The sequence below is a fragment of the Dromaius novaehollandiae genome, chromosome 7 (assembly GCF_036370855.1).
Source record: "Dromaius novaehollandiae isolate bDroNov1 chromosome 7, bDroNov1.hap1, whole genome shotgun sequence".
In the NCBI taxonomy this organism is placed as follows: domain Eukaryota; kingdom Metazoa; phylum Chordata; class Aves; order Casuariiformes; family Dromaiidae; genus Dromaius; species Dromaius novaehollandiae.
The window spans coordinates 1,632,581-1,754,476 of NC_088104.1; the positions used below are offsets into that span (position 1 = coordinate 1,632,581).

Genomic DNA, 121,896 nt, shown 5'->3' on the forward strand with positions numbered 1-121,896 from the left:
TGCAAGTGAATATTGTGCAGATCATCCCTACGGAAGCGGTGCAGATGCACCAAAACATTGCCCCGTGCCTTTGTGTCCGTCAAGCAATGCAGTGCGGTCAGCGCTAGTGCTATTTAAGAGCATATTCTTAGATGGGAGAAACCAGCGGTGCTGGAACCGCTGCCAAGGTCGGGGCTAGGATGCAGAATCGGCCCCATTTTTGCAGGGACCAGGACGGCGTCTCGAGCGGACCGGGAGGAGTGGGAAATGGCCGAGGGTTTATATTGCTATTATTTATTATTTTAGTAAGAAGTCCAGGGGTACTGCTTCCTCAGAGAGGTGGATGGATAAAATGATGCTTAGAAGTGCCCTTAGATTAATTAATGTAGCTATAACCACTTTATTGCAGAGGCAGCGAGCGGAGGGCTGATAGGCACCGTTGCTTATCACGGCACACTTAAGCTACAGCTGTAATTGTTTATGTGAGCATCAGTCTTTACTGCGGGTTTGGACTTGGTTCAATTCTGCAGCCGTTTCTCGAAGCGGGACCGTTACTTCCCTGCGCTTCCTTATTCCTGCTGCCAACCGCCGCGGCCAAGGCTGACGAGGGCTAACAGGTCTGGAGCCTTACCAGGCTCAGCTCAGCCGCCTTTCGATCAGAAACGTATCGCCAGATAAGTGTAACTCGATCTCATAGTAAAAGCCGGGCAATCGGCGTTGACTCATTCGCGGTGTTTACCGTACACAAAGCAGCTGATGTCCTTCAAGATGACTGTCAGTGGAGTGAATCCAAAACGCAGTTTCCTAGAAAACGTTTAAGCCTTTCCATGAAGAATAATTCTGAGCCATTTTCAGCTTTGAATAGGAGAACTTGGGCAGGTTGACAAAGCAAAGCCGCGTGAAGCACAGAACCAGGATCGCAGGCACCAGGCCAGTAAAAATAAGTGTCGTGTGCCGTGGATACGTCCCCTGAGATGGTCGCGTGCCTCCTGCTCTACCGGGCCAGAAAAGCGTGGCTGCGGTGAGCCAGACACCTGCGAGCACGCTGGCAGCAAATTCGGAATGGAAAGAGAGAGTAACCTGGAACAGACTTTATTTTAAAATATTTTATTAATAGCGTAATGTTTATAAGTAATGACTGGCGCTTGCATTTCTTCTTTGTCAGCCCTCCCCAGCTGCAGCCACGTGTCGTTATTAATTTACTGGTATCTGCGTACTTGCAGAGCTGATGTTCTCCTCCCCATCGCGTCGGGCGGTGCTGGGGCGATGTTGCTCGCCGGCACCTCGAATGCGCCCTATCGCCCTTAAGGGTCTCGGGCCTGGGATGCCCGCTCCCCACTTCTGAGCCTTCCTCCCCGTCGTCTCTTCCCCCTCGCAGACCGGCCAGATGTCCCCTCGCGTCCCTCCCCGGCTGGTTCTCCTCCGCCTTGGCCTGCCGCCGTCCCCAGCACGGGCCGTGGCCCCGCTGTCGCCCCGAGGCCGCGGTTTGGGGACGGCCGCTGCCTTTGCCCAAGCGGTGCCCGCACGTCGAAGGGAAAACGTTATTTAACTTTTTGGTAGCATGCGGCGCGTTTGCCCTGCGATGATGTTTCTTCATTGCTTCCATCTATTTTCACGAGAACAGTCCTGGAAGGCGGCTGCAAGGAGCCGGAGCGGCGTCCCGGGCGGCCCCGTTCCTGGAGCTGCAGCTCCATCTAGCAACGACCGCGCGACGGGCAGCCCCCGCCCTGGCCGTGTCCCCGGGGCCGCGGGCCCCAGCGCGGGGTCCCAGCGTCCGTGCGAGCTTGGGGGGTCTGAAGGGAAAGCAGCGTCCAGGGGCCCGTTCCCGGCTCCCTGCCCAAAAGCATCTTCGGCGTTGGAGCTGGCTTTTCTTTGCTCCACAACTGGTTTCCCTATCTCCGGAGTCTCAGTTTTCACTACGCGGTTATCCTTGAATTCTGGTCGACTAGAAATCAGTGTTATTAGTTCTTTTTGTTGTTTTTTTCAAGTTTTTGGAAGTTTTGTGAAATACTAAACCATGACAATTCCGTGCTGTGTCACAAACTCGGGCAGAAACAGCGACCGGTTGCTGGACTTTTTCTTCCCTGTGTTAGAGATTTCAGAAGAAGTTTCTTCCCAATTGCAAAGAGAGAAATAAAAAAGCCCGTCTTGTTTATGCCCGAAACACACAGGCACGGAAACACTCGCAGACGTTGCACAAATCATTCTCCTCCCTAGCTATTTGTAGCTACGTCGTTAGTGTATTTAGTGGACTGCTGCAACTTTTAAATTGAGGTGGGTCTATACAAAGCTGTACAGGGTGCTACTGCTGTAAAGAAGGAGAAGGAGTGTTAAACCCCCCCAGCTGCTAGAGAAAACCATTGTCTATTCCCAGCTCAGCTCCCTGAATCCTGTGCTGAAGCTCTGTTGCTCGTTACAATAAACATATAAACAATCTGCACTGAGAGACTCGCTGCAACTTTCTATACCTTAAATAATGTAATTCCGTTCAAATATCAGTTCATTATCTGTTGCTTGGTAATATCTTTATCACTGGCAACTGATGGGAGCTGATTACGATGAGTTGCAGCTCACTCTTATTAATTGCAGTTGATTAACATATCGTAATAGTGCGGATACCCTTTCTCTGCTCCTCGATTTCGCTGTTTTTCAGCTGCCTCGAAATCCTTGGTAAATGGGGAAATATCTCCCTCTAGTGCTTCTGTCCGTATTTCTTTGTGGAATCATATATGCTGCCTTTGATAACACAACAGACTTTTTATTATTGAATCTGATCTGGAAATTGCTGAGATTGTTTTTGATTCTATCTTTTCATACTTGAATCTTACGGCTCTTCCCAGAAGGGCTAACACTACTTTGAAGTAAAATACCATGTACTTAAAAGGCCAAGGGCAACGAAGGGAGCAGAGATGCATAAAGGAAGACTTATCTAAGATTAACGTTGCATGTCGTGGTATGAGAAATGTAGGATGCTAAAGTAGATCTAGAGGAAGAAAATTGCTGTTCTGCTTCAGGTCATCTGAGCTACAATTTAAAGTTTTCCTAAACTCGTTACTTCTCCAAGCAACTTAACGAACCCGCAGGTTCACGTTTTGGCAGTGAAGAATAGCAGGGATTTTCCCAGGTCGCATCCAGGCTCAGCAAGGAAATGGTAAGACGGGAAGCAGGATTCTGCCTCGCAGCGTGGTGATGTGGCCACCCTTGAGACCACCCAGGGGCCAGCAGCTTTGCCATTTTCCGCTCTTCTCTTGCACACGCAAACAAGAACATGGGGATGGGTCAGCCCGTGCTGGGGAAGACCTCCGGAAAGGGAGGAAGGCTCTAGTGTTGGCTGGGGTGACGCTGAAGCTCACGGGGCTCCTGGCTAAAGGCAATTTTCCATGAGCGCTCGGGGTGGGATCCGATGAAGGAGGCAGCCGAGGTGTCGCGTGCCCACGTTCCCTTTTACATCTCATTTTTGGGTAGGAGAAAAACCCAAACAATACGCTAGCCCGGACCCTCCAGACCTGACCAGCTGCTTCTGGCTTACAAGAACAGTGAGTGAAAACAGTGTCAAACTGCATGTGCAGCTGAAATTTGGAATTACTTGCAAAGTTTTCATATGTTCATTAAAAAAAATGTTCTAGTCTATCTGCAAGTTAGACAGAAATAAACAGGGAGAGGATGATTGTAGGCAGAATCACAGAGTGACTGTTTCCTGCCATTAATTTCCAAAGTTATTTCTTATACAGTATGAAAATGCTTGGTATGTTAGCACTCTAAGTTAAGTGTCTCAAATGTGCATTTAATTTGGATTTAATAACACCATTTTTCCTTACGAAAACTCAGTCAATTATTGAAAGCATTTCTTGAGGTTTAGCAATTATTTAAGAGGTGCATTTACTGTAAAGTAATTAACTCAAATGGCATGTTCATGGAAATAGTATATTTTAAACAAATTCAAATATTTGTTAGCAGATGGAAATATTTTATACTACCGTAATTTGATAATACTCAAATTCATTGTCTCTAAAACTTTTTAGTAGCACTTAGCCACTTTATGGAAAATTTTCAAGGACCTTTGAGACTGAAAAAAAACCCGCAGTAAGTACTTTTAAATGTGATGCAAGTAATACAGAATTAGAAACAATAACTTCTTTGATCCTACATAGCCTGGGCTCAGGCTGGCAGTGGCGCGGCGTGCTGGCCACCCGCCTTGCCCGCGACGAGCGTGGCCTGCCCGCTGTCACTTCCAGCGGCCCCATCGCGACAGAGACCAGGCACAGTCTGTTGGAGACGAAACACAGGAGCGAGCTTTAAAAACTGGCTTTGCAACTAAAGTTTTGGAATAAGTAGTAGTAGACAGCTGGCTGTCTTTAGTTTCTTTCTCGACTGTTCTTATTAAAAAATTAATCCACTGAAATGCAAAAAAATCGAGAAAAGGCAGGGGTAATGTATTTTACAGCTGATTTCGCACCGATGCCCTTTTTAACCAAATAGTCCTTGCCTTTCTCATCTTGCTTTGCTGCCTACCTGGTGCAGAAGGCAAGGCCTAGGTCACAGCAAGACGTTAGCGTATTTTCCCGAAATCTCTGTATCCTGCTGTAGTTGCTTTGAGCCCCGTCAATGGGACCCTCCACCTGCCTTGCTTCCCTTCTGCCCTCCGGCCGTAAGGACTCGCCGTGAGTTCGGGCGGTGAGGAGGAAAGCAGTGACCAGTGTCAAGCGCCGGCAGCATGGCCCAGTCGCAAAGCAGGGATTTCTTCCAGCGATGCGCGAAGCAGCTCCCCGAGACGCGCCAGGGCCAAAGCCGCCCCAGACAACGCATCTTTGGTAAAATCAGGTGGTCCCTGAATCTCGGTCACGAATCGTCACGGCGACACGGACCGCGGAGGCAGGAGGAAGCGGGAGGGAGTCCCCGGCGGGCGGGTGGGCTCCCACCAGCCCTCCCCGCGCGCCCGGCCGGCAGCCCTGACCTCGCGCCTTTGCTTCCGCGGTGCAGCCCGGCCTTCGCTGGCCCCAGCTGCAAGGAGCCGTCTCCGACCCCGGCGCGGTCCGGGATGCGGAGGCTGGCACGTCCCCACGGCAGGCGAGCAACGCGCGCCCGCGCCGAGCAGCGGGGACCGCGGGAGCGAGCAGCGGAGCAGGGGCCGGCTGCAGCCATCAGGCACGGAAAGCCCTGTTGGGGGGATTAAAATAAGCCCACCTCGGCACGATGGGGTACTTACCTCACTGCACCGGCTGGGCTTTGTTAATTAGATATTTCTCATTATTGCCTGCAGACCTAAGTTAATTTCTCTACTTTATCCTTTTGATTCTGTCATGCTCTTTCTTGTGGTGTCTGCTGCTAATTTAAAACACAGAAAGTTTTGCTGACAGTGTTAAAATAGGTGTCTCCAAAATTACCGCCAAGAGCACTTCTGTCGGCGTGGCTAGGGATGCTCTTTGGCTTCGGATTTAACTTCTGAAGTGTTGAGTGGAGATGAAGCAGAGAGGCGTCGCGGTCCTGCATTCGCACCGGTAACGGTGCCGGGCCCCTCTTCGGTGTGCAAACACCTCTGCATCTGCAGGGTGGAAGGACAGCGGCAGCAAACGGCTGACCGGGGATTTGAGATGCCAGAGGTTCGTTTTAGAGGAGGAAGCTGCTGTGCGAAGGGACGGCCAGCTGCCAGGGGCAGGGCCAGCCCGGGAGCAGGGCCCGCGGGAGGCCGCCGGTTCGAAAGCACGAAAGGTCTCCGAATCCGTCGGCACTTACGTTAAACCCAGAGAAGCTGCAGCGGGGCCCGACGTCAGACCTGGGAGGGTGAAACATTGGTGAGAGAAAAGGTGGGACGCGGGTGAAGCCGCACCGGGAGGGCTCGCGGCGGCCGTGCAGACCAAGCGCAGCACGCGCAGCAGCGCTCACCGCCCCGGGGTTCCTGGGAGCAAGCATCACTTTCCAAAAAATGCACCCAAACCTGTCTGAACAGAAAGGATAGTAATTGCAAAAAATAATTTTTCCTCAACACTGATTTCTAATACCCGTAATACATTCTGACGCGATGCCTCCGTCTACGAGGCAGCACAAACTTCAACTATTCTTGTGCACCAGAGACTGATACCGAGTTTGCTAGAGCAAAACTAATCTAGAAAAGTAACCCACGTGGGGCACGGGTCCGGCCTTGTCCTTAGCCCTTAGGGGTACTATAAACCTGACATTAGACAAATTTTTCACACTGCGCTATTTACTCTTTTTATGGGAGGACCTGAATAAATCGATTGCGGCTTGGCTATTTGCAACCAGTGCTGCTGCTCCAAGCCGACATGGGGAATAACTTGATTCCCCATCACTGTGTCTTGTCATGACTTTTTTGGTAAAGTTTACCTTTAAGCTTGTGAACAGATCACATTTTTCTTGCGTGCATTTGCGGTTAGTGCTCGGAAGCCATGAATGAGCACTTTCTCCCCTCCTCAGCCTGAGGTTCCCCAGACGCACGAAATGAGCAGGACACGGTGCATTTTGATGAATGCGAAGCCGCGTGCGCCGTGCGGCAGAATTAGCATATGGCTCAGCAGCTTGTTTCCGATGCCTGTACTTCTTTTTTTCTGCACCTGTTTTAAAGAAAGAAATATGTTTTGGGGCTTATTACTGGCAGGAAGCTCATTAATTGGTTGCAACGTGCAGTGACTAATCGCGGCCGAGGCGCGGGGCCCGGGCGAGCTCCCGCACGGCCGCGGGCGCAGCGCGAGGTGCTGCATTAGTCACCCAGCGCCAGGTAATTGGACTCGCAGTACCAAACAACTTGATTCCAAAAGACATTTTCCTTTTGCCATTTACTTGACTGATATTTCATGTGAATATGAGCTTCCGCTGTACATCTGAAATGCCACGTTACCACGGCAACAGCTCTGGATTTGGCCTGGCAAGTGTTTGCTGACAGTCCTGGTGCCACCTGAAGTGGATTTTTCCATACGTGTTTGCAATACGGACTTTAAGACTTTTTTTTGCCTGCATCTTATGAGTCTCACAGTGGACGTGTGGAAAAGGTGGTCAGCTGAAACGGCCCTCGAGCTGCCTTTGAGGGATGCTAGATGGTCACAGGTCTGCGTTGCTGCTCCGCTGCTTTGCACAGACGTGTTTGCACGGAGGTGGCCTTGCAGGCGTGCGATGCTGCGCTGCTTTGCACAGACGTGTTTGCATGGAGGTGGCCTTGCAGGCGTGCGATGCTGCGCTGCTTTGCACAGACATGTTTGCACGGAGGTGGCCTTGCAGGCGTGCGATGCTCTGCTGCTTTGCAGAGACGTGTTTGCACGGAGGTGGCCTTGCAGGCGTGCGATGCTCCGCTGCTTTGCACAGACGTGTTTGCACGGAGGTGGCCTTGCAGGCATGCGATGCTCCGCTGCTTTGCACAGACGTGTTTGCACGGAGGTGGCCTTGCAGGCGTGCGATGCTGCGCTGCTTTGCACAGACATGTTTGCATGGAGGTGGCCTTGCAGGCGTGCGATGCTCTGCTGCTTTGCAGAGACGTGTTTGCACGGAGGTGGCCTTGCAGGCGTGCGATGCTGCGCTGCTTTGCACAGACGTGTTTGCACGGAGGTGGCCTTGCAGGCGTGCGATGCTGCGCTGCTTTGCAGAGACGTGTTTGCACGGAGGTGGCCTTGCAGGCACTCACTGCTTTGGGGCTGGTCGCCCCGAAGGTTGTCAGGCCTTTCCGAAGGCTGCCGTCCACGCCGGCTGCGGGGATGCAGAATTGGGGCAGGGCGTCGGGTCCCTGCGAGCTGCGCGGGGTCTGCGGTGGGACGGCAGCCGGGACATCCCCCGGCAACCCGCTGCGGGGAGCTCTAATCCAGGCGATGAGCCCTGAAGCCGTAAAGGGACTTCTTTCCCTGGAAAACTTCTAATGCAGCTGAATTCATGTTTTAGTCTTTAGAAGATTGTCCAAACTATGAGTATATTTATAGAACTCATAGTTCAGGAAATATTGTGGGCTTTTTTCTCTCTTTTGGAGCAGAGGTGAAAGGCTATGCTGCTTTTTGAGTTTTGCGCTCTATCTGGACCGTACAGGGGCAAATCATGTTTGAGGTCCATATTCATTCAATACAGCGGCAGCACAAAGGGCCCATAGTTTAATTTAGGAATATTTAGGCCCCGATCAGGGGGGTGTAAACGCCGTGGGATTGTCCCTCCCTGGCTGGTGCAACCCCCTAACCCCACGGGCCGGGTGGGAAGAGCAGCGCCGCGGGGCCGGTCCTGGGACCCTGTGCCGACCTCGGGGCAGAGCCTCTTCCCTCCTCCATAAAAAGAGCGTGCTTCAACCGTCCTGTATCAGAAAGGTCTTTTCCAGCTGTTTTCAGGTTATGGATAGTGGGGGGGTCGGTTAGCTTCATTACGGGTGGGATCTGGAGGAAGATGCAACCGGTTCTTTGGTATTAGAAAAATAAACCAATTTCCATGTAGTTTTAAAGTAAAATTTAATTTTTTTTCCAACATATGTAAAGTATGTGTAGGAAGAAAGAGAGGAAGCTCTGACTGTTCATCAACTGAATTCGACCATGAAAACTTATGGAGTATTTATAAAACACTCCTTTTTCCCCAGTCAATAATTAGAGCTTTTGATATGTATGGTAACATTTTTAGAAAGGCTTGAGTATGGAAACTGGGTAAGCATAGTGTCTATTTTTTGAGAACATAATCATATTAACACGAGGCTTCAGATATGTGATTCCTAGTGCATGAACTTTTTGAAGATGAAAACGCTCTACCTGAAGGGCTTTCATTTTTAATCTCACGCTTGGGGAACACTTTGGAAACTGAGCATTGGTGATATGCAGGGATTTTTTCAGAAAACACCTTCCTGCAGTTCTGCCGTGCGCTCACACAGCGGCACTGCAGCCGCAGCGCTGGGTTAGACCAACGGCTCCTTGCAGCATCACTTGCTGCTTCTCTGCCTGCCCCGCATCCTCCCCGCTGCCCCGCATGTCCCTGCTCCGTGTGCTGCGGGATGTAAGGACCAGCCCGCAGCAGCGTTTGCGTGTCCCCTCCACCTCCCCCCCTTGCTTTGCCCTGCTTTGCCCTGTTTGCTGGCAACGCCGCGGGGAGCAGCTCATGCCCGACATGCTCGTGGGCACCAACATCGATACGGTGCAATATCCACTGCCAAAAAACTCACCCGGGTCAGGAATAATGAGAACAGAAATGATACTTTATTTTTCTCTCCCAAACCCTCAAAATCTTTTCTGATATGACACCTACTTGTTCTAGAGCAGAAGCATGTTCTTCATCACAGCTATGTTCAACAAAAGCGATAGAAGCAAAGCGCAAGACCGTGCATTGGCAGGAAGGAGGGGAGAAGCAGGATGCAGACCCATGCGATGGCTCCGGTCTCTTAGTTTTGCGGAAAAGCAAGTAGAGAAAAGAACAAGGCTCGGAGAAACCCGTCTTATTCAAAGTTTAGCTACTTGATATTAGAAACTGGACTGCGGGCCTGTTCATCTAGTGTTTAAATAATTACCAGGAAAATCTGTGCATTGTTAGTTGTGAGAAAGGCTGAGGCAGGACATCCCTGTTGCATCCCTTGAAACACTCGGGTTGCCTGCCAGGTCGTTTGTGTTGGCAGCCAGGCACCAGATTAAACCACAATTGCACAGCCACGGCAATGAGGGGATGACGTGCGGGTTTGCTCTGAATGTCAGCGATAGGAGCAGCCTATAAAGTCACAGAACTTAATGTATTTAGGAAAGATTTTAGAAAATGCTTAGGAAAAATAGCTACGTAAAATAAATAAATTAGGATTAAAAAGGCATGTTAAAGAATACGGTTTTGGAACTTTCCTCGTGTTCGCTTCCCGCGGATGCGCGTGGGCGCTGGGCGGGATGGGTGCTTCGCGTGTGCTGCAGGGATGCAGGCGCTGCCGGGCAGGTCACGGCTCGGGGAAAGGGGCCGGAAAGGCCGGCTGGGACCGCTCCAGAAATGAGCTTTTCCTGTCGGCAGGTCGGGGGGCTGCAGAGCGGGGAAATGCGGCGAGGAGGCATTGCACGGGCTTCTGGGGCTTCCAATCTGCTCAAAACCTCCTTGGCCCAATAAATGTTATTAATGATCATAGCTGGAAATTAAATCTGTTCTGGTGGAACAAGTGAAAATGTAATGTTCTATACGCCAGTTCAGAGCCTTGTCACACACCCTAAAAAATGTACTATTTGTCTTACAGGGTCACACTTTATAAAAAGCAAGAAGCGTTTCTTAATCTGTGAGGGCCAAATCTGACTTTCCGTCTTCGTTGCCTTCAGCCAGGGTTTGGCCAAAAGGAGGACCTTTCCCGAGCCGCTCTGCGCGGCGGGAGCAGCAGTGCAGACCCTTCGCATAGCACCTCTCTTCTATGGCTCACTTAATTTAACCACTTAAAACTTCCATTTTAAAGCTCAATTTGTTGTTCTCTTCAGTCTTATGTATAAGGTATAATAAGACCAGCCGGGTGTCCACGCGCTGATGCCGGAGGGAAAGAACCGCGTGCAAGACCACTGCCCGACCTGCACATTTCCCGTTGGAAGTGCCTCATGCCAGAGGACGTGACTTGGCCCTAAAGGACTTCACTCATCGCATGTTGACGACAGGGATTTCTGTTCTGTTAATTTTGAAGGGAATTGTGCCCGGCTTTGCAGAGCTGGAGTTGCCTTGCTGCATTTTCCACGTTTTGCTGCAATTTGCCCGTAACTGAGCCTTCCCTAAAGGACCCAGGAGCAGTTCCCGGAATTGTTTTCCGGGTGCCACAGGCGTTCCTAGAGGCTATTTTTGTCGCTATCATCTGCTCACAAGTAGCTCTGTGTCCCGTGCCAGGTCCGTTGCTGGGCGGCAGCAGATGTGTCCCTGGCATCCCCAGCCACCCGTGGCGCGTGGCCACATCTTGCTGCTCCACCACCGAGGTGACACCTCCGCCGGTGGCAGGAGGACACGTGCCTCCGCTTCTGCTCATCCGGGCTGGTGAATTAAAGGTGAACCCGGGGAAGACCTTGGTCATGGCTTCACCTTTTCCTAACCCTTCATGACCTTCAAAGCGACATTCACAAAGCAGCTTTATGGTGATTAGTGTTTTTGTCTCTTCTGTCTTGAGGCTCAGACCCTGCAGACTACTCCGCGTCTGGCAAAAACAGAGGTTTTGGCTCCTGGTTGTGTTTCGCCCAGGGCCCCGTTGGGAGAGGAGAGCTGTGCAGCTCGCCGGCAGCGCGGGCCATGGCCAACATCCGCCGTGGCCAACATCCACCACGGCCAAAAAACCCATCTGGCTGCTAGCGAGGCAGCTAGCCTCCGTCCCGGAGGTTATATTGAGTGCTCCATTAGTTAGAAAATACTTTTAATTAAAGTGTTGATCTAAGGTAAGAAAAGCCCTGAGAAGGGTTTGCCCGTTAATTGTGGAATCGTAGCCAAACTTCCCGGACTGCTTCTCATCATCTGACTAGCAGAGTTTGTCATCTTTAATTGCTTCTCCCAGATGTCTTACTTCCAGCAGAGAAGTGTATTACAACCCAAAGCTCCCTTCAGTGACCTCTGTCTCGTTCCTTTTTGCTCATTCATTCTTGTTTTATTTATATCATGTTTGAGTTTCCCATGAAAGAGCAACTGCTTTAATTCTGCAGTCATCCGAAGACGCAAGTGCGTTGCTACCCAAGGCATGCAGGGGCGATTTTAGTAATTATAAGAAGAAAGCTCGTCCTTTTTGCTAACAGCAGAAGGAAAGAGAGAAAAGCAAAGGTGGAAGTGGTGGTAATAACCTGAGGACGCAGCCGGGTCAAGCGAGGCCGACACCAGGGCGGGAGGAAGGCAGTGGGACCGGCGTGGACCGTTTTGAGCTTGGGAGGAGATGGGGCTCATTAACGCAAAGGAAGAATGAAGGAAAAAGGACCTGGAAGAGTGAAGGAAAAGGGACCTGGAAGGATGCAGCAGGGACCGCGGCGGCCCTGAGTGCACCAAATCTGGCGCTTTTTGCCTAAGGAGAAACACGGTGCGGGAGACCCGCTCTGTCGGTGGCTGTCGGCGCATCGGAGCTGCCCACCCTGAGCCTCGGGGGCTTCCGGGGCGATGTCCCGACGTCCAGGCTGCCCAGGCAGATCCCGCTACACGGTGCGGACCTGGGTGGCAGCACTGCAAAATCAGGGCAGAGCTAGTGACTCAATGCACACCGGCTGGGCAGCTCTTTCCACTGAAAACCAGAATGCTGGGAGTTTTGCAGGGGATGTTCTGCAGTGCTGCTGTTTGCCACCTGCAGTCTTCCTTTCGGGAGTAATACTGAGGAGGTTTCACCTGACCGAGATTGACATCGCTTTTCAAAAACGCTGGGTATAAACTTTCTTTAGTCACTGACGAAATCAAGCCGTGATTTCAGGAAGGACTGACGGAAGGCAGCTGGCGTTCTTGAACCCCAGCCCCAAACCCCACCCTGGTACCGACGCCAACACCTTTACTAAACGCGGATCTTAGCTGGGCGCTGTTAATTAAATGTGGTGACACCAGATGTGTGTTCCGTGATGAAGCCATTGTGAAATAATTTGAGCTTGCTTCGGACTGTGTTTATAAAATGTGCTGGAAGAGAGTATTTCCGATGTGATTAATATAGCAGTGTGCCCGAGCTCTGCTTCAGGCACGGCAAAAAGGCCATTTAAATAATAAGTTTTCTGCAAAGGACAAAAAGGGTAGCGGCATTTCATCTATATTTATGCTGCCACAAATGCATGGCAGATGGTAATGCTTTTGTGTCTTCACACTTTCAGTGATGTTTAATTACAGCTCTATAAATAGCTGTTTTTATGACTTACGGTCAGATGCTCTTTCATCATGGTGGGGAAAATAAGGAACAGCAAGAACATCAAGAGAACGCTGCTTTTTTTCTTTTTGAGGGGCTGGCGATGGCTCAGCGGTGCCCAACGTTTTGCCATGTAGTGTGCTGAACAAACACCGCCCGCAAAAATACGGAAAATACTCCAAAATATACTTCTCAGTTTCCCACAGGTACCGGCTAGCTTTAATGTTTAAAAAGATCCCCACATTTATTCAAACGTATTGTAACATTTATTTTATCAGAGATAACTGTAGCTCAGTCCCTCAGGATATGGTTCCCGATGCAGGTTTGTAATACGGAGTATTTGTAAGACGGAAAAAGGCTGGTTTGGACGATGCTGGACCCGGGCGCGCGTGGTCCTGAGCTGGCAGCGACCCCGCTGCGGTCCGCGTGGCAAAGCCTGAATAGGCTGGGTATAAACCGAGCGCTGCTTTTGTAAAATGCCATTGAAAACAGACATTTTAATGATCTTTTATTTATTTCTGTGAAGCATCACGTATATCCCCGGTTACCTGACCATGTTAAGCCTTGTGCAAACGACAAGCACCCTAACAACCTTGCTTTTTTAACGGTCAGTTGCAGCCCCTCGTTATAATATTATTTTGAAGGAAAAGTAAGATAATTATCGATATCTTGATGATGCTCAGTACAACGTGGAAAGCGCAATGCTTTTCGGAGCAAAACCTTGGAAGGGGAAGGCGCGAGAGGGTGGGAGGAGGTTTCCCGGCTGCGGAGGAGGCAGAGGGCAGCGGCGGAGCGCACGCCGTGCTCTGCTTTATTCGCTCCGTGTCAGCTGTAACGAGGGGAAGCGGCGGCCGGAGCAGCGCCTGCGTGAGAGCCCTCGGCTTCGTCAAAAATAATAGCCTTGCTTCCCGAGGAGGCTAATTGCAGCAGAAAACACGATCCCGCGGCCGGGGGCGGTCCGGACACGCAGGGGCTGCAGGGCACGGTGGGTTGGTTGTCTTTTTTTTTTTGCTTGCTGTAATTTGGAGAGTTTTAAGGCCGCGTGCTGCATCTTCCAAACACCCAGGCAAGCACGCAAGGAGCGAGCAAATCAGACCCAAACTAGGAAAAAATAGCGACGGTTTTGATCCCCCCTCCCAGAAACAGCCTTGGAAAAGCTGAAGCGGAGCGTTTCCCGTGACGTAGCAGAGCGAATGCCCACTTCTAGGCTTTTTATTCAAAGATTTTGTCACAAAAAATAAGCGCAAGGGGATCTAAAAGACAGGCCACGGGAATAAAAGCAGCCCAGCGCTGGCTTTGGGAAGAGTGGGGGGACCAGCCTTGCATTCAAGGGACACGGGAAGCAGCCTGCAGAACTAGTTTAAAAGCAGCATTTAAGCTTGTTAAGCTGTTTATTTCTCATTTATGCGTAGCTTTTGACCACTGGATGAAGCATTTGTAAGACCAGCGGTTCTGCTGCCCGGCCGCAGAGCACGGCGAATCCATGGTCTGCTCCAAACCGGGCTGGCGGGAGCCGTCGCGGAGCAGAGCCCTCGGCATCCGCCGTGCCCGGCTCTGCGGGAGCCGCGCTCGGGCCCCGGCGTTTCGGCACGCCGTGGCGTTTCTGCGAGCGGGAGCAGATAACCGCGGAGGGAGGTTCGCGGCTTAATGAAAAAGCGCTCTGAACCGTGAATCGCAGCACAAAAGTTTGGAGATTACACGCATGTGAGCTTACCCATGTTTGTTACTGAAACAAAAAACATCCGAATTATAACCGCTGATGAAGTTTAAGTTTGTGTTTTGTGGCAGGCACGGGCAGGGTGACCGCTGCGGAGGAGCGCGGCTTTGCTGCGCCGCCCCGACGCCCGGGTGACGGCCGTGAAGGTCGGGCACGGTGCAGGAGGGAGCAGGGGACAGCAGCTGCGTGCATGCTGCTGCTTTTCTCTTGCTTCTACTTAGAGTAAATGCTCATTTCTGTGGGGTTTTTTTTTTTTAATCTCTTAAAAAAGGACTTGGAGAGCAAGCGTGGTTCTTAGCGTAGCAACCAGCCAGCCATGCAGGGAGGCAGGGTTAGGTCCCCGCTCGCGGTACCCAGCTGTTTCTTTTTCCATAAATCACCCAGATTTTTTTTTTAATTATTATTATTTCGTTTTCTGCCCCTGTGGCTGTTTCAGTGTCAATAAGGGTTTAGAAACCCTTTTTTCTTTTGCATGCGGGAGGGGCTCCTACACGGCATCACTGCGGTTGGAGCGAGGCCTCCTCTCCCATGAGCTGAAGAAATAGGGTTGTGCCGTGGGCTTGAGGCCGGGGAAGAGCTGATCTGAATAATCTGTTACTGCTGATGGTCTCGTTTGCTCTTCTCGTTTCTGCTTTCGACAGACAGCGCTAGCATTTCTCTCCTTCTCCGTGCGGATGGACTACGTTCCACCAAAATATCCTGCTAGATTTTTGAATTCAAGATACGTGAGCCCTGGAAAGGTTCAAGGGTAGCAGAGCAGTGAAGCATGGCGTGAGTCAAGAGTTTAATTAAACAGGGAATGATGCAGAGTCCCTCAGATCATTTAAGTGGTAACTCCAGGGGGTAGGCTCTTAAAATAGGTAATTACCCAAACATTCCCTCCATATATTGCAAACGAAAAAAATGAGTATATTCATCTATCACCTGCTTAGTACCGAGGTTTGTAATAAATATGAGCAACTCATTATCAGGGTGAAATATGATTGCTATCTTCTCAATTCTTTAATCGCAAAAATGAAACTCTCAGAAAATCAATCTCGCTGCGTGTTTCAATGCAGAAACACTTTAAAAATGTTAATTACCTCACACCAGTGTAAAAATGTCTGTACAGTAAAACTACAAATAATAAAGAGGAAAGAATAACACCTGCTAACCAAGAAAACAGCGGAGCACTGGTTCCGCAGCCTCGCTCGAACCGGCTCCGATCGAAGGGAGCAAGCGTGCTGGGATTAAAGGGGACCAAATGCATTGTGCAGCTGCTCATTTTTAGGTACAGACTTCAACCGCACAGTGCACAGCGATGTGCAAAGTGTCCTTCAGGTGCTGCAAAATGAAGAGCAGCAGTTAAGACCATCGTTAATCTGGCCATGAAGCCAACGAGTCCAGGCACCTCCCAGCCTGCTGCCAAGGCGCCCGGCGAGCGGGGAGGGAGCCCGCGGTGCCCTGGGCTCGCTGCCCCGCGGTCCCTTCCACTTGCCAAACGCTCCTTCCGCTGTCCTCCGGCCCGGGCAACGCCTGGCACGACGACGCGGGGTTTCTCTGCTAGCCCACCGGCAGACCAGGCAGAGAAATGCAAACTCCGTTGACTTAATTCGGTTATTTTGCTATGCGTTTTTCACACACTGTGTCTCAAAATGTGCTGGAGTGTGGGGGGAAAATGATGAGAAATTTGTTTTTTAACTCCCTGAAATGAAAACTGTAATGCTTTCCAGGCACACGCAGCACCTCATCACTCTAAGTTAAGGCATGCTGAATATAAATTTGAATAAAAGTGTATAAATGTTTTGCGCAGACCACAATGAAGAATAGTGCACGTGGTTATTTAGCAAAACAATTACTGCTGAAAAATCCCCCCGGCCACAGTGAAAGAAGGCGGCTACGTAGCAACTATGGAAGTCCTGAAATGTTGTATACGTCATATAACATACTGCACTATACCCTATAGCGCTTGCTTTATTGCAAAAAGTGACATGACAGCAGTCAGGTGTTCAGCTGCCAAAAAAGCATCTTTTTATTCTTGTTTTTATGTTGTATAGCAGAGAATAAATGTGGGGGGAAATGTAGGAAAGATGAGCAGAGCAGTTGTTAATCAAAACGAGATTTTTGTTTCCACCTTAGGGTGTAATGCTCTTAAGACTTTGAATATAAATAATATGAAACAGGCAAACACCTGGAAGCAAACAGCCTCTGAATTTAATTATGTATACCCTGGACTGTAATGGCATTCGCTGTGTATATCATAATATTATGGCAGATGTGGGTAGAAAGCTAAAACTCTGCAGGGAACTCCAGAAATCTGCTTATGAGGACTTGTAAAATATTGATGTCTTTATCTGGTTCTGGATATTTCATCAGTAAAGGCAGAACTGTTACTATTCATTTTGTTTAATATTTGTCCATATTATCCGTTGGCAGTTCCTGGAGGCAACAAAAACTCCGGATATAAATCTTTTCCGTTAGCCCGTTGAGGGATACTGTGTGCTTTGGAGCTGTTAGAAAAACATGCAAATACGAACAGCTCTGCTGTTCTTTAATGAGGTTTGTCATTCCAAACAATCACATAGACATTATTAGTGGTATTAGAAAAATACAGCATGCATGTGCATGTAGATTAAAACTAACACATAAATGTAACACAGTCTATGAACAGTATTACCATAAAGATGTTAGCAACCAAGCCCGAAAAGCTTTTGTCATGATCATGTTATCTTAGTTCAGCAGAATGAGGGAAAATGGGAGAGAATTTTGCACAGGAGAACAGCTGCAGATCTCCAATGTTTAAATACGCTACTTTCATCACTTTATTTAATTTACATATATATTTGCAAACTCTGCCCGTTAATCACGTAGGTGCTTGTGCTTTGTTTTGTTTGCCGACGCTGCGTTTCATGCAGCTGCTGCAACGCGGCGGGCAGAGCCGGGCGGGAGCCCCGCAGATCCCGGGACGGGCGGCACCGAGCTCCCCACGGATGCCTGCTGCGTTCCTGCCTCTTTGCTACCGTTAGTGTCAACCGTCCTGAGTTAATTTTTGCTGTTACCCCGAGCGGTTCCCGTTTCCAACCTCGTTAGCTGTTAGTTGTTCGGGGCAGAGAGGCCTAACGCGGCGTGGAGAGGGCTGGACAGCGTCGGGAGAGGGGCCGGAGGCCGGGACGAGGCAGCGCTGCCTCTGCAGGGACCAGGCATCACGCGCGTCCGGTCCCCGCTGGCCTCCATCTCCCCGCGCCGCTGCCGCGGGACTGATAATTCCCCTGCGCCCAAGGCGCCGATGAGGACTCCGGTCCCAGCAAGAGCTTCTGCGATGCGCAGTGACACCCCAGTGTCCTTGCTGGGCCCCGGGCGCTAAAACCGGTGTTCCCTGCAGCAGCTGCGAGGAGGGAACCAATGCACCATTGGTCTGATCACATAACTACCCCCCAGCTAGCTTTAAAGGCAATGCTACATCGCACTTTTGGTTGGAAGAATCGGCACCCGGGATGAAAATAAACGAGCAACAACACTCCGCGGAGGAAGGAGCGACAGGGGATTCACGCTCCTGCGTTTCAGCTGCTCACCGCGCGGCCGCTCGCCGAGACGAGCAAGTCAAATACACCCAAGAGCGTGGTTGCACACTGCGCTGCCGCTGAAGTTGGCATCGGGACCGGCAGTCCCGCTACCGGCAAAGCTTCTCCCGGGAAGCCGGGGGGTGCCGCGCTGCTGTCGCGGAGGCGGTGGGACCGGCTGGGCTCCGGGGCTCACGCAGGTCCTCCAGCTCGCGGGCTTCTTCGCGGCGAGGGCTGCTAATGCAGCCAGCCCTGGGGCATCCTGCCAGCTGCTTACGGCCAGAGACCATCCGTGGGAGGGGACCGCTGGCTCCACTCAGAAATCAGCTGAACCTTCGGGGGCCGTTCGGGGATTTTTTTAGCTGGCAGCTCAAGCATGACGAGTGGAACACGGTTATATTTAGAGCTATGAATCGTTCTGTATTATGAATGAAAGGACACATCATGCGAGACCCACACAACACGGCACTCGATGTGTGCAAGCACTTTTCTCCACCCCGGCGTTGGGTTATTATGCATTTTTGCATGATTGATCCGTATGCAAAAAAACTCTATAAAGATAGAAACCTCTTATTCTCATACATAGATAATAAACAAAGTTATAAATACCTAATGATATTTACATATTTCATATATTTGGGGCTTAAGACTTCTTTGGTCTTGCCTTTTTTCCTTTCCAATTCTCTCTCACTCTGTTCTACTTGGAGTATCGGGACTGGACCTGGGAAGTATGAATTTACTTAATAAGATGTCAGCTGAAAAATCTTGCTCAGGATTGCTGTGGGGATTGCATATTGTTTGGTTTTTCTATCAAAATTAAAGAATGGAAAATGGAAGAATGATGACTTGATGCTTTATTCACTCAAAAATATTTTATGTAATGAAATTAAGTTATGGCCTGACAAGAAAGAGATGTCAGGAAAGATTACAAAAAAAAAAAAAACAAAAACAAAAACAAAAACAAAAACTTGGCTATCTAAATTCAAAGTTGTCTGTAAATCGTAAATTGGCTTCCCATGATGGAAGACACATTGCAGGACTTCTCTTAGCTATAAAACTGTGGGAATGACATAATAAATCCGGCTACAGATTCCCAGCCTGACTTGCAGTGATCATTTCATGAAGTGATAATTTGTCCTAGAAAATACCGAATGGAGATCATCTTCCCACCGTGGACTCAGCCACTCGTGAGTCACCGAACAGGGAAACCAGTGCCCCTCTGGTCCTTTCCGTGGTGGCCTTCACGCCACGGGAGATGTGGTTTGATTTCATTCAGTATTCATTTAATACTTCTAAAGAGCATCCGTGCGCTGCGGAGCTGGGCTCGTCCCGGCTGCGGCGGGAGGTTTGTTGTCGCCCCGCTCGGACGCGGACCCGTAGCACCAATCCACCAGCGCTCAGTGAGCTGATGCTTGGGAACGTCTCCCCGTTTGTCTCCCGTTTCCAAACAGCTCGCTCGATTCTCTGTCCGTTTGCAGAACTCAGGAAAACGTGCATGTGCCAAGTTCCCCTTGCACCTGCATTAAAATAGCATATCACAGCTATTTTGGAGAGAGAAGGAGGAGAGTACAAGGGAAAAGCACTGAGAAACGTCATGGAAGCTGCGCGGGCCGGGTATCACATCTGCCCTGCAGCTGGGCGAGCTATCGCATGCAGCCCGGGAGCAGCCTGGCACCCAGCCAGAGCAGGAGGGTCATCACCTCCACTTGTCCCACCTGCAGACCGCTCAGGCCTGGCTCGTTAGCAGGTCCAGCTCGTTAGCAGGCCCAGCTCCTTATAAGCCTACCTCTTGCCCAGCCCTAATTCTTGCCCAGTTCTGGCTGTGGGGCTGGAAGGCAGCAGCCTTGGGTGCTTCCAGGATGGATTTTGGGTGCTGCAGACTGCTGCTGGAGTCGGGTGAGCGTGTGGTGGCTGGGGACGGGAGGGAGCAACCCTCCAGGCAGAGCTCTTGGGCTTGGGTGGCCCGAGACCAGGTCAACGTTGCTGGCTGTGGACCTTGCACGTGAGGAGGGAGTGAAGTCAGCAAAGTCTTGGGGAGGTGGAGCGTTGCTGAAGTGGCATTTCCCTGAGCTGTTTGCAAGTGTGATGGAGGTGATGCCTGGCCTGGGCAGTGCGTCCTACGGTGTGTTGGTCATGGCCAACGCCAAGAGCTGAGGGCTGGGGCTACGCACGGTGCTGTCTCCAGGTGTTGGTGCTCGCTGGTGCTGACCCTGGTGGGACAGAGTGCTGCATGCACGCACGCATGCGGTATCCCTCGGTGTTGAAAGCTCTGCCTTAGGGGATTTCCTAGTTTATCTGATGCTCAGACATGAAATCCTTCTAAGGACTCCCAATTACCGGGAAAATGGTGTGCCTTGCTGGTATTTTGATGTGCCCTAGAAGGTGACCCCGTGCAAGGAGCTGGGGAATGGCCCAGTGATTCTGGTGGTGCAGTGCTGCATGCGGCGTGCCGATGTCTTGCTCCAAGTTCACGTGCCTGCGTCACTGCCCCATCAGATATGGGTCTTTTTGTAGTAATTAGTGATCCCTTGAGCATAACTGGAGGCCTGCTGCAAACAGAGTTAATGGTGCTAATGGTGCACCATGACTGCTCAGGGGCTGGTGGGTAGGGAATAGGGATGGGAGCATGCTGACGAACCAGGCTTGTGCAACAGCCAGCTCCTTCCGTAGGGTGTAGGTGCCAGGTGAGAGGAAATAATTGTGAGTTATGGTGATATTTCTTAGCTCTAGTGTGTACTGAATCTGTACTCTGATCCTACCGTGTCCCCAGAGCCTATGCTTACGGTGGGCTGTGTAACTGGGAGCTTCCTAACCTGTCCCTTAAACTGGAGGCACAGCTGGAAGTGGTCTCCCTGGCTGTGTTGGTCTCTAATATGCTCACTTGCTGTAGTCTAATGTTCAGTAGAAATCCCCAAAACCTGTGGCTGTGGAAGGAGCTGCTGCAAGCATAAGAACATATATGAAAGCTTCAGCTTTGTGAGGCTTATTTTAAAAAAGTCATTAATGCATTCAAGTAAGTATTTGGGTATGAAATACCTGTAGATGACAAGTTATACCAATGTTGGAAGAGCTTAATGTTCTTAGCACTTTTTTCAAGCCATGTTTAACAGTTGCTTCCCTTCCACCGTTTCCCCAGCGTCAGCCCTTCTCCCGGGTGTGTTTTAGGTTGCACCTTCACTGGCTTCATCTGCTCTTTGTAAGCCGTGTCTCCACAGCGGCTGGCCTGATTTCGGGCTTTTTGTAAAATTATGTGGAAGGCAAATATTCATCTTGCAACGTTGCATTCAAAGAAATGGCTTTCTTCACAAATTTGATGGAAATAGAGGCAATTGATATTGACTCTGCAGAGGGAAGAAGGAAAAAAAGTGACCTCAGAAACCAAGGCTGTGCCAGTGCTTTTGTTAACACTGAGCTGGATTATTTCTCTCTAGGAAGGCTAGAATTGGCTCATTTCCCTTCTTTTCATCGCATGTTCTGCTTTCTGTTCTTGATAGAAGCTTTTGCCAGAAATATAAATTAATTTTACACTCTCTTCTCTCCAGTCTTTGTTGTGATAATAAGGGTGAGGTAAGCATGAAAATACAATAGCCATTAAAAGTATTATGATTTATTCGTCCAGTAAAACTTCTCACTGGTGATGAAAAATGGTTCAAAAAAAAATCTGTTGTTGTACCAATTTTGCTTTTTCTAGTAATGGTGCTTTGAGGTTAAACCACCTGCCTGTAAATAAAGTAAAAGCATATATAGTATAGCTGACAAGTGACATGTTTTTGGTGACACACACTGTATAACTTATAGAGTTCCTGGGTAGCTGGTTTCTGTCACCATCGGGTAGTAACATAAATTGCTTAAAAGCAACGTTGTCACTGCAGTTACAGTCCCAGACGGTGCTGAATACCAGGCTCTGAACCTCCTGTGAACTGCAGCATCACCTGAACTGTAATGGGAAGTATCTGATTTTTTTCTGCTGGTTTTGGGGTGCTTGGCTTTTCTGAGCCCTTTATCTCCCTAGAATTAATCTCCCTCTCAATCTGAAGCTGAGCTACCTTGAGATGGATGATTCCAGGTTGGTGCCAGAACTGGAAATCCAGTTTCTGTCGGCTGAGGCCCCCGGGCTGTGGTGGTGCCAGCGAGGACGGGGCAGCCTCGCGTGCAGCTCTGCTCCTTGTGGCTTTGCTATTTTTTAGCTTACTTGTATTAAAAGGAGTCCTTCTAACTAAAAATAGTTTGTCTATAACATTTGCTGAATTTTCCAGGTATAAATGAAAAATAAAATTACTAATGTCCTGTAAAAACTGAAAACACTGTTTGCTCTAGAATCCATTGAAGTAAACCTAAATCTCTCTGATGCTAAATAGCTTTATCTGCAATGCAGATAGCTATGTTTGCATGCAAACCTGAATGTTGTCATCTTTCTAAAACTTTTTTGATTCAAAGTCCTTCGTATAGATTCATCAGCTGCCTAGAATATCTTAGAGCATAAGTGTCTCCCTGGATGCAATACTCAAGGTCTCCTGAGGACCTCTTATTTTATACAAGGGTTTCTCCTGCTTTGCTGGAGCATCTTGGTCACCTTGATTTAATCCCAAATGAGGGCTGTGAGTGTAACTTAACTGGGAGGGGTGAGGAGGGGGAAGACCTAGGTGCTAGGCTTAACTTCCAGATGATGCAAATACATCTGAAAATGTGACGAGTCTGAATAAAACTGCTTTGGACAGTTTACAGCCTTTAAAAACAGAAGAACCCTACCCACAGAAAATCATAAGCTTTCCATCCTGTCTGCTTTATTTATTATTAAAAATTATATATAATCTTCAGACCTGAAGGACTTTAATGCTTTACTGTTAAGGCAGAATACTTCTCAAATATCAATATATGAGCAAGGATTTTTCTGAGTCTTGGAATAATTTTCTGTTTCTGTAACTGTATTTGTTAGCTGGTTTTTTGATCTTGAGACATTCTTATAAGTACTAAAGAAACTTTGGTATTAGATAAAACTTCACTTCTAAAATGACTGACTGCAAGTGTGTCCCCACAATCCACGGCCAGCTTATTCCAGTTTCCCTGTTTGGTGTGTTACGGGCATGCATGCTAACCAATGTGACTTTAAAACTGAAGTTAAGACCAGCAAAACAAAAGTCATGTTCTGCACTGCAAAGTCTTGAGCATGACTGTGAATGTTGAGCCTCACAAACTTTTGCGTCATGCTTGGTGCTATCACATCATACTTTGTTTTTTAACCAGCCCTTGGCTGGTTTTGAAGTGGGAGGTGGTGCATGCTGGAGCAGCTGTGGCTAGTGCTGTTGGTTTTTGGGCTTGCTGAGGAGCAGCCCTGCCAGCTGGAAGTCCTAACCAGCTCTTCCAAACAAAATTGGGGATGGGCCGTTGCCCTGTGAATGCACGGGACTGCAGACTCCTGGAGGGACGGACTGATCCTGAGCAAAACGTGCTCTAACCCTGCTCCACGTGAGCCAATGCAACAAATATTTTCATCTTCCATGGGGACCCTGAATACTGCCGAGTTGCCTAATGAAGTCTGCTGGAGTTGGGTGTTGTGTGGCGGGAGGTGGTTGGAAAGCTGAGGGTGTCAGATGTGCGGAGAACCAGGGACTGTGCCCCTTGGAGTAAAACTCCCGGTGAGATGGCCAAGCAGGGGATGGGAGAGCAGCTCCCAGGGTTGAGCTTTCTTAGCAACACTGAGTAAATCGTGCTTCCAAACCTCTTGGACCTTGAAATAGTTTGCAGACTAAAGTTTATTTTTAAAAGCAAACTAATATCTATTTCTCCCTGTTTTGGTTTAGTAATGTTCACACAAATTATGGAAATAAATATAAGCAGTATTGCATGCTTTCTTGATGGAGTTATTTTTGCATGCTTCCAGTAGTCACTGTATGTGAGAGAGCTGGGTTCTGCTAACGCTTTAAGCACTGTGCTTGCTCTTAAGACATGCACATGTTTCCCTGAAGGCCTGGAAGTAATGAGGTACGACAAACTACCTGTTCAGTAGAGCAACTGTTCTTGAAAATCTCTGTTGCTACGTAACCTGCTGCCTTCTACTCACTCTTCTGTCAGAGCCCAGCTGCACCTTCTTCACCGGCACTGTATGGCCCTTGTACTGATTTGAAATCATCCTCAGCCCAGGGGATCGCCCTGCCCTTGTGGCATCTCCGTGGTGTGCAGTGCTGGCCTTCGGGATGCTGCTGTGGGGGAACCTCCACCTGGCCAATTTCCTGCTTGTGCCCTGGAAGAGCAGGCTGTTCTGGTGATGAATAGTTTCGTGTTCTCCAGATATCAGCATGATAAGGAGACAGGAGCACAGATACGCTCTTTATGTTAAGATCCATTGCAAGCAGCTCCTGTAATGAGAATTTTTCCCTTGTTGTCTTCAGTGGTTAAATCTAGGCGATAAATATTGCTTATGAATACTTGGAACATCAGCTTTTCACATTAATTTTGTACTGAGCTGCAGCATATTACAAATCATTAACAAAGTACATAGCACATGTATACAACTGTTGCTGCAGAACAGTAGTTATCAGAAAACTCAGTGTAGAAAGGGCCTATGTTCATTAGCATGTTGTTCAAGTTTAGTTGTGTAATTAAAGGCTGGTTGTTAGAATCGCGCTTTGATTCTAAGGATGCTGAGATTACTAGTGTATATATCTTATACAAATGTGAACAGTGTTAAAGCAACTTTAGCTTATTAATACCAGAAGGGATTAAGACAAGTGTTGGGGTTAATTGCAGTGAAATCCTTTTGTAGCAAGCTCTAGTGCTAACAAAACTACCCTAGGACTAAAAAATCTCAGTGATGTCTAGCATTTATTTTGAGGGATTTGCCTCTGTAACTTGCACCTGAAATTAGTCTCATTAATAAACCTCCCTTCTCAGAATTATTCAGGATGATGCATGGATTGATGTCTAGTCACTTAAAACAAGGCTGAAATGCCTGTCACACTATTAGCTGTTCTGGTTTAGTATTCATGTATTCATGCAAAAAATGTTGTTTTATGCTGTTTTGACATGTACAGGTCTGAACAGGAATTACAGATCTTGTGAGCTTATTTTAGTCCTGAGTAGGCAGCTGATATTAGTAAATACAGCTCATTAACTGTTTGAATCAGAAATCATAGACCTGTGTAGCTTGGGCAGGACGTCTGCAGACTTTAACCCAACCTCTCACCCTCCTCCTCTCCCATGCTCAAAAGCTGGGTTTGTTCCAGAGATGATGCTCTGAATCTGAGGAGCTCTGCACCTCCCTTCCTACCCTTCCATAAGCACAGGTTTTAAAACTATTGTGCCATGTGATTGTTTTGTTAATAAAACATTGTGTAAATTTGGGTACTTTGCCTGGGGCTCGTCTCTGATCCCAGAGCTAGGTGAATCCTTAGCGCGCTTGCCATGCAGGATGCACCTCCGTGCAGGACTTGTCCCCCGAGGGAAGGGAGCGATGAGCTGCCTTGTGAAGGCTGCTGCCAGGCTCGTGGGTGCCTGCTCCCAAAGTGCTGCCCTGGCTCTTTGGTCTCAGGCTGGGCCGCGCATCCTGTCCCCTCCGCCTTCCCCAGACGTGCTCTGCAAGGCGAGTGCCCTCCGTGAGCCCCCGGGGTGTTCAGAACCGCTTTTGGCTCTCCGATGCAAGCAGCAGAGCAGACCCGAGGGGCTGAGCAGCTCCTGGGGCACCGCGAGGAAAGGCCGGAGCTGCGGGCGTTCACAACGCCGTGCTCTCCCGCGGCTCCCAGGGCCGCTGCTCTCGGCCCGCCCCAAGCCCTCCCCTGCCTTGGCTGCAAGCTCCAGGCCCCGGTGGCACCAGCAGCTCCTTTAAGCTTCGCTTTGCTTTAGACACTTCTGCAAACGTTTAGAGAGGGGCATCAGCCTGCTCTTATACTAACAAAACCGGCCAGCTGTGTAAAGGACAGGCTCGTATCTCCTTGTCTTGACCCTTTGACAACCGGCAGCATGTCTTCAGTTAGCTCCAGAGTGATAAAGAAAACTCCTTTATTGGGCAGGTGCCATGAGATAGAAAAATAACTGGCTGTAAATATCACAACATGAGAGAGCTTTAGGGGGCAGTGTGATACAGAAAAATTATCTTCAGCCCAAACACTAGGCTTAAAAACATCTCAAAAGGTTTTAAAAAAAAAAATCATGATCCTCCTTACTGAAAAGTGATCAGAAGGAGAGGTGATGGAAGAGTGTTTTTTAATAACCAGACTTCTCCTAGGGAAGCTTCAATGATTAAATACAGCTCATCCCTGCCTTTGGATGTCTCGTCTGGCTCCTTTCAGAAAACGGAGAGAATCAACAACAAATGTGAAAGAGCTGTTAAGAGATGGCATAGCTCCTGTCTTGGAAAAGCTGCCTTTCGTGCCAGTGTCCTTACGGATGAGCTATCTTTACAGCAGCTCTTTAAAACCTTAGTCTTTCCTGATGTAAACTTGCTTTTGAATAAATAAGCTTTATTTAGGTAAAATTTCAGCAGAAATGGAGTGAAGTAAGAGATAGTAAATGTTAGACTGTTGCACAGGATCACCTCTGGCTTTTCTTAAATGTTTCGGAGAAGAGAATGTTTCTGATGTTAGATTCCTCTATAACTTCACTTCAACCCTTGTTCATGTGCCTGTGTATGTGAGCGCATATGTGACCCTGCCCCGACTCACCGTGCCACGGTAAAGAAGTGTTCTGTGGTGACTGCAAGTGCTGATCTGCAGCCTGTGCTGCGTCTCCGTGTCCTGGGATGTGCGCTGCACGATTACTCTACAAATACAACTTAGAACTACTAGTTCAATTGGTTTTGGTGCAAGTTCTGGAGAATCATACACAGGAATACATCCTGGCTCAGTGCTACAAACGGCTGCAAGTCTTAGTGCTTGCTGGGGTGTTAGGGAGTGCGTAATTTTGTTTTCCTAGCTTTTCTACTCTAATTTAGTTTATTTTGCTAAGCTGCGCGGTAGCATCAGTGAAAATCCTTTCTGTGATCACTCCTAGTATCAGTAAGATTCCTTTTTTATTAGCTGCCTTTAATTTGAGTTCAGTTTTATTTCCAGCAGAATAGTTTTGTACTTTTGAGGATGTGATTTCCTGAAAGATCAGCAGTATGTTGTTTCATCTGCGGTAGATTTCTCTGCATATGTTTCTGCAGATGCAGATCCTTATTGAGAAGGTTAAATGGGAAGATGAGTAATGTACTCTCGTATACAGCCTTAAATTTCAGACAGTAATCGGCATGCGAAACCTCGGCTTCTTTCAGCCTCAGAGCTGCAGGTCTGTTCTAAAAACTGATATAAATGCGATGCAGCAACTGAAGGCAGTGCACGTACAAGGCAATGTTTCCTAGGGGAGTTCTCTGGAGGTTCAATCCCCTTTCCTCCCCTTCTGCCCCAGCCTTTAGGCTATTTTTTCCATGTATGTATAAAGGCAGCATCTGAGCTCTGCATGGTTTTTATTTTGTAGTGAACATGAGCAAAAGCACTTGGGTGAGAACACAATAAGCAAGGGAGGCTCAGAACAGCTTATTGTGCGTCTCCAGAAGAACTTGGTTAAAATACCAAGGAACTTGATGTAGTCTGCTGTTTACTCTATTAATATTCAGTTTGTCATCTATAAAATGGAGGTAATGGACTAGTAGCTACCAGCCAAAGACGAAAGACTTTATAAAAGCAGTTGCTAGATGTGAAGGGTTATTACCTCCAAATTAAGAGCAGCTAGTTACAGCTAATGAATTATATTCCTCCAAACATAGAAGTTGAACTCTTACTACCACTGCACAGAGAGCTTTGGTTAGTCTTCTAATAATTAAACAAGGAAAATTACTTTCAATAGCATATGATTTTGTGGGCAAGCACATTGTCTATCTTGCATAAAACAGTAAAAATCTTTGATATAAACTAGCATGTAGATTTATTGACTTCAAGTCTGGCTCACAACTCATTTGTCTCTGTCCTTGCTTATCCTTGATTTGAAGCTCAGGAGCTCAATGAATTGGATTTCTCCATTGCTGCTGGCATTTGCTGTTAAACTTGTTTGTTTGACTCCTCAATTCTGTCCTTTATCTGTGCTCTTCTTGATGATCCTAACCCTCCTTCCTTAATTTAGTCTTTTCTAAGAAGCCATTTTCTTCTAGGCAGAAGTCCTTAAAAATAAAGATCTCTGATATAAACAGATGATAGCTCTTTCCTTTCCAGCTCCATCTGCAAAACTTACTCGTTATAAGAAATCTGACACTTAGATTACACTGAATCATACTTAGATGCCTGAAGCCTTAAACCACTAGGGAAAAAACTGAGCTAGATGAAGGCACTACTGAAATATAGAACAGAGGCTAGAGTCCTCTTTGAGTGATAAGTGTGTGTGGAGAGGGAGGGAGTCATTGAGTGAACAAGCTTTGAAGAGCAGCAGCAAGTTTTGAGACACAGTTGTCCAAGAACCAAACAAGTACCGAATGTGAGGGGGTCCATGGTGAGCTTGAAATGGTGTTTGTTGCACCAAAAGCGACATGAGAGGTGAGAATCTGGAAAAAGAAACATAGCTTCGGAATAACTTGTGTATGGGAAGTGATTGCTGCAGTAAACTGGTAATAGGATGAACCCTTGGGCCATTTTACTGAAAATAGCCTAAAACACAGCTGAAATCCAGAAACGGTGGTATTGCACTGCTCACTGCATCCAAGTCATGGAGGTGGTTGATGGCAGCTCTGCCTTTATCCTGTGAAGATGCAGGTGTTTTGCTATTTGAGCACGGTGTTGGGGTAGGGGAGAAGGGTGGGGATGCAGGTTTGGGCCTTGGTTTAGCAGTGTAGCAGGGGGCAGCTGGGTTGGGAGCTTGGTGTGAGCAGTGGGTGTAAAACAAGAGCAGGAGATGAGCTGGTTGAGTTTGCCCTAGTTTGCAAAGGCAGATGTAAAAATGTGCTGCCCCAGCAGTGGGAACTGCCAAGTTGTATCTAGTTTACTTGCAAATAGCCAAATTTGGGAACCTTTTCTCCAGGATTTCTAGGTTTTATTGCATATTTGATGTGTCAGCTCAGGAGCTGAGAAGTCGGACCGCACTTCACAAATGCAACTCCTAAACACCACAAAATGCCAAGTTTTCTGTCTAAATCCTGTGCCAGTTCAGAACAAAGGGGAAAAGGGAGAAGGCTGATCAGGGCTGCTTTCTCAAACTGAGAAATCCTTCTTGGCTGCAAGCGTAGTGCTTGTCGAAGGCCTAGAGCTAAGGGGCCTTGAGCAGCCCAGGGAAGGCTCAAACCAATATATCCCAGCTGTGGAGCAGAGAAGGGCCCAGGTGAAAGCAAGACAAACTTTCCCTTACTAGGGTTTAGTTTAAGGAGTGTGAGAGTGACAGGGAAAACAACTTGGCTCATAAAAATGAGCTGTCTACTAAATAAACAGCATTTTCAAAATGTAATGATGCCTCCAAAATCAGCACTAGGACTCTAACCACGTGAGCCTCCATCTTAACATGTAGCAATGGCTTTCATGCTGTAGAGAGACTGATCTCTGATGGATCTGATTTCTGCTAGGCCTGGGTATCCTCCTTGGAGACTTTCTTCAGCTTTGAGCCGTGTTCTGGTTTGGAGCTGTTTTTAAATGCCTTTGTCCAGATGATAAAAAGGTACATCTCATACTGTGCAGTTTGAGCTGGTTTGGCCTAATTGGCTTTGCTTTAGTTGGGCAACTGCTGATTTTATCCTTATTAAAATTTCATATTGCTTATAAATAAGAAATGGGTTTCTAATAATAGTCATTTTCTTTAGTTAAGGTATTTTCACTTTAATGGCTGCTGAGTGTTTCTGTTTCCCTGTTTGTTTTTAACAGCTACCTTGTTTTATTGATTATAGAGTTGGAGGTATTAAACTCAGGGGGAGGAAAAACTTTCTTGCATCAATTTGCAGAGACTCGGGAGACTCTGCTGTGCGTGGCAACACATCGGGTGTTACTGAGGGCTATTCGTATTGATCGCTTGTAGATTCATCCAGTGAGCTATTCAGAGGACACAGTGAGGAGGGTATCCAGCAAATAAGGAGAGATGATCCAGTGAACTAGGTACTAGTCCCCTTTCCTCAACATGCAGTGTAGCAAAAGACAGGACTGCTTTGGTACTATAAATAAATCAAAGGAAGGGAGATCTGAAGAAGGAGATTTAACACACTGAACTAAAACTTTATCAGGCAAACGCTGTAGAACATTGCCTGGCATCTTCTACCAGCTGCTCCCGTGAGAAGCAGGCACCACGTTGCATCTCTGCAACACTTTCCGTTTCATTCTGTTTTAAAAAGAAATTGTTTTCAGAAAGGATTTCTTTAGAAATAGGCATGAAGTACCCTAAGGCTGCGCTTCCTGAAAGCTTGCTCTTTTAACAAAGATGACGTCATTGACACAGACTGTCTAAATATGTGTGTGTATATATGTGTATGTATTTTGGAAGTCAATGGAAAAATAGACTTTTGTAGTTTATTCTGTTGCCTGGTGGTGACAGAAGAGCTGGGCCCAAGAGGCCGTGGCCCCTGTGTGCTACTGTGCCCAGGCGCTTGGACCTCTTTGCCTTCAGTGCTGAGCGACTCGAAAGCTAAATTTGAGTCGTGCTGGCTTAAGAAATGAGATGACATCTCTTCCTTTATTACTGCAAATTGATAGGCTGGCAAACATTCGTGTGAACAAATAGCAGCGAGGAGCATTCAGTTTTGTCCAGAACGAAAAGCAACGACTTGTACTTGACCCGGGTGGTTTCAGCACGCGGATGCCAACGCAGGACGATGACCGGCAGCCCGGATGAGAGTTTTATCCGATTGCTCTTTAATGCTACTTTCCTTCACCTAGAATATGTTTGCCCACTTTGATAGCAAATTTTGGAATAGAAGCATTAGAATTGTGGTTAAAACATAGAAATAAGGAGCAGTTGTTTTATGACCTGGAGCCTTGCATTTCATTTTCAAATGGAATGGCAAAATAGCTGCTGCTTCTACGGGAGAGTGCGTCTTGCTCTCTTCATCTGTCTACTGCATGAATAAAAGGTCTGAGCTCTTATTCGTATTCAACTCCATGTAAGAATTCAAGACTTAAGAGTTGATATGTTGTCAAATACGTGGTAGGATTCAAAATTGTAAAGAATTATCTTAATTGGAAAGAAGCAAATTTATTTTTTGTGCGTTCCTATTTGTGAAAATAATTTTGAGCACTAACACTTCAGGTTTTCAGCAGGCCCTGAACAATAACTCTTCAAAATAGAGACAATTCAAACAAACAATTCAAAAGCAGGTGCAGCCTCCTTGGAGCACAGTTTACTGTCTCTGTTAATTATACTATTCTTTCCACAAGCAATCTGTATTCCTACTGGAGAAACATCATAAACACTTTGAATAATACTGTAATTCTAGTCTTTGTATTTTCAAAAACCTTATTATACTTTTTAACTTTAAATTTACCAGAGATTATTTGAGGTTACATTAGGTGTCTGCTGGGAAAAGTGTTCTAAAATGCGTAATGAAAATGGTTATTTGCTTGCTTCTCTCCCTTCTCAAATTAATAAAACCACAAATTAAGTGTTGCTCTGGTGCACAGCCAGGCCATGGCCCATATACTGTGGATGGAGTCTCTGCTGTCCAAAGTTGCTTGTTTTGAAGTTAATTTAATGCTCATAAAGCAAGCAATTACCATTGTGAGCTGGAGCCAGAATCTCGTATCGTGTAGGCTCCATGTTTATTGTCCCGCTTTGACAAGGCTGTAATTGCCCACTGGCACAGTCCATTTCCCCCGTATTCCTTCCTTTGCAGGAGTACTGGGGACACAAAACTTTAATGGTAATTAGAAAAATTAAACATTTTTCCTATGCGCTTATGAAAAGAAGTTTATAGTACCTTATAGCCTCATTTTCTCCATTTTTTTAAATTGTCTAACTCTAGAAAGATATGAACATCAGTTTTTTAAAAAAATGAAGTTAAACTTCATGTTAACACTTATTCATAAATGTTAAATCTATTTCTAGGCAGTTTTCAATACAATCTTATGAAAGTTTCATCTTCCATGGGAATCTTTCTTTAGACTATTTATTTATGTATATATATACACACACCCATATCATGTATGTATATATATACACACAATCCTAGTTTTGGTGAACTAGAGGTTTAGGCCTGTGGAAAGCGTGCCATGGCATTTTGGTCTTCACAAGCAGGAACGGTGGTTTGTCTGCCTCTGCTTTCCCCTTTTCTCCTCCTTTCCCCATAAATATTTTTGTAGCAAAATAAAACCAAGGAAACCTACTTCCAAAATTTCTACTATCTTCCTTCACTTTTAAAGTAGAAATTGTTAAGGATGTTGTTACTGGTCTCAGAGAAGTGTATCTGCCTATTGAAGTATTCCCTTTGGTGTCGCAAACCTTGGAAATAAATACTGTCTGCTTTTGGAATGTTTTTCATAAGTTCAGTTGAACCTTGTATTTTCTCTGTCCCGCTGGGATACTAGTTTGGCAAATTCTTGAGCTGAGATTTAAGGATTTTTATGATGTTTTATTAAGTATGGCATTCCCTCAAGGTGCTGGAGGCCAAGTGCGTCATGGAGAACCTCAAGAGCTCTCCAGTCCTGTCTCTGGGCAACAGAGGCGATCGTTGTGATTCTCTACAGGACTAAAGAAAAAGCAAAGTAGTCTTGTTTTTTTTAAAACACCGGTCTGTTTTATTTATAACTGGGAAATAACCCTAGGAACCTACCAATGTGCAAATGACACTAGTAAGAAACCTAATAGTTGTTCCATGACGGTTTTCCCCTTAGAAGCTAACTCCAGCCTTTTGAAGTGGCAGAGCTTTAACGGCAGCTACCATTATATTGCCTTCTGAATAAGGTAATATTCAGTCACAAGAGACTAATACACTTTAGTGTGGAATTGTACCTAGAATTGTAGTTGAACAAATACATGTCATTTCCCATAGAAAAAGACAATGTTAGTGTTCTCTGTAAGAGTCTGAGACTTCAAATAGTGTGAAGTTTAAAAAAAGTTCATAAGGTCTTGCTTTTCTGCTTTTCGAATGCAAAAATGTCAGGTAAACTAATTCCAGCTACCGAAACTGTAAATTCAACTCTGAAAGTTTTAGCCCGGGGCAGCCCATGCCTTCTGCTTCCCTTAACCGCTGGACATCCCCAGTGCTGATGGTTTTTAAGATTTTCACCTAAATGTGAGCTGAGTTAAAATCTTTTGTCTGTTATGTAAGGTCAGTGACGTGCAGTCACCAACTTGCTCTCGTGGAGCCCGGGCGGATGGGTGGCATCTTGCTTGTTCTTCATTTCTCCCTTGGACCTCGGCTGAGCAGACGGAGGCCTGACCTGGTGGTTATTTTTCAGGACAAAGCAGCACTTCTGAACTGTCCCTCCTTGGAAACGAGATGAATTTGAAGGCAAGAAATAGTTCAAGACGTTTGAACACCTAGCTGGTCTACAGGCATGGAAGTGCTGCTGCCCTTGAAAGCCAGCAGCCCTGGGCATCAAAGCGGCTTCATCGTGAGTCCCCAGCAAGCCTGGCCTTAAAACATCGAGGCGTGAGAGTGGGTTAAGGGGAAAGCTTTCCTGCATCTCTGGTACTTATTGCACAGTGGAAAGTACTATTCCAGGCTCCTAACAACAGTCGTAATGTTGAACTTGACATTTTTCCCTACAAAGTCTGGTGATTAGGGAACTTGTTTTGGGGAGCTGGCCGTATTGAGATGTGTCCAATTGCAATATGGAAGCAATTGTAATGACCAAAATATCTCTTTCCTGGTTCGAAAATACTGCTGCACGGCAGAGCTCAAATGACTCATCCTGCCCTGCACCGTAAGAATAGCTTTTTGATGTTTTCTATTTTCAGTTGCCAACACCGATGTAACTTTAATATAAATTGATTATCGAGAATTAGCATATGTAAGGATTTTTCCCAGCAAATGCAAATATCTGAATGCCATTGCTTCCAGCAGGGAGGATGGTCTACTATTAAAAATCTTCCCTTGGTCTCTGAGCTGCCTGGAGAGGGCAGTTATCCTTGCTTGTTCCAATCTTTAACTTAATTTAGTTTCTTCTGGCTCTTAAAAACTTGCTGTTGTTTGCATTCTACTGCTATTTTCCATATTAAGAGTATTGCAGATAATGAAGTGAAGGTGTGTGTGAGTAGTGTGTAAAACAGTCCCTTGATTTGTTCGTGGTAGACATTTACATTTGTGATGTAGAAGGTACTTGGATGCTGTTAAGTGAGAAGTTTTTTCCTCTGATCGAGGAAACATCAGCGTAACCAGGCTGCTCTCGGCAGCTTTCACCCGGTGGCACAGCCAGAGCTGCACCCAGCAGCTGGCTCTTCCCCTTGGTTTTAGTTTTTATTACCTGCTCCATGGTATGTCGCTTTGCTAAAGAGGGGCTGTTAATTAAACACTGCATGTGTCCTACTGCTGAAATCTGTGCTGCAGGGTGACGGGTTGGGGGACTGCGCAGCTCTGCAGCCGCCCTTGCAGACACGGACCCTGGGAGCGGATGCCGGCGGGTCTGCTCCCGGCTGGCCGGGCTCTGACCAGCAATCCCCGGAGCAGAGCCAGCCAGGTGCACGCTGGCAAAGGCAGGGAGTAATGCGGAGTATCCAGTACTGGTGCAATGGCTTTGTCTTGTAGCACTGCTATGCTTAGACTGGCGTTGCTGGAGGTGTTACACCAATAACATTAACAAACAATGTTATTTTGAGGTTCTTGAGCTTATTTCATTCATATATAGCGTTCCTGAATTGGTTTTGGTGTGTTGGCTTTGATCACTCCTTGCTCTTCAGGATTTACAGCTGACTATAGCTGCAGAAAGCTCCATGATGCCAAATAGTCCCCAACAAATGCGTCCGTGATCTTGTAGGGAATCGTGGTGCTTGTGAGACCTGCTGGGAAAGCTGAGGCTGGACCTGGGAAACTTTCGTCCCAGGTTTGAATCTCTGCTCCTTTCTTTGCCTTGTGACTCTGCCTAGTGTTCAAGAATTCCCATGGACTTCAGTGAGTTATTGGCCTTTAAATATCAGAATTAGCCTTTTTTTAAAGAGCATGCTCATCAGTACCTTTCTTCTAGTATTGCCAAAGTTTAAGCAAAAGGTTCTGCATAATGGGACTAGGAGTCCTGAAACTTTGCTCAAATCTCTCTGTGACTGTGAAAAAGCAGCACTTGAACATTTTGATCAAACCTTGGGGGGAATTAGGGGCCGGTGAGGAGCAAAAGCAAGCCTTGCCCAGAAGCAGGGTGGTGGATAATGGTGCATGTTTGGCTGCACTTCTGCTTGCAGGCGAGCAAATAGGTTGGGATAAAAAGACAAATTGCGGGGTTTTGAGTGAGGTTGTGTTTCAGAAGAACATCTTGCACTGGAACAGGTTCTGACTCTTGGTTTATTTTACATTTGCATGGATTCTGCATTCCCTGCATCCATCCTGAAGGCGTAACCTGGGGTTGTTGCTAAGAGCTGTAACATCCGTTTAGACCAAGTCAGAAGGCAGCCTGGATGTAGATAGCAAATCTTTGCATATAAAAGGAGATAAGGGCTGAACACATCTCATTACTATTAAAATGTGTGTGAGAGGGGGGCTTGGCAGATTGGTGTTTATTCCTTCTCCCTGCTCCTCTTATTCCCCAATCTGCTTCCCGAGGAGCTACGTGCTGCTCCAACCCGGAGGTGGCTGCGCTGGGGAGACCAGCGGTGCCGGGGGCTCCGGAGCCGCCTCCACGTTGGGTCTCCTCTGCAGAGCACTCGCTTCTCCGGGGTTGTTGCACGCTTGTGCCCTTGCAGAATTCACCGTGACCCCGGCTGCTGAGCCCCAATTTTATGCAAAAGCCCTTTATGCAGAACGAAGCCCTCAGGCAGGTAAAGTAGCAGGGCTTGGACTTCTCAAAATCAGTGTAAATGAGCACGCTCATCAGGAGTAGTGCTTCTAATGAAAAACAAATGTTACTGTAATTAAAGAATAATATTTAAATATTTTTGTTCAAAAACTATGATAGTTAATAATTACAAAAATAATGCAATGAATTACGTGATTGCTCCTAAGGCTGAGGCCCTCAGATAAGCCAGGCTATACACAGCCCTGCAGCTACACGTGCAGTTTATATGAGCAGATAAATCCAGCTAAGCCTAGCGAGGCTTGTTTTCCATCTATGCCAATTTTTTTCAAGGTGAAGTGTGCAGCCATCTCCTCTTTGGAGATGCCTCCCCGGGACCGTGTAATACAACACCTCGCGCGTCGCAGACACGGGGAGACGCGTCCGGGATCGCTTCGGCGCAGCCCGAACATCGCGTCTGTCTGCGAATAAAAGAGAATCGGGAGCCGGGAAGGTTTTGATCCGGGAGCGCATTAAAGCTTGGGAGCTTGATGCTTCGGCGCGGTGACGCTGGAAGCGTTTGATGTGGCGGAGGCGGCTGGCGGGATCCCGGCGCGGAGCGAGCGCGGGGGCTGATGCTTGACGAGCATCCGTGGGCGATGGGCGCTGCCGGGTGCTCTGCACGGCTGCTGCGGGGCCCGAATTCAGGTATCCCGAAGGAGCCCTCGCTGCCAAAACTGGGTACTTTTAGTAACCGAATGCTATTCCTGATGGCTTTTTCCTCTCCCACCATTGTCAATGTGTTTAACCTCTTTGCTGCTGGTATGAAAGTACCTTCAAGGGCTCCCAGGTGTGTGCAGGGAGCGGAGTGGAAACGGGGGGAGCTAAACGTGGTCGCTGCCCCGTGGGACCCTTCCTCCGGGATGGACCGACCTTGGTCCTGGAGCCCCCGGACGGGAAGGGGAAGTGTTATGCTGTGGTCTGCTTTTATTAAAAAAAAATAATAATTTAAAAGTGGGTGAAATCCCTGCTTCTGCTGGCCCCAGGGGCAGCGGGGGGGCTGCAGGGTTGCACCCCATCCCCAAATGGGGACAACCGCAGTGCCCGAGCCCATGGCCTGGTGCCCGAGCCAGGCTGGTGGGGGACAGCGATGTCCAGGCACTGGGAATGATGTTACCCCCCCCCCCCCCAACCAATCCTGGCGTCTGGCTCTCGTTATCCCCGGGGCTGTGATCTACTGGTCGTTGATAGAGAAGTCTGACTACAACCACTTAGCATTTACGTAATATCTATTCCATTGCTGATTGGATTATCTGAAAATTAGGTTAACAAAAGCTTTGATCATGATGGTAAAGCCTTTGCCTTTATTGCCCCTATTTTACCCCTGAAAAGGAGGAGAAAATGCCTGCAGTGTGGAAAGGCTGTGGAATATCTGCTTTGTGGAAGTGTTTCTATCTCAAGCAAGCCTGAACTCTGCAGAGAAGAAGCTGGGACCTCTTGAGGCTTGAGGGTGATGCTCTGAGACCAGAGGCTCTTGCACAAGCCCGGGGCTTGGGCAGGGTTGGGGCTCGCCCTGGCTCCAGCCCCGCACGGCTTGCGCTGCCCCGAGGGTTGTCGGGGCCGGGTCTGCATCCGCCACGGCCTGTGTCCTGCCAAAAACGGCAGGGGAAAATCCGGCACAAGTGGTGAGCGTGGCAAAACAACGTGAACCGCCACGGCACGACCACCACCTCCAAAGCGGCCTTTGCCAGTGGGAAAGGTCTGCAAGGCATTGCAGATAAACTTGACCCAAAACATCCTTCCAAAGAGTCAAAGCAGTAACAGAATATTCCTTTGTTCTTTCTCTTCCTAATAAATAAACCAACCTTGTAGATGATTTGAACCGGTGCATCTGTATTTTAAATGTTGTTCTGACACCCGTTCCCCTCTTGCAGTGTCTAAAAGTCTATAGGGCTGATAATTGCTGTCATTTTTCTCCCATCCACAGGAGTATGGAGTGATTTCTGGAGGGGAAGTCAGGGAGGTTACGATTCTTCAGTTGGGAAAATGACAGACAGGACGAATGAACTGCGTGAGCAGGATGCAGAGAGCGATCAGTGTCCTGGAGAAGGCAGCGGTGTGAGAAAGGAGAGATGCAAAACAGCAAGTATAATACTTATTCTCCGTCTTTAATTATTGACCAAAAATCAGAACAGCTGCTGCCTATTACGTGTCACAACAGGAAATGCCAGATGTGGACACTTTCAGTGTCCGTGGGACTGCAGACAGCTGTTTGTGCAAGAGCTCTGCGAAATGGAGTTACACGAGGAGCTTCTGCATTTTATTTTACCAGCAAGCCTGAATATCTTCAATAAATGGCATGCATATTTGTGAATAAAGAGCAGGGTCTTATTGCTGACCCCGCAATCGGGTTTTGGAATGGCCCTTTCCTCCCGCCTGCCGCTGGCACTGGGGCTCCCGCGTGGCTGCGGAGGGACGAGGACGCTGCTAAATGTGACACTAGACAAACTTCGGATGATCCGTGCCTGGGGGCTTGGGCTTTATTCCACAGGGTGGTTTTTCTAAATTGGCTGCAAATCTCCAAGGACTGGGGTGCTGAAGGGTGTCGTTAACAAGAAGCCCAGAACTGTCTGACTTGTGCATTACAGTATTTGTGAAGTTGTTTTTAAGTAATGCACTACTATTGGATAAGCAAGGTTGTAGTAATTAAGGAGGACTTGAAGCTAATGTATATATATTGCTTTTCCTTTGCTCTACTATAAAATGCATTTGGACACTACTTCCAGAGCAGAGTGATGTGGTTTTGGCACACGTGATAGTGTATGGATTCCTTTTTTCTTTTTTGGCAGTAAAAAAATTCGGGTGAACTATTCCTGCAGCTCAGTGAGCTGAATATATAATGACTTGAAGTTTTTTTACTGAGTAACATGAGCTTCTTCCAATGCCCATAACATTAGTCTGTCAAAACTCCTGTGCTAAGCAGCATTCTCCCCTGCAGGGAGGTGTTACGGGTGGAGTGTAAATACACAGAGGATGTCTTATTGTTACACAGGTTTTGGCTCCTCAAAATGCTGCGTGCCACAAATTTGGGCACAAAAGGTATAAATTTTTTATACTCAGGCTGGGATTAAAGACTGTTGTCCACTAGAGAAATATTTAAACCAGGAAAAAATATTGTTTATGAATGATGAAAATGAAATATCAGATGGCTTTGTTTCTTTGACAAAAGGGCAAAAGCTAGAATTTAAAAGCTGAGATGTTCAACCACTGAAATGAAATACTTAAATATTATTTGTACGAAATTAAATTCTAATTTCTTGAGTGATTTAAAAAAAAAAAAGACTTGAAGGAACCAAGAGTCCTTCTGTGGTAGACACATCACTGGCAAATTTAAGATGGAGAATTCTAATTTTTAAGCATTTTGAGGATGTTGTTTTGCTGAATATTGATTGAAAAATACAATATGCAACTATAATGTTCCTGTCTGGGCATTTAGGCTCCATATGTTGCAAAGTCGCTTTCAGAAAAACAATTATTCTTATTTCATAGGAATTATTTAGAACAATAACTGGAGGGTTGTGTTACTTTGCATTTGGTCACAGACTAATAGAAGTTTGCCTCTAATGTTCGTTAGCGGCTTTATGATTCTAATTAGCTCATCTTTATAGCCTGAGATATTCTGAACGTGTTGGTCTTATCTTGATGCTCTAATACCTGGAGAGCAACAAGCTACCCATGAAACTAGCTATTTCGGATCTTGTCTTAAAAGCTGAAAGATCCACAGTAGTATTTTTCCAGAAGGGGATTCCCAGGTGATGCCTGAATTAGAGCTACCTGGATGTTTCTGCACAGGTTTATTGCTTCTAATACCCAGAGGGTATCTGCTCTGAAGAGTGGGATGCAGTGCCAGCAGCTGCATTAGGTTATTTATTTAATGGTAGCAGGGGATGTGGAGGAGGTGGTCGGCAGGGACTCCGATTCAGTTTCCAGCACTTTTGTGCATGGAAATAACCATGTTTGCAAACGCCTCCGTTCCCCTGGCCTTGGTTTTTGGCACATCTGGGAAAGCGGGCTCTGAGCAGTGCTTTGCCTTGCAGATCTTTTCTTGTTAACTTGTGTATCTGAAGTGGTGTCCAGGCCTGTTGGAGGGCACTTCTGCTAAAATGCATTTAACAACAAAATCACTATATCAGTATGCTTGCACACATGAAGTTACATAGCCTTTCACCTTGTCTTCCACTCTGCAATCTCAGCAGGCTTTTATTTTTTTTAGGCTTTTTGTGGTTGTGGATTACTGAGCAGAATCTTCTCCCTGTGACCATTTATTTTTATATCGATGTCCCAGTCCCGCCTTGTTCTCGCGCATCCGCGGCACCGCGATGGGCACCAGGCGCCAGCAGCAGCGGAAACTCCTCTCTATTTAAATATCCACATAGGCAAGCTCCCAGCCGTTATTTGGCCTATGCAATGCGAATAACTTTCTAACAGATAACCTGGCATCCAGTGAATTGCAGGAATTGCATCACGGGCAAAATATGTATAAATGAGCGTAATTCACTGCAGTATTTCATCTTAATGGCACATTAAGCATGGTCCTTTTTAGGCAAGGTTGTTTCTATAGCAACTGGAAATGATTGCTGGGATCAGACGTGTATCTTTGCTTTGTGCACCAATTGTGGCAATTCTGCACTCATTTTTCTACTGAAACAAGCATTGCGTTCTGCCGAGCGCAAGGGACGGTGAGTCTTGGAGCAGGAGCCCTTTGCTCCTGCGAGCAGTCGTGTGTGTATCTGCTACTGGCCTCTCCGGGTTTGCCTAGGAGAGAATTCCCTACGTTTTTAAACGGAGCGATGTGCCGGCTTTTGCCCGGGAGCACCGCGCTCCTGGCAGGCGGTGGTGGGACTGCGGTGGGCAGCCGTGCCCTGCTCTTTTCTTGCGTCTTTTTGCCCTTGTTTTCGACATGGAGGGATTCAAAATAGCTTGAAAATTTTTGCTGACTTCACATGAAGGCATTTGATGTTGAGCTAATAGTCCGTATTCAAAAGGGAAAAGTAAAAATGCTTATTAAATGGCAAGGTCCTCACTATGAGGATGCTTGAACTAAAGTGCAGCATCAATGATGGTGGTAAGTGTAAAACCATCGCTTTATTGGCTATTACAGAAAGTATGGGGGGGTGCAATGGTGGCACTGAGGCAACAGCTGCTGTCCCGAGTGGATCTTTTATTACTTCACTTCATCATTTTTTACCCATTCATTACACATTCATTTTTTATACATTAATGGTATATGTATACCACAACTATTTCTTAAAAAAAAAAACCAAAAAACTCTAGAAGAATCCTTCCCTACTTTTTATAGCATTTGAAATGTATTTTATCAGCGTTACTGCAGCAGTGTGTGCAGTACACAGCACATCCGTTACAAGGTGTTGCAGATGTGGAGCAATGTTTCTGATAAATCACCGTTCTTGTGCTCCATGCAGCTTCTACAACTGTAACTGGCTTTCCTCAAAGCTGGTATCTAATGTGGAGCAAATACTTAAAGCATATGAGCAGAAGCAATTGGCTTCTGTCACTTTTCCTGCTTTTAGCTGCTGTCCTTGTCATCCCTCTTATAGGTAAAGGGGAAAAAATGATCTTTACAGTTCTTTTCCTAGTTTAATAGTAATCACTTATTCTTGTGAAAGTTTCTCCTTATGCCTCTGCTTTTTCAATAGCAAACATGAGTAAGGGAGGAAAAAAATCTGTTTTCAGAGAGAACTAGAGAGAGACTTGGCATTGCAGAAGGAAAAAGGAAAAGCAGAGGAAGCGGCCATGCCAAAGCTATTTATAATAAATACTACTGTTACCACGCTTCCTCCTGCTTTAGATACACAGAAATTGCTTCCGTGCTTGAAATGCTGGGTGAGCAGCTTTGGCCAAAGGGAAGGCAGTGCTGTAAGCGCTGGCACGCGGACGTCTCAAACCTCAAGCCTGTCCCAGCACCTCCTTTCTTCCCCTTGCAGGTCAGGACTTGTGCAGGGAGCCACGATTTTCCTCTGTTCTGGTGAGAATCCACAGCTCCCCTGAAAGCCCAAAGGGGTCACAGAAAGACATTTTGGGAGCACCTTATGTGCACGAAAATGCAAGTTTGCTGACAGCTTTGGAAGCATTACTTGGCCTCCAGCTCTAGAAGAGCCCATAGGGCCTGTGTTACACCTACCGCTCTGGTGCGGATGTTTCGGGTGCCCTAGGATGCCTCGAAACGGCATATGAATTACCTGAAAATACCTAATGAGCCTCAGTCCATGATCCGAATGACCAGGGCAAATTAATATTTCCAAATTAGCACTGTTTAAGTGCTTGTTGCAGTAGGAAATTCTCATGCAGTTGGCAAAGTTCAAATGCATTCATATATCTCAACTTCTGTGCTGAGTTAACTCTCGTTATTCGTGATAACTGAGGCATGGACTCGATCGAGCGCCAAAGGTGAAGCTACGATTTTTCCTATTTAATACCAGCTGTAAAGGTGTTTTTTTGTTTTTGTTGTTTTTTTTCCTGTGATCGCAGTGCTGCTCTCTGGTTAAAATCAAGCATATTCCACCCCCTGGGCATGCATCCTAACTGAAACTGGTGTTTTGTCCCTCGGAGGGAGGGAGGGTCATTTATGTTGCATGACTAAAAGCAGCAGCAGTGTGTAATGGTGATGAAGCACCCTGCTTCTTGCTGAAAAAGGAAAGTGCAGCTCTCAGGTGGAAAAGCTATTAGGTTATGCAATCTTTTCAAAACAATTATTTGCTAATTAGACTCATCTGCAAGCTCAAACTCAGTGGATTACAGTTATCTAGCGTGTTTAATGCTGCTTATTGTCCTGGTGCCTTGTCCCTTTTCCCCGTGTTCACAAATGTTTTACTGAATCAGGAAAGACCTGTCTCTATAGAAACAGGCTCTGTGGTTTGCTGAAGTCATTTAAGTGTTTCATTTCATAAACGCTCTTAAATTTGAGGGGAATAGAAATATGAGGAATAGGGAATGATCAGTTATGAAGATCTCAAATCTATGAATTAAGGGACTGTTTCATCCTGATGGAAGGGGAAAAAAGTGGAAGAAAAATTAAGATAGGTTATATATTTTTCATCTACTCTTTATTATAATTGAAAGAATGGAAGTGTTCCAATAACTTTTCAGCCAACAGTCACCATCTCAGATATGCGAAGTTTAATGGGAAATAAATATAAATTTTAAAAGGACAAATTATCCTAACCAGCATTAGTCACTTCAGATTTATCTCCCTGCTGTCAGTTCTTTCCCTCTCTGAAGACAATAGTTCAATGTTTCTTTCGTTAAATCCTCTACTCTGTTTATTATAACTCAAGTTATTTGAGTAATATCTGTTAAAGACTTCATGCTCAATCCCCATTAGGTGCTCTAATTCACTGCCATGTAGACTTCATCATTTCTCACCATTCTTTTTTTTGCCTTTGGCTTTAACATATTTACATTATGCATCAGATATGTCATGCCTTGAACACTCACGGACATAGGCTGGAGCAGAGCCAGTCCTAGGAAAAGCAAAAGCTCTGGTGTCCCTTGGGCTTGTCCCCGGGCCACCCCAGCCTGTCCCCTCCCGCAGCCAGCTCTGGTACCGAAGCCATGAGCACCCCGTCCACCATCCCACCGCGGGCAGCCGGCCTCGTCCCTCCCGCCTCTGAGCAGCTGTAATGCCCGTGGGACTCGGGGCAGCGTAATTACTCATGCCAGGCTCTTCGGGTTGAGTTGGAAATAGCCAGCAGGTTAAATCTTGGAGTGGGCTCGCTGGGTGAGCACATATCAAAACTGGTGGTTGTCAGCCTTGGATGCACCCCATTCTGGTAGAAAGGGAAGCCGACAGGGAAAATCTACCAGGCTTTTTGAAAAAGCTTAACTTTTTCAGTCTTCACTGATCTTGTATCCAAAAAGGGGGCAAAAGGGCTTTAAAACCCAAATAGGGGAAATAGCTCCACTGCTGTAATATTTTTTATGCTATGCAAGCGGCAAATCCTGTGGCCGTAAGGCTGTGCAGTGCTGCTCCTGCGTCTCCGGGGCTGGGGAGCCGAGAGCACGCTGCCGTTGGGATACCTGCCAGCCAGGGCCACGCTTCTCCTCTTCACCCATTTAGCTGGAATAAAAAATATTCCAGGTGATTCCACGTTGCTGTTGCATTCCCTTTAAATGTCATCATGAACCGAACGAATCCTTTCTGGAGAGCGTATGGATGTACAGGATTGGTGGGAGCAACGGGAAGTTGGGCTGCTTGGACCATCACTATCTTCTGTACGGCCTCTTCCAGAATTAGGCTTTCTGCTAACTTCATCTCTTTAGTGAAGCAGGAGCAGTGATTCCACAAAGCAATTGCATTTTCATGGAAAATATTTGACTAGCATCTCATTTCTACATGCTTTATGTTCAGACGACACATGAATACAAGCTTCTTTGGTTTGGGTTTCCAGGATGTTAAAAGACTGAGATGACTATGTTTTGGTTTAGATTAATCTTTTTTTTTTTAGACATGCCATTGTAAATGATTAAAAAACTAATAAATGTCTGTAGAGTCTATATGTTTAAGATATCCCCAGAAAAGTTAATGCACTCTTCTAGCCATTACAGTGGCAGGTGTTGTGTGGGTAGCTGGTCTACAGAAGCAGTATCTGTAATAGCATGATGAAAAGTGAAATAAACAGTTTCTACTGCTGCAAATGACTAATTTAAAGTCTTTACTTGCTGTATTGTTTTCTGCAGAAAACAAGATCTTCTGCAAAAACTTAATTTATTAGCAATATTGTCCAAAAGAAGCCAGGTGCTAAATATTTGCAGCAATTATGAAAAGATCATTTCATAAATTTATTTGACCTTAAAGTCGTGCTGTTTGGTCTGTTTTAGTTGGAATGATGCAAGTCTCCAGTCTTTGCTGGGTTCTTGAGCAGGAGTCCAAAATGGTGGGGTCTGAGATGCACGTCTGTGAAGCATTTTCGGTGAAGCTTTTTCTACTTTTTCATCCCAAAGAGAAGGACTCCACAGAATGGCTAAAATATAGGGCCAGTATTTTTATTTGTGATGTTAAATCTGAAATACATGTCGAAGCGAAGCAGCTGCTCAGTATTGCAGCGCAGAGAGGGTGTTAGAAAAGAAACTATTGCTTTTTGACTGCTTTTCTTAGAAATGTCTAGAAAAGACTGAAGGTAATTCACAAAATAACAAACGAAGAAACTTCAAAGCCTTCCCTTCTTTGTAGGGCTCCGAACTGCATGTCCAAAGCGGTCTGAAAGTACTCTGAGCCGTTTCTCAACTTACTGTTGTTCTCGGAAGGTGAGTTGATGACACGACCATCAGAGAACACCTTGCAGGTCTGTGGCTGACGGGGGATTCGAAGGGCACCTTTCCTACCGAAATCCAGCCGGTGTGTTCGGGAATGGCCTTGCTTCCTGGGAAGTGTCAGTCTCTTGGTTGCAGCCTCTCCCAGCCCAGCCAGAGCTTCTGGGCAGCTTTGGCCACGTCACCCATCCTTCCTTAAAGCAGTAATCCCTGAGTACGTGACCTTGCACAGAAAATATTTCAAGTCTTGATATGAAACTTCTATTAGAAATTGTACCCATCTATTGGAATAATTTACCAAGAGAAAATTACCTTGGCTATTGAACTGGCGTCTGCATATTTCAGTCCTGAAATGATCCGGCTCCTGGCCATCGTGTGCCTTGCACTGAGAAGCTGAGGAGCCCTTCATGTCTGCTGAGCGCTTCATCTTTCCTCGGGTGAGAGCTGCTAGTCTCACAATAAAGCAAGTTTTTCTGAACTTAGTCATTCTCGTAGCTTTTGTCTGAACCCTTCCCAATTTTTTCCAGCCTTTTAGAAATATGATCTTTGCTCTAAGCAAAAAAACTTGGATCTTTTTCATTCTAAAAATCTAAGCTCGTTCTCTGTAAATGAGTGATATAATCCTGCCTCTTTTTATAACCTTAGTCTTGCTTAGACTCTGTGGTGCAAAATGGGTGAGGTTTAGTCTGTAACGACAGCTTCTGCCTGGTTTGAACCTTTCAGAGTTCTTAAATTTTATATAATTTAAACAAAATAAAAGTACATGATAACTGTTAATACTCCATTTTTCTCTGATTCACTGGCAAACTCCAATGGATTAGATTTGTCACCAGCGCTAATCCTAGACCTTCGCAGTTCCTTAGTCCAGCTGGTCTGTTCTCAAAGATGGCTTAAATTTGGGGTAAGTAACGGCATGGTGAGTCCGTGCTAGTCTAGTATGCCAGTGTCTGTTTAACATAACTGAATGGACATCACTCGTTGGTATAAAAGCCACTTTCTGGTCGAATGCCTGAGCATTTTATTATATATTTTGCTACATAGTACTGAAATACTTTTTCCTTTTTAAAATAGTGTTTCCCTAATAGTGATTTATTGGCCAATTGTTTTCTTGTCTGCCACAGAAAATGTTAACACCTGTTTAAACTTTTTGTTTGCTGAAGAGGAGCTTGTCCTTCACGCTTTCTAAGGAGCTTTTATGTGCCTTGTGCACTCATGTGTGCTGCTATTAGGTTTGCAAGTTTTATAAAATTTTTCCAAGGATGAGGAGGATGATGTAATTCAAGGATTACATAATATAGTTTGTTAAACTCTCTTCAGTCTGTTATAAAATGAAGGGACTGATTTTTTTTAAGAAGTATTTCAAAAAAATCAAGTTTTCAAAAAGATTCCAACGTGCCAGTCTTCAGACCGAAGTCCAGCTCTGTGCTTCCATGACACGGAATCTCCTCCAAATCCTGACTGTTCTGGGGTGAAACGACTCTGGGCAGATGCTTCTGGCTTTATAAGGCAAGACAGCATGACTTAAATATTTTGCTTCCCCTTAAGTTCTTCAGTGCATTGCTGCTTGCAGGGAAGTAAAGACTAGTCTTTTCTGAAATCAGTATTTCAAGGAAGATGGGTTCTTCAGTTGCCACCTCCCTGATACACTTTTTTAAACATTTTGAGATATCCCATAAGGAATATGCAAGTGGGAGGTCTCTTCCTTGGATGTTAGCGTATGCAAAGTTGCATGAACTTTACGTTAGACTAGGTTCCTAGATAGCTTTACCTTCCAGCTGGGTTCCTAACTGAATGTGCAGTCGCAGATGTTCAGAAGCAATGTGCCAGCTGCCAAGTTTTGCTGTCTTGCTGAAAAGGGAATCAATGGATGTGCTGTCAAAGTTGCAGGAGGTTAGGCTTTCGCCCCATTTACCGCCATTTGCTGGTTTTCCCTCCAGTCCTTATGATTGCTGCTGTTGTGGTTCACTATGTATCCTGTAAATATTTTTTCTGTATTGTCTGTTTTAGGGAGAATTTCAGTAGAAACTTATAAGATTGCATTAGTCAGAACTGCACTAGTCTCTCCTCTTTTGTGATAATATCCTAACAGTAAAAATACAGTTTGCTCATTTTTGGAGGAAAAGCAAGCTGTTCTAAAAATAGTTTTTTCTAAATGTGTGATCCATACAGAAAAGTAAGGATCTTCATGAGATTGCTTCATTTTCCTCAATGGCAGAGGGACCCTCTCCAAGCTAAGTAATTTGCATCTGTTTCTTGCATCTAGAATTTAATGGTAACTTATGACATGAATGAAGTTTTGTCTACACATCACGTGCAAGTTGGAGCTTTCCTTTTCTAAATTAAACTTTGCAAAGATGCATTTTAAAAGGAAGGTCTCAATTTTTGACACTTGCATCCTCCATTAGAATTTGAAAACTAACATTTTCTTCCCTGAAGGAAACAGATTTTTTTTCTTATGCTTCCGATGGAGCTTGAAATGAGAAGTAAATAGGCTGTGGTCTCATATATTAGCACCTTCTCATATTCAGGGTATTACCATGCAATAGCTTCATGAAATGCTTTCTGCAAGATTAAATTCTGTTAATTTCTGCAACTGGAGCAGGCTGAATAGATGCAAGTGACCAATAAACCAGAAATAAGTAGTAAGATGACTCTGCTACATCCATCACTTCGAAGTTAAGTTCTTCAACCATCCCATTATTTGCAGAGGGAAAAAGATGCCTGGTTAATGTCAGCTTTACTCCTCAGAAGTCCCTAGATAAAAAGAAGTAGGTGAAGAAAAACTAATGAAATCTAGTCTACTAGTAGTTATTTGCACTGAAGTGTACAGAGCCTCCCTGAGAACTTGGACTTTGCTTATACAGTTCCCAATACAGCAAACAGTTGAGGCCCAAGGGCACTTGCAACCTGACCGCGAATAGGGAATAATAGACACGGACGTGCCCTGTGCGGTGAATTCTTTCCCCTCGTTTGGAGAGCTTTGTAGCTGGTAGTGGGAAGCACAAAACGTACATCACAATTTAAATATTTATTGCAAATAGGATCCATAGCAGCAGCAATGGCAAGTATCCCACGAGGGCCACCTGGATTCCCAAGGGAGGCCGTCACGGGCCACATAAAGGAAGATTCGGGAGTCCAACTCGTAAAGCATCTGTGACAAAATTTGCAGTCAGAAGTAGGTCTGCTACACACAAAGTTTCAAACAATAAAACTCCCCTGAGTGTGTTTTTTACTATGTGCAAGTTCCCCGTGTAAAACGAGGCCATGCTGGGGTTGGTGATGAATCTGATGCTCTTTGCTACTGTGAGAACTGAAGTAATTAAGATATCCTGGGAAAATGGTAAAGAGAAGGCTGTAACATAGATTTTTTTTATCAAGTATGTTCCATTCCAGCCAACAGAATCAATTCCCAGTTATACATCTGCACTTCAAATATTATTCACAGAAAATCCATAATTAACTTATTCTGTTCTAACCTTGTGTTCTTGCCCCCGGGTCAAAAGCTGTTAAACAGAGGAGGAAATCTCTAACGGGAGAGCGGAGGAGAGCAGTGAGGGTGAGTAAGTGTCTACTGGGTTTACAACTCCCTTGAGGTCAATCCTAAATTTCTGATGGATAGGAAACAATCTTTGAGGCACTTCATTAAAATAAGATTTTAGAAAATTAATATTTTTAGCTCTTTCCACTGTAGCTTTGTTGCATGCCTGCTGAGTTTCTGCAGTGCTGCTTGGAGCCGTCTGAAGAGACGCGGATGTGCGTGGCTGCACGTCATGAGACTTTGCACCACCACGGTCGTGTTGCTGCTGGTGCTTTCATGGTACCGCTTTAGATACAGGCTCACTCGGGAGGTGGCAAACGTTATCGAGGCTGGTTGCATTTTGGGGTGAATATGTGCTGCTTTAAGGATTAGGAGCTGCAAAATGGGTGTTTCTGTTAGTCCTGCATAATTGGTGGAGATCCTTCAGCAATGAAAACTGTGTTTTGTAGTTGATGGTAGGTTTATATCTTCTGTGGTTGAAGTTTAACTGCCCGAAGAGGGGGCAGGAGGGAGGGAAGATCCAGTAACGATGAGGAAATATTGCAGAAATTGGGGGTGGTGAGCACCTGAGACCACGAATGCGAAGTCCCCACCGAGCAGCCTCCCTCAGGACCCACCATCTCCTTTAAATCAGAAGTTATTAAAGTAAGCGTGAATTGCTCTGGGACGACTGTGCAGCAGATAGACCCAGAAGAGGCGAGTCTGCGTGCGGCTATGGCTGTTCCATCACCCGAATAACTGACTGCGGCTAAACTTGGATGGATTGGTGTGATATAGCAAAAGTTTTGTTTTCCCTGAGAAATTCCAGCGCTGTGTTCGTAGCTTTGCTGAAAACTAACGAGCACATCAGCAGGGAGCTGGTGTCTGTTGGTCAGATGCGTCGCTCTTCTGCAGAACGGTCTGCTGATGCGGCAGCCTCAATGACAGAATGCAAAACAGGAGTTTAGCCTTAAAACTGCAGCAGAATCATGTCTGATATCTGCCAAAATGTTTCAGACCGGTGTGTACTGGGCTGGTGTTGCACATCTGTCAGAAACTACGTAAGTATGTAACCATGCAGCTCATTACTGCCACCTGATAAACACGATTAAAAAACTGTAGAGTAGGAAAAAGTTGCTTTAGAGACTGGGAACAAAGTTATCCAAAAGTTTTTTTCTCTTAGACATAAAATGTCATGAAAGTATGCTGGATTTACACTCCTAAGCTGTCTGAACCGTTGGTTGCGCAGGGGCCCCTTGCAGCTGCACGGGTGCCTCCCGCTTGCACTAGCCAACCTGTTTTTAAATAGCTCCATTGCAAATGCGTATAATATAATTGAAAGTTTTAAAATGTCTATCAAAGGAAAAAGAGCAGTGCTTGGGGGTGGTCTCTCCTCCTGCCTCAAGGGATCTAATCTAGAAGTGGAAGCGAAGTTTCACCAGATCTGAGGTTGCTTTATGAAAGGTTTGGGGTTTGCTGTTTGGCTAAAGGCGAGGTTATGTGCGCAAAGTTAAAGCCTGGGTCTACACTGGAATCTCCACTGCCCTAAGCTGGCAACTGTACCTGGGTTTTTGGTTTATGGCTCAGCTCCTTTCCTGAACGTCCACGGCTACATCCAAACTCGTCCAAGAGAAAATATAGGTCTGAACTTGTCCAAGAGAAAATACAGGTAGGTCAAGCTGCCAAGTGAGCTCCTCATCGGTCTTCAGAGGGCACAAGGTGGGAAATGCGGTAACTTCATTCCTTACGCTGTAGGAATTCCCAAAAGCAGGCATCTCGAATGGCATGATATCTAACAGGAACGAAAGGAGATGTTCTGTAATGAAAGGAGATGTTCTTTACGGCAGAAACACAGCTTCTTATATCGGTACTCTTAGCTGATTTGAAGCTCCTCGGTATATTCAGAGATTGTTTAAACTGTGTCTATTACACATAATTCATTTTGTTAGGTTACACACTGAATCTTTAAGCACATACGTTGTCCCAACATGTCCTTACATACAGCTATTCAAACATTTTCTTGTAACTTCAGGTAAAGACTAATGCAAGCTGACTACCAAGGAAAGGGGCTTTACATCATTCCTATCCCAGTGTAATAAATAAAATATGCACATACATATAGTTTTCACTACTTAGATGACAGACAAAATCAAGTCACGACCTCATTATATTCAGTGGCCACTGTGTTTCCTGGCAACGAGCTTTAACCCATTTCCTAATGATATTTTTTTTGCAATTCATTTTGAACAGCGGCGTGAGTACTCATGCATGATGGAATAAACTGAAAATGTAACCTATGCCACAGCTGGCATTTATTGTGTCCTGAATTGTTAGATTCCACACATTCGGACTTTGTGTGTGTGGCACAACATCTAATTCAATTAAGAAGCACAGGACCCTTATCACTCAGTTCAATTCAAAGACATGAAGCTACAAAGAATCCAATTAAATTCTCAGGGCAAATTAAATAGATTTTATGTACTGTTTGATCTCAAATTTTCTTTTCATCTTAAAAGAAGGACCTCTGTTTTAACCCAGACCTTGCTGTCCTTGAACTCTTTGGTGTTAATTTGTCTGTGGCACAGCACTGAGCTGTGTTTCCATGGGAATGGCCATTTTTAAGAATGAGCCAAAGAGCTGCCCAGGATTTTTAAGGGGTGGTGGACTGCAAGAGAAAGCCATGAAAAAGTGTTTAAAAGGTAGCAGTGAAATTCAGGTGTGAGTAGCAGTGTCAATGGCTTTCTCAGCTTGTAGGTTGTGCAGAAGTTGATCGCTTGGTGAAATCGGCACAGCAGCATGCATTTTGCACAAATTCTTTTATCTTTAATTGGTTCAGAGCTATCACCCAAACCTGTGACCAAGGCTGTTTCTGCCTGGGAGCTGCATGCAGCACCGAAGTCTTGTTCTAACCTGCGCTTTGCACAGCTACGTGCATGCCACTTGGGTGTTGGGGCCTCCACGCGTTTTCTCTGGACCCCAGACGTATCTAGGCGAGGGTCTCTGCATCGGAGCACCTACGCGTGCTCCTCCCAACGCAGCCTCCCAGGGAGAGGCTCGTGTTGACCTCTCCCTTCCCGCCAGCCTCCTTGTCCTCAGCCCCTCGACGTGACTTTGCAACGAGCGGCTCTTCCAGCTCCTGGCTCCATCTCGCGTGCTGCGTGCCGGCGGTGGCGAGGCCCCTTTCTAACTGCAATTTCCAAGCGTTCAAGTCCCCATTAAAACTGAGCTTATGTATTCAGAGGGAAAGTAGTCATCACACAATTTCTCTTGATACAGTAAATATGTCTATAAATAATAATTCGGTTGTGACTAGAAAACCCTACTTTGCAGGAAGGGTGTGGGAGTCGTCTTTTTTGACGTCAAAGTCACAACAAACAACTCAAAGGCTTTCCTTCTAGAACAGTGTAATTTTTACTTTTCACTAAAAGAGGCTGGATATTGGCCTTCTCTAATGTCCCTAACGGACCAAATGGACACGCCGTTCACACAATTTGTCACCGAGGGTGTGAAACTTGACTGCGGTTGAGGCCTTTCCTGAGCCATGCATCTCCCCAACCCCATCCCTGTAAGAGCTCCCGTGTTTGACCACCTCATGCTTCCTGGTAGTATATTTGATAGTGGGATTAAGCACAAAAGCAAAACCAAAAAAGGCCCCAAACCCTAAAAATGCACCCATCTCCATCCACCACGGTGTCAGCGTGAAAGCGGGATCCTTTCTCTAAAGGGAGAAGTGCGAGAAGGGTCGGCGCCGGGTGCAAGCGTGGGTCTGGCTGGGACCTTCCGTGCTGCTCCTGCCCCCGGGCGAGGTGGGGTGTTGGACGGGGCAGCATCTGCAGCAGGCGACGTGGTTGCCCTGAGCATCTGGCTGTCTTGCTGATGAGCTTCCCTGGGTGGGCAGCCCCAGCCTGCCCATCTGCCCGCATCTGCGTCTATTTTCTTAATGCAGTTTTCCAAAGCTGCTCTAATAGGGAGCTTTTCGTAGAACAGCGAGAGACTGAACAAAAAAAGGAGCAAACTCTCTTGGAAATTTCATACTTCGAGAGCGGCCTTGTTATTTCCCGGCTGCGCTGGCGGGGGCCAGGGGCGGGGAGGCCTCGCGCGGCACGCTGAGCGCTCGGTTATGCTCTTTGAGAAGCGAGGGCTCTACAGAAGCGGTGCTGGAAACTGTGCAAACAAAAGCAAAAAACGTATGTGGAAAAGGCTCAAGCAGCCGCTGTAATCTATAATAAGGCATTCTTCATACGTACGAGCCGCCGTGTAGCCTAGGGGAATCTGAAGGCAAAATGCAGAATGGAAATCAGAAGATTTGTAGAAAATTATGGTTCTTGGCGGTTGTTATTTGGAGTATATGAATAATTCATTCTCCAGAGCTCTTTTTGCACACGATGAAATACAGCCTTGGACGGAGGAAAGCGGGAGACCTCGCGTGCAGCCGGCAGGAACGCGTACCCGAGCAGCCCGTGGTTTCGGGCGTGCTCCGCCGGCGTCTGCAGCTCCGTGCCGAACGGCTTCCCCGTCCCTTGGAAGTCCGTAGGGATGACGTTTGCTGGGATGGTGCGTTACCAGCTGGAGACGGGCCCCTGCGCGGTCTGCGCCCCGCGGCTCTCACGGGGTCGGCTCGCGCAGCTCGTTACGGGCTTCGGCACAACCGCAGCAGCCTCGTTTCCCCCAAATCATCACAAAACAGCATCGAGGCCAGACTCCCGCTTTCATCCGAACCCTTGGGTCTGGGTTAGGTACGGTGGTGTAACTCAATGTGCTTTGGTATGCACGATGCCCCTTCTTGTTTCAGTAAGCAACATATTTCTGAATTTACATAATCACAGGCTTATCGATAGATATGGGACAAATTCAGTAGTCTCGGTTCAAACCAGTTTATTTAAGCTTTTTTTTTTTCTTTTCCTCAGGGAGGGCTTTGGATTTTGTGCAAGCGTCCTGCTCAGACTCGAATTGTGCTCATTTTCCAAATAACGACACGCTTCAGCAAGAACCAGCGACTTCTGCACGGGGTGGAAGGTCGCAGCACGGTAACGTACCAGAGCAACGTGCAGCCTCAGAAATATTAGTGATTTTTTGCCTGGTCCCGTCGCCTGTGCCGTGCATGGCAGGCTTGCAGCAGCTGTCAGCTAAACGGAACAGATGGGCAGTAACGCCCTCAGTGCTGCTAAACGTGAGTGAAAGGTAAGCTTGGACTAGGCATGACGCACTCAGGGACTAGATCATGTGCTTTTTACCTGCAGAGGCAGCTGGGGATGCCGAGGGTCAGGGTCAGGGTGCCGACGCTACGACGGCCTCGTTGCTGCGTTTTTGCACAGCCAGGTGCGTGCAGAGGCTGGGTGGCACCTTGGCCTCCGACGCGCTCTGTGCACGTTGAACAAACGCAATAAAAGTTTATTTAAAACAGCGCAATGCCGCTTCTGTCCAAACAGATCAATTTAATGGTTATTTAGCAGAAATAAATCCAATCTGGCGCTATGGAAGCAGCAGCAGGAGCAGCTAAATACAGCGACAGCAGCAGCTATAGCCTGGTGTACAGCTTTTTTCCGAACGCCGTGTTGTTTTTAGCAGGGCAAGAGGCCTCGTTCGTGCTCTCGAACAGGCCTGGAGACAGAGCGGTGGCTGCAATAAAGCGGAGAGGTGTTCCCAACTAACCGCTTCGTGGCATTTTGTTAGAAGTCTGTTTTCTAGCTTTTTCCCCTCTGTAAGGGCTGCTCTGCAAAGGCGCCCGGCCCGGGGGCTTCTGCGAGGCGCTGGGTGCCTGGAGGGGCGGCGGGTGCAGCCGGGGCTTCCCGTGGCCGCGCTGGGACCTGCCGGCCTCCTTCTCCGCAGCGCGGAAAACCGCGTTGCTCCAACGCGTTCACGTCAAGAAGCACAAAGTCCTGCTCTTCTCCTGCCTCTGCCCCGAATCCAATCGTGGAAGGACAACTGCAAAAACGAAACAACTCTTTTCCCCCAAGCGCCCTCAAAATGAAGGTCCTGCACGAGGACGGCTGGGTTTTGCAGCCCCCGGCGAGTTGCTAAAGCTTTGGAAGCACCAAAGTGTCAGGCAGAACAAATTCTGTGCTGTTATGAAGCTACCCGCCAAGAAAAGCCCTCTCCCTTCAGCGGGAAGGACAGATTTTACGCCTGACAAAACATTTGCAGCTCGCTGATGGCATTAATCTATAGTTTGGCAGCTAATGTCTGCAAGCTATCACGAAAGAGAAGAGGAAAAAAAAAAAAAAAAGCTTATTAAACATGATCGGGTTTGGGGTTTTCCCTGTACCTGCTCCGAGGGGCGCGGGAGCCCCCAGCAGCAGCAGCATCCCCTCTTTGGGGGGGCAAAAAACCCATCGTCCAGATCATTTTTAAGTCGATGGCAGCAAACGGAGAGCTGCACCCGCTCTGCTCCGCGCCGCCGCGCTCGGCATGGTGCTGGCACAACATCATCGCTTCGATACTGGCGAGCATTGCGAAAGTGCTCGGTCCAGACGCGTGAATTCTTGGGGAAAACTGAATGCCATTAGTGTCCGTGTTTCCAGGAGCCCGGCTGGGTATTTTAACGCAGTATCCGCACACAGCGAACGAAAACGGTGACTACAACGCCAAGGAAAACCGAAGAGGAGGTGAACATATTTGACTGAAATTTAAAGTTATGCTTAAAAATGACCTTCCATTCTTGAAAGAGTTTTCCTGGAAAAGCCTGGGTTCCTTTAAATCCAGGAGCTCTGGCTGGACACTTTAATTCTCACGGTCAGTCTTTTCTCGTTATTCACTACTTTCCAAGCATCTTGCCTGACGCAGTAGCACTGTGCATTGCAAATGGCCTGATGGCATTAACAGCTTCCTCACACAGAGAAATAAAATTGCTCCTATATAGCGATAATAAAGGAGGATTACGAGAATTATAATGTTTTTTTTGATACTCCTGCAATTTTCCCGAAACTTTTTTTCTTTCAGGCACTGCTGTAAAATTACTGTGCGTCTGACAAAAGACTAACAAACATATTTTTTGTTCAGCTATGTGTTAATAGCTAAAATACGTCTCACACGAGGGGAAGGACGCGGCCTCGCAGGGCTCCAGACACACTTGCTGCAGGGGCCTCGCTGAGAAGCTGCAGCAGCAACTGGGAAAAGTTAATGTTACGACTCCACTGTAGTCACCTTATGGGAAAACTGAACAAATCTGAGGAAATGAGATGCTTAAAAGTATCCCGAGGGCCAGCAGCAAATACGCCATCCTTCCCCCTGCGCTTTTTGTTTCCTGTGAGTTATCGTCGTCGTTCTTTTTTTTCCAAAAACCAAAATATTCCGATTGTTTCTTTCTGGTGGTGCGTCTTACAAAAATACTAACTCTTGCCCTAGGTTTGTGCATACAATTTGATGATATTAGGAGGAGGAAAGATGCTGGATGACCGAGGGAAGCGGGAGCGGGCGCAGCGCTGCCGTGACGCACCTCCCCTTGCCTCCCCACGGCAGCCGCAGCCGGGCGATCTTCAGCCAACATTCAAGAAATGCCATGAGGTTTCTCTAAACTGGGAAACAAAACCTGATTTTTTAATACTATAGGCGAAGACCTGCTGTTTCATGCATCGCTGACGCATTTGGCGATGGAGATGCTGCTCGGGGCGTCTCTGCCGGTTTCGGTGGGAATCCTCCGTGCCTGACGTTTCTTCGCGGAGAACGTGATTCCCTGGAGGTTTTTAACTGTTGGTCATGGGCTTAAAACGACAGAGGGAAAAGAAATAGGTTGCATTGCGATTTTTTTTTTTTTTTTTTTGTAGAAAGAGCTTGCACAATGCAAGCAATAATAAGTTTGAGACTTCTGCAGATCCCAACATGAACAATTATTCATTATAATATCTATATTTTATATATATATATATATATAAAATACGCAATCAGATGAAGGGTCTACAGAAGCGGTGCAGTAAGCCCGCGAGGAAAGCCCTGCCGCGCGGAGGGATGTTGCGGGAGGGCTCGGGGCTCGCCGACCTCCCCGCCGCGGGCGACGTTCCCGGCCGAATCCCTCCGAGAACGGCTCGCAGAGCTGCCCCAAGGAACGTAACACCTGACCCAAAACATTGCCGTCATTTCTTTTTGCGCGTGTGGGTTTGTGCCTATTACACACGGCAAGTTTGTCTGCAAGCTCCCCACCGCTATGCTGTAGCTTTATTTTTCTGTGGAAATAAGAATATGGGTTAAATTCAGCTGGCAGCTGCTTCGGGGCTGTGGTTCAGCATCGCTGCCAGCCCTGCCCACGGGCACCCTACAAGGACGGGCAGATGACTGACTAGTCTTCGAACGTAATGGAAATTTAGATAAATAATTATGTTAATGGCTGCTCACGGGGCCTAAATTGGGTGCCGAGAGCCCAGTTCGCGAGGCAGCGGGGAGGAGACGCTGCTGCGGTTGGCAACTGGGGCAAAACTGAGCTGTGTGCCTGGATCTGGGTCTTCCCACCTCTCTTCCCGGCTCCCAGGGCTGCAGCCGCAGCCGAGGGAAATCAGCTTTTCTGTTTTTTTTTTAAAGTCTCTCCATTGAATTGGTCCATGGTTATTCCGATGCTTCCAGTTTATCCCTTCTCTGCCAAATGTGAGATATGAAGTTGGTCACACTGCGCAAATTCAAATGAAATTGGTTTTTTGGCTGAAATGCATCCAGCAGTATTACCTTATTTTTTTATTTACTTTGCATTTATTTTGAGTTTATGGCTTCAATTTTAAGAATATTCTTATTTGAAAAACCAATACTGGTGGAAAAAACCCTGGCGGAGGCCGACGTCAGCTAGAGGAAGAGGCAGAACCGAGTATTTGCTGACGGACATCCGTAACAGCGACGAGGAATCCCGGTGCCCCGGGACCGGGGCCACCTCAAGTGTCTTAACACTGGGGGGGAAAAAACCACCACGACCAAGGGAATCGCTGCCCGCGCCTGTTGAGCCGAACTTAGCACCGTTAGGTTTCTGAAGGGAGTTTTGAGGAGGAAAGGGCATTTATTCTGCCGAGCCCTGTTGCACAAGCAGGCGGGAAAACAGAAATAAAGATGAAAAGGCAGCTGCAAACGAGGGCTGGATTTCCACTTCGGCAGTGGCGCAGGGGGAGTGTGGCAAGTACATCTGTACGACTCCTATCACCTTTCTTTTTTTTTTTTCCTCCCTTTTTTTGAGCATCTGTCATACAACCTTTCAAAGAGGTGATGACACCTCCGTGACCGCCAGCGCCTGGGGTGACTCCGCTGTCGTTCACCCGGAATAAAGCACTTAACGCAACTGGCTCCTTCCTTGCAACAAGCTACGTTTCCCGCAGAGCCTCCAGCACGGCTGCCCGAACGTGAGGCTGTGAAAAGCCGTTAACCATGGCCAAAAAAGAAATGCTAGTCTAAAAGCGTGCTAGGATGGGCTTTTGCAAGGTGCATTGGTTTGGGTGCGTGAAGGGCGGCACGAAGCGCACAGGAGAAGAGACCCTTAGGTGAGCGGCGGGGCCCGCGCCCGGGCTCGCTGCAGCTCCGGGAGCTGCAGGGCTGCACTGGGAGCCGGAGACCAGCATCCCTGTGTCTCCGACCAAATGTGTGGAAACTCGGGGCAGGGGAAGGCTGTAGCATGCGGCAGTGCTCGGAAAAGGGAAAAGAGGTAATTTAGTAGCCCTGGTGCTCAGGGTCACGCCAGCGTTATTCGAATCCTGCTCACGGACCTCAATTTTAAGAGCAAAATTTGCAAGCTGAAGACACAGCCTCGGACAGACTGAATTTGGTTTAAAGTGATTGCTCCAAGAGGAAATTCAGGCCAAAGCAGCGGCTGCTCCCCAGCCCGTTCGTGGCAGCAGTCACCCCGAGGCTGAGAGCCAGAACCCCTACGGAAATTAGGAAAACCCACGGGGCAAAACCACTGCTTAAATTCAGCAGCTTCGGCCAATGCCCTTGGTGCCTTGATGCCCCAGCTGCCGCAGCATCTGCGCCTTTCCTTCCCCGAGTCCTGAACGACGCATCCCCCCCCCAGAAAGCTCACGTGCCCCCCCGGACCGTTGCACTGCTCCGGGCACATGCAAACAGCAGCAGCAGCAACGTCGCGGTTTGGCCCCTCCAATGGTTCATGGTCACGTATCGACGGCTGCCGGGGATCCTGCTCCTTCTGCCCAGCCCAGGGAAAGCAGGAGCCCGGCCCTCGGCTCCTCCAGCCAGGCGACGCGCAGGGATTCTCCAAAAACAGGGTTTGGAGGGTCTCCTGCCCCAAACAGAGCCCGGACTGGCTTTGCACAGGTTTATTATCACTGCAATTAATAGTATTTTGCAGGGCAATTTCTTTTCAATAAATAATGTCATCAGAAATATTTTGTCTGACACAATAACGTATTTTAATTAAAGGTTGCTGGGAGGAGAATTCATTTCTTCAAGCGTCCCGTTACAGGTGTGCAGTCGTAGCGTTCGGGGACTTCATCTGTTTGCAGGAGCGCTGCCGTTAGCCGCTAAGCAAACGTGTTCAGCAAAGTGCTTAAGCGTGTTCTTAATGGTAAGTCTGGGCGGCCCGACGGCGTTCAGTGGAGTTCAAGCGTACCGAAGCGCTTTGCAGGTCAGGTGCTTGGCTTATCCCACACGCCGTTTGCAGCCGCGGAGATTAATTTTGAATAGACGTGCTAAGCGCGAGAGGAGAGCAAATCTGGTGCATGCCTGCGCAGAAGGGCTAGGCGTGTAGTTTCAGCTTGATTTAGTCTTGTGATGCCTAAAAAACCATTGTTTATTTTTCTTGATTACATAGTATTTCCATAACACGGTATTTGCCTGTTATAAATACCCTGATTTCCAAACTGATGGCAAGAAAGAGGACTTCATGGACCGTCTTGGTGGGTGATTGTCCTCAAGCGATCTTCAGTTGCCCTTTTTGCTGTTCAGTGCCTGAACTTTCCTGCCCGAAGTGAGCTGAATATCACCCAAAGAGAAGGAATGCGTATGCCGCATCCCCAGCAAGCATCACGTTTCTTCTTTTAAAATACAGGGACTTGAGCAAACCACAGCCAGTAGCCCGACCTCATGGTCCTCCAGGCTTGCAATTAGGAAAAAAGCTTCATTAATAGAAAGCGGGGTGAATCTAGCACAAAACCTTGACTTCCGTGTGTGGTTTCCAAGTCTGTTAGTCACCTTTTTGCACTAATTGGTATTTGGCTGCTGCATTATCAGCCGCGCTGAGCCGGTCTCACGTGCTGCGTTACGGTTGGCGCAGCGTCCCCGTGGCAGAGCGCTCGACCTGTGTCTTTTCACAATTAACGGCGAAAGCTTAATAATAGCATTCTGTCTGCAGGAGAAGGCAGGGTTTGCATACGTGAAAGCACAGCAGTTGACCTACAAATATGCCCTGAATGCTCCCAAAATGCTGCTTTCTGCTCCTTGCACAGAGCAGGGTAACTGCCGAGCCGCCGGCAGCCTGGGACGGCAGCAGCAGGGCTGCGTTAGCGGTGACCACTAATTGCACGGTGCCGGCGCTGGGCGAAGCACGGAAAGTGTCCTGGCAGCACGGACCCTCCGCGCCTACAGCAAGGAGAGAAAACTGTTTGAGGAGCTGACTGGAGACTTGTTTTACTGTAGAAACACGTTAACTATTGCCTATCCTTTCTGCTGTTTTTATAAAGGATAGGTTAATCATAATGCAAAGTCTCTCAGAAAGGTGTTTTTTTAATATAAGTATAGATGTATGGAATTCTGTTGTTTTTATAGCAGGGTTTTTGCTCTATCTCATGTGTATATATATGTATATGCACAGACACACGGATGCACACACACATACGTGCATATAAGCATACGTGTAAATATATTTCAAAACGTAAGTGGCTCTTCCTAAGAAATGTTAACCCATCTGTGAGATGCAGGGTTTTCCGCTTATCAGATTGGTTCTGTGCACATTTGTAGACTGAAAAACCCATGAAGATTTGCGTGGATGAAGAATGCTGGCTAAAGTGTTGTCAGCAGCTCCAGTAATATTTTTGGTAGGCACGTCACTAGAAATGCAAAATGAACATGGAAAAAAATGATCAAGTGCCAAACCTACGAAATAGCAACACCACCAAAGCTTTTCAGTCACTTAAAAAAAAAAATTTTTTTTATTTGGTTTTATCTTTTGAGAGTTAACTAAATGCAGCCCGCGTGCCCCAGCGACCGGGGATGCTCGGCTGCGGCGTGGGCGATGCGACCTTCCGCGGCGGCAGCAGCCTCGCGGGACACGTGGCCATGGCAAACCGTGCTGCTGCTGCTGCTGCACGTGCCCCTCACTTCACAGGCGGGTTGGGAAGGGCCGGGGTATTCGGAGGGACCCACACCGCTGCTTCGGGAGAAGGGCCCCGGGAAAACCCGCTCCCTGGATTCGGGATGCTCCTCGGACCCGAGGAGGCTCCTTCCTGCGGGGCCCCGGGGAGCGGGGAGGTGAGCGCTGGCTTCTTCCCGCTCCACTCGGAATAATTAATTCCGAAATGCAAAAATCGAAAGCCCTGGGAGGGAAGGCCGGCTGTTTCCATGGCACCACACCACATTCGCGCGCCGGCATTTCCCACGCACGGCTCACGCGGAGCCGGCAGGCGAGGTCCTCCGGAGCCGGGGAGCCGGGTCCAGCACCGCTCCGGCACCAAAATCCCTCGGCTCAGGCCTTGCACGCCCAAAGCCGCTTCCCGGCCTGCAATCTGCACTTCTGTCTCGCTGTACGGTGGTGCACGGGGCATGCATGCAGAGCCGGCAAGTCATACTCCTCCTCTTCTACGAGCACAGGCATTTATTGCTGCTGCACCGTGCCTCCTTGACACCCACCTGGTGCGTGAGCCTTTCTTCTAACCAGCGTCAACCCCAGTCACAACCACCTACAGAAAAGCACAGCACCGTACAAAATACCAGGGAAAAGGCTCTAACAAACAGCAACAGCGTTTCGGCTTGGACCGGCTGTGCACGACAACGCGCAGCCCTCGCCAAAACTGCAGCAAACAGCAACGTGCCCGTAAGAGTCCAGCAAATGGGAAATGCTTGCTACGGCTTTACCTTGCATGAAGTCTAGGATGAAAATAACGCAGGAAAAGGGTTTCAGAAAACCTGACAAGGATTCACAAGCGTTTATTACCTGTCAGTCACTTTTATGAGACATTTCCTATGTTCCTGCCTTGAACGCTTAATTTAAACGTGATGATTCCCATTTAAAAGATCTCGGTGAAATACTTGTGGGGAAAAAAATCTAGGTAAGACTGAAAAGCGTGCACCTACGGATTTCAAGCCGCGACAGGATCCTAGTGACCAACTACCTCCCGCAGAGCACGTGCCAAAAATGTTGCCAGCATCTTTGCGCTAAACCTGTAGTTGCCTCGTTTAAGACCAGAAGAGCCTTTATTTGTACGCCTACGGCCAAACGCCCAGGGAGGGGTGGATGCGGGGAGCCCTGCGGCGTGCATGCCGGCCTGGCCTGGCTTTTTGTTCAGATACCGCTTTGGATTTGAAGGACTTTCTTTATGCCTTTATTGCAGTATTTAGTAACCGTAATCAGCGGTGAGCCCTTGGCAGACGAGTCTGCTCCAACGCGGGAGCTCAGGTGTTCCTAAACGCGCGGGACGAGTCTGGATAAGCAGGAACGCCGTGCTTAAGCGTTGCCCTCGATCCCACCGGCTCGTGGTTCCTGGCAGCATCCCTGGAGGAGGCTTTGGCTGCTCTTTCACAAGCTGCTCCGCAGCTGAGCCTGGCACTGCGGCTTCGGGGGAGCAGGCGAGCGAGGAGCCACAAAGAGGCCATAAATGAGATGAGGCAGAGAAGACTGATAAAAACAAAAAAAAAGGTTGTTACTTAATCAGACTGAAGTTTTGCTTCAGTCCAGAAATCTAGATTATATAGACTTGTGTGTATATGTGTGTCTCTATTCTACTTCCATAAATGATGAAATAATTATATATATTTCAAGATATATATGATATTTCTTGTTACAGCAGCTTGATGCTTATTTTCAATCGTTATTAACATCAGAACTTCCTAAAAGCAAAGTACTTCATTGAAATAGTTGGACTGGATACAATTAATACAAGCATCTTTAATATTGCATCAGGTATTTAAAAAAACACAGAAAAATTAAAAAGACTCTGAAAAATGCAACCAAAACATCCGAAGTGATGTGCTGAGGTTGCCCAAGCAGGCCTGTGCCTGAGCCAAGGAATTTCACTTTTCCCAGGACAAAGCTCGACCTGCTGTTTTAAGCAATTTAGCTGGAAAACCAGAAGTCAGGGAGAAGTCATGGTATGCGAGTACAGGTTTGTGTCTAGGCATCAGAACAGTGCTGAAAAATGCATTTTTCATGCCATGCATCTCGCAGCCTATTCGTGCCACGTGCACCGCAGAGGGGGGCCAGCACGTCACCTGTCCGGGCAGAAGGGGAATCGCAACACCCTCCTTGGAGGTGAGCGGGTCTGCGGGAGAGCAGTCGCCACGGGTGGAGCAGGTGACACAGCGGCACAAACGTGCTTCGGTTAATTCACCACTTCCAGAGAGACGCTGGCTAACGTGCTTGTACCGCTGCGCACGAAGATGTCCTTGGAAGCTGATCTAAAAGCAGTGGAAAGTGATACGAGTAAGATACCACTTCGTGTTACTCAAGGAGCATGGATGGCATCCAGAACAGAATGGAAACAGGCTGGAAATTTGTGTTACGGAAAAATCTGTGGGGGAAATATAATTGGCTCAGGGATGCTCAGCACTAATTAGCAGAACTTAAAGCACCTGGAAAAAAAGGAAAGGCGCGCGGGCGGGCGAGGCACTTGCGTGCAGCTAAACCCGGGGCTCGGGAACCCGCGTCCCCGCGCTGCTGCCTGCGGTTTGCCCGAGGCCAAACGTGCTGCGAGCTCGGTGCGGGAACGGGCATCGCTCCCGCAGGCCGGCTGCAGGGCTTGGTGCAGCCGGGGGCCCAGATGACCCATCCTGCAAATTTTGCTGGTGCAAAATCACGAGCCGGAGACGGCATCTGCGCCTGCTGTGCACTGAGAAAAGCCCCGGGTAAGCCCGGCTCCGGCGGGCTGGAAGCCGCGGTGCTAATTCAGCCGCAGCGTCAGGACGCACGTGCAAACGGCGATGCTCCCCGCAGCGGCTCTGCAGGGCACGCGACCGACCCCGACGGATCCTAGGTCCTCTTCCTCGGAGAAATGAAAGTATTCCAGTCGTTCTGCCACTTCAGTACTTAGGAGACTGAGTAATCTTGTGTTTCACATCATCTTTTTTTTTTCCTTTCTTTTTTTTTTAATTTTTAGAAGCGAGGCGAGCACTAAGCTACACCATTTGAAACTGTAGCACATGTAAATATTTCAATTCTGCCTTAATCCAAAGGGCAAATTCTCCTGAGTGCTCTGCCGAGACGTCTCCTATTAGGAAAGAGAGACATCTGAAACACTGATGATGTGGGAGAAGCACGGCGATGCTCGCTGCGGCCACGCGATGTGATGTGACTCATCAGCAGACAGGCATCCACGCACACGGTCTGTGCTACAGGAGAACGCTCATTTTTGCAAGATGCCGGGATTGAAGATAAGATTAAGAACAGCTTCAGTTACCACCGGTGTATAAGGATTAGACAGTATTTCCATTTTAAATCTGCTCCCATCGCATGCAGTGTGGAAAGCAGGCGCCTCGGGCGTGCACGGCTCCCGCGGGCAGCGCTGACCGCGGCGCAGTTAAGCTGGGTTTGGAAGCAGCGTCTGCCCAGGCTTTACGGGAGCGTTAGGAACATCACCGCTCGGCGGTTCGGTTCCCTACGAAGATGCCCGTCGGGCAGAGAGTCCCGTGGGTTCCTGTCTTTGCATGCAGCAGGTTCCTTTGGCCACATCCCGCTGCAGACCACCGCCCGGACGCCCTGGCTCCGGGCTGCGCGCGGCCGGGGCTGGAGCAGCTCCCGCGGGCGCCTCCGAGACGACGTCGGTGCAAACCAGGCTAACGCTGATTTAGGGGTGCTTTGCTCAGATGGCTCATTTTAAAAGCTTCCTTTACTTAACCAAGTGCAACTTCAAATGTAGGCGAGGTCCAGCTCAAGAAATGAGTTTTGAAGTTAGCTGGAAACTGCAGCTCCTGCAACAGGCTCTGGCTTCGGTGCAGCGCCCTGTTCCCTGGCAGATGCCTTTACTGGTGAATAACTGACCTGCTGCAGCGGAGAGCGTCGTGGTAGCAAGGCGAAAGGTGGGCACCGTTATGTTAATGTGCTTTAGCTCTTTAGAAGTGCTTTATAGCGTGCTGGATCTCCGTGGGAGCCGGGAATGGCCTTGGAGCACGCGTGGCTCCGGTCTCGCTGCTCATCTGCGCCCAGGCCTTGGAAAGCTGCTCCTGGGTGGCGGGAACTCAAAAGGGAGCAACACGTGTAACAGCACGCTAAAAACAGGCGAATTGTTTCCGAGCTAAGCATAAAAACAGAATAGTTTAGAAAATACACTTCGTATATTAAACCCCTCCCCCAAATCACGTGTCCTTTAAATCCAGTGTCTCTATCTGTCGTCTTCTGTTTTTATGTCTATGTGGGTCATACGTGGATTTTCCAATTTCTGATTTGTTTGCGATGATAGGACACTTCTGGCTCTGCAAGACCAAAATTCAAAACCATCTTTCTTCCTTACAGTTATTCCTATGTCCCTGGCGTCGGGATGGTAGTTACTGTTAACTGCACTGAACCTCCTCATAACTTTTTCATGCAGTTTTGCGGCTGCGGTTTCTCACAAGCTAGAGCTCACGATCCGTTCCTAAGGCTCGGCTGATGATTTATGGGAAATCAGATGCTGTATTTTTACTGACGATAACGGAGACCTTGCTGCAAACAGAAAGCTGCAGACAGCCAGGACCATAACACATTTATTCCGATCTATCACCATAGAAACAGATAATCCACAAATGGTCCAATTCCACAAAAACGTTTTACAAGATGGTGCAGTAATCAGACTAGCTGATTAAACAGCGCTTTGCACTCCAGCCCGAATGCGTGCGGGGGGGATGAAAGCCGGGAAGACGCTGCCTGCCGCTATCCCTCGCCCTGGCATCTCGCGGGGGAGGATGCTGAGCGCGGGGCCGCGCAGACCATCTGCGCGAGCGGCCACATGGGTCTTGCTTGCAATCACCATCCGCTGATGACAGCGGGGACAAATAAAACCCTCGCGATGAGCCTCTGTACGGATTTCTGTGGATCAGAGCCAAGACGCATGCGAAAGAGCATCTCAGGAGAAAGCTTTAGTGACCCACGTGACGAGCACAGGGACCACTGCAGCCCTGTGCGCTGCAGGCCCGCGTTCTGCTCGCGGTGGGTTTTCCTTGGAGCCGTTCCCGGATCCCTCGCTGGCCCTCAGGGCCTGAAGCTGGCTGCCAGCACGGAGGACGGGGTTGAGGGCGCGTCTCCTCGCCGGGTTAGTCACAGCCTGCGCGTACGTCCCGCTGCACAGAGCGTTTCTGGTTGCAGAAGCCCCAGCCGAGCCCGGAGACCCGCGCTGCCAACAAACGGCTCCTTCCCGCTGCCCTGCCTGCCGCCGCGCGCTCCGGGCACCGCGTTTGCCGGAAAAGCCGAGCCCGAGGTGTCCCGCTCTTTGCGGAAAGGATGCAGCATGTCCCGGGCCTCCCGGCCGCTAAACTGGAGCGTTCGGAAGCACCCGAAGATGCTCTGCACGATGGCAGAGCTAATGTGATTGTAAGATGCCTGCTGTAATGGCCAGCAACTCTCCAAACGGGCGACTGGCGGGGCGAGGTGCCCGTCCGCTCTGCACGCAGCCGGGAAATGCCCAGGGCGCTGCTGCCCAGCCGCGACGGCAGTGACTTTTTCAACCATTTCACATCTGTTATCGCCTAAAAATTTGCAAGGGAAGTTCAGCTCTCATTAGACGTATGCTCTTTTCTTTGACTCTGTGGAAGCAGTCAATATGCTCCAAACTACTTAAAAAACACTGATACAGAGAGCTAAAAATGTAATTCGCATTTTCATCTGTGAAATTCCTCCCATTTAATGTGAAAATTGGATCTTTATGGAAGCAGAAACCTGGCTCAGATGCATCCTGTGGCGGGTGATCTAACCAGACTGACTGAACGCTTAAGCGTAGCAAGAGTTTCACTAATATTTATTTACGTAAATGCAAAGAGCGTCAGCTAGAGCCGCTCACGCTGGTGGAGCCTGTTTCAGTGCAGGGGTGGAAGATCCAGCTTGATGTGTAAGACTGAGCCTAGACCTGCTGCAGCCCGGGAAGCACTTGGGCAACTGCATGGATGTCAGGTCTTGCTCTTCCTCCTCCTCCTCCTCCTCTGTTTCTGCACCCCTGAGTTCACCTGCTGCCTGCAGCTCCCCAGCTAAGCGCGAGGCTCTGCAAACCCGCAGCCTGGGTTTGTGCACTGAGCGTGGCACTAACCTGCTTGCTCGCGTCCCCCCCCCCCCCCCCAAGTGCCCCCAGCACAAGCCTTGTGCTGCGGCCAGCAGCGAGGGGCACGCTGACCCCCCCCCCCCCCCCAACCACGGGGGTCTGTGCTCTGCCCCCCCCGGGATGCAATCAATCAATCACGTGCATTATAATGAGAGAGCACAAAACAAAGGGATGCAACCACCTAATTTTAACGAGGAAAATACAAAATACGATATTTTGGCTTCTTAAGGAATGCGAGAGCTGTTAATTCCCAGCTCAAGGAGCTTTACGCGCAACAGATAGCAAGGAACAGATTGCATATTATTCAGAGCAGTCAATGCTAAAACAAAAGTATTCCCAGTTTAAGCTACTGAAGAAAAACTACCCCCTGTAATCAGCCAGCCCTGGCGTCAAGCCACGGCGCGTTGGAGCAGTTTGCCAGCGCCGGCAGCCCTGGCCAAGCAGCTTCCTTGACCCTTTGGGGTTTTTATACTGCTTTATACTGAGCGACACGGACAGGGGCTGACAGCTCCATCGGCACTTTTTTTTTGCACATGCAGCTGTTTATAGACCAAGATTTTGATGTCTAGCTTTAACGCAACAATACGTTGTCTGCACAGCACCCAAACCCATGAGCGCTTTACAATGTTCTGCCGTCACCGTGTTTCTGCTCCATTAACTCCAGTGCTGGAGTAGCAGAGCAATATCTGATAGTGTGTCATTCCCTTAACGTAGACTTCCCAAGGGCTAAGAAAGCTAAATGCATATGCACAGGGAAAAGTATAATATAGCATATATAAATTATGCAGCGGTACGAGGGTATCAACATCGAGGCAACGTGGTCCGGCCAAAACGGGCGGGTGTGCAGCAGTGTGAGTGACGGCTTGGAAAACACTCGGCCCATGCAGCACCTACACTTTATAGCAGGTACTTTAGCAATATTATAAAAATAAATAAATGAAACAGATCTTTTTGAAGTAGCTCTTGATTCTTGCTTTTTTTAAATGAAACTATAAACCATGCATTAGGCTGGTGCCATTGGATTTCCTAGATGGTTATCAGTCATGCCGAGCACACGGTCTGCATTGCATCGCGTGCCTCCCGTGCAGCGCCAGCCCGTCCCCGGGCCGCTGAGGGCTGGAGATAGATTAAGGCTGGGGGAAGGTTAAATATCTTTGATATTGCAGCAGCCCAGCAGCAGCGAACGACTCCCTCCCAATAACCATCAACGGCGCGTTGTGCTCCTCCGATGCACACTTAGGTTTTTGGCTTTGGTGCTGCAAGATTTAACGAATTCAGTAGAAATATGGACGAGACGGAGGTGTTTACGAGCTTTTTGTTTCTGAACCAGCCTCCTGCGATCCTGTTGGCACCGGCTGCTTCTGCTTTTTGGCTTCACGCCGTGCCGTTCCCATTTTGGCGCTGCAGGTCGTGCGGGCGGCAGAGCACCGCATTTAACGTCCTCGGGCTGGAGCAGCCCTCGCTGGAGCCTTTACCAGGAGCCGAGAGCTTTCCTCGCCCGTTTTGCAACGCACCTACAGCAAACGCTGTGCTCGTGTGACGCTCCGTTAATGCAAGGGCTCCCGGCACCTCGAAGCACAGGTCAACGGCGGTGATGGGCAGAAAAACCAGCTCTTAAACTGCCTTTCCCCGTTCCCTGTTCACCTCCAAACTGCCCCACTTTGCAGGCGTGGGAAGTTTCCCGTATTAGCCAGACAGGGCCGGGAACATAACTGTGTCAGGTAACCTGCCGTACTTCACGGGGTTTGGGGCTAAAGAAACGAAGCAGCATCTATTGATATATTTAGCTATCCAGCCTTTCCTCGTTTGCTGAAAAAAATGTTGAGGCTTTTCCCTCAGTTTGTGTGAAACAAGAAATATAACGTTACAATGGATTTATTAAAAGGAGAGCAATGTACTTTGTTTTGTAGTGCCAAGGAGAACTTTATTAACCTACTTTAAAAATCAAGTTAATTTTACAGTAAAGCGCGATGTGTTCATATTTTCAGCTGGGGAGCAAGTGTTTTTCTGCAGTTCCTTCCTGGAACGGCGTTAAAGACACGTTTATGCCCATCTTGAGGCTTGGTGCTAGGGACGGACGCAGCTGCCGCGTGGCCCTCGCTCACCGCCCTGCCCGCTCTGCCTCCCGCCCGCCAGCTCTCCCGCTCCGCCGCCCGGGACGCCCCTTCCGGATTACTCACCGGGTTTCCCGTCTTCTGACTTTATTTAACAGCTAATACTGAAAGTTGAGAGGAAAAAGCTTCCTGTAAAATCAGGGCGTGTATTTGGGATGGGTGACCAGTGTTGTCCATGGGACAGTTTGCAACTCCAGCGGAGGGTAGGATGCAGCACCGGAATTCGTAGGATGCAGCACCGGAATCGGTAGGATGCAGCACCGGAATTCGTAGGATGCAGCACCGGAATTCGCAGGATGCAGCACCGGAATTCAAGGCAGGCCAGGGTGCAACCGGTTAGCTGTAGTCTGCACTGAAACCTCGTTTTTTATACGTTTTTATCTGCAGGACACCCTGCAGTGCTGCTGCCTCCAAGACACAGACGGTAATAGCAGTATTCCCATGTATTAGTCAATCTGCATTCTTCCATACGCGCTGGCAAAGCCGGGTGAAAAATGCGTTAGGCTGAGTGCCTGATGGAGCAGCAATGCAACCAGCACCCAGACCCGGGCGATGGGTTAGCTGCGAAAATAAAACACGGTTGCACTCGAGCAACCTGCCGCCAGCAGCCTCTTCAAACGGTTAAAAAGCCAGCTATCGCTGCCACACGTATTTTATCGTTTTTTCAATAGGTTTTTAAAATTCTGCGCTCAAGCCCCACCTCCACTGAGGTGCTGCAATAGCAATGTGCAGCATGTGCAAACCTCGCGCGTGCCTGCGCGTGCTGCAAAAACTGCACGGTGCTCGTGTGCACTGCGCGCTACCGGGAGAGGCTGCTGACTGCTGGAGACGGCTGCCGCTTTAACCCTTGGGGCAGCGGAGGAGAGGACAAAAAAAAGTCTAGCTCTCCATGCAAAGGGAAAGATAGCACCCCAATTCCCCTGCTGCAAAAGAAATTGTGTTTCATAACTTATAGAAATGCAAAGCTCAAAATTTAAGAACGCACTGGCACATCCAGCCTGCCTGAATTGTGCATCACCTCCGTCTTTACCTGTATCTGTTTTAGGGAAACTGTGGCTCCTGTAAGTTAGGTGGTGAGATGGGAAGCAGCAGTGCCGGAGGACCTGGGGGATGCTCAGGCCCAAGGACCCTCCAAATTCACCAAACTAAACTGACGGATGTTTTATTTTCACTGTTTTGAAGAACGACCAAGAGACTGGCTTGTCACACACACTGAACGGGAAATCAGAAGCCCTTAAACAGCCTGACTACTAATCTTACTTCCCTAAAGTAACAAAAGTGGACCGGAAAAAAGATAAACTCACTGGAACAGTTAAACTGAACGATTTTTTAAAGTTTAATATAGCTTTAGATAAAACTGAGCTTGCAGTATTAATGAATACAAGAGTTTGTTATTTTGTATAATTCAAATAAACTTGTACATTTATACAGTTATAGACTGCATGCCAGAAAATGCATTTAGTTATTCTCATTTGAATATGTACAATTTACAATATAATTCAAGCATAAATTCAGCAGCAGAGAACACAGACCGGCTGTGCAATCAGAGGACTACTTCTTCCGAGCGTAAGCGTTAGGGCTGGGTGAAAACGTTAATCAGAGGCAACAAAAAGTGGCCACACTAATCAAAATGAAATATCAACGAGAAATAACTTCCTAAAATGAATCACTAAAGAAAGTTATCATCCATGTTTGTACTTTCACTCTTATTCATGAAAGACACGTATTTTAACCTGAACATACGTAATACACTGCAACACAAGCCACAAGCCCCAGAAATCACGCGTCCAGCAAGGACCGGTGAATATTTTAATTAAAAAAAGAAAATCAAACTTTTGAGTTCATCATAACTGAACATTTTCTGTGGAATTAATTTAATAAAAATTGCCTGCAAAACTGCGCCTGTTTGGTTAAGCCGGCTGCTCGGGCTCGGCCCCTGCACACGCCGTTCGCCGAGCGTTTACCAGGCTGATGATACCCCTGGCTCTCTGCCGGGGGCTCGCGGTGGTATTTTTAATACTAACACCTTGCAACCGAGCCCGGCCGTTTCTGCTGTCAGCCAAGGACTGCCAGGGGAACTGCATGGTGTACAAAAAAAAACCAGCTGTATTTCACAAGACCACCTGAGCCAGTGTTAGCAAATGGGGAAAAAAGTTTGGATTTCACCTTGCACCAGTAGAAATTTGCTCGTCGCGCGCCTAGAGCAGAGTCTGCAGGGAATCACGCTGCGGCTCCCCGTAACCATAACGTGCACAGGGTTTACGCTCGGCCAAAGGTGCAGACAGCATGCAGTGCCACTCGGATTGTTACAAACCGTGGAGGAACTCTGGAAGCGAGTATGAAGTCCGTGAGCGCACGACGGACACCATGTGCTGCCGCTCCCAGGAAAAGCACGAGCCGCAGCTGCGCCGGAGGCAACTCTGCCGGCAGCGCGGACCTTCTTGGTTCCCGTCCCACGCGCGGGAGGACCAGCACAGCCACGGAGCAGAGCAAACCGCACGTTTACACAAAGTATTACCCATTTTGAGACCCACAGGGTCAACTTCGGCTAAGACCGTTTCCAGACGTGTTTCCAACACGGGAAGGGGACGGGAGCGATGCCGCCGCGGGGACCGCCGCGCGTGCTCCCACCGCTGCTGCAGCATCTCCGACCACCAAGAAATGCTACCGGCTTCACGTTAAGCTATCCTACGAGCAGCAGAAAGCGAGCACGTTGTTTTAAAATGGTTTTCTAACTTACATGTTAACACTCGTGAGAGGAATTAGTTTTTAAGTAAGTTTTTACTAATTATATCTAAAGTGTAAATTTTATTCATCTATTTACTTTTTCCCTAGCCTTAATAATTCTTCTTTAAGCAGCGCCTCATGAAATACATTTCAATTTTTTCCAGTAACCTAGAGGCAGGAAAAGAAAACCCAAGAAAATATCAAAGCAAAACAGAAGTCAGCGGTTAATTTAAGGCTAGCAGATTTGGTGTCAGGAATTAACTAATATGCACGAGCCTTCTTTCAAGAAAAAAAACATGCACCGTAACTACTTTGTTGAACAAAACACCACAGTCTACAGCAGAAAAAAATAAATACTTTTCAAATCAAGTTATAACTTACCTGAAAGTTACCCACTCGCATGTTTGACCTACTACTTACTCTTAAGAAATACCGGGGCGAGGAACACCCCTTTACATATTTTTCAGAATATACAGTATAAATACAGTAGGAATCATGCCGTAAAACTATATGCAAAAATTGCACACCATTATTGCATGCGTGTTGTGCTACTACATGCCAGTTAACGTCAGCGCTGCGATGAGCCCGAGCGGGACGTCGGTCCCCGGTCGCAGCAGCGTCCTTGCCTAACGCACAGTCGCCGTGAGCTGGGGGCACGCAGTGCCACGGCAACACCTAATTTAGCATATATTCTCTTTGCGGGGGCCGCTTTCCGCCCCCGTTACACCCGTCAGCAGTCCAAGCCTTAGGTAACACCTGGAAGTCCGGCGGAGCTACGTGAAGCGGTCGGAATTCATCTTTCTCAGCTTGGGGGGCAGGTTTCCCTCCATCCGGCCGCCGCCGCCTCCGGACAGCTTCTGGAGCTTGGGGGGCAGCTCGGCCACCGACTGGCTCATGGGATCCGAGAGCATCTTCGTGGTCTTGGACACCAGCTTCTCTTCCGAATTTCCGGGGACCGAGCTTATTCGCTGGAGTTTCATGGGCAAATCGCCCATGCTGTAGGCCTTCTCGGAGGTCGTGGAACTCATCCTCAAGAGTTTTTTGGGGAAGTCTTCCCGCCCAGTTATTTTCTGCAGTTTTGAGGGCAGTTTTGTACCAACGTCGTCCAGCCCGTCCAGGCACTCCACGGAGTTATTCCTCTCTTTGCTGTTGCTCACAGCAGGGGCTATCAAGGGCGAGGACATCAGAAGCATTTCTTCCTGCTCCTTCACGCTGTAAGGGGGGGTCGGGACTTCGAACGTTGCGTGGAACTGGGAATAGTCAACTTTAAAGAATCCTTCTTCCAAGGAAATAACCGGGAAGAACCGATGACCCCAAAGCACCTCATCCTCCGTGTACGATGTCCTGGCCTGGCACGTCATCCCTGTGATAAACACGAGAGGAAAACGTCACCAGCGAGGGAGAAATTTTGGGTGCACAGAAATCTTGGGGCTTTTTGAACATTACGAAGAAACGTATTTTATGTTTTTAAATGTATAAAAGACAAGACATTGACACGTCTACCATTTACATATGGTAGCTATTAAACTGTCATCTTCAGTGTGAAAGGAGCCAAAAATAGAGCAAGGAGCATAATTGTGTGAATAATTCATGTCTGTTATTATGGACAGTTTTGAAGGTGCTGCTGACAAAGGGAAAGCACAGGGTTACACTGATAATCCCGGCATTAAATTAATAAGAGCTGCTAATTATAAATAAAGCAAAGTTGGATTTGTCAGAAACTTAAAGTATTACTAAGTTATTCCATATACTCGTCATATTCATGAAGGTATATATGAATATATATATGCAGGCACTACACTTTATGTACTGTATGCACGAACCAAGCCCATACAAGTGCATTTCAATACATCAGAGAGCAGTAAGGATGCACTAAGAAATACACTTATTTCTCTTTCAGTGCTTTAGCAGCAATCTGTTCACAGCTCCATAATTTCCAGGCTGACTTCTAGCTTTCAAAAAATTAACATTTAATTCGTTCTACCTGAGGGAAAGATCCTGCAGGTTTGCACACAACGCTCGCTGCGGGCTCACGTCCATGCTCTAGCTCACACTTAAATCAGGTTATTAATGCGAGGCGAATCGTTTTTTCTTTCCTTTCGCTGTTACGAAAGGTTTTGTATTTTTTTTCCTAACAAGTTATTCATCAGCAGCATAGGAGGCCAACAGATCCTTCGATGTCTTCATCGTGTTAATGGACCTGTTAAAATTTTGCCAAGTTGTCCATATTATTAATACGCACTTGCTACATGAATTTAAATTCTCTTTTGGAAGCAAACATGCTGTATGCTCTGCGGATACTTAACCCCCCACCCATTTGTCAAAATAATAGATTTAGATGCATTTGGTTCCTCGCTCTTCACGCGCTCTCCCAGCACAACGTGCTCTCCAGCACCGCGCATGCTCGAGATGTGCACTAGCAAAGCTTCCTCTGAATGCAGATCGTGGTAACGCACCTGAAAAAGAGGTGCACTTCAGCATATATTCCAGCCCGAAAAACAAACCAAATGCCCAAGAAAAGCCTCTCCATTATTTCAAAAACACGGTCTGCAAAAACATCGTTTACTGCATCAAAGGGAAGGCGTTTCCAAACAAACCATTTGGTTTCTGGAGGATTACAGGATAGGGTCTTTTTATTTTATTTCATTTTTATTTTTTAGTAATCCTGCCTTTTTCTATCATCACTTGCTTCATTCAAAAGCGGTGCTACCACTGGAGAAAAATGCATCTGCCTGCCACAGTACAGGTTATTAATTACAAGTTATCATTTCTAATGAGGCAGAAGGCTTGGGTTTGGGGCGCTGGGCGAGCTGAAGGAGGGCACGGAGTCACCTCGCCTCGGCCAAGCAGCCAAGCCAAACATCTGCAAGGGAGCACTTGCACTAATTCCATCTCGTCGTACCCCTCGCATTACTTCTGAATTCCTGGAGCCCTATTTTGGCGTTACAGCGGCTCAGCAAGGCATCGTCTGCACGGCCCCGAAAAGCAGCCTCTGCGCCCATCACCCGGCAGGGAAGCGTCCCGCCGCGCACTCTCCGGTGCCTCGCCGCTCCCAGACCCGCGGCCTGGAAACTCCAAACAGCCGTAAAAATTAATCACCCAGTAATGCTATATGTATTATTATGAATTAAACTAATTTACAACTGCAATCCAAGGCTCATGAGGGCAAGAGTGAATCTCGATGTGAGACTCTGCATAAAAATATTGTGACTTTATCCCGTGCTCTTGCAGGACTATGTGAATATTCACGGCGTTAGGAAAAGGCAGGTGCATGAGTTGCACAGGCACAGACCTGTCCTGGGCAAAGGGGGCATCACGGCTTTCTAAAAATAAGGTAGAGACAAGCTGCTTTCTTGCACATTTACCTAAGTTAACAGCACGGTGTCCTAAATGGCCACTCACCTACCAGGGATTTCAAATGAAAATAAACGTCTGAATAGTGTGATAAGCCAGAAAATGGTTGCTCCAGAACGATTCAACAGTTCATTAAAAAGGCACACAGTGAAGGGCGCTCTCCAGCCTCTCCTTTCAATTTGCATTGCGAGAACTGTTTTAACGCAAGTTAAAGTGACGAACGGTACGACGCGTCGCTGGGAAACGCACAGCCCAGCTCGAGGGCTTCGACGAGGCTCTGAAGCGTGGGAAACTCTAAGGGCTCCCGTCTGTTTTGATAAAATGGCTATTTTTCACAGTGACGCTTCTCCATCGCGTGTCCGGACGGGCAGGCGGACCGAGGCTGGGAAAGCAAAGCGCCCAGGGCACCGCCGGGAGCCAGAAATAACCCCCCAAAAAGCGGCTCCCCGAAACAGAGCCGCTCCTCGTGCCGGTCACCATCATCCGTATCGTGTTTGGGGACAGCCAGCGACAAAGCCGCGGGTCAGAAACGTGCCATTACCGAAACAAGGGAAGATAAACGTGCCTCCCCGAAAACCCCGCGCCCTCCACGGGCAGCCTGGCCGTGCCATTCCCTCTGGAAGCGTCTTCTCCACGTTTTGACAGTCTAACCTGAAGCCAGGGGATGTGTGTGCAATGAAACTGGGAGACAGGAATGACAAGGGGACACAGTTACTGGTAAGGAGAAGGAGAAGGGCAGAATCTGATAACTCTGAAGCCTACTAATTCCCCCTTGGCCTCCCAGCACTGGCGGCTGTTCCCGTGGTGAACCTGCAGCGGGCCTTTTACAGGGTGCAACGCTTAATCACCGCTTACTGCCGAAATCCACCCCTCACTCGAGCGAAAGGAGGTTAGAGATCAACCAAACCAAGCAGGCATGCAGATAACCACGTTCGCAGAGAGGAACGAGGGGACCAGGGTGAACCAAGTCACAAAGCGCATATCTATGCGACAGCCACACATCAATCTTATGCTAAATATCCTAACTTCTCATAATGCTGAAGAGCAAACCCAGGCTGCTGCTTTGCTGCTCAATTTAGACGCTGTTTATGCTCCGGCACTATAAATACCTCCCGGCTTTACGCAGACGGCACTCTTCTCCCAGGAGCTAGCTTGACACTCAAAAAATAATGCTGACAGCCAAGGTATTTTTTTTTATCAGCTGGTCCTGTTCGCAGGGCAATTTTTAATCGCTCCTAGATAGGCAGTTTTCTGAGGCGCTGCAGACAGCCAGTCTCGACGCTCGGCAGCCCGCGGCGAGCGATGGTTAGCGCGTATCAGCGCAGCGCTGCGGGAGCCACCACCCCTGCTTTGTGCCAACCACCTCAAAAAAGGGGGGAAAAAAAAGGAAAATAAGGAAAAAGATCACCGCAGCACTTGGAAGGGCCGATTCACATGCAGTGCTCAGAATTTTGCAGTGGTATTTTCCATATTTCTGAAAAAAACGGGCCAGATTCTCAGCTGCCCCAAAAGAACCGTTTAATGCACGCTGAATGCAGTGACGGCAATTTATGCCGAGAACGTGGCCTGGCATCTTTCTTACCTTTTCTTTTTTTTTTTCCCCTCCAGAAAACCACATTATTTTGGCCCGACTGTGGGTCGTGCAAATTGACGTTCCCCGAATTACCTTAAAATAAAAACATGGGGACATTTTAACGCTGATGCAAGAAAGGCAAAACCAAAGCCAGCCCTCCCCTCTGAGCGCCCGCATCCCTCAGCGGCTCCTCGAAACACCCACCAGCCCATATGTTCCCGCAGCTCTGAAAGAGAGCACTTAAATTTTCAGGTTTTTGGCAGGCCTAAAAACACTTCAAGAAGTATTTCACACTGGAGACGTCCCCTCCAGGACGGACCCGGGATTTATGTCCGTACTGGAAAGCAGGTTTGCTGGCAGCGTGCAATGCCGCGGCAGGCTCGGTGCTCTCCCCGGGCTGCCGGGGGACGCGGGAACTGCTGCAGCAAGGGGCAGGGGTGGCTGCGGGTCTTTTCTATTGAAATCCCGTGAGCTCCAACACTAATTTCTAAGGCACATAGCTAAAAATACCGTGCCATGCGGCGGGAACGTGCCAGCAGAAGGCTTCCACTGCCCAGCGCAAGGGCAGCAGCCACAGCGCGTGCACGCTGATGCCACGCATCCTCGCGACACTCCGCCTTTAACGGCATCCTCTCAATATTTCAAATAGCAAACAAAATAAGAGCACTCAGATTATCTTGACATTTAAATAAGCAGTTTCAGTATCGCCCATTAGGCCCTGCTTGTGGACGGTTTTACTCTCAGCCACAGCAGAGACGGCTCCGCTTCGGCAGCGGCTCCTCCAAAAGGAGTCAATGCCCGTTTAGGTGCCCACCTAAAACGCGCGGTTTTAAATAATGCTACTACTCCCAGCAGCTCCCACAGCAAATAAACACAGCTGCAGGAAGACAAACAGAGAAACGGGCGGTATATCTTCCCTGCAAATACAGTCGTTCATTAGGCTTCATTTCCTGGCAGCAATTTCAGGGTTTTATAAAAATTATACATCTATATGGAGCCCGAAATGCCTATGACGCTTCAAAATAATCACGATCTTTAAAAAGGAGAGCACCTTAACAGCAGCATTTTCTTGTTTTTAAGCAGTAATTTGTGGATGTTGCTGCGGCAGTTAGCTCCCCGAATATGCATGAGCCAGGCAATCTAACGCAGAAGCTATTTAAATGTTTGGAGATAACGAAGGTTCCTCCGCAGCCTCCTTCCCTCCTCGGAGCCTTGTCGTACATCCTTCATCACCGACTTGGGACAAACTTTAACAAACCTGCTTTGCTTTCTTTGATCAGGGTTCTTCACTTTCTGGTTTTAGCTCACATGTTACATCTCTTCCAAACCAGTTAGCAGAGAGGCAAAACAACATTCTCACCTCTTTTTTTTTTCTGTGCCAAAAGCTCTATCTATTTGCGAGTCAAAAATAACACCGCCTATCACTATTTGACTTTATTATCAGCCCGGCAGACACGGCTCGGCGTGCCTGCTTGTGATGCTGCTGAAATAGAGTTGAACGGGCGCTATTTTTAAGGATGCTCTTTAGCATTAATTAACAGAAATCCAAGTGCTTTAACTTCCATAAGAGCCATGAGACAACTGGGTTTTGCTCTTCATATCTAAGCGGTCTGTGGCCCCAAAGAGCAGTGAAATAACTTGCCCCCCATCTCGGGTTTCGGCTTTTGAACAGGGAGCTCTGTTGCTAGCCAAGGGGCAGCTCTCCAGGTCCTCCACCGGCTCCCGGGGGAGCGGAGGTCCCTCCTTGTCCATCGCCTCCTGCACCAGCTCCCTAGTCCTCTGCATGGACGTCTTCCCTGGACCTACCACAACCTTTCTCATGGGCTTCAGTGGTGCTAGACCTTGCGGTAGTGGATCTCTGAAGAGACATGAGTTTTCACGTGGAGGAAGGATGAATTTTCCCTTGGGGGAAGCTCCCGCGCTCCCAAGCAAGCCGAGGTGGAAGGGGCCAGCGTTGGGCCGGAGGACCTGGGGGGACACGCACTGCCTGGAGGCTTTGTGCTCTCCTCCGGGCGAACGCGCTGGGCTGATGGACGCTGCTGCTGCTGCCCGGGACACCTGAAGCCATCTCCATCGCCTGCAACCATAAGGAAACTTGGATGGTTTCACAGATCTGAGACGTGAAAGTCACCCTGCCCAAATCTAAGCCGCTTTGAGGTCCCACTTCCAGGGCGTAGAGCCGGGAGCCTGAACCCACCGCCGGCAGGGCCGGCACGGCGGCGAACACAGCTCCTGCTGCGACCGGCTCAGCAAGCCGCCGGAGGTGCTCGGTGATTCTGCTCTACTCTGTTCCTCCTTGGCAATATATTTAGCTTATCTCTGCAGATAACCCGGGGTATTCGCAGGAACGGATCCGCAGCACCTGAGAACCGCTCCGCCATCTGCGGTGTCATCAAATGCTCCCTATATTAAAAAGAAAATCCCAAAATAAAACAGGACCAAGACCTCCTGATGCGAAGGCAGGAAGGAGAGATAAGGCTCCGAAGGGTAATTCGCGCCCGGTCACAAGGCGGGTGAAGGACAGGGCGGTTGCACCTTCTTTGTCCATGGGAAAGCATGAAAACATTTCATTTCACGTGGTAAAATGAGATACTAAATGTGAGACCTGGTCGAACAACCTGATTCCCATAAATGCACACGCCACGTGTCTCCTGCACATCACAGGGAACCTCGGGCCATAAAGGAGCCCGCGGCCGGGAGGGATCTCCCTTGGGTTACCGAGCCCAGGCCCCCGCAGCGCCAGGCAATCACGGGTCATAATCCCAGCACTCCATAAACCTCAGACTTAATGTGAAAAATGAAATACAGCCAAAAAAATATATATATATACCACAAAAGCCTTTGACGAATACATAAAACAATCTAACAAGTTTATCAAAGCTAAATATTTTTCCTGATTCAAAGATCTGCTGATGGCTTCCCCAAATATCTGGTGGCATGCTGTCACACCAAAAAAGCACGCTCCAGAGCTCGGCTCACCCGCTTCTGTCCCACCGGAGGCGGCAGATGAGAGGAGGCTGCAGGAGGTGCCGGCTGTCCCTGGGCTGGCAGAGAGCAAAAACCCGGCTTAAGGAAAAGAAATGCAATGCGGTGCCTAAGAAAAACACCCCCGCGGCCCCCCGCGTGCCTCCAGATTTCGCCTGCCGTCATGCCCTCGTGTTCAGAAATTAAACACAGCAGGTACCGGCTCTGCCGCCACGGCGCGAATTATCATGGCTTGCGACAGAAGAATTATTAAAAGGTGGTGTTGATTTTTCTTATGAAAAATGCAGCTTTTTAACCAATCGATGTGCATGTCTGTGCCAAATTACAGTGCGCGGCTTCAGGGTCACGCAGGGCTCAAACCCTCGCGCCGGCACCGCGGACTCGCACCACGTGCCCCACGCACCGCGGTCCGGGGACGGCTCGGCCGAGTGCCTCCAGCCCCCGAAACCTCTCGTCACCGTCAATTTGACACGCGCGGTTTTGCGGTGCATTGATTAGCCCCCAAGACTGCAGCGACAGAAAGGCTACACTGAAATTAATTAGATTTCTACGCTGAAATTAATTAGATTTCAAATGGAGACGTTGTAAGAAAGGGGGATGTAAACGTTCTGCACTCTCAGGGAAGAAAGGATGGGCTCCAACTTTTGTGGCTGTCGAATACACAATTCAATGAACGAGATTCCCTTCTCAAAAGCCAAAACAGTAGCCATAAAATGAAAAAAAAAAAAAAGATGAGTCTACAAGCTCTGGTACGCAGAGTCTTTCCTGCAGTTTTTGATTAAAAAATCCAGTGTCATTTACGGCTTTTCTCTACAAACTCCAAATTCTAGCTTTTCACGTATGAAAAGCACTCCATAAAAAATGCCATTGTTCAAAATTTCCCCAGTTTTATGCAGTAACATTACACTTAATATATTCAAAATCGTAATACCGTGGGTGCCAGTGTGGAGACAACTTTAACAGCTGAATCAAAATAACCTGCATTTCTGAGAAAGTATTTCCGCACCGCTGCGCCCAGACGCCCCGTCGCCCGCTGGTGTTCGCACCAGTTCCCACCTTCTCCGGCGGTTGCTGCTGGTGCATGAAGAAATGCAAAGCCTGTGGTTGCATCTCAGGGCAGGACAACGGCTTATGGGTCGCCATTTGGGTTTTTGCATAGAAAAATAAATAGATAGATAAATAAGCATGCTCAGTGTTGCTGCCCAATAGCCAGGCTCCCTAGCACAAACCCTGGCTGCTGGCCCTGGCTCCGAGCATCTCCAGCTTCACAGACACGCAATAAACCCAGTTAAATTTGTGCAAACACAAAATTAGGCTGGTAATTTTAATCCCTTTCTAAGACATAGCCAGCTACACCTTGAAAATCGTGGCTTCCGGCAAGAGCCACGTGCTGAAATGACCCAGTGCTCTCCAAAGCGTCTCTCTCTACTCCATTTGCAAGGAATTATTAGTCCTTTTTTTCCTGTTATATACTTCTCCTTGTCTGCACACTGAGGCGTGAAAAATCCTTTTGTGCATTTTCAGACTGTCTCTGAACGGCACAATGGCCCTGAGAACGGCGGAGGAGACGGACGCGCTCTGAAGAATACAAACGTTGGTATGCTCCGTGCAAGCCAAACTGGAGGAAAATCCACAGCCGTTTGCACCGAGCCTTTGAAGCAGGCTTGGATTTTCTTCTCAGCGCCTCGCACGCCGGGCCTCGGGAGCGGGGGGATTTGGGGAGCCGGCGGCACGGGCTGGCACTCTGGAGGTCCCAGCACCACAGGAGCATCTCGGATGGCTTCGTGCCATGAACACTCATTCATCATGCCAGGACTGAGCAGTCATCTTCTAACTCGTACCAGAAGTGCCTTCTACCAGAAGCATCTTCCAACAAGTACCAGAAAAACGGTACTTGAAATCCTGGTTAAAACGGGAACGTTTCTGGACGCCAGCCCGAAGCAGGCAAGGTGGTGGGCAGCGTTTGCAGCCCGCGGCTCAGGAGCACCCGGAGAGGCCGGTCACAGTGTCCACAAGCTTAAACACACCTTGAACGTGCCATCAGCCATCAGGACTCCATCACTTAACGCCTACAGATGCACATCTGCTACTAGCTTCCCTGTTGGGTTTCTGCCACGGCAGAGCTGCTGCTTCTCTGCAGCACCCTCCCACACAAAACATCAGCTGTACGTGCACAGCGACGGATGCCGTCCGTAGGGACAACTTACAGCACCCCACCCAAGCAGCATCGGCATTTTAGGGGGCACCAGGGCTGCTTCACCAGAAACATTAGGCAAAGCCCACGGGTCTGCTCCAGTCCCAGTCTCGTAACCTGCCCTTCATTATCGCCAGCAGAGAAACAAGCATTTACACATCTCTAATAATTTCGGGGATAGCAGCTACTGTTGCTCATTTTATATAGGTTTTATAATGCTTTCACTTCCAAAAAATATACTCCTATTTCCATTCATTTAGTTTGATTTTAACAGCAGAAAGATGGCTGTGCAGGGCTGTGCACCATCGAACACAAAGCTCGGGCAGCAGCAAACCACCCAACCATCCGCGAGCCCGGAGCCGAGGCCCGGCCCTCCGGCTGGGAAGCGCGTTTCCAGCTCCTGCCAAAAGTCCTGGGAAAGGAGCGTTTTTAGCAGCATGCTCAGAATCACCAGACCCAGGCTATTGCAAATCACGCCTAAGTCAGTCCCACCTACTCATTCCCAAGAAGCAATTGCAACAGCCGGAATAACATATTACACTACCTGAAAGTCTTTAATTATTTTGTTTGTGTTTACTGACGTTCTCAGATTGATCTGTTCAGCGCTAATGAGGCATTTACTCTCAATTAGAAACCTCTTTCAGAGCAGAGCTCTAATTCCAGCGAGTTCTGCAGATGAATTAATTACAGCACCCGCGCTCAGCTTTCCTCCCCGCCGAGCCGTGCCCGGGCGCCGGCAACACCGCCCGGCCGCTTTCCCTACGGAGCTCGGACCGGAGCGGCTGCCGCGCTGACCGCGCGCACCAGGCACGCAGCACTTGGCTGGGCAGCTAAAAACCGAGTATTTGGGGGAAGATTGCAGCTGTGCATCGATACGTTACCTGCATCGCGAACCTGTATCACTCATGTACTGAGCTGCCCGGTCTCAGCCTGAGAACAGAAGAGTCTCTCCCACGCAGACCTGAGTCACAGCACCGACTGAACGTTTCTTACCTAAATACTAACGAGAGATTTGCGTTGATTAAATATATTCATACAGCATCCCACAGACGCCCTCGGAGCAGGAAGACGGTACGCCTTCACGTGCAGCGCGGATCAAGCGACTTCCTAGGGAATGTGTGCTGGGTTTGTTTCAAACTCTCAGGTCTTCCAGGAATAAATTCCATTTTTGTTTCATACGAGCTACTTAGCATAAAGCATTATATAAACTTCCCACAGCTTTAAAAAACGGCCTCGGTTTCACTGCCGAGCAGTACTGTGAGAAACAGCCACGAGAGGAGAATTCTTGCACTAAGATGCCTGCTTGAAAAGAAATATCAAATATAAACCTATGCTATTTCATCATGCAACATTAAGTCAGCAATGTTCCACTGTGGGAAATCTCATCCCCATTACCGCATACAGGGTCCATTTAAAGCATCTGCAGCATAATGAGAAAGACGAAATGAGCTACAGTGAAACATTCTGAATATGCTTAGCACTACAATTTGTGTCCTGTTAGATGATTTCATCTAATATATGTGAAGTGTCATGCTAAAAAATAAAAAGGGAAAAAAAGAATAAATAATTAATGGAATACTGAAGGGTAGTTTGGAAGATGTCTATATTTAGCGAGAAAGCCTCTAAGGTCTGCTCTCTAGCTCATATTTCTATTCTAGATCATCGCATGTTATCAGCTGAGAAGCTCTCCCGAACCCCATTTATATTAGCTGATGACGCAACCAATTAATAACTAAAGGCAGGCTCTCCCTGGCCAATCATAAAGCACGGGGGCACTTCCCGGCTGCTGTTACTAACATCTGGGGTTTCCTAAATGTAAGTACAACTTTTACATAACCAACTTTTAATAACAGAGTGCCAAAGATCACAGAATGACAGAACGGTTGAGGTTGGCAGGGACCTCTGGAGATCATCCGGTCCAACCTCCTGCCCAAGCAGGGTCACCCACAGCACGCTGCCCAGGACCGTGTCCAGACGGCTGCTGAACATCTCCAAGGAAGGAGACTCCACCACCTCTCTGGGCAACCTGCTCCAGTGCTCAGTCATCACCACCATAAAGAGGTTTTTCCTCCTGTTCAGATGGAGCTGCCTGTGTCTCAGTTTGTGCCCATCGCCTCTCATCCCATCGCTGGGCACCACTGAAACAAATCTGGTCCCGTCCTCTTTACACCCTCCCTCCAGATACTTATACACATGGACAAGATCCTCCCTGACCCTTCTCTTCTCCAGGCTGAACATGGCAAATCCGCCTCCAGCGAGGCTGTTTCAATGCAGTTATCGACATCGCAAAGAGCTGAAATTGCTGTTCTGAGACGGGAAATACACAGGAACAAATTGTGCATTACCTGCAAGCTGACAAACCAGAGACAAGAAACTAAGAAAATAAAACCCAGCGATTGCATTGCACAGATGGGCTGAGGAGCAATAACTCTTAGACACGCTTAGCTTGGTCATGGCGTAAAGTAGGTTTCCATGAATATACTTCAAACTATTTAATAATCGAAACAATAAAGAAGATTTGGGAATTTATTTTGGAATTTAAGAGGAAATGAAGCCTGTTAGCCGGCACAGGGGTACCCAGAGAGGTACCAGCGTTGTCTTGTAACACCAGCACAACCCGGCTGGCGACCGCCGGAGCCGGCGAGGAGAAACGCCCCGGGCCGGCACACGGCACGTGCACGGGTAGCCGTCACCCCGCACCACCGCCACAAAGCTGCTCATCACCCCGAAATACCGCTACGAGCCTTGGCAAAGGGGAGGAAACCCAAAACCTCAAAATATGCCCACGCCGGGTTTCTATTGCATTGCTATTCTAGCTTACTGTGCTACGTGCTCTCCAGAAACTCGTAAAAAATACAGGGAGGAAACAGCTGTGCCTTAATTTCAGTTTGACTCTTTGCCAGTTAGATATAAAAAGCAAGGAAACCATCAGTGGCCAGGTATCCCCAACGCGTTTTGTTCACGAAGGGAACTCAGGTACCTAAATACAGTCCTTAGGGGAGGAAGAAATCCCAAGAGCGACTAATTGCTGAATTTGGGTTGACCAAGAATAACTGACATGGACTGTGTTGCATAATTTATTGGAAAAGGAAAAGACACAGCAAAAATATACGCTGTACAATAAAGATGTAAGCTTCTAGCTGCGGTTATACTTTAAAAGCTCATTTTAAGTATTTATCCATGTGAGAAATAGGGGCAGATATATAACTGAGCAATCCTGGGACACAGAACAAACTTGCCAAACGCCACGAAGTTAAAACCACTGATGTTTCTCCGTGCTATTCCTGTTCCTAGTAAATGCCGCATCTCTGTATTTTTAAACTTTTAAAACATGAAAAATATGGGTCTTCACCAGTTTTCGGTTGTTCTGTATAGCCATAAACTCACAGGTGTTGAGCTCCACAGTCGGGACCGTGTCCCCTGAACACGGCAGCAGTGATACTGTAGGCACGTGTGAACTGGAAATATCAACAAATATGTGAACTCTCATGGAACATCTCTGCTTTCGATTTTGAAATTTCGAGATGTAGATAATCACTCCTAAAAAGCATCACTGTCGCAGATGCCAAGACAGGGTTGTTTCTATGTTCCTAATTTGTTTTGTTCCTGACAAAACATTCTTCCCTAATAAAGTGCTTTTACTAAGCGACAGAGGTTTTTAAGCTTTCCTTGGAAAAAAAGCCCTGCCTGAAAAGCCTGGAGGCAAAGAAAAAGGCTGTATTTCCACAGGTGCCCAGAGGAAACGCAGCCCATCATAACGGAAACGTGCCCTTCCAAACGACAGCATCAGCAGTCCCACTCTTGAAATGCAATTTGCTATTAGGAGCAATAGTAATAATATAATTTGAACAATAAATCTTAATGCGAGAGCAAGCCATTTTATAAATATGGCAATCTACACACTCAAAATTGGACTTATTTACTCTAAGGAATATGCTTGTAGGTTTTTCAGCTGAGTTGCAGTTACATGTTATGCCCCCCTTCCATTTCTTTTTAAATATTCTTCTGATTTTTTTCACTGTATTCTTATGCCATTTCCTGCTTTTAGCAACAAAACAGTTATTAGCAGGTTCCAGCCCAAACCTGCCAACCAAACTGGCACGGAGGAGCTCAGGCAACGCGTGCACCAGCTCCGGGGCCCCGAGGGACCGGCCGCTCGCGGCTTTGCCCACGGACAGGGCAGTGACCGGGGAAAGTTTAATGACACCGTTTCCACCCCTCTGCTTCTGGTCATTCGTTTCTAGAAACCGGAGGACTTAAAGTCTGCTGCATTGTCAGCGCTGTAATATTCTGAGTCACGGCAGTAACAAAACACAAAAGGAAAATACTGTTTACTCTATGCAGTTTTGCATTTCTTATTTGCAAAACACTTTAAACAGCGAAAATAAGCAGAGTCCCTCAGTGTGCGACATCTATTCAGTGCGGGACTCGGGCAGGATCTCAGCAAAGCCCACTCCTTCCTCAATTTTAGGAACAGAGTCACTTCAAGCACTAACAAATTGCTGGAGAACAGTCTGGTAACGCCCAGCAGGCGCCGGGCACAGAATAAAAATGATGCCTGCAAAATTACCTGCATCAGGGAAAAAAGGCAGTAACTGCCAGCAAATGCACCTGGTGCTGAGGCTGCTGTCGCGGTCTGTGTGCTCCTCCTCCTCCTCCTGTCCTTCCTTAAAAGCTTTCCAGGGAAAGCGAGGGCTGCTCGGGGCCGGCTGAGCCGAGCTATGACTGCTGGAAACCGCATCCCTGCTGGAAACCGCATCCCCGCTGGAAACCGCATCCCTGCAGCCGGGAAAGGGGGTTGCAGAGCTCTCTGGCACTTTCCTAGACATGCACCTAACGGGCGGGAAGAGCCAACGCATGCACTTTGCAGTCTCGTGGTTAAGTTTATGCTCTGAACCAATTTTGGCCTTTTTCCTGCCTATTCTCTAGGGTAACGACTCCTAAATGAGCGATCATGCACTTCCAGCGCTGCTAGGGCTTTTACCAGCGCAGCTGCAAACTCGGTCGAAACGTGGTTCTTAATGTAGGGAATAAAACCACAACTCCAAAGCGAAGGCGAAAGGGAGATTACGGGCAGAAAGAGCCCAGAACCGTTGAGGAACAGGGAAAATCAGTGTGCAGCTCTCTGCATTTAAAGGCAAACCTAACGCAGCGCCGAAACCAGCACAGGATTGATTCACGGTTCCAGGCCGGCACCTTCGGTTATGACCTTGCACTCTCCTGTACTCTGAGGTCGTAATTTTGACTTGTTCCAACTTCTAGTTACTCTGGCCCCAAGAGCAGCTAGAAACCCACATCCACCGGTCATCAAAACCAACAACAAAGGGAGTGAGAAAGCACCGTATTTTTGCCTGAGAAGCCACTTTGCAATGCAAAACCGTGAAATGGCTAGTAGTAAGCGACAGAAGAAAGATTTAAAGACTTTAACGCAACACAGACTAGTTTACGTGGCAGAATAGCCAGGTCCTTGATCATAACCAGTCGTCCTTGATCATAACCAGTCAAGCCGTGTCCCTGGTTATTCACGGAGGAGCTGGGAACGCCCAGCCTTCTCCCGCATCACCCAGCTGCACGGGCAGACCAACGTCTTGCAGGATTAACAAGGTGCAGAGGAAATCCTGCTAGATTTAAATTTAATTTTTCTTCAAATCTTGTTAAACTCCTCAAAGAGGCCACCTCATTTTGACTCCATCCATTTCCACATCCCTCCATCCTTAGACAAGCCCAAATGAAAAAGGTGAAGCTTCCCGACCAGGCGCGGTGCCAGCCTCGTGCCTGAGCAGCAACGGCATCCCTCGACACCTTCTCCGTAGCAGACGTTAAGAAGTAAGTGTCTCTCCGTGTCCCTCCTGCTCTCCTCCGGGAGAGCGGCTGGCACGACCCGCTCCCGGGGCCGTGCACGCAGCGCTGGGACGCACGCTGACCGCGGCGGCACGGCACCGCCTGCAAAGAGCTTTGCAGGACGCGGCGTAATGCAATCCTGAGTTTGCTAAAAACAAGGGTAGTCACATCAGTTTGAGCTCCACTCAAAGCCTCCAAGGCTATGCACGTGACAAGGACAACACTACTGTAACACATTGTAATCAGATAAAAATAAACCCTCCAGCACGGCGCAGTGCCCGCGTGACGGCACCGGCGCCTTTCCACCGCCAGCCTTTGCCGGGCACTGCACGATTTTTCGGCTATATTTGCAGCCGTGACCGCTACACGTGAGTGCGTATTTCCCTGCGAACCCAGCAGCCTCTGAAATGCAGAGTACCACCTCTTAGCCAAAAATGGCTGCTTCAGATAATGTCTGCACTTTGGAAACCCATTAAGATTAATGACTTAAAGAGACGATTATTTTTTTTAAACCTTTGCCTTTTCAATAGGTAAGTAGGCTTTTTACAACATTTGCTTAGCTCAAGCATGTCAATATTTTTTGGAGACGGCAGAAGTGCTGCTCCAGGGGCTGCTGGTTCCCCAGACGAGAGCTGGCCACGAAGGGCCCCGGCACGGCACAGCGGCGTGCCGGCACCCGCGCAACCTCAGCATCCGACTCCCTCCCATAGGGAGGCTGCTCCTCCTTTCGCTCCACTTGATTCCCTCAATGTTTTTCACCCATTTGCGAGGATCAGCACTAAGTAACACTAAAGCATCCGTGAGCCCTGCCAGCGGTAAGGTTTGCTGTCCAAACGCCCTTGCCTCGACGGCGCGTGCAGCTCCGGGCGCAGGGGTTTGGGTGGGAGGTCCGGGCGCGCGGGATGCGCAGGGATTGGGGTAGCTGCTGCTGCGCGAAAAGACAGCACTGATCTTGCCTTATCGCATTTACATCTGTTCCCCTGTGCCTAAACTGAAGCGTAAAAATCTTGGCAAACACGTCATGCCTAATGATTAACGTCCTGTCACCCGTACCATACATTCATTCCCGTAATTGCCAGGGAAAATGATACATTTCCACAAGGTGCATATCCCCCAAAAGGGAAATTTCATGCATATCGCCTTCTTTTTTCTGCCCTTTCTCTTTTTTCTTTCTTTTTTTTAAACTATGTCAAGTAGTTGACGTTACGTTAATACAGAAATTTTGCAAGCACATTCGATGCTGGCAGGAAAAAAAAAAAGAATCAATTCCGCCCCCGAACAATAAAGCTGTCTGTGAAGCCTATTTACCTGGAGATTTATTGATTGCTGGATTTCAGCTGGTTCAGCACGTTATCTGTGCAACGCTGTGAAGGATACAACGCAGGCTGCAGTCGGAAATCATCCTCTGTTTCGCGCTTTGGGCCACGCACAGACCACAGCCACGACGACAGTGTGTCACCCACCTCCCACATTGCCACGCGACAGCACATAACCCAAAGAACAACCCTATAAATAAACTGTAGCTGTATTGTGTTGTAGCTGTAAAGATGTATTTGAGCCATGAAGACCAGATCCAAATCCAATTCCAAAATTCCCCAGCAAAGCATGAATTCTGACTTTCGCTAATAAATTTCAGGAGTTATCCAATATATTTGTGATAATAAATGGGAGCAATTAAATCAGACCAGGGTCATTGCCGGGCTGGCGGGGGAAAGGACGGTGTCTGCGGTTCCCGACGAGCGTGGTCGGGCTTTCCACAAGCCCGTTGCCTCCGCAGCTTCGGCTACCGCTGATGGTCACCGCTCAGCACCCATCACCAGCTGCAGCGGGATACAGGGCGATTTTGCCCGTGACTGTTGTTTTTATGGTAACAGCATGCAGCTAAAATCTGTCTCCTTTCAGGAAATGTGCTTTATCTCCCTCAGCAAATAAAAACCGGAGTTGAGCTATGTATCTTCGTTATCAAGCAGACCATCATCACACCTTCGGCAATTTGTCCCATCAGCGCTGTGCTTAGACGGGATGCCCGGGATGCCAAGAGGGCTCAGGTTCTTCTGCTCCTGAACAACACTGGAGTGTTTTAGCGTCCAGAAAAAGCTCTTTGCACTCAGATAACCCCTCGGATATTTAACTTCCACACAGTAAGCAGATAGGAAATAATAAAGGCTGGCCATAACTCTTCCAAAGGCTTTAGCTAGCTGGAAAAAGCAGACCAGGCACCTAAAAGCCCATCAGCTCCTTGATTACTATATTTATCATTGTTTCAACACAGCAGCAGTTACGGCACTATGATCAGAGAGTCCATTAAAGCACTTAGTCTACCCCTACAGCCATGCATCACATCGGCCGCGGCTTGGCACCTCGGGTACTCATCGCTGAAAAATCAATGGGTCTCCGACACGAGGCATCCTCAGGCAGCCGGAGAAGGCGGCTGGCAGCTGGGGCAACATCTGGCCAAAGGAGGCAGCATCTTCCTGGGCACCGGGCACGCGCGCCGCGCTCGCGCAGCACCCCGCCGGTCTGCGGGGGGTCAGGCTCCTTGGAGATCCATCAGCATAAATGAAAATGTTGCCCAGTTGAGGGACATCTTTACAGACTGAAGAATATATTGTTTAAGCCCCCCATTAATTTGGGAATGGAGCAGAGCATCGGCACGGGCCGCGGCAGCGGATGGGGCATCCCGCGGCACCGAGCGCGTCTCCCACAACCGGGCGAAACCGTGGGAGCGCAGGGACCAAGGCAGCACCGGCTCAAGCAGAGGCATGGAAAAACGAATGGAGAGCAGCGTTTCAACGTCTTCCTCCTTTTCACACGAGATGTAAAGCATTCTGCACCGCAAAAATGCAGGCAGGCGGCAAAATTAAACACGCCTATTTATTCTAAATCAATGAACCTACACAACAAATCCCATCAAAAGGCATCTAAACTCTGGACACTGAATAGCAAACAACATTCGAGATAGGACTAAAAGTAAAAATTGAGGAAGATTGTTACAAGCTAAATATTTTACTATAAAAAAAGATAACCCTTTTCATTCCTCAAATATTGTGTCATTAAAACTAGTATCACGATACTTCTAAAAAAAGTAAACAATTTGTTTGAAGCAGCGATAGGTTTTATCAACTGTGCTGAAAAATATTTCCTGCAAAAACAATGTTAAGAAGTATGTTGAATCAAGACGTTTCCTGATGTTCACTAACAACAGAATTATGTGACATCAGAATTTTCTTTTTTGAATTTGAAACTTTCTGGAACTTCTGAGGCCAATTCCCGGTTACAGGGCTCAGTTTTGCTCCAGCATCTTAATTTTGCATGTATATTTTGTGTGTAAAATGTGAAAACCTGGACAGATGCATTTCCATGTTATTCCCCAGCCCTTTCAGACCCTTGAAGACAGGAACCGCTCCAACAGGAACGGTCACTTTTCCTTACACACTTCCACTCCTGGGGGTTAAGATGACAGTTTCTGATGGTGGAAAAACACGGAGAGCTCCTAAATACCTTTCCACCGAAATACAGTGGCAGTTATCCTTCACGACAGAGTGCCTCTTGGCACCGTGACCCTTGGGCAAAGAGGGAACTCTTCAGCAGGTCGTACGTGCCTGGAGGTGGAAATCAGGCCAGCTGAGACGACACGCATTTCTTCTGGCAATGTAAATTCTACCTCTTTTGCCATATTTCCTTTCTCTGCCTATTAAAAAACCTGTCCCTTCTCACCAGTGAAAGTGCAACTGTGCATCTCGAGTGCATAACCAACAAAATGCAACGATTTTTTTTCCTACTAACTTGCCAAAAGATGTCTTCCTCCAGGCAAAGACCAAGCCTGAAAAATCCCACTCTTAGAAGTTAATTGTCCGGAAATTTATAAATAACTGAAAGTGGAGGATTAGCATCAAAGCACACTTTTGACCCTGTTATAAAGGAGCGCAGTCAATGGGTACACATGTACTCCAACGGGAATAACAGCTCCCGAACTCGATGCAGAAAATGCCAAGCAGAGGAAGGCACTAAGGGCAAACACAACCACGCAGCAGCGAGGGAGCTCACTGATGCAAGGAAAAGTCCACGTTTTGGTGCTCAGCGGCAGGACCGGGGCCACGCAGGGCTGTGATGCCCCGGGACCTCGCTGCCTGGCAGCCGCAGCGCGTGGTCCCCAGCAGACACCAACGGAGATGCAGCTTGCCGCAGCCAGGCTTCATACCCCGTTATCCAAACAGAAGGGCTGAGTTTGCTGCACAGTTAGTTTCATGATTTATTAAGCTCCTGCACAAGTAATATGTTCAAGACCGACAGAGATTTAGGAAGTAAGGAGAGAAACAACGAATGTGCAATAAATAACGCTGCTGCCAGGAGCCTCAGCATCCTCTGCCGACGCGATGCACGCCGCTAGCACGAACCCCTCGCAGCCCGGCCAGACCCTGGCACGACGCGTCGGGAGCAGCTCAGACCGAGCAGGATCAGGCCTGCAGCTCTTCCCTACAACCACACAGGCAAGTTTCCCCCATATCGCCTTTATTTTTATTGCAGCTGGAAATGCTGCACAAGCAGAACGCAAAGGCGTGGAGAACAGTGGACAAAACACCAGACTATTCCTCATTTTCCTTTCTCTTCATTTTTTTTCTTTAAACTTTTCTCCAGCAGCGGTGGCTTTCCATAACAGCAGTGCACCACCGCGCCAGGGGCTGCTGCCTTGTTCCTGCCAAATAATTTTATTATAATTCAGTTAGTTAAAAGCAGCATTTAGTGAGAGTTTCATTTGGTTAACACGCGCAGCTGAAACAGCTGTCTTCCTCAGCCTAAATCTCGCTTCAGCTTGACAAAAAAAAAAAGCCGACAGACACGCGACAAGCTTTTAAATGGAAACTACAACTATCTTATTTCACCCAAAAAACGGCGCGGGCTCTGCAGCCGGTGCAATGCAGCAGCGGTGCTGCAAAGAAGGGGCTGGAAGGAGCCGCGCGAAGGGCTGCACTCCACCCCAGTCCACCCCGGTCCGCGGCTTCATTGGAAAGGTCAATACCGGAGGCCTCCGCCTTATAAACCACAGCAGAGCAGCGAGAGATAAACTGCTATTTAAGTGCATTTTAACCTTTAGCAGTTTTACTGTAATCGACCTCTGCTTTTAAAGGACGGCGGCAATCAGTGAATCGGCTCCACGCGCAGAGCTCGCCGCGCTGGAAGCCCGTTTGCTCCGCGGTGACATTTTGAACACCAACACTAATGCACCTACCCCGATGCCCCGGCGGGCACCAACGCAGCGGCCACCCCGGCCGAGTCGGCAGCTGCATCCAGCGCAACGCAGGCTGGAAGATGTCACCTAAACGTCCCTTCCGCTTCATAACGAAGCGCCTTGGCTTGATGACCAAGACTGTCATCTCCACGCCAGCAACAAGCCCAGCATAGAGAGTTCAGATGGTGAAAACTCTGCTGTAAAGAGTATTTCCCTGGCAAGACAACAAGACGTCTTCCTATTAAGCTGACCATCAGTCGATGTTTTCTGGCCTGCAGATGCCCCGCGTGCTCTCCTAAGGCTGTCTTTTCAGAGGTATCACAGGTCCCAAACCCATTTTAAACATCATAATAAATCACATTATTTTAAAGCAAACGCCCCCAAGTAAGCTCTTAAAAAAAAAAAAAAGAAAGAAAGAAAGAAAGAGAAGAAGCATCCCTCAGCGCTTTGAATATAGCGACGATATTAAGAGAGGTCTGTTCTAGGTCCTGAGGAGAGCTATGTGAGGGCTGGAGGGACAGTGCACTGAATTTATCCATTCTCAGACCACAGCTGGGGATGCTGCAAGAGCACGATGGCAAGAGGAGCCCCCAGAAGGGCAGGAGGCTGCTCCTGTCCTGGCACCCTCGCGCACGGCCGCAGCAGAGACTGAAAAAAAAAAGGAATTTGAGGTCATGAGTTGAAAAATTTAGTTAAAAACCCCCACAGAGTAGTGCCCTAAATAACGAATACTTAGCATGAAGGCACCTGGGAACAGGTAGCAGGTAGGCACGGAGCAGACGGATGGGCCCCTCTCCCAGGTCTCCAGCAGACACAACACCTGCCCGAGGCGGGAAGCCTGCTGCATGCTCTAAAATACCTAAGAGGTATCAATAGGCTGCCGACAAAAAGATACTGACAACATCATTAATAATTTATCAAAAATAACATTCTGAGGAGGGAGTCTGCACTACCAGTGACTTATTTCAGCTCTTCTGAAATCAGCCTTGCCTAAGCCCTCACTGTGGTCTTCCAGTCCGCTTACAGCGCTGTTTATTACAGTAGCCAAAATCTAAGCCATTATTTTGAAATATTCACAAAGGAGGGGAAACAAGTTGCTACCCCAAAATAATGGTAAAGGCTTGGATTAATACAATATGCAAAATATTATCTTTAGAGCATGATTAATATAAAGAAAGCATGTTTTATGTCTTGCTTTTGCAAAAAACAAGATGCTCAAAAATACCACCCTCAAAATTGCAAGAGGCATACCTGACAATCCTTTCAACAGAATTATTTAAGCACTGTAGAATGGTTTACATAAATTCTGTAAATTATAAATAAAAGACAGTATGTATAGAAAAAGAAAAAGTTTATGTAAAAGGGGTAGAAGGAAACGAGCATTGCCTTCACGTGTGCTAAGCTTACTCTGATACTAGCAGAGCAGTGGAGCAAATCTGGACCATCTTCCCCCATGTGCACTGATTTCAGTAACCTAGTGAAACCGATTCCTACCTGCAGAATTATTCTGCAGATTGACATATTTTCCCATTCTTTACTGGTTCAAAATGTTAACTTTTCATCCTTTATGAATATCCATGGGGCAGAACTGTAAAGCACAGCACGACCCAAATCCCGGCTCAGGCAGACTGAGCAGGGCTCAGACGCCTGTTTGGCAGCGAGGTCCCCGTCCAGCTGGTCTCTCTGCAAGCAGCTCGAGGCACATTTGCCACCTGAACCACGGCAAAAACTTGTGCATTCCCAGGAAGCTCTTTTTTCAACATAGCTTTTATACCTTCCAGTGCAAACATGCTCCTGGATACAAAAGTGTGATGGGGTGCAGCAAAAGCCATCACTCCATCATGCCCAGCTATGTAAAAATGAAGAGCACCATGTATTAAGTTATAAAATGAAAGGCCACATAATAATTCTCAAACTAAAATTAACAAACTCCACATACTATAAGACATGTCCTAGTAGCTACAAAAACACTCCACTGAATCCAGGGACGCGGAGACATCTGTTTGTTTAACTGCTTCTCATTAAAGAATCCTAAATTCTGTCTCTTAGTGGAGTTTTAAAGTAACACTGAATAGACCTGAAAATGAACGCCGAAGCACCAAGGCAAACACACTCCTCTGAAATATCAACTCGGTGAAGAGCTTAGTAGGGGATTAGACGTGGCAATTCAACATAAGGCAGAAAATAAAAATGAAATGCTAATAGTCCTGCGGGATGAACTTTTATAACACCTGTGTAAGCAGCGCTGGCTCACAAAGCAGCAATTTATACAGCATTCATCTCCCTCCTCCTGCAAAAACAAACAGAGCTTGGATCATTTTCTAGAGCTACACAGCGAGAATACAGAATAGGAGGGGACTGTTGTACAGCCTTCTTTACCTAAAAGTCTGTGTTATCCGCACCAGGATTACACCATCTCCGCTTGCAGGAGATAATGAGTTTTAAAGTCGGTTAGGTTCAGGGGGGTGTGCGTGCGTGGGGCATTTTCCAAGGCCAAGTAATGGACAGCACAGTCTGGGTGAGGGCGATTTGTCCTATTGCTGTGGTGCCCTAATGGATGTGAAATGATGGTCGTTAAAGCCATTAAGCATTTCAGGGCCTCAGCACCAAGTTTTCTTCCCAAAGGCGGTGGTCAGCAGTCCGTCAGCGGTGCAGCGGGGGACACTTGGGTTCCTGCTCGGCAGCAGCGAGGCCGGTCGTAGCAGCAACCTCAAGTGCCCCGAGGCAGCTGGATAACTGAGATCACGTTCTCAGTAACACCCGTTTCACCAAAATACATCAAATTATCTGCATCTTTTCACCCTCCCTTTAAGCACGTATTCTTTCTTCCACTTAAAGGCTATCTTGTTTTCTTCTAGACAGGTAGGAGACATTGTTTTTCTGCTGCTACGTATGTATTTGCTGCACCTCTTTTGCACTATCCTTCTATTCACTTATTTCTTTTGCCTATATATATCTTTATCTCCTATGTTTCTGGCCACTTATTTGGTTTAAAAAGGTAAGTTAAGAATTGCATAAACCAAATGCTTTTCAATGTCAAAATTCTACCACTTTCTTAACAATTCTCAGTGCAACTCAAAACAAGGACAAAAGGTTAGAAAGAGCTATATCAAAGTCCATGCTGCTGAGGGAGCCGGCTGATGCCACTGCGAGGCCACTCTCAAACGGCTTGGAAAGGTCATGACGACTGGGGAAGGCTCCTGAGGACGGGAAAAGAGCAAATGTCATCCCTATCTTCACCAAGGACGAGGAGGAGGATCCAGGGAACTACAGGCTGGTCAGCCTCACCTCAGTCCTGGGAAGGTGGTGATGGAGCCACTGCTCCTGGGTACCATTTCCAAATGCGTGAAGCACGGGAAGGTTATTGGGAGCACTCAGCATGGATTTAGGATGGGGAAACATACAACAGTTTTGCTTTTCTTTTCTTGGCCAAATCTAGTAACGTAACACAGGCATATAAACAGCAGAAGCATTAACATCAAAGAAGAGCCAAGACTGGGGTGCAACTCTGCTAGCAGCACGGGGTGTGGGTCTGGCTCCAGCAGAAGAAGGCTTCTCCTCCTCGAGGCGCTGCTTCGCTCTACCACTCCAGGTCCCACCCACAATCTCTTCTTTGCCCTCAGCTACCCCAAAGCAGTGCTGCCTGTCTCTTAGAAAAGATGAGCTTGAAATAAGTGTCACCATGCCTCTCTTTCCCAAAGATTTCACTGTGCTCGGTGATTGCTCGCTCATTCCTACTCACTAATGTCAAAAAACAGCCTTCCTCCATTGTTTCACACTAAAATGGCTGCAAGGTGATTATAATGGTCCTGAAAGACACTACACTACAATATTGTCTTCCCTGTGTGAATTAAGGCTGATAAAAGGGAACTCGCTTCGACCTCTTTTTCCCTCTCCCTCTAACACCCTAGAGCAGCCGCTACCTCTCACCCGCAGCGGCTGAATCAAGCCTGAAAGGACCCCAGTGAGGAGCCGGGGTGTCAGCGGGACCCAACTTAAGCCCTCTTTGGTCTAGCCAGTGCTGCAGAAAATATGTTATTTTCTGTAAGTGAATGCACTCCTCTTTCTTCCTCTCACCTCTCATGGATGCCTTACGGGGAACGTTCCCCAAAGACAGGGATGCTGCGGGGCTGGAGGCAGCGGCTCCGCGGACAACGGGCGCACGGGGAAGGTCCCTCTCCCTCTCCCTCTCCAAGGATGTGCTCGCCAACCTCTCCTAGAGATCTCCGCGAGATATCCTGGCTTGCCTGGCCCCTTTGAAAACACACAGTTTCAAGCACTCCTCTGGAACGTGCGCTTCTCAGAGACAGAGAGAAAATCTGTATCTACCCCAGCTATCTAACAACAGGTACAGGACTAGGGGCTGGGGACTTTAATTCAAAATATCCACCGAGCTTCACTCCCCAGAGCTGAAGATACTTCCATTTTCCCCCACCAACTCATGGAGATAAACAGAGAAAAAGGTGCAGTTTCCTACAATGAGGATACTGAAAGGGTTTTTTTTTGTCTTTCTGCCAAAGCTGATGGATTGAGAAAACAGGAGCAGATACTGCCTCTTTTCTGCACTCAGATACAAAGCCAAGACAGTGAGTATTCAGGCTCATTTCCAGAAGACACTGCTTTAGAAAGAAAAACCTCATTTTCTTTGCACGGGTTCTCATGCACAACCACAGGCAGGGTACACGAAGACCATCACTTAGGAACCTCTACCTTGTATTAGGAACTACATGAGAAGTCAAGTAACCCTGTTTTTATACACTGTACCAACAGCAAAATGACATCTGAGATATACAGGCACAGAAGATTGAACCTTATCCTTATAAATAGTTATATGGTTACATAATAATGTCTATTTGACTTTTATAATTACACTGTGATGCCAGCTGCATCCTACCCACATGCTTCCAGGAGAGTCCACACAGCTCCTATGAACACGGACCTTCGCTAGCCGCTTGGAACGATGTTACTTCAAACAGAAAACTGACTGGGAAATCTTAATTCTGAAGTGTTTTTTCACAGAAAACAAACAAATAAACAAAATACAGAATAATAGAGAAAAAATTCCAGCTAAGGGTAGCTGTTACACATCAAACACCATGTAAGTGATGCAGGACACAAAATGTTAGAAGAGGTGTAGTAATTTAGTCCCATAAGCATGCAGCATGCTTAATGAGTGTTCAAAAATAAAATAATTCAGCTCCACAATAATAGATTCAGCAGCACACACTAGTCTAAAACATTCACTTTATTATGTTTTCTTAATCCTATTGAATTTAATTTTTCTCATCTTTATAATAAATTCACTCTTGTAAATATGAAGCCACTATAAATGTTAATAGCCCTCCACTCGACCATGTGTCCTAAAACTTGATTCGCATTAATATTTTCAAGTACCACTGGGTCATTGCTGCCACTGATTTTCAGCAGCAACAAACTGTACTGAATGCTGGAGGAGATATCCAGACATTCCCAAATCAGATAATGGAGTAAAAACCCAAGACAATTACACATCTATTCTAAAGCTGTGCTAAACAAACTCTGCTAAAATAGACTGCTTTTCTGACAGGCTCTTACTGGGTTGCAGTCAAAAAAAGGAATAAGCACTGGGAAACAATGCAAAACGTCAACACAAATTTGATATGCCAACTTGGCAGACTAATTGCAAATGCTTTCAAACCAGTCATAAAAAGGTGCACGACTGAAACGCAATGCTGCACATCCTATTTTGATGAACAATGATTTATTCATTTTGTTAAAAACTTCCATTTCATTTTCATCTCTGGATTTAATTTCTTCATTATTACTACTTCATACAAAGGCAGAAAATGAATATTCCATAATTTGATTGTCACGTAATTGTCTTTTAATTATTCCATTTACGTTAAGTTCGTTTCTTCAACGAAGTCTAAATTTGCACTTGCTCTCCAGCATTTTGCAGATTTTGCAGAACGGAAAGAAGAAAAACAGCAAATCCTGACGCAGGTCGTGCCAGCTACCCTAGATACGTGCAAGAGCATTTTAAAAGGGGCAAAATGCACAGGGCAAGCAACTGAACCGCCTGAGAGGCAGAGGAGCATCTAGCTGCCTTTTTGCACTGGGAAGCTCCGCACTGCTATAAATACAGAGCAGCACCTACAACACGAGCTGCGGAAACCGCAGGGGAATTAATCGCGGATGCCAGGGGAGCGACGTCAGCGGCAGCGCCGGCGGGAGAGGAGCCGCGCGGCTCCCGGGCCCGTGAAGCCACCTGCGCACCGAGGACAGGGCGTTCCGCTCCCTGCGCCGCACGCCACGGGGACACCCACGCCAGCATCGCACTGCAGCCTGTTTCCACGCCGTAAGCACATTTCCAGAAGAGGAACAGTTTGCTCTTTCTTGTGTTTTTTTCTTTCCTATGGGACACGTTAGCTTACAGGGAAAACAGAGTTTATTAGATCTCATGTTTGCAGAGTCTAGAAAAAACGTTTTGGCAACAGCAGATCCTCAAAACGAGGGTATCCACGCGACAAGGCAGAGCGTCCCTCCTCGCCCGGCTTGCGGTCTGCGCTGGCATCTCATGCCCCCCGTGCCCCCTTGGAGCAGGAGTCAGTAGCTACGTGACGGTGAAGAACAACACTGTGCATTACACCAGAAAAAACACCGCATTCAGCCACAACCGCACTCACAGTTAACGAGGTGACGTAGCGTGCTGCTTGTCCCCAACGCTCCCCCACCACGTCCTGCTTTTACGTATCCTAAAGACCAGAGGGAAACCTTCCTCTTCGTCAAACCGAGCTGTAGAAATTCCACAAATGACCCAGTAACACTGTTAAATATACAAAAATAACTGCAATATCAACCTAAAAGACAAATTTTTTTGTGACAAAGGACTCATTTTCAGAAACAGCACAATAAATCACTCCTTATTTAACAGCAGTGAATAATAAACCCATTCTAGTTCATTCCTATTTTTTCAGGTTATGTATCGCAAAGACAGCGTGGGATTTCTCCGAGCTCCATGACCTGCACCCATTATGTCCAGCATTAAAACGTTCACCACCGTAACACGACGTGCAGGATACAGATGTTCTTTCTTACTTTTAAGCCCTATTTTCTCAAAGAGGAGTATGTTCTTTTTATAACTGGGCAGCCTTGCATAATCATTTTGGCTATGATTTTAGCGGAAGATGGGCGATGAGAGATGAATTTGAACAGGATGACGCACCGGTGGCCTCTGCTCCACGTGTCCTTCCTCAGCTGCACGATGCCCCTGCCCTCTTCAACCCGACTATCCCAGCAAAAGGATAACAACATTGAAGATGATCCAAACAACATGGTCCTCATCAAGGCAGTTATCTCCCAGCTATGACTCAAAAGAAAGGTCAAGTTACATATACTGAGTAGCACAGATTTTTCTTATGAAACAAAGAGGAATGGATAAAAGAGAGTCCATGATTAATAAAAAGCAGAATAACAAGAAACAAACTCTGCAGAAAACTCTTTATCTTTACTAAATTTAATATTTTTAACTCTACATTGTTCTGCTTCCTCAGACAGTCCCTGTCTTGCCTTCTCCTCCTCCTCCCAGAGAGCTTTTCCCCCTTTTCGTTCCTTATGACAATGATATAATGATTTTTGTCTTTTCCCTTCTTTCCACTGAAGATACAGCCAGGAAACATCAGACATAATATCTTAGAAATATTCCTCTTGTAATTATCACCCATTTTCAGCTGTATTAAGGGAACTAGCTATTTATAATGCTACTCTGGGCAACAGCATCCAGAAGCACGCAAAACACGCACGCGACGTGCAGAGTTCACAACCCGCAGCCCGGGAACGCGCTCGAGGGACACAACGTAAGCAACAGTTTGGTGTTTCGCATTTTTAACTGCTGTATCTGTCATTCAGTGTTAAAGCCAACGGACGGAGACCAAGAGGTTGGAAGCTCAGCCTCGTCAGAAACCAAGCTGACCCTGATTTTAGCTGAGCACCGTCTCCCCAAGGCTGCACCCAAACCAGCACCAAGGCCACCAACCCATCCCAGCCACAAAAACATACGGGCAGATTAGCCCCACAAACCAAATTTGTGCTGGTACTCAAAAAGGAGGTATTTTAAAGTGATGTCTGACATCTCGGGACTTCATTTGACACATTCCCTGCCATACCAAAAGATGCCACCTATCTTACCCCAAATGCTGGTCTTTCTCCTTATATTCTCACCGCGGTGAGAAAGGATATTTGTGAGCACGTCTGACTTGAAAAAGCACAGGATGATGTAAAATAATAAATACCAGACAAAGCATAAGAAAAAGCTTGCTGGATCCTTCAACCCACAATAATCCTAATTATCACTGTTAACCAAAATTTACGATACTGATTATTGGGTAAAAGACCTCTTCTTGAGCGGTTTCAGAAATGTGCCTTCTAGATTTGTTTTTTCTCCCCCGTGCAGTCTGGCCAGACATAAAAGCTTGCTGATATTCAAGTAACACTACATATTTATTATATTTTAATCTGTTTTTCCCCACCGAGATGAAAAAGGTTGCCCTCGGAGACTGAATAAGGAATCTCCTGATCTTGCAAGTCCCTGTGATCTTAGGACCAAAAGATGGCCATAAGCTCGGGCACCGCAGGCGTCTCGGTGGCAGAGCCGGATCTCCACCCTAGGTGTTTACAGGAAAACTATCACATTATTTTTCTTTCCTGACACTTTCGTGTCGTCTCTTGTATTAACCAGTACAGCTTCAACGCTGAGGTTTCGCCCCCAGGAAGGTCTCAAACAGAAGCAACTTTAAAGGTCCTGGCTGCGGTCATGGAAATTAAGACAGAAAATGCATTTCTGTGAAATTAATGAAAGAAATGTATCTTTACAAAAGCCTTCTACCGTGGCAGTTTACTAAAATATCTTTAACAGCACTGGTTTTCCATGCGCTGCAGATTTTAACTCTCATCCTTGGATAAAAATAAAAAAGCCTCATGACTGTGTAATTACTGGAGAGACATCACACAGCTACAGGGCCGCGGTGAGTGGAAAGCAGCAGCGGACGACGCGGATATGAGACCTGACAGACCCCAGGGGACATCAGCACAAAACGAGCCACGGTAACTTGCTAGCCGCAGTAGTGAACCGTAGCACATCAGAGCGAATTATGCAACCAGTCTCTCATTAATAGCAAGTATTTTTGTGGCTCTGACCCCGCACCGCCGTGCATCCTCTGCTCCCGCGGCGCACACGCACGTGCACACGCACACGCGCTCTCGTGCCAGCGGCTCGAAGCCGGCCTCGAGGAGGGGGCCTCCCTTTGCAGCCTGCCAACACCCCCACGCTAAATACGAGACATACTACCACAGCCTAAGTTGCAAACACTCAATCTGGTAATCAACAGGAAACAAATACAACCTTGAAAGTCGCTTGCTAATAATCCTACTGCCTTTATGTCATCAACCACCTCGGGGGGGGTTGTAAAGCATGGTCAGTTTACTTATTTCAATATAGAATTAAATACATACATGAAGTTAAATATATATAATTATTTCTATCTTAATTATATGTATCATTTACCTTTGCTAAATAATATATACAGTTAAGTATGCATGTATGAGTGATTATGCAAATGTCAGAGAGAATTATAAGACTACACTAATATCCAAAGCATATTTTCTTCGGGGAACACATGTTTTTCTTCTTCAACATATTTTTCTTTTTGGAACATGCGAAACTTTAACAATCCAGGTGAATCTTGAAGAGTCCTTAAAAGGCTTTTATTGATGTTTTTCCTTAATAATCACATGAAATTGCCACTTTCACTCTTCTCTGTAACAACTCGTAGCAAATCCCGCAGGAGTCCCGTAAAGGCGCAAAGCCTCGGAAGGCCAGTCCTGCCTTCCCCCCTTCCCTCTTCGGTTTCCCTTTTACCCTTGGGAGAAAACTGCTTCCTATCGACTGACAAAATGCCAAGTAAACTCAGTTCAGTGCAGATAAATGAACTCATCCATGGTATCACCGGGCAAATCATCCCTTGCTATTGCAGAAGTACAGTATTTCGGAAAATACTACAAATTACGTGACAATATAATTGTTTACCAAGCGGTTGGGATTCTTTCCTGATACACAGTTTGGCCACATCGGCTTCACACTCTTCTGAATTATGACAGATTGCTTAAAACTTGTGCTTATATGCTGTGATAAATAGCAGCATGTGAATTATATTCAGCTGTGGCTACATCTCTAAAGTTAGCACTACAGCAAGTATGAGTCTTGATCTATAAGGAATAAATGAATCAAAACAGAAGAGGTAAGAAATCACCTGATTATTGTCAGGTGAAAAACCAGTCCAAAGGCAGCTCCTTACTAGCAAGCTGGATATTTCTAACAGCTTATTGTGAAGTAGGATAAAGTTAGTTTGGTATTTATTTATATAAATGCTTAGGATTTTGATTACTAGCTGCAGCAATGAGCACTTCTGCAGTTCATGTCTTTAGAGCTGCATTCTCAGGCAAAAGAATAAACATTTTTGGTTTTGTAACTGAGAGGATTTAATAGTAAGAAAAACCATCTGACGAAGGAAGGACACTGCTCAGCATCAAATCTTCCAAAATCCATGCATTCTTTAGGAATCACAGAATTTCAAAGTAATGAATCAGATAATGTCTGCTGCGACTACCACGCTTAATTTTTCTTAATTTTTCAGATAAAGGACAACACAACAGCACGTTTACTGAAGCAGTCACAATTGCCACAGCTTCCTAGTATTCTACAACCAGAAGTCACTCTAAGGAAATTAACAGTAAAATGAAAACTAAGCAAAGAAATACTCATTGATGAGTGTGAAGAAAAGGTAATAAAATATGATCCCGAGAAGACTGAAGTGCTTAATACCTTTCTAGCCTCAGTAAACTGAAAAGTTCAGCTCTGATCAGGTGGCTAAAACATCAGTAGCAGAGAGATGGAAACCCTGGATACCACGAACAGGGTTAGAAAAGTATGTTAGGTGTTTCAAAACTGGTTAGGCCTCAGGAAGTTTGTCCCCAAGCACTTTGAGCACTGGCTGCAGTGATGAGTCCATCATAAAATAGCTGCGGGAACCAGCGGCGGGGGGGCGAGAGCCCAGAAAAGCGCAGAAGGGCCAAGACAGGATCCGTGCTTGGAAAGGAGGAAGAGGAAGGAGACAAGTAATTACAGCCCAATCAGGATAACTTCAAACCACAGAAAAACACTGTACAAAATAACCAATTTTAATCAGCTAGAAGATAGCAAGGTTACAAGCAAGGGCATAACTGGATTTGTCAGAGCAAATCAGGTCACATCAACTTAATTTCCTCCTAAGGCAGAGAAATGGGACTTTTGAATAGGAAGAAAAAAATCGGATATCCTACAAAATTAAAGTTCTAAACTTAATATAAAAATAATATTAAAAAATTGGAGAAAAGAATCTGAGAAAGATGGACTATATTAGAAAATGTGTGGCAAGTGCAACTCTTGGAAGCAGGAATACATTTGCTGCACAAATAGAAAATGGGAGAATTGCTAGTCACTAACAACTTTTCAAAGAAAGGATCTGGCTTTATCGTGGATGATAAAGCGCCCTGTTAGTCAATGTGACCTGTCGATAAAAAGCAACCGTCAGCTCGGGAGCCAAGCAGGGCTCTGCAGCAGGAAGGAGAAGTGATCCTTTCCTTCCACCATGCACGGAGAAAACCCCTCCAGCATCGCTGCTTCTGGCGGCAGTACCACTCCCGCGGGAAACTGCGGAGGGAATCAATGATAGAGGGCTAAGCAGAAGAGTTTTCAGAGATTGAGGAAATACAACGTATGAGGAAAGGCTGGATGAGCTGTGATACAGCCGGGCTTTGCTCATGCAAAGGCTGGCATCCCTGCAACATGCAAGGCAATGGTCCCTGCAGACACAAGGCTGGGCAGGGAAGGGGCCTCCTCCGCGCCCCTGGCACAGAGCTCCTCCCTGCACACATGCCTGCCGGCCCCCTTCCTCTCATGCTGCCATCACCTAAATGCAAAGAAAACCTTGAAACATCCCTCAACATCACTCTGAAATCTGGAAAAGAGAGGCTGCGGACATAGCAAGTTTCCTGTGGTTTACAGACTTCTACACAAATGCAACAACAAGAGAGGTCTTCAAAAGAAACAGGCAACTTGACCCAAATAGACTTTAACTGGATCATTATTAGCGTATGTCAGTTTTGAGGATTTCAGTTAAACAAGAAAGTTGTTCACCAAATCACAGAAACTTCTGATGCAAGCAGCTCCTCTGCAGATAACAACAACGTTACATCAGCCTCGAAGGAGCTGGGCTTCTCCCGGCAGAATGCCTTCGGCTGGCACTGCAGCAGTGATTTGTGGTAAACCCAAATTAAAATACCATGGAAATAGCTATTAAAAATATGAAAAGGACAAAACCAGTCATTCAGTCTGCATCAGCAAGTAAAATACTTCCTGAATTAAGATAAAATTTAGCCATCCTTAGACAAGCATTCTCATTCTTTGTTCAAACTATTTTACAATAACTTTGTTATTGGGAACACGGAGAATAACCTTCTGCAGTGCCCAAACTCCAAATCAGGACAAATAACTGTCACTCAAATTCATCATGATTCAAACCCAAATTTTGGTGCAATTCAAATATATATGAATTGAATAGTTCTTTAAGCCATTCTTCCCACAGATCCACAAAGATATTCTTGTAACTCCCCTAAGGAGGCTATTTTAGCCAACGCTTTTTTCTATCCAGAAGTATGAAAATCACCAAATCATTTATACAACTCAGTAGGAGATACAGTGATGATGATAAGATGATAAGAATAAAATTAAGACCTCCAATTTATGCTTATTAACTGATAAACAATAGGAGAGAAACACCACAATTTGACCACTGTAGAGTTTTCTTGCTGGTTTATGAATTCATGAGAGAGGAGCAATTCAGTGCTATATTTAGCAAGCCGAATCTCCACCTTCCAGCTTGCTGCTGAAACGAATACAGGATTCCCTGCACAGAAGAGGAGCGCAAGCACTGCAGCAGGCGAAAATGAACAACCCTCACAACAGCACTAAATTCGCTCTGAAAAATTAAAGCATTTTGCCTTCTACAAATTCCCAAAGGGTGCTCATACAACAAATCGCCAGCTGCCACACGATAGTCTTCCTTCCACCGCAGTAACATAATGACTCGCTTCTCCCAAGCTCCATCTTCCAAACTTCACTGGAGAAAAAAAATACCCCCACAACTAACCAAACCCAAGCGGCTCTGGCCGCAGAAGGGCTGTAACTCACACACCTGCACCAAACCGGGCGTTAATATTTTTCTTGTTAGGCATGTTCGATTTCCTGCAGGCACTGCACAGATTTATATCAGAGATCAAGTTTTAGTGCTCCTGTGTTTTCTAGATCATTGCACATGTCCCTCCGTTAGAGATTTCCAACTCATGCTTCTCCCTCCAACACTTATTCATGAAAAAAATTGAAATACATGCGTAGACAGATTGTATAAGGACCATTTGTGTTAGCTTTTGATGAGCACTAGACAGCTCATTCAAGAAAAATATATTGTTTGATTAAGCATGAACAAGTATTTTTACAAAGCCATGACTTCTGATGAATCACCAGCTAATCAGATTATATACGGTGAAAGGAAAGCTCATACAAATCTTCAGATTCAAACTGCTACCATTTTTCTCCAGTCTATCTCAAAAGAGACCTAAGAAAAAAAGGCAGAAAGAACCATGGAAGCTCTATGCAGTAAAATTCAGTACTTCAGGGAATTTATGCCTTAAGCAGGAGGAGGTAGACATCACCCAAAAGAAAAGGGTTGCAAGTTACATAAGGGACACAGTTATAAAACTGTTGCCTTCCAGTTGTCCCTCCTCATGACTGCTGCTACATTTTCGCAGAACCTTGATCTTTTTACTATCACTAAAAAATACTAAATGTTTATAAAAGTCATAATTAAGGCTGAATGGATTTCATCAAAGTGGAAATTACCCCGGGAAAAAACACGTAATTTCCATGCTTTTATTTCCATTCATTTCACCACTGTCGCACACCCATCGGAAACGCAGACTTCTTCATAAGCAGATATTTACGTTTCTAGCTGAAAACCAAAGAAAAGATTCTGAACTAGAACTAATATAAGACCATGTCTTCACCACACACATTTATCTTCTGTTTCCAGTTTAAATGCATAGGTTAAATCTAAAAAATTTTCTAGCTTCTCTGAATCTTTTGTGGAAAACACACTTTTGGTTTGTTGCTTATAGTTTAATGGGAACTTGCAGGGAGCGTAACCGGCCTCCAGCCCCAGCTCGTCGAGCCTTGCTGCCAGACCGGCACAGACATGGCAGAGGGCGGCAAGCAGCTAACAACGCCCGTCTTTGCCACCCTGGAGCCAGCGCTTCTGCATCGCTTTCCTAAGCGAGGTCGGCTCTTCGGCTGCTGGTGCCTGGACCCTGCTTTTGGGCAGGGGCGGAGGAAGGCTGGTTTGGGAAGGCCCAAACCTCAGCGCAGCCTTGTTGTGGCAATGACAAGGATGTTTTGCCTTCACAATTAACCAGCATCGCTCCGGCCCAGCCGATTAACGAGGACAGAAAAGACTCTCTGTTGACAAACGGACATGATGACTGCGTCCACAACACGGGTTTTGGACGAACGCGGGTTTCGGATCACGGTTTTGTTGGTATGCTCATGGGCGGGCAGAGGGTTTGGCCTGAATACGCTAAACGCGAGGCGCGCGGCACCCACTCGTGCACACGGGCCTCCGCTGGGGTCGGGAAAGATGATCACGCTCAAAAACAAACAAATAAGCAAAAATTTTTCTCCACAGCAGGCGTTTACCTGCCCAGGGCGACCGGCCCGGCCGTGCTGCAGCCACCGAGGGCCCTCAAACTGCCGCCATGGCCGCCAGTGAGGGCTCCCTCGGGCGTCACCGCCAACACCATCTCGCCCGCCTGCAGCCCCTCAGATTTCACCGCTAAACTAAATTAACCGCAGGATCCTCCCTGGAGGAGCACGGGGTAACACACCCCGAGGGAAGGCAGTGTCTCCGTACGGGGCCCGTGACGGGGCTGAGCGGTCCCCCAGCCTCCCCGCCGCCCACCCGGCCCTGCCGCCACCTCAACGGCCGCCGCGTCTCCTCAGGGAGGTGCCCCAAAACCAGCCGTGCGCCCCGGGCCGGGGACACGAGGACGGCCCCAGGAGCCCACCCCGGCCACGGGGACGCGGCGCCTCGGCTCTCACACCGCTCGCATTGCCACAAAAGTCATTTCCAGCCAGCCGACGCCACGGCAGATTCGGGGCGGCTTCCCGGGGACACGGAGGAGCAGGACAAACGCACCCGGTGCTTCAACTCGAGAAGCAGCTAAATTTGCGCTAGGGTTTCTTAAAAGCTAAGTGACCTTGAAGCTAATGCGTGGGGAAGAAAAACAGATAATTACTAGCGCTATGTAAATATAAATCACATTAGCGGTGGGATTTGTATTACACTTCTTTGTTCACTCAAGTTGTTTTGTCTTTGAAATGATTCGCACGTACCCATTTCTGAGGGAAGCCTTTCCACGGAGACTCACGTTTTCGTAATTCAGATTATTCACGTTTTAAAAGTAAAAACAGTGGGATATGCCTTCGGTTCCATTCTCTATTTATTTAATTAAAAAGCATGTCAGGCTGTTTGATTTCTTTTATCAGAAAATGGTGTTTAAAGGTTTTCAGAACAACAATTAATGAGTTTTGAGAATGGATTCACACACCGCTTTCCTGCTAGGTTTCTGTTCATTTCAGGTTCTTACTAACTGCTCATTTTTAGCAGTTTCAGCAGCTTATCAGCAAGTTGCAGGATAATGCTGCAAGGCAAAAAGGACATGCACTCCTAAATACGCACAGCAGCGAAGACCTCTAAGGGGAACCCAGCACAAGACTCAAAACTCTTCTCCTATTAACAACGTCTGGAAGTTTTGCTGTTCCAGCACTGACAACGGAGATTAAAATCCTCCATCACAACAATGGGAAACCAGGACAACGTAGAAGTTTTGAAAATCAGTGCTTTGAGTCTACTTCAAAATTATATGTTATCCTAATAATGTAGGGGCTGAACATATATCAAAAAATAAACCTCAGTGATTACCAATTACCTGCCTACCCTTATGAATCATAACCATTTTGAATTTTGAAAAGCAACATTTCTGCTGTTAAAGGACATTTTTCTTCCATCTTTAACTGACATAACAGAAAATTGAAATCAATAAAAATCTAATGCCAATATTGAAAATTCCCTAATATTTCCAGGAAAATTTCATGGATTTCCATGCTTCCACAGTTCTGGGGCCCAAATCAGCACCAACGCAGGACATGGTGAAACAGCTGAAGAAATGGGCAAGGAATTGCTTTGCACCGTCCTTTCAGTAACCCAAGAACCCTGCCGCCTTACTTTTTGATGATCCTCAAGCATTCCCCATATGCCAGTTTTTACCTACAACTTATGCAAGAGGTAAAGAACAGAGTTAAAAGCCATATGAATTTAACAAGTGTGTGACCACCGCCCCTTCTGCAACACAGGCGGCACATCACGTGGCTGGTCGCTATCCCCATGAGATGCCAAACACGATAGTATTCCAGAATTTCGGCTTTTACTGAAAGGGATCACAGTTCAGCGCATCCCAAATGAATTAACGTTAGACTGAACAAAGCAAAAGGTACTCTTAAAAGCGACAGAATGGAGTGTAACAGATGGGAGGTAAAAAAATAAAAATAAAATAAATCTGTCTTCTGAGCTATTTTGCTTCTGTCTCCTAAAAGAAATGCCTTGATGGAAAGGGATACCGTCCCTCTAGAAAAGGAAGGAACTAAAAGCCGAATCATGTTGTTCTCTCGCAGGGTTGTCACATGAAGACCCTTTACCGGAGAAGGTAAAAAGAACCTGGCCTTGTCGCCTTAGGAGGTGAACTGAGGTCTGCTTCACACCTTCCTTTCTTCTGCAGCACTGATGTACTGTAATGCTTAGAAACTTCAAAAATATACCACGCGTTATCATCCAAAGCACCTAAGAGCTGTAATTAACGAGGGGAAGGAAAGGATAAAGAAATGTTTGTATTTCAAGAAGTTAAATTTTCAGTGACTAGGCAGTAAATTAATTAAATCAAGTGGGGAGGCATCTATTAAAAATTGTTTTATATGATCTAATGAGAGAAGGTACTAGAAATGGTGATTTTAATCAGCCAAGTGGAATTTATAAGCGAGACAATCCTGCTTAACCAACTCATTAGAGTTCTCCAAAATATTTTTAGTGCCTGCCCTGCAGATACTGAAAATGAAAATGTATATATTTACCAATTCTCTGAAGCACCTGGCAATGTTGCATATCAGAAGTTAACCAATTAAAACAAAAAACAAAGTCAAAGAAAAAAAAAAACTTCAGAAGCACCTGCTAAAGAAAACCGAGAATGGCTCTAACTCTGTTGGAACACAGAGCTCACTCAATACCACATACTATTACAACTCCCAAGTCCCTGTCATAATGAACCAAAGGCTATATTAGAGTGAGAAATACTCTAATAATACATTATAATACTTTTTAAAATTTGTAAGACATTCAAACCCTGGCCGCAGTCAGATAGCAATACAGTTGGTATCCTTATTGCATAAAGACATAGGGAGGCACAGCTTTTCACTGAAAAGCTTACAAATTCCTGGAGAAAATTGTCTGGAGAAATAGTCCTGCAACATGAGTGCTAGCTAGGGCTTCCTTTCTCCTTCAGTTCTTTGCAAACATTTTAAAAATACAGTGTCATGGAAATACCTGTCTGTTTTCTTCCTTCCCTATTGCATGAAAGAGCTCAAAAACCTGTACTTCCTCTTTGCTATGTACGATACAGCATTTGTATGTGAGAGCTCCTTGGCAGAGACTTTTCCTTCTTTTTTCCACAGCAATGTAAAGCTAAAGAGGTTCAAAAGTTCTGTGACAAATAAATATGGAAGAAAACCTTGTGCTTATTTATGGAAAGCTAACGCCATCTCACGTACCAGACCGAGAGCTGGACAAAGGCATAGTCCTCAGGGCTTGAAAATGAACAAGAAAAAGATGTTTATGAGCATAACATGAAAAATGGCATAGTAAAAAGAATCATTCAAATTATTCACCCTAAAATTGTGTTATCCTAGCTTAATATTAATTGACATGATATGCCTTCCAAATGCTATCTCATATACCACTATCTCTGCAGCACAGACAAAAGACTCGTGCTCCTCTTACAGCTCTGAGACTCCCCATGTGAATCAGCAAATACAACTGAACTTCCTCTGTTCAACTGTTGCATTTCTAACTACGATCACATGTGAATGCAGAAATGAAACAGTACTACTGAACACATTTTAAAATCATGATTTATAAAACAAAAGGTGAAGCATTTGAAAACTCAAAACATTTTTAAGAAACCTGAATCAACCCCACTGACCCTACCAGTGACTTTAATCATCTCTTAATTTGCCTTCGTAGAACCAGCATTCTGCATTTATTTTTACATGTATTTCTTCCTCATCCTATTTTAGACTGTAGGCTATTTCTGTCATTTCAGTATGAACAGGAAAAAAGAAATGCTTAGAGTATGCCACAACATAAATATTATCGCTACGTGATACTATTTGTTTGCTGTATAATTCTTAACTTTGGGACCAGCAGACCTCCACGAGACATAGGACATGGGCGTATCTCAGTTCTTCACAAAGGACGTTGAAGACCTGAGCTCAATTTCACAGCGTTTTTCAGAAGCACAGAAAAAATAACCCCGAGCATAAGCAGAAAGTACTAGACATCCATCTAAACTAAGGTGAAGAATTGATGAGTACCAAGGCCTTTTCTGTTAAATATGCTGACCTAGTAGCATCAACAGCTATTCAGGGTGGGAGCCTAACACAACCCAAGCAAGCTCAGCTCACCTGAAGCAAACTGCAAGGACTTCACAACGGAAAGCAGATAGTGCGATTCATTTGCACTGTATTTCTGTGGCTTGAAGAACAACTTATCTCCATGGTATCGGTGTTCTTCAAGTCAATTTTATAAAAAAGAGAATCAGACAGCAACTTTAGAAAATTGGCTGTATTGTGAGGTTGGTTAATGTCTAAGTTCAGAAGCCATGCTATTTTAATCAGATCCTCTGCATTGACTTGTCAAGTCAGTAGACACAGAACAGAAGCAAAAAAGCATATCTAATATTGGATGAAATTTACTCCTAAAACTACAGCTATGCTCAGTACAGATTTCACCACTTAAGAATGAAGATATTTGAGTGAAATGAACTGTTTTCATACTGAAGCATTAAAACTGGAGTCCAATTTTAAATTCAAAAAAGCAGTTTCTAGGCAGCATTTCACAGAGGACCACCCAATGGAGAACACTGCCTTGGTCTAGCACAGCACACACAGCCAGCAGGACAGTCAATGGAAATTCAGTAGCACAGGAAAGGGCATCATTAAATTTGACTTTTAGATATCTCTTGCCTTAGGAAAGAAACTAAATGCCAAGACTGTGCAGTTATACACATTCATCCATTTTCACTGTCCTCTAATATTGAAGTGTAGTCTTATAAATATTAAATTCCAATTCAATTTCAGATTTTTTTAAATGAATGACATGATGTTTCCTGATGATTTTTTTTCATGCAGAGTAATGATAGGAGGGTAATGGATAACTGCTATAAAGGCAGCTTTCTGAGCAGAACGGTAGGAAGGCCTTCAACCCTGCGGGAAAGGTCTATTTTACTCCTGCAACAGAAAATCATCAGTGAAAATGGATGTATGAAAGACTCACTCTCCTGAGGTTGCTGTCCTCTTTACAAAGGTTTCATCCATAACTAAATGAAATCCCACTTCCAACAGTATTAATGCAACACTGTGATTGCACTTTGGGACTCAAAAGATAATGCAGCACTGCTAGGTCTAAGCCAGCGGTCACCTGGAAAGATCTCCATCCCGAAGGGCAGCTGACAAGGCTGAGTGGAAGGGAGGACCACCGCCGGACCGAGCACCATCAGCCGCACAGCTGCTCCCAGGCCCCGGTTGCACGCTCCCGGGCGCACTACGCTTTTGGCAGGTGACATACACATCAAAAGCTGTGCCACCACTAGCATTTACATCCGACGGTAGTGACTCAGTCCTTGATTCCACTAAGGTTTCTAGTGGAACCAGCTGGAGCTAACACTGAAGTCCAGAGTGCCACAGACACTCAGATTATTCTTATTTTTAACTGAAAAAAAATCAGTACTATGCTCGTCTTGCCAAGCAATAACTTCTGCACAAGAACTGATAATACTAATAAAAGCATAAAAAGCTATTCTTCAAATATGTGAAGTACCAGATTTGTCGAGTTGACAGTTGTAGTACAAAAGTCCCATTTGTCTGCAAGTAATTTAAACTTCTGCTCCGTTCAGCCTGCCCACGTCCAGACTCCTGTCTGTTCTTTCCGGGCACAGACTGGACCAGACACAAAATAAACTCCCAAACCCTCTCCAATTCAAGTCACACCAGATTCAGTTCAAGCTTCAAACACTCACAGCTCTAACTTTGGTTCATTTGCAAATCAACTACAGTTTATTTAATCTTCCTCCAACCTACTTCCCAGCAGTCTACATACTCATTACCAGCGAGACTGTTCTGAACTATATGCAGATTAATCAGGATTCACTCAGCTCCTCTGAGACATACCAATATCATCACAACTCCTTCTTCAGTTACTCGCAATATAAATCAATTTGAAAAGCTGGTCTTTTCAAACGTATGACCTGCTCACCGACTTTCACAGACGTAAACTCAAACACAAGCACCAGTTTCACACCTAACGGAAGATAGCACCCTGGTCTCTGAACAACTGCAAGTTATTGCTTGTCCACTGCTTTATTGCTCTTTCCAAGCCAGCAAACATTTAAAACTTTTATGGCACTTCTTACATCATTTACACTGTACAGCAAGAGCAGTTAACTCTATCTTACTCTGAGAATGAGAAAAACACAACAGACCAGGCCTCCCACAAGCTTTCTCTACAAAAAAATCCAAGAGTGCAAGCTGCAAGTTATTTTATAATACTCCAGGAATCCCCATCAAATTATTGCTTCTGCTCTGGGATGACTGTGGGCGATTAGAAGCAAACCATAAATTAAGGTAGCTTAGGTGGAGGATTTCTGCAACGTATTATTTCCATAAATACAAGAAACCTATTTTGCATAGCATCTGGTATCAACGGGGCACATCAGACTTGCTTTAAATGATGGGCCTATTCCTACTGAATTCTAGTCAGTCTAAATTCAGTGTTTCAGAAATCATCAGATTTAACTCCTTAGAAAACTACCTCTTTAATTAAATTCATTTTATCTTACCTGACTATTCAGGTAAGTAACCCACACGAAAGGTTTCCCATTATTCTTGATACAAACATACAGTTGTAAATTCAAATTGCATATTTACGTGTGCATAAATTGCTATATGTTTCCAGAAGAAAGAGACCTTTGCTTTGCCATATGTGTTCTGCTTTAAGGTGTGGATGATGGGGGAGATGGAAATTATAATAAAGAATCTACTGGGAGAGCACCAGCAGAGACCGCTCCCAGCTTTCAGTAATGCTCTTGGCACCACACTCCCTGCACGCCAAAGAGTCCTCCAGATTTTGTATTAAACCTATTAGGCATCCACCTCTCCTCTCTTAAATAAGAGCCATCTTGTATAAAACACCGCCTCCTCCTTCATGTCAGTTCCTATCTTCTTCACCCGAACCAGACTCAGTAAAAATGATCTACTGGAAAGGCATCAGCAAAAATGCTGCAGCTTGAAAAACACCCTCCCGTTCGCGTGCCAAGCACCGCTGTGAAGCAAGGCCTTTTGTCTCCTCCGTGCCACCGACAGCGCCTTCACGCTGAATCCCACATGCTTTCCCAAATGCAGGCTATTAGTTCTGCTCCACTCGCAGCTGTATGCCAGCTCCATGCTGCCTTCCTCCCGAAATTCTCCTCCTCTCCCCATTACTCACTATTTTAAAGAAATTTTTAACTTTAAAACCCTTTCCATCCCTCCACATTTTATCAAGACAGAACTTATTTTGCTTTTTCTTAACCAAAATCCATCTCATCTTATAAAACTAGGTCACAACAATTGCAAACTTATGTGAGCTAGGATTTATAGACTCAGAAACTACTTCCAATTATTTTTTTGCTCTACATATAATGCCCAAGTCTGAAATATTACAAAAATAAATTCAAAAGGACACAAACACAATTGACACTGGTTTGTTTTAAAATTCTAATGCATTATTTACAAAATTGCTTTTTTCGCCATGGTTTATGTTTTAAAACAGTTCTGTTAAAAAGCACTGGAGTCCTCCGGTCTGTGTGTCAGCCCTGAAATCCTTACACAAGCAAATTATGCTAATAGCAGTAAGAGTTTTTCTTGAAAAGCATCAATGATTCAATTCTGCTGTCACCAGCCTCACTGGGTATTAGGCTGAATTTATTAAGATATTGCAATGTTGGGATCTGGGAGATTACCTCCTACATTAGAAAAGCGGCATAAAACAGAAACACAGCGACACAAGCATTTACAAAGTTGTATTGTGTCCTAGATTAAAAAACAATTTAAACCACTGCATTTTTAGAAGGTGACCAATAAGAACTGTACCGACACACACGTTTCGCCGAGTATTTTTGTTTGGTTTTTCCTACTCACCGGTCGTTTCCACGATGCCCTCCAGGATGACGACGATCTCGAACTGCTCCGTTTGCATGCTCCGCTGGGAAAGGTCGTAGAAGGGGCTTTTGGCATCTATCACGTGGCAGATCGTAAGCGGGGAAACCAGGAAAAGTTGATCGGCCCCAGTGCTAAAACCTACATCCAGCTCAAGCTGATCAAGCGGGAGGAACTCACCCTCCGGTGTCTGTCGAGACTAGACAAACAGGCAAGGGAAAAGACAGAGAAAGAGAGAAATCACCACTTGAACAGCAATTTTCAAGGCAGCCTGACAGCAACTCACATCCTTGCCAACATTTTGCACCATCAATCATACGAGACAAAATCCAAACAAATCATTATACAGCCATGCGACCGTGAAACAGGCAGAGACCCAGCCCTGTTCATATACAACACGTATGAATTATTTATAACATGCATCTTACTATAATTACAGCTCACTAACTTACGAGTCTTGGAAAAGTGCCTGCTCTCAAATGGCCATTAGCACAAATTGCAGAAGCGGGTGCACGTCGGCGGCCGTCCCGCCACCAGCCTGGATCACTGCCTCTCCGAGTGGGAAGATAAGTTGGTGGAAATTGAGCGTGCCTTTGACCCAATATTGCGAACCATCCAGGCTGCCCATTCTACAACTACTTTGCCCAGCCTGAAGTCCTCAAGCAGGGGCAGTTGTCCAAGAGCTCCGCCACGCTGGTGCAAGTAGGACATCCGAACTTGAGGCTCTGGTAAGCTGACGTTAACCAAAAATCCACAAAATATATGTTGTGACGTGAGGACCTCGAGTAGTCTATCACTTGGGCAAGGGCTTGCAGCCAGGTCCATGAGTGAAGAGCAAGCCAGTGAGATGCACCCCGATGAGCAGCTTGGGCAGCTCATGTGCCTTAACTCACCGTTAAGGCGAGCCGAGGAGGACAGGCACAGCTCTTCATGAAAATAAACTTGTTGCATCAAATGGCAACAGATAAATCAATTACTGGCATTTCCAACAAGATATAGCTCTACCAAAGCTGACTACCAGCAACTAATGGCAACAGAAAACACGTGGAAAATACAGTTCGCCAAGAAGCTTTCAGGTCTTTAATGACTATTCTTTTGACAAAAAGCCTTGAGAAGCGAATGCTGCTACTGCTTTAAAGCTGTCCACTAAGAGTCTCTAAACTGTATTTTAATAGCTTCATAACAAGTCCATAAAAACACTCTTAGCACTGAAACACCAAGTTCAAAGCACCACCCGTGTACCTCAGCTGCGAGCTGAGCATTGCAATCTGTAAGTCTATAATAAGAACTGTAATCACTGCAACCCGCAACAAACGCTCCCTCCTCCTGCTTTTATCCTGCCCTTTTATTCCTCCACTTAGTGTTATGAGTAGGCAGGAACGGAACATTACAGCCCTTTCTGGTAACTCACGTTATTGCAGAATTTGCTGTTATTTATTATTTAGAGGAAAAAAAAGTTTTACGAACTCGCCCAGGCTCGGGCAGACACGTGCCGCGGCGCAGCGAGCGATGCCAGACCACAGCGCGCGGCTGGCACCCACCGTAATGCCCCGGGGATTTCACCGCCCCACGGCCGCGCGGAGCCTGAAACGGCTGGAAAACCACGGGGAAAAGACGAGAGCACAAAGGGATTATGTGCCTCGCTTAGGATTTGGGTTCTATTTTAAAATTTTGCTGCACGGTTGCAGGATTTGAAGGAAATTCTAATCCCGAACAAACAGCAACGTATTTCAAAGCCCTGAAGTTTCAGCTAAGAAATATACTTTTATTTTTTGGCGCGTGAAAAATTCAGATTTATCACACCTGCCTCTGAGATCCCACCCCACCACGAACCACCGAGTTTTGCATAATGACATCAGGGCCAGGAAACATTTGGAAAACATCTGTGCAAGTATCCTGCCGGGGCGGGGGGTGGTTTGGTTGAACCTTTTTTCTTTTTTTTTTCCTCAATGAGAAGTCTACCTTTGAATAACAAAATCAAGCCTGCACACAAGGCAATGGACAGCTTTCGGGAGGAACCTGCTTTCACGGGAAATCTTGCTCCCTTACCAACGCTAGGGGTTTCTTAGGGTGATGTGAAGCTCTGGCTGTAGGATTTTGTTGCTAGCTCCCCTGCACACACATCTCCGGTTGCAACCGCAGCTGTCAGCAACGCCACAGCTTTACACGGCACTTTCACACGGACTCTTTCAAACCAGGATCCAGGGAACATCCAGCGGCACCTTCCCCAAAAATCTCCGCCTGACACCAACCCGAACCCCTGCTGAGACGGGTGGGTCACGGCCGAGGACGAGGACGCAGGAGGAACACCGGTTTTGTGAAACCCTGCTATGCAGCGGGCAGCTTAATAGACGAGTGACGAAAAATGAGCATGAAAATGTGGTATGTGAGGGACACAGCAAAGGGAGCCCAGAGAAACAGGCATATAATATAATAAATAAAGGTGGGGGGATGAGAACGATGAGAAAGAAAGGTTAAATATATATATGTATGTATGTATATGTATATATATATATTTCTCCAGGTCTTTGTGAATTATGGTCGCAGTAACTCTAAACTCAGGGGAGGCCCCTCTCCCCTTGCCCTTGAACCGCGTGCTCACGCTGCAACTATTCGCAGCTTCCAGTGTGATTTGTCGCATCCGTCACAAAAATCTCGTATTTTACAACTGCAATAAAATCAAGTATTGCATGATTCAGCTATGAAGTCATACCATGAGGCACGACTGCTTTTACTGTAAGGGAATTCGAGATAAAGAGAGACCTGAAATGTTACTGACAAACCAAACGTTATTTTACAACTGCACCTGAGTTAAGGTCAGTATTCAGGCCAAGCCAAGGTGTAAGAATTCGTATTATTTACTATTTTGCTATCTGAGCTAATATATTTGTGGAAAGAAAATGATCTTGAATGACTCACTGGACTTGATTTAATGCTGGGAGGGAAATACAGGACTTCTTAGTTTTACCCAAGTTCTTCCTAATCTTTGAGATTCATTCAAAAAAATGATTATTATGACTTGCAGAGTTTTTGCATTAACATGCAAGTTTTAAAGTTTCGTATTTGGTTTTTTTTCCCCAGTACAGTCTGAGCCTAGCGGAAAAAAAACCATCAACACACTTACATCAGGATTCCGATTTTAAATTCTATCTAGAGAAAAGCCACATTTTAGTCCCTTATTATTTCTCTCCTTCTCCCTACATGTTTATAGCCATCCTTCTATACAGATCCCTACAGGTTTGGGACAGATGGAGAAACCTTCACCTTCATCGGCAAGGAGAAGGTAAGTAAACCGCGGAGGAGATGATGGGGAAACGCCACGCCACCCGTGACACCGTGGGGACCGCGTAACGCACGGACCACGGCCCCGTCTCAGCCGACGCCGGCAATCGCGCTGCAATGCCCTGCTGACACGCCGGGTTTGGCCACACAAACGGCGGCACGTGGTGCAACGAGAGCTTGCTCTGCTCCACCTGGGACTGCGGGAAGGCTCCTCAGGGCCTCCGTTTTCTTTTTTAAACAGGTGTAAAGCCTTGCATAGCAATTACTCTAGCACTTCATTTTCAAAGAAGAATGAACGGCTCCCGCGAAGCCACGCATTATCGTGTTTCATCTGGACATTTTGTGGGACCAGACTAGTTTTAAGCTCCAACTTTCAAAATCCTCTGATGCACTATGTGGATAACAAAACAGACTATTTTTAAAATTTGTAACCGAAGCGACTCATTTGGATTCCTCGCGGTTACTACAGACGTACGTTAAATGCACCACCCCCACGGTCGCCCTGGGCTCGTTGCACGCAATTCCCCCGAGCGTTGCAGCTCGCCACACGCCCGCCGTGCACCTTGATGGCACCGAGCCCACCTGCCCCCGCGGCTGGCTCCCGGCTCTGCTCGGCAACCGTGGCAGCAATGCCAGAGCTCTCAGACAAATGCTCAATTTTCCTTAGATGCATGCATCGGTCAGCACAATTTTTAGATTTATAATCGTGCCATCCTGCTTTCGACAAAGTTCACGCACCATATAAGTAGGAGGAGGAGGAGGCACGGCTGTGAGAGCCCGGGGAAGGCTGACCAGGGTGGAAACACAACCCGGAGGGGAGCGGAGAAGAGGGCCGAGGGACCGGAGGATGGAGGGAAGGACGTGCCCTGGGGAAGGACGCGCGGCAGAGCGGCGGACCTACCTTGAGCAGCTTGCAGCGGATCTGCGCGGAGACCATGTGGCTGTTGCGCAGGTTGCCCACCCTGAACATGAGGGTGAGCCTGCCGTCGCGCATGGAGATGGCGGCGTGCTCGCTGAACATCAGCGTCTCGGCCCTCTTCTTGGGCTGAGACATCTTGATGAACATGCACCCGATGAGGAAGGCGTCCACAATGGAGCCCAGGATGGACTGGAAGAGGAAGAGGATGATGCCCTCGGGGCATTTGTCCGTGATGTAGCGGTAGCCGTAGCCGATGGTGGCCTCAGTCTCTATGAAGAAGAGGAAGGCGGAAGGGAAGTTGTAGACGTTGGCCACGCAGGGGGTGTAGCTGTCGTCGTGCGCCTTGTTCAGGTCGCCCCGCATGTAGGCGATAACCCACCACATGGAGGCCATGAAGAGCCAGGCCACGGTGTAGGTGAGGATGAAGATGAAGAGGTTCCAGCGCCACTTGAGGTCCACCAGCGTGGTGAAGAGGTCCGAGAGGTAGCGGCTGGTCTCGCCGCCCAGGTTCCCGTGCTGCACGTTGCACCGCCCGTTCTTGTCCACGAAGCGCTGCCGCTTGCCCCGCGGGGCCGCCCGCGGCGGCGGCAGCCCCCCGCCGCTGGCCGAGGTGCTCACCACCTGGTACTCGTCCCCCAGCTTCCGCCGCAGCGCCGACATGCTCCGCGCTGCGCCCAGCCGCCCCGCCGAGCCGCCGCCGCCGCGCCGCGCCCTGGCCCGGCCCCGGCCCCGGCCCCGGCCCCGGCCCCGGCCCCGGCCCCGGCCCGCCGCTGTGCGGGCGCGGAGGCAGCGCTCTGCGCCGCCGCCTCCCACGCGGAGCCGCCGGCTGGCGCGGCGCGGCGCGGCCCGGGCAGGGCAGGGCGCGCTCCGCCCCGGCCACGCCCCCTAGCTCCGCCCGCCCCGCCCCGCCCTTGGCTCCGCCCCGGCCACGCCCCCTAGCTCCGCCCGCCCCGCCCCGCCCTTGGCTCCGCCCCTGGCCCCGCCCCCGAGCGCCGGCCCGCCGCGCCGCGCGGCTCCCGCGCGCCGCCCCGCGCTGTGGAGAGAGCGGCCGCGCCGCGCGCCCCGCCCCGCCCCGCCCCGCCCCGCCCCGCTCCACCGCACCCCCGCGGCGCCTTCCTCACCCCCCCCATCACCCTCCTCACGCTCTGCGCCTTCCTCGCCCCCTCATCATCCCCCATCCTCAGCGCCCTCATCACTCCCCTCATCACCCCCCCACCCTTTGCACCTTCTTCGTCCCCTTCCTCACCCCCCTCATCGCCCCCCCACCCTCAGTGCCCTCCTCACCCCCCTCATCGCCCCCCCACCCTCAGTGCCCTCATTACTGCCCATCCTCAGCGCCTTCCTCGCCCCTCTCATCACCCCCCATCTTCAGCTCCTTCCTCACCCCCCTCATCACCCCCCAACCTCAGCGCCTTCCTGTCCCCCCTCATCATCCCCCCATCCTCCACACCTTCTTCACCCTCCATGCCTTCCTCGCCCTCCTCATCACCCCCCCACCTTCAGCGCCTTCCTCGCCCTCCTCATCACCCCCCCACCCTCAGCACCTTCCTCACCCTCCTCATCCTCAGCACCTTCCTCATCCTGGGCCCCCTCCTCCTCCTCAGTGCCCTCCTCATCATCACCATCCTCAACACTCTCTCGGCCCTCCCCTCATCCTCGGCCGCCTTGTCACCCTCAGTGCCTTGCTCAGTCTTGGTGCCCTCGTCCCTTCATCGTCCTCCTCCTCCTCGCCGCCCTCCTCCCCCTGCGCACCATCCCCATCCCTGCTGCCCCCCCCACCCCGTCACCCTCGGGTGACTCAAGCCCCCAGCTGCGGTGGCCTTGCGGGCCCAGGCGCCTGGCTCAGGCAGTACCAGGGCAGGACCCAGCACCCGTGGGTGGGAGGCACCGGCACCCTGGGGTGCCCAAAGGGCACGTCACCATGGCTGTCCCCATCCTGAGGGCCCCCCGCGCCGTCAGCATGGCACCTGCCAGGCCCGGATAAAACAGGGCATTTT

General features: G+C 47.4%; 1 protein-coding gene across 1 annotated transcript; it reads right to left on the reverse strand.

Annotated features, from left to right (window-relative positions):
* Positions 1 to 70,577: 70,577 nt before the first annotated feature.
* On the reverse strand, positions 70,578 to 120,800 carry KCNJ3 (potassium inwardly rectifying channel subfamily J member 3). Its single transcript, XM_026103045.2, has 3 exons — positions 119,882 to 120,800; positions 115,681 to 115,897; positions 70,578 to 73,182 (listed from the first exon to the last, which is right to left on the reverse strand). Exons 1-3 carry the CDS (start codon positions 120,557 to 120,559, stop codon positions 72,593 to 72,595), a joined length of 1,485 nt encoding a protein of 494 aa, XP_025958830.2. The 5' UTR covers positions 120,560 to 120,800; the 3' UTR covers positions 70,578 to 72,592.
* Between the last annotated feature and the right edge of the window lie 1,096 nt (positions 120,801 to 121,896).

Bases quoted from the DNA above. Each gene is read 5' to 3' on its own strand.
- KCNJ3 (XM_026103045.2), bottom strand. From the start codon at position 120,559: ATGTCGGCGCTGCGGCGGAAGCTGGGGGACGAGTACCAGGTGGTGAGC. The intron at 115,898-119,881 runs GTAGGTCCGCCG...CTGTTTGTCTAG, and splicing joins TCCGCTGCAAGCTGCTCAAG to TCTCGACAGACACCGGAGGG. The intron at 73,183-115,680 runs GTGAGTAGGAAA...TGTTTATCACAG, and splicing joins GGGCATCGTGGAAACGACCG to GGATGACGTGCCAGGCCAGG.